Source organism: Amphiura filiformis, chromosome 5 (genome assembly GCF_039555335.1).
Source record: "Amphiura filiformis chromosome 5, Afil_fr2py, whole genome shotgun sequence".
In the NCBI taxonomy this organism is placed as follows: domain Eukaryota; kingdom Metazoa; phylum Echinodermata; class Ophiuroidea; order Amphilepidida; family Amphiuridae; genus Amphiura; species Amphiura filiformis.
The window spans coordinates 51,709,427-51,853,605 of NC_092632.1; the positions used below are offsets into that span (position 1 = coordinate 51,709,427).

The following is a 144,179-nucleotide window of genomic DNA, read 5'->3' on the forward strand; positions in this document are numbered from 1 at the left end:
ATAGCCTAAATAAAAATTTCAAACATCACTGGATAGTTCTTGTACATTGTACACGTATGAAATAGGTTACTAAATGTATGTCACTTGCTGCTCGACTATTGTACAAAAAATGCACAAAAAGAAGTTTGTACTGAGCTGTTGATATTCAAATAATGCACTCCCAGGGGCTCGTGCATTAGAATCTGCATCGCCGGGGATGAACAACACCTCAAAAATATATGCAGTACTTCAATTTCACTCCCAACAAGACTGATGTTCCGCATTAATTAACACATTTAATGGTATGCAGAGAAGGAGCGAAGAGCCCTAAAACAAATTCATTTTGTGGAAAATAAAACTTTTGTTTATAAATACTAAAATAGCCACTACATTTGCCCATCGACCATTTTGTTTTAAATGGTCTATGATTTGCCATAACTCACATAATTTGAAAATACAATGAGCCCCAGGCCTGCCGGCCGGTGTACATGATGAGTAGTTGAGCATGTTGGGTATTTTGTATCTGATCCATGACATGATAGTGACCCTCTCCAAGCGGGTGTCAACTACAGACGACAAGTTATTAAAAAATTTCTTTAAAAATTAAACAATTTCAGCATTGTACCCTTTTATGACCATATTTAGAATCAGCATGACAAATGCATTAAAATGAGTACAAACAAGCCTAGTATTGGTTCAGTGGTTCTTGAGATAGCTCTTGATATTTTGAGAAAATATCTCAAAACATGGTATTAAAGCCTATGGCTTGCAGGCAAAGTATTAACATACATGCTGGCTGCAGATATGTCCGAGATGACATGCTATGTTATCGGAGGAATGAGGTAAAATGTCAACCATGTCAAGATGTTTAACCTCTATAATAGAATAAAGTGAATGTAAAGAAATAGGCCTCACAGGATGCTTCCTCTTCCACTGGACTGTCATGCTGACAGTGCATGGGGCAGTGCATCAATCCAGGCACTTGAGTCTGTATTTCCTCCTAGGCAGATGGTCAGCTTCTCAATGTGCAAGTATCTGGTAAATTACTTTTTAAATATAATTTTTACATCATTTTATTTTTGATATAATATGTACATTTTGAATCCCAATTCCCAACAAAAGTCTCATTTAAATAAGACCTGAATAATTATTCAGCAGCTGTAATCTATCCACAATATACTAATAAAAAATATTGACTCCTTTGTTCCCGATTACCTTTTGATGGTGACTATTATTTCATTATTCATTATTTTCCTTAATTTCATTAATTGCAAATTTCAGAACCTAGTTTTGTGAATTAAATAAACACAAGGGAAGCGTTTCTGTGTTTGACAATAACGTACAGTGGTGTCCGCACTCCGCAGATTTTCAAAAGTGGGGGAGGGGGGAATCTCGATTAACTTCCTACTGTTCGAACCCCTAACCTCAGACATGACTATACTTTATAGTATGGGCAATTTTTCTATGCCCATACCATTTGGGTGCATTTCTCCCTGACTGACAGACAACCCCTAACACTAACACGCCACTGGTGACATACTTCATCATTGGCAACTTTTACAAAATTTGTTGGAAACATGAATCTGCTTCAGGAGCAAGTTCAAGAAATGTGGTGAGTCAGGTGGGCGCCTCCTTGATTTCATATGGAGTGACCCATTGGTGACAAGTAAAATATGCATATTATAGGGGCAAGGACTACAACTACTGCACTGAAAATTCAACAACTCAAGGCAAGTAGTTATTGATTTATTGATCAAATATTGGTTTTCCCTCATTTTTGACTGTAACTCCACAACTGTTGTCTGTGCCGAAATAAAATTTCCTGTGCAGTAGTTGTAGTCCTTGCCCCTATAATAATCCATATAACTTACTTGTCACCAATGAGCTATAATTTTTGAGAAAAATGTTAAAATAGGCACAAAATTGGTCAGGGGTGTAGTACCCCCTTAAAGTACAATGTAACACAAAAAGGTGCAAATTACAGCAAACTTTCAGCATATGCTCAAAATTTTGAATGATTAGACTTGTTCCAAGTCTGTGATTTTTATGACTCGATTGTCAGAAAATGTGCCGAAAATGCATGTTTTTGGCTCTTTTTTCAAGAAATTAGTAAAATAGTGTTTTCTTTTTATCTCCAGTTAGGACTGAATGAATGATTAGGTTTGAGCTATGTTTCATTTGGTAGAACTTGATATTATTTTTTAATCCCAAAATATTTAGTGCTATATTTTTCTGGAATGGGGAGTAGTATCGGTAGCTGCATTGAAAATGAATGTGCTAAAAATTTATATTATGCGTGAAAATTTCTACTTGTAGCTAATACTCCAAGCAGATCATAACCACTGAGGATATAACTGGTTAATCATCATGATCATGTGTCTTCTCTGTTTCTAGTTTGCCCCAGCATCAATATATAGGTCAAATACTATGTTACTTCAGTAGGTCAAATACTATGTTGATTGAAGAGTTTTTTCTTTGAAGTAATGCTATACCAAAGACTCTACATAGCAAACTGCTAAAAATATCTAATGTAATTTTTGTTGATGATGATGATATTGATTTAAAGCATTGGGAAGTTAACTTCTTTTGGGACACAAAAAAGCCTTTAGTAACAGTATCGAATTACAGAGCATGCATGCGCACATACATCGTACCGGGACTCGTACAAGGGCAGTTTCTGTTTCCATATGTGTACATATCCATATCAAAACGATGCACTTGTCGGCTGCTACATGTGTCTCATTTCACATAATAGCTAGAAATAAATACCAGACTCAAATCAAGTGTAGGTCACTTCAAATCATCAAAGGAATGTTCTCTGTAAACCATGTAGCTTGGGATGATTTGAAGTGACCTCCACTTCAGAGATTATTCCTAGCTATCATGTGAAATGAGACATATGTAGCAGCCGACAAGTGCATCGTTTTGATATGGATGTACACATATATGCTTTTGCATATAATGTCACAATCGGTTAGTGAAGGCCCTGATGATGGGAAAAAATGAAGTATAACTCCAACCAAGGTTTTTGAGGGAGGGGAAGAAAGGAAGAAGATGAAGAGAAATTTTTTTCTCAGGTGTGGTTTGATTGAACCCCTGATACCTCGGGTGCTAGACACATGATCGGCCATAGCAGGCATGATATTTCCCCTCGATTTTTATAGCCAATGTTTTCATTTATTTTCAGCCTAATTTGGGGCGTTAGCCTGGTTTTACGCTGTTTTTCCCTATTTTTTGACATGAATCATGTGTTTGAATATTTAAAAATTTATACTTTGAGCTTGAAAAAGTTACCGGCCAGCAGGCCCGGCCCATGTCCAGCGGACCGGCGGTATTTCAAACGCTGGTTCACAATGGCCATTACAACTTCATTGGTAAACAAGGTACAGGCTGTATCAAAATGATTGGTACCATGCAGTTCATGGTGTTTATAGCCACAGTTTGTGGCTCTCACTGACTAATAGGATGTTGTTAACTTGTTGGGGTTTAGGTCTAAATTTTCAAAAACAGCTTTTTGGTGGACCGCATAGCGGGACCACCCTAAATTAGTGTGTTACTAGTTTTTGCATGAAGGTGTTTTAATTTTCCATTTAAAAGCTGCAAAAAGTTTGAGCTGGTAACTTTCTACCTGGGCTCGGCTGCCCGTTTAAAACCCTTCAATTGGCAATTTCTATCCTGACAAGAAAGGACCAATTGACAAATTTGTTCAACACCTTAAAATCATATCTGATATTGCTATTGTATTTGGAGAGAACTTGACCTGTATTAAACTGTAATGTTTATCATTAAAAGTAAATAAATGCCAAGCTTGGCTCAACGTAAAATGTCTGCAATTGAAGTGCAGTTTGTTGCACTATTGGTATAAACCTTGAATTTGCAGACAGAATTTAAGTTGAAATTTTCCATTAATTTTTTTTCTAAAAATACTATTTTATGTCTCTGGTATACTTCAAATTAATATTTATTTGCAATTATTATGACTGATATTCCTGTAGAAATAGCTTGTAGAATGTGTTTTTTTTATGAATAATCTAATTTATTACCATATTTTCTCTTTTTCTTATTAGAGCCGAGAGGTCGCGCAATGCAGCCAAAATGCGTCGAGACAAGGAGGGGGTGGAAATCACCACCCTGGCCAAACTCCTGCCATACCCAGATGAGGTGACCAGTAAACTGGACAAGGGGTCCATCATCCGCCTGACCTCAAGCTATTTGAGGATGAAAAAGTTCACTCAAAAAGGTATGTACATGTAGAGTAGAGTGACCTTCGCTTGTGTTGTCGGGTTGATGTATAATTTTCAGAATGATACTATTTAATCTGCCAAATTTGGGTCCGGAATTCAAGTATGAATCGGAAAATATTGACCCACATATTCTTTTGTCTTGGATCATTTGAAGTTCTGGAATGGTGATTGCTCATTGCGAGTTATGCATGTTTGGCATTCCATGTATTTGCAAGTTTTCATACATGTTGCAATCAGATATCAAAGAAGAGCATCAGTACATTTGTAGCTACATGTGGCCTGCAAATGAACTAGCATTCCGATTATGTCAGGTTTTCCTTCTGCCAACCCATTAGAGTTGACTAGCATTGACCACATTTCAGACTACAATGAAGACAAAGGCAGGTTATAGACATGACACCCATTACTTTCTATAATTATTAATATGTCTGTGAAAGTCTAGTCTGTGCTGCAGACCATGTACCTATATTACCTATAGGGAGAGAAACTACTGGGAACCACACACTCTTGGAAATCATAGTGGCTACTCGCTACGCTCGCTATTCGAGGGGGTAGTTCAAACTACTCGCTGCTTCGCGGCTTGATTCCCCCCAATCGCGAGTAGTCTTTGACTAGTGACTAGTGAAAGTCAAGAGAATAATGGTATACAAATATTGAATGTTTATGAGTTCAATGGTAAGAATATTTTCATGAGGTGAAATATTGTTTTCTCAGTCAGATATTTCCTTTTGGCAACTTTACTGAGTATCCTGGTAGATATGGACTGTTGAATGTTCTATTCAATGAGGCTTCCATTACTGCCATTGAACGAATAAAAACATTCAATATATTTGTTTTATATAACTCATATAAGTTCCCTTTCTTCCACTTCTTCCAACAAAATAAATTAAAAAATATCTTAAAGTATATAAAAGAAGCAACACCCGTACCTATAATTGGCTAGTCGAGGTGGCAACCTCGCTATACGCCACGCTCTGTCAGCGTTGCTATATGGTAGCTCCGTCAGTGCAATGGAAAAATGACTATTCCAGCTGGCTGCTAAAAATAGCAGAAATCAATAGTAATTGGCCAATCAAATGACATATTGTCACATGATCAAGGGGAATGAGTCGGATGTCGGTAATACTGTTTTGAGATATTGGCAAAAATAGTGTTCAAATTCTTTTGTTATATATTGTTTTCAGCCATTGATAAATTGCTCATACATGTAACTCAGTAACCCGATTTTGATGGGGTTTGCATCAAAATGTAGCATTCGTAAACTGCCAGAAAGTCATAATTAAAAAAACTCCTCTAATTAAAAAGCCGACATGTGACTCATTCCCCCTGATCATGTCACATATGTATGAGTTATAAATAAATGAATGCTATGGAAGCAATAGTGGTGACATCCCGCTATCTCTAAGGTCCGCTATCTCTAAGGTTCGCTATCTCTAAGGTTCGCTATCACTAACGTGTAAAGTCTATAGATATCAGAATCCCGCTATCTCTAATAGAGAAAAGGGTTCGCTATACCTAAAAAAAGGTCCGCTACTTAAAGGTTCGATATCACTAATTTAGAATAAGGTTCGCTAGTTCTAAGGTTCAATATCACTAATTATAAAAAAGGTTCGCTATCACTAATTTAAAATAAGTTTCGCTATCACTAATTTTGAATAAGGTCCGCTATCACTAATTTATTGAAGGTTCAGCTATACCTAAGGTTAGCTATCACTAATTTTGTTTCAGGTTCGCTATCCCTAATTAATTAAGGTTCGCTATCTCTAAGGTTCAAGTTATCACTAATTTCGATTAAGGTTCAAGCTATACCTAAGGTTCGTATCACTAATCTTAAATAAGGTCCACTATCTCTAATTTTAGATGAGGTTCGCTATCTCTAATTTCAAATAAGGTCGGCTATCTATAATTTTAAATAAGGACGGCTATAGCTAACCTTATTTGAAATTAGAGCTAACCTTATTTAAAATTAGAGATGGAACCTTATTTGAAATTAGAGATAGCGAACCTTATTTGAAATTAAATAACCTAGAGATAGCGAACCTTATAGATAGCGGACCTTATTTAAAATTAGAGATAGCAAACCTTAGGGATACCGGGATTGTTAAAATTAGAGATAGCGGAACTTATTTTAAATTACTGATAGCAAACCTTAGAGATAGCGAACCTTCAATAAATTAGTGATAGCGGACCTTATTTAAAATTAGAGATAGCGAACCTTATTTAAAATTAGTGATATCGAACCTTAGAAATACCGAACCTTTTTCAAAATTAGTGATATCGAACCTTAGGTATAGCGAACCTTTTTCGTAATTAGTGATAACGAACCTTAGAGATAGCGAACCTTAGAGATAGCGAACCGGAACCGCAATAGTATAGAGATTAGAAAATTTATTTTATAGAACTCAAAAGAAATGGTGTTTGTAGGATCATACTACTTTTAAATAATTGCAATGTTTAGTGAATGTAAATTTGGGAAATTATCGATCGTGTATTTTATTGATCAATATTGCACAAGTAGGTTATCTAGTAGGGTCAAAAATCAAAATGATGAAATTGAAATGTGTAGGCCAATGTTAGGCAAAAAAAAAAATTGTTGTGTTGCCCTCACCCGACCGGGTCCGATTTTTGAAAATTCTGGAAAGTTTTTAGTGTACAAAAGAATACCGACCCTAATTTTTTTTTTTTTTTTTCAGATTTCAAATTCAGATTTTTTTTTTAAGTCAGATTTTTAACATTTTCAGTCACATACGGGTTTATCTTCTACAATTCTTTGGCATTTTTAATGCTCATGCTTTATCTTTTTGTGGAAAATTTAGTGTACAATACTGTTAGCCACTCATTGTAACCTTAAAATAGTAGAAATAGCATGTTATAAAATAAAAAATATAATAAAAAAATAAAAATTCCAACCGTCCGGTCCTCTTGATTTTTGCCTTGTGAGGGCAACACAACCAATTTTTTTTTGGCCTTATTTTGGTAAAAATTTTTAAAGATCAATATAACAAGTATCTGTTCTACAGGTGGACAGACTTAATTTCAAAGTAAACGTTGGTCAGTCAGATATTTTTGATACAGTTAAATTTTTTCCCGGAATAGGCTATTTTTAGATATGAAATGGCTAAAAAATCACAGAAAGCTTGTCAAATCTGAAAATTAACACATTTCAAACAAAATCCACTTTAACCAAACAATGGCTGTGATTAATTGCATATAGGTTCAAAGAACAGAACATGGTGGTTTTTTTCACCTCATCTATAATTAATCTTGTAATCAAATAGATGTCTGATAATTTAAAAGATAATTCCATAACAATTGGTTATTTCAAGGTAGACAGGCACTTTATCATAGTTTGGACTATATATGTAGGAGAAAGCAAGAGAATTTGAAAATTCTTGCCTTGTAAAACCATAGATGGTAAAACTTACATCAAATATTATCAAACTACAATTGCAGGTGCACACAAATTATTCAAAGAATATCTTGAGCAGAAGAGCAAACAGCCCTATCAAATTGACGTTTGAGGTCAGCTTTGAAAGATTTCCTGTCTGCTCAAAACAAAATAAATACATATATATACTGAGAATAATTTTGCAGCATCTCCTGAGTGGACTCGACTAATCTGCAGTCAAGGAGACATAAATTTCTCTACTCCAATGCTTTTGTATATAAATATACAGCACATCTTGAATGTTGTACATTTCAAATTGATGCTCTATGAGAATTGTATGTTCTCAGGGCTATCTGGTTCCATACATGTACCAGTCCCCCTCTCTATAAAATCACAGTTCTATTCAACTGGAAATTGTTCAGCTGTAATCGCTTAATTTTAGCGACTGGTTGCTTCAGAGGTACATTTTCTTTAGGGTTGCTATAATTATGAGGCCTGGGGGAGGGTAAAATGGGGTGCAAGAATTTTTATGCGAACCTAAAGATGTAACTAACACGTGCAAAGGGGGAGGCAAAGATTTATTGGCAGGCCGAGAGAGGAGGGTAAGCGATTTTTGGCAGGTTGGGGGGCTTACATTTTATGGCATGCCATTTGGAAAGTGTACCCCACAGCTTATAATAATTATTACACATCCCCTTATAAAGACCAAGATGTAGGTCAGCAGCCCGCGCTTCCTAAACTGCGGGTCGCAGGCCATTTAAAAAAGAGTCGCATGCAAAATCCAAAATCATGAAGCTGACATTAAAAATGTAAACAAACGAAAATGCAACCCTAATTCGCAATTTCTAAAGCTGCATCGTGTACCTGAATTCAAACTTCAGAAGTGATGGGTATGTGCCTACCAACATATCAGGAATTGGGGGTCTATTGGTATAATGTTGTGTGAAAATATGGGGGCCATTGGGTATTTTACACAAATGAAAAAAAAAGTAGTCATTGGGTATAAAATTGTGAAGAAAGGGGTCATTTGGTATTATATTTTGAAAAAGAGGTCATCTTCTGGAGAAAGTCATAAAAATGGAGCAAAATGTTTGTTTTAATTTACAATACAAATTTGAGTGAAATGAGAAAATTATTAAGTTTCTGCATTATTTTACGGCAGGGGGTTATTTGGAATGACTTTGGTAAAGGGGGTCATCAGGTCTGGTATATTGGACTTTAAAAGGGACCTAATGACACTCCAACAGGCACATGCCATCACTTTTAAAAGTTGAGTGCCCAACCCCCACATCACTTCTAAAAGTTAGGCTCCAGGACTTTTTGCATTCCAAGCAAACAAAATAACAAGACTTGAACACTTATTCCTTTTGTTTATACATGTAAGTCATGTTTAAAGGAAACTTAAAATAGAACTGCAAAGGTGAAACAACGTTCAAAATTGCCAACAGGCACAGAAATTTCCATTTCAATTAATATTGTACATTGTGACAGCAAATTGTGACAATTCCTTTATTATTATTTTTTCTTTGCAGAAGCACTATTATTAGCATCTCAACAAAAAGCCATAACAAGTGGGGAAGAAGATGATGAAAGTGCTGCAGCTGCTGCAAGTATTTCACAGGAGCCACCTAAGAAAGAATCAAGTAGTGAAGGCATCTTGATGTTACAGGTTAGTACCACAGACACTGTGGGCAGACAGTTATTCCTGTAAGGCTGGAACCATGCTTTAATATCGGTAAAACATCCATAAGCAAATCTTTAAAAGCAATTTACCTGTAGAGATTGCAAGATGGCAGTCTGAATGCAAAAAAGTTGTATGGCTGCCTTGTGTTAGATTTTGAAACTTGCAGCTAGGGATACAAAAATGTGACAAAATTTTTAATCTCATTTAGGGCATTGTGTTTTTAAAACTGCTTATGGAAGCATCTCAAATCCTACTACCTTTAGACTTGACACTTTAACAAGTGCTATATATCAAAGGCAGCTGCTATATATTGTACCGTATAGGACTTTGATGCACTCACATGATGAACCCGCTGTTTTGAAATGGTAGAGCAGGGTACCAGATACCAGAGTAAGAAACAGTAGGTCCCGCTAAAGGGAAGCATATCACACACTAAAATATGATAATTGTATAATTAATTTGTTATAGCCAAATCCAGTTTTCTGCCCTCTCTGTGATTATCTCCCCATTGCCATAAATAACCAAATCATTACATTGACTAACTATATTTTAGGGTCCTTACAGTCAATTTTGAGTTTCCCGTCACATAATTTTCGAAAATAAGTGAGGTAACTTTTTCATTATTCATTATTTTTCTGCCTTTCATTATATGACCAACACGCATGTAAAATGTGTTGTTATTTACCGCTCACTCACTTGAAGATGAATGTTTAGCCCAAATGAGATTCAAAAGTATATTAAAAAGAGTCTGCAAGATTGACAGCAAAATGTATGTTTTGATTTTGAATTTTTCACAAAAAGTAAAAGGATATTCATCATTTTTTTTGCAAATATAACCTTTTTTCCCGGTATTTTTTGGAAAATCACAATAATGAATTCAAGTGAGGGTCAGAAAATGAAGTGAGGGCAGGTGACGGGAAACTCAACATCGACTTTCATTGGCCTTATCCAGCAATTTTGATAGATTTTATAAGTACCAGTACTATAAAGTAGAATTTTTGTTAAGTTTGGTACAAATTATTTTGACTCACCCTGTATTTACTGTCAATAGAATAATTTCAAGCTGTGACATCTATAAGATTAAATAATAATATGGTATTTTTGTTATTATTTGAAGAGAAGGTCAGCATGACAAGACAAAAACAGAGCATGATTTGTCTGGAAGACAGCAAAGGTCATTGAAATAAAAGATTTTCTATTTAATTCAATAAGTTTTCGGGGGTTTTCATGCAGAAGTAATACACAGTTTTAAATTCTTACAAATGTGGAAATTTGTATATGATTGTGAAAAGCAAAATGTGCTATACACTTTCTTGAATATATGCATCTTGTTAAACATTTGCTTGAATATATGATTGTCAGTGCTTGCATCTAGATTTTGTATAAGGCCAAAAAAAAAATTGTTGTGTTGCCCTCAATCGTCCGACCCTATAAATCCTGAAAAATCAGGGTCGCAATTTTTTTTTTTTTTTTTTGAATGATGATTTTTACAGATTTGTTCAAAAACTCAATGTTTTTCACTTAAAATTAATATTTTATTGAAAGACTAGTCTTTAATTGATGTCTAACAGGTATCCAGAAGTCAAAATTGATAAATGTCCCTAATTGAAAAAGCATTATTTAATATTTGAGGGGATTTTTAAAAACTGAAGGTTTAAAAAAAAAAAAAAGAAAAAAAAAAAAAAAAGAAATCAGACCGTCCTACCCAAATTTCCCATTTTCCCACTTGAGGGCAACACAACAATATTTTTTTTTTGGCCTAATGAACTACCGTAGTTTCTGTACTGAAGAAGGAAAAATGAGAACAAAAGCAAAAAGCGCAAATAATAACTAGATGGCACAGTTGTGTTTGACCAAACACGAATATCTATGCCTGTGTTTCCCACCCTAACCCCCTTAACCCATCATGACACTCTTACTCCATCATGACACCCCATATTCTAAAAGGGCTATCAGTATACCAACGAAAAAAATTAAAATTAATTAATTAATTAAAAATCAAATAATACCCCTTTAATTGCATTTGCTGTGTAAATGCTTGAGGGCGCTCCTCCTTAAATAATGCAACAAACATGAACCCCCCCACCCCACCATGACTTTCTTAACTCATCCTGACACCCCGTAATATGTTTAATGCTAAAACGGCTATCAGTATACCAACCTAGGGCATTGTAGCTGCTTTATTTACTGAGTAATGGCCGGCCCTATGTTTTAGCATTTGGGGCCCTGGGGCCCATATTTTGTAACATATGGGGCTCTTATATTTATATAACAATTTTAATGCTAAAGATCTATAAGTGTACCAAATCTGAGCCCTGTAGCTACTTTATTTGCTGAGAAACGACCGGCCCTTTATTTTATCATTTGGGCCTCTGGGGCCCCTAGCCTTACAAATCTGGGGCCAAAATGGGCAAAATGCGTATCTACAAGTTCGGGCCCATATCTGTGCCACATATGAGCCCTAGTGCCTTTGTAGTTTTACAGATAACCTTGTCAACCTGTTGCCCCTTATTTTAACATTTGGGGCCCAGGGGCCCATAATATATGACATATGGGGCTCATGTATACCTGTAAATATAGAGTACCCCTGGGGCTATCAGTGCACTAACTCATGGCCCTGAGGCTGCTTTATTTGATGAGAAATGGCATGCTTCGTATTTTTGCATTTGGGCCCCTGGGGCCCGTGACCTTTGACCTATTAGCCACTTGCAGTTCCGCCATTATGCACTATATGCGGGAGAGCCTCGAACTGGCAGCATACATGAAAGGAAGAATTACGTAACCTTACACAGAATGTTATATGACTGGTTCAATTCCCATTCATGTATGCTGCCAGTTCGAGGCTCTCCCACACATAGTGCATAATGGCGGAACTGCAAGTGGCTAATGGGGCCAAAATGGGCAAAAAGCATTAAGGGCAGAGTAATGGGAGAGAAAGCACACACACCGAAATCCGGTTTATTTTCCCCACCTGGGGTGTTTAACCGTACTGAACTTGAACTTGAACTTGAACTTGAGAGAACATGGACCTTTTCGAGCTTCATTATTTCTGAATTGTATGTCCAAAGTAAATAAAACTATACATTTTTGGAAAGGAAATGAGTCAAGGAATTCCATGGTGACGTCAGATTTGTTCAAAAATCTCAAGTTTTTGAAAAAATCACAAAAATTCACTTTTTTACCCCAATTTTTTTGTGACAACTTAGAAAAAAATCCGTTCGGAGTAAAAAAAATTCAGTTAGCTTTTCATGAAGAAGAGACATGAACTTAGGGAAGGTTTTTTTTTTTTTGAAATTGTCTCTTTTTTCAAATATTGAAAAAAACATGTGAAAAAAGCCGTTTTGTCACTCTATTAAGCTAAAAATTGCACATAATGGTGTATATTTTTGTTTAAAACAAATATTTTGAAAAAATGAAAAAACCTTCCCTAGACTTTGATGTACTCTAAAGGATAGTGCAAAAAGTTTACCCTTTGCTTGCATATTTTTCGAGTTATCTTGTCACAAAAATTGCGTAATATTGTCAAAAGTGAACTCTGAGAAATCGACGTTTTAGCAAAAAATGTCAAAATTATGCACAAAACGTCCTTAAATTTTAAAACGGTAAGACTTTCACACCTGTAAAAGCTGTATCTGGTGCATGGTCTAAATATGCATCTTTTTTCACCAATGAATCTATAATCTCTGCTTTCAGTGCGTCAAAATTCAAAATAATTAAAAAATCTAAGTAGCATTTTGACTGCAAATTTTTGTTTTGTTTACACCACATTTGCTGGCGTTAACAACATACCGAATGCGCCTTGATCTGCGTTGGACATACGCGCAGAGTTAGCCACGTCACGCTGACGCGAATCGCAATGCAGTAATCACAATATTTCACATTCACGCATTTTCTGACTCATTATTTCCGCCAATTTACTAAGCTGTCTTGAGCCATGTGACTTGTTAGAGTTGAAAAGAGTGAAATAAATCAAGCAAAAATACGAATAAATATTAGCAAGTTGTATTTTATCAGTTTCAAGTGAAAGAATACATCTTAGTGTTGATAAATATCAAAAAATCTCAAATTAGGTCGTGGACGAATGTGTCTTCCATTACTCTGGCCTTAAGTGTGCCAAATATGCTTCCTGGGGCCCTTGTAGTTTTGGAGATAGCCCTGTCAATATGAAGCGTGAGAAGGAGGAAAAGGAGAAGGAAACGGAGAAGACTAAAGAGCATAAGCAGAATATCTATGCCCTGTTCCACAGGCATAGATAATATCTGTTTGTGTAGTTAATATCATTTTTTAAGTATTGATAAGAATAAAATCTCTTTTTGCAGACTTGTGTGGCCAGCATATAGACCTACACATTATACAGTCCAATCTCAAATATCTGGCCATGAATGGGACTTAGCATTCACTGGGTGAAAAAGACTGGATATATGAATAAAAATTAATAAAATCATACAATTCTGTGTTGAATATGCTGCTTTGAGATAACAAAAAAATATTTCATATGGTAAAAGGTGGAGCTATTAAAATGGACATTTTTGTGCAGTTAATGTTGTACACTTTGCCAATGTGTAACTCTTTCACTTGTTTTGAATTAAAAAATATATGATTCAAAGCTTTCTTACATTGATTTAAATACAAGAAAGGAATATATATATTAATTTGTTGTTATTTTGGGGAGTGCAGAAATATCCACTTTTACATGTGGTGTAACACAGTACTTAACACAAGAGGTTTTCCTTTAGTTACTTCAGAACATAAAAATAGGTGTCAGGACATTGATAGTGTGGATTCCTTTAAAGATCATTGGATATCAGGTCTAGGAAGGTGAGGTTGGACTTTCATCTTAAACACCTTTTTTTCTAGTCTTTATTAAAAACTTACCTGCTCATTTGGAACTTCATATTTTTTAATTTTTATGTTGCCGATTCTCTCTTACTATCACAGGCACTGAGCGGATTTGTGATTTTCATCTCTCGCAAAGGGAAGATTTTCTTCATATCTGACAACGTGGGCAAACATCTCGGTGTTCATCAGGTAATCAGATTTACTTTAGCATTTGTCAATGTCATCAAGGTGCACACCCTTAAATAGCCTCTCCATTACATACTATATAAAAAAGGCTGCTCTTGAAGCATTTGTTGATTTGCAATGTATAGCTCGATATGAATGTGTTTGTCTGTCTGTCTGCTTCTCAGTTGTCATTTGGTGGGAAGTAATATCATTAAATCAATCTACCAATCATCCCCTTCAGAGCTAGTTGTAAGATTAATTGAGCATGAACTCTCATGCTGTATAGGTGTCCACTATCCAGCCACATTAACATTTACAATGAATTCATCTTAAAGCAATAATGTGTGATTTGCATTATAAAGAATAGATTCCTATTTGAATGTTTGTTTTCACTGATCACATTATCCCCTTTTAATTTCGAGCCAAACGAAGTATAACAAAGAAAATTGCGATTTCATTCCAGCGCCTACGATGCGTGTACTACGCTCGCCGATCGTAACATGTAATACTACACAGAGCATCGCACTCGACGTGTGTACACATAAGCTGACATCCGTGGGAGATGTTAGCAAGCAGTCAATCAATAACTCTGAATAAAACCGGGTCGACACGGTTTTATATAAAAAGTTAAATTTTACTGTTATTAAGCACTTCAGGCTTAGTCTTACGTGGTATTTTAGTATGTCCACCACTGGGCATTATAATTATGCAAAAAGTAGAAATCCGAGTAAAAATTGAGGGCGTCGCTGTGAAGCAAATCACACATTATGGCTTTAAGCAATAATTTCTATATATAGATAGACCTATGCTTTAATACCCGCACTAATCTTCTTATGATGGTCATATTACTTACTATAGCCCATTTTCCATTACACTCGCACACAACTACTATGGCAATACTGACAACGCCAGGCTCACGTTGACCACTTTGAGTTGAAAAAAAGAATTTGTATACGAGTTATATAAAACAATTATTGAACATTTTTATTCGTTTAATGGAAAGTATATTTTCATTAAATTGTGAAATATGAACTGCTCAGCTCTGCTGAATAATCCATATTTTACCTTATGAAAATGTTCTTACCATTGCACTCATTATGTCAGTACTCATGTTTGCACAATCACCATGTTTTTGAATTGGCCTATGAAGTATAATCAGAGAAGGAGAGAAAAGTGTAGGAGTTCTCATGTATATATGCAATAATAAAAGATGATGTTCAGTTTACTTTCTCTCTCTCGCTATATCGATTTACATGTAATGTTTTTTAGCTTCAACTTGACTTGTGTTGCATCGATGAAAATCACTCAAAGTACAAAAGCCAAGATAAATATTAATCGCATTGATCAAACAGAATTTATACGACCTGCTGCTCTCGAGAAGTGAGCGTTAAGTCGTGGTTTTGAGACCGTCCAATTTGTTGAGTTGCTTTTCTTTGTTTGAAGACACCTGTATGGTCAGTGGTACAAAAAATATATATCCTTTGTGAATGGGGACACAATATGCTGTACTCTGTATTCAATTCTGTCCACATTAACAAAGGACATACCACTGCCAATACAGGAGTTTACATCTCAAAACTCCTAACTTGTAACTTATGCTCATTTTGTGGGAGCAGGTCACATATGGTCAGTGAGTCACTTATTTATGTTTTCATCATTTCATATTAATATCAGCATTGAAGCTTTTCATTTATACATTTGTAAACCAGTAAAGCATAAAATGAAAAATTTAATTTTCTTTCATGTCTTCAGGGATGCTATTGAAATTAATTATTTTTTCAACATTGTACACATGTGCCACAACTCAATGGTAGAATTATGCATGGTGGGTATTTTTTCAACAAAATGATTGTTTTCATTATCAGTATTTGTACTTTTGAAAATTACCGGTCCAGAGCCGAACTGACAAAAATGAAAGAAAATCACTCACAAATGAGGTCAATCAGCTTGTTTTGTTACAAACATCCCATATAGATTTATGTGCATAACGAGATATTTTATCCGTACACAAGTTTGACCAATAATATAAGCTTTCAGAAAATCTTACATATGGCTACTCACTAACTATTTAAGTTCAGTTTGTGACAGCTGAAGAGTGAAAGTTCTTTCAAATTTTCCTCATTAGCTAGCAGGTTCAGTCCAGAGAATGCCTTTTCAATTTATAGAAATAGGTTTTACTTTTCAATTTATTGTAAATGCCTGAACATCATATTTCAATAACTATAATGTCAACTATTTTTCAAAATTCCTTTTTTCTTGTTTCTCTATCATATTTGTACCATCCACCTGCAACCTATCTGTGTGTATGCAGTATGAGATGGTAGGCAACTCTGTGATGGAATTCATCCATCCAGATGATCACAAGGAATTGGCAAAGCAGTTTGTAGTCCAGGTACCAGGCCGTGTGTCCATCAAAGGATTGGGTGTGGAGAAGACCAAAGACATACCAACCCCTATGACAGTCAACTTCTTTGATGACTCAGGTATGGTGTTTTGTTTTTGTTTTTTATTTATCTAAATTTTATAACATGATTGAAGTGAGGCAATACCAAATAGTGGCTTGAGATGCCACTAAAATTCAAGGGATGCCAATCACACACAGACACACGCAACCCAGAAAAGGAGAAAAGGTGCTCTTGTTATACGATTGGCTGTAACTTTGGTTGTAGATGATCAAATTACAATCCAGCATTCTGACGATGGTTCCACCATGTTTTTCTTTACATGTAGACTGTCAATTTTTAAGAAATCCCCTGTTCTGTGGCAACATGTTATAAAGCAAGGGTCCTCAAATATATTTATTCGTAGACCATGGAGGACCAAAATCATTTGTGTGTGAGGGCCAAATACACCTGGGTTTGTACTTTACATTTCAGAGCTGTTCAAGGGGCTACCACAATTATATTTTTGACCCTGATGTGGCATTGACGTCAAAGCGTTATGGCAGCTGTTTCGGGTGAACATCTACGTGGCGTCTTTAAGCATGTGTACGCCAGCGCTTCAAGCGAACGCTAGCGATTTGAGGCTGCGCCTAAGAAAATGTGCACTAGTCATCACTGCTACATAGTGGGTCAGATCTGGTCCATAGGCCGCCTATTGAGAACTCCTGTTATAAAGCATCTAAATTGTTGATGGCTATCTATGTACACAGCATCCATTGCTTGTGTTCCTATGTTATTCCATGGTTTCAAAAAGCCACACTTTTGGGAGATTAAAATTACATACATACTTCCTTGCTATCTTCATGTTAGATGTCAGATTTTTTTGGGTTTTTTATTGTATCCTTGTTTGCTTGTTGCACAGTATACCAGCACATTTTTTACCCAGATGTGACAGTGATGTTAACATGTTGATTGAGCGCATACATGTATATGCATATGTACGCGAATGTTAGGGATTACCAATGAAAGGTGCACTTACATGTACATCACTGCTACATCAGGGTGAAAAATGGCATAGCACATTGTATGCTTGTTCAGAAACTACCAACTTATGAATTATACTTTGGCATGGTCTAACAAATCACTTTAGCATAAGGCTAATGAAAGTTGATGTTATAAGTTTCCTGTCACATATTTTTTGTAGAGTTATGAGGTGACTCTTTTATTATTCAATATTCAGCTGTCCATTATGTGACTGTATTCATTAGTGTTGAATATGTCAAAACTGGGAGTATAGACTATTATCTGATCCAGCTTCGATGACACCTCTGTCAATTTCAAAGAGGTATAAATATAGAGTTAATGAGACAATTCTTAGCAAATCAAGACCGTAATTGATTGCACATTTATTTGCTCCATTGCATTCACACACACAAAGCTCTCCTCTGACAGTGAATGGAATTTGTCCAGCATGACTTCACAAGGTGTCACTGTATCTTGTGCTTAGATCAGCTTTTCAGATATTTTGCAACAGATTGAGAAAATATTTGGGTTTGCTTTTATTAAAAATGAAAGAAATTTGAAATTTTTGTAATCACTAGGAATCATTAATATTGACTACATCCTCTACCCGTACACTACAAAGACAATCGCTGAAATCATCAGCCCGACATGTCTTGACATTTTGAGAGTTAAAATTGTTGATATTTCCATCTCAATGTTCACATAATTGACTTTTTCATGAAAATAATGAAAGTGTTAGCCAAAATGAAAAAGTGATGCGGATGAGTGACAGGAAATTTGCAATCAACTTGTATTAGCATAATGGTCACATTGCTGAGTTTGCTCAAACATTTCGCAACAGTACAGCTCTGTTTAAATTCTAGTATAGACTTATCATTTTGAACCAAAATTGATTGTGTTATATTTGTAAGTTTATAAAAGATCAGCTTATTTGTTTGTTTGTTTGTCCATCTGACATTCCTTGATTCACACATGTGATAGAAATTGATTTTCTTAAGTGAAATTTTCGAGAGGGTGTTGACTGTGCTGTGGCGTGCAAGTAAATATTGCATATCCTGTGCTACAGAAAGCTTCCTGCAGGAGTATGCAAACATTTGCACATATCTGTTTGAGTTATGGAAGCAGGCTTCAAGCTTTCAACTGTTCTCTTAACAGCCAATATTGGTCATACTTGCATGTCACTCCTAAACTGGTTTTGGTAGTTAAAATGGGAAATATAATGGAAATCAATATGTCATGACTTGAGAACCAGAATGCGTTAACTTACATTGGTTTTCATTGCTTGCTTTTTCGCAACCATCGATGTTATATCATACAAAATAATCAATGAAATATTTATAATGCATTAAATGTTGTATTTTTTTCAAAATAACTAGTAATAACTAATTTAGGACAAACTTGTTTGTTAACCCTTACACTGAACACTTTTTTGCTATCGGAAGTTAAAGAAGAAAGGAAAAAGGACAGAAGATGAACAAATAAGTCACTTGGTACCCCCGGGATTTGAAACTTAGACCCCTCGTGTACACAATCACCTACCGGTAGCCAGAAATTCTTAAGAAATGATTTATGCACTGGAAAACCTGAATTAGGATGAGATATGGTTTTATGTACAATGTAAATGCAAGAGGCCTACTACATTATGTATGCTTGATTGTGAAGATGAGCACATGAATTTGACAGACTCGTTGTTAGCAAAAGGAAATCTGAGAGTGTTTTTTTTTCAAATGACTTGCAAAGATGGCTGATAATACCTGCGTTTATACACATGCTTGTTTGATGAAAGGTTGTATGAATTTGGCACACTGTACATGTATTTGTTTAGGAAGGAGATATTCTCTTTAGAAATATCTTATTTGCTTGTGCTTGCAACTGCATTTAGGTAAATTGTTGATAGAAAATTGCAAGAAAACAACAGATTTTAGGTGGATCATTAAGCATTTTCTGGAAATTAGAAAATACTTGACGCTTGTTTTATATGCCATATACAAACCGAGGGTTGACAAACAGAAGGCCTTAACTCACTTTTTGCCATTTTGAGATTTTGGTACCAAAATAATCTGTAATACCCACAGATTCTGAAAATCATAAAGCCTTAACTTAATCAACTTCCTATTGCATCTATAGCACAATATATACTTGGTCACATTTCAATGCAAAATATTATTTTACTCATTTTTCTCAAAGTGGCAATTTTTGAGTTAAGGCCTTCTGTTTGTCAACCCTCGATAACGCTTAGAGTAGGCAATAAATATCCTTTTATTTTGAAGCTAAATGAGACATCCGGTTTTCATAAAACATCAATTTATATCTTCTTTGTATTTTGTTGTTTTTATTCATAATCAATATATAGTTCATGAGTGAAAATGACCGAAGAAGCTCATGAATATGTAATTTTCCCAATATTTTGCTACAAATCAAAGCATACATGTTTTGGGGGTAGGCCACTTTCATTTTGCAGAATTTGCCTTAAAATTTCATGACTTGGGCAAAGTGTTTCTTATGTGTTATAATGTATTATATTGTTTAGCCATCTTCAATTTGCATAATTAATGAGCTAATTTTCATAAATGTTTAAGTAATGTTAAAGAAAAACCTTATAGATCAACATAATAGCTTTCATACATACATGTATAGTATGTTTTAGATAGACAATTTTCCAAAAACATACTGTGGAAAATCATTTTACGAAGTTACCTGAAATAAAGAAATCACAGAATTCATTTCAAAATTTCATCTTACTGAGCAGTGCCATCCATGTTGGGTTTTCAGTGATGACATTGAGCTGAAATTCAAGCTACTTTTCAGTTCAAAGCGGTATACATGTAGATAGTAAAATTGAGTTAGCTTGAAAAATTGAGTTAGCTTGAAATTTTCCTGGACAAGGAACTTACTGCTAATTTGTCTCGTTGTAACCCGTACGAAACTGGGGGAGCTGATCCTGGTTGCGAAGGTTATTTGTGGAATGTCTAGGGTGTGCGCTCTTGTAAGCAGCAAAGTCCCTAGGTGTGTTTAGACGGTAGCCTACTTTCAAATGTAACTTAAAAGTGAGCTAGCAATTAAATTATGCTACAAGCGAGTGTGTGTCCACACAGGACTTACTTTGTAATCCAACTCAAAAGTAAGAGTGACCTTCACTGGTAAATTATGCCATGATTATGCACAATCAAAATAGGATTGGGTCATCAAAGTCATGCTTACATGCGAGTTTACATGCAAGTCTTGTTCACACTGGCCTTACAGTCGAATGTAGCTCGCTACATGTAAGATATCTTACATGTAAAATCGTCACTTGTAACTTGCATGTAGCTACATGCGAGTGCGTTTAGACGGTTAGACGGGCACTACATGCAAGTTTACATTTGAATGAAGTTACTAGCGACTTTACAAGCGATCGTCTGAACAAGCCTTTGTTGTTTAATGGTTTATGGAATGATGTGGGGCCGTAGTGGTCAGCGACAACCTGTAAAGTGTGCTGAGGCTTGTGGATCAAGGTCTAGGCGTTGTGCCTGTGCGTAGCGCACTATAAATCACTGTGCTTCTTTTTTAAAGAAAGGATTATTACGAACAGTGGTACCTCTGTATGATTGTCTCACCTGAACACAAAGACCAGATAAGTTTCAAATCTGTCATAAAACAAGTCACAAACCAATGGAATCAATTTTCCCTCTGATCCTCTGTGCATCAATGACATTGAAACCATGGCCTAGAAAATGTAGGGCAAATTCATTCAGTGTCTGTCTAACAGATATATTAGATAAATTGCTATAGTCGTGTTCACATTTTGAGTTACACCCGGTGTAAACATAAGCTAACATTGATCAAAATTCCACAAATATTTTCCCTACTCCTACCGCGTGTCCACACCTAGCCTACTCCTAGCACTACGCCTACTAATTCCACCAAGTACTCACTTCTGGTCGGCGTAAACATTGGCTACCACTTCCGGTGTTTCTGTGACCTTTATCGACCACGCGATATGTAATTTCTTAGTTCCGACCAACAAAAGGTCAAACTTACTCCGGGTGCCAGGCATAATCTGCGTTTACATTGCAACTTACGCCTGGCGGAAGTTACACCCAGCTCGCTACTCCTGACTTTTGTCAGGAGTAAATCGTCGGACGTACGCCTGGCGGAACTTACGCTGACCATCGTTCACATTGCACCTACTCCTGGCAGCACCTACGCTACTCCTAGCAACTTGCGCCGACCAAGTTCCGCTGGGCGTACATCCGACAATGTGAACACGACTTATGTTGAATATGTGCATTTACTTTATCAGAAATCGGGTACACATGTACATACATATATGCATATCTGATGAACTCCTCTGATGTGAAGGATGAAATATCATAGTAAAAATTCACTCGGATTTGTTAAACCAAAAATTGATAAATAAACATGATGGATCTATGCAATGAATCAAAATATTGAGCATATTTTACCGTGGCATTTATTGCAATAATGGTTCTGAACGTGAGTCGCGAGGGATCAAGTTTGCCTGTGCAGCGAATGGTTGCGTCTGTAAGATGACTTCTAAAGATTATCTCATCTATGACCCGGTGAGGTCATAGTCAAGTTATTATGCTTTGCATATATGTAGTAACCGAGCTTCCTAATGTCTAAATCACAGCAGTTTATTGCCTAGTTCATCCAATGGGAGTGGACAGGAGTGAAGGAGACTTTTCTTTGTTTTGCTTTTTGTATCACATCATATTCAGCTTTAATCATTATATTATATTATAATGCTTTATAAATGCTGCTTTGAAAGCAATTGACATTGCACTATCGGTCATTGCGTGGAATTTGGGCCAACGTGAAATACCGAGGCCCAATATAAACTCTGACCATTTCACGCAATGACCATAAAATAGTTGGTGCAAAGTTGTTGTTTTCGATCATACCACCATCTTACAAATTCGTTTCATGAAAATAACATAGTTTTTTTGTTTGGCAAACCTCCCTCATTGCTTTTTGACTTTAGTAGAAGGAAGGAAGGACCCACTGACCCCTTAGGTGCCAACCATCAGAATGGGTATAGCAAGCCATGCGTGTGACTGTGGCCCGGTCAACGGTTTCGTGCCCATATGTATAGTTTAGCGTCATGAGGCATGACCATATGCAAATTGTAAAAGTACTTGATTTATAATAAGGTTTATTATTTATATATTCATTCCAATAAGTTCCCAGGGCGCTTAACAAAGTCATGTTGGGTGGGCGCTTATTTTTTACATTTTTTACTTTTTTTTTCGTAAGGGGCGTTTATTAGAGACAAATTCATGTATGTTATAAACGGGTCCTGAGACGTTCTAGTAGCTTTTCTGATGCAGGAAATGTATTACAAGTTTACACAGGACTTGTAGTCCTCCAACTATATTTCACTGTATCGACGTCTATCTGTCACTTCAACATTAATGGTACCCTTAAGCAAATTGAAAATACCCTGGGTGGGTGCTTATTGGGGCATGGGCGCTTATTGGAATGAATACGGTTTGTAAGTACTGCCATAAGCAAAGTCAAGAATGAGGCCTCCTTAGCTGTCTATGGCAAATCAAAGACTAGGAAGATTAAAACTGATCATCTTACACAAGTCAACAGAGATAGGTACACAACATTTATACACAGATTATATTTGCATACATGTACAATCACCCTGAGGCTGAATGCTGGTGTGAGGCCAGTTGAACCATTATAGACCACTTGGTATCAGAAAACATCCAAATCTATAACAGAGGTTATCTGCATGTGAAGATGAGTAATGCTAGGATGCCTGAATTTCTAAAATGAACTATAGTACAAAATGAACTGATGATCGAGATATTCAAAAATATAATTGTAGCCATTCAGGGCTGTAGCCAGCAGGGCGGCAGGGGATGCTATGGCCGCCCCACTTTTTGAGCAATTTGTTATGTTTTTCTCTATTTCAATTCGGGCATATATTTGTAACTTGGCTGCCCCACATTTGTGATGGCTGCCCCATATTTTTCAACCTTGCTATGGCCCTGTAGCCATTGATTTCAAAGTAATTATCTGGTGTCATAAAACTAGTCATATAGTTATAAATTTGTAATTCAAACTAATGGACAGTCATATTTTAACTTTGATGTTTACTTAGGCCTACACTTTTACATATAGGGCCTACCCACAGCAGCTAAAGGGAGTATCCCATCATGCATTGCAGTCTATCTGCTTGCTCCATAGCAAATGTATACACAATATAAACTAGAGCGGTTCTCGGCTTTCGCAGTTCTCGGCATTCGCGGTTCTCGGTAGTGTGGGTTGGTCCGTATGTGACGTTTCTGTTCAGAACCTTGTGTGACCCTTCCCCCCCCCCAGAAAAAAAAAAAATCATCCGCCACCACTGGTTATAACAAGGGCCTTGTAAATGCAACTGGTGAGACAGAGCCTCCCATGACGCTTTGTGTTTTCAGTCTGATTTCAGTTCCCTAACAGGTACAAAGTTTACGCATTATCATTAGGCCTACCAAGTATTGTATGTCCTATAATCTCTTATGTATGAAATGGATCTTTACCATGATTGTGCAAGCCAAAAAAATATCATTTCAATACCCCAAACATGCGTTAAAAAAAGACCATGTTTTACACATGCAACCTCAAGTTTAGACATATAATTTAATTTGGCCTAAACCCTCATGCACGGAAAAATCATGCCGCCACCATTGGTTATGACAAGGGCCTTTTAGGGTGCACACCAGTAAATAACCCCACTGACTTTCTGTACAGACAGGGGCCGGAAAACAACTCAGTTCTTCAAAACTTCCCTTTCTGCAAGCAGAAGGTCAGATGACGACATCCATTGTAAAAATTAATATATGGATTTCAGGATTTTTTTTCCAGAAATATTGTAAAAAGTTCAACCTATAACCCATACAGCTAACGCCACCTCACAAACAGCTTGGTGTTTCTGAAATGTAACACATTTTGAAAGTCGTCATAAAAAGTCGGATCCTGCTAAATTTACACAGACAATCTAATTTACAGGCCTAAATGATGATTAAATATGAATCAGGGCCTAATAGTTGCCTTTTAAGCCTTTTCTAATGTATTACATTAAGTCATATTGCACATTTCCTCGTGTCAAATTCTGTTTTTTTCCCTTCCAGGGTGTAGCTAGACTTCTCCGTACTCCACTTGCCAATTGTGCTTCTGGCTATTGCATTTAAGCTTAAAACTCTGATTATTATTTGTGCACAATTGATAGATTTTCACATCTAATCTTTTCAGTCACCGTACTCCCTCTGTTTGTTAGCTTCCCAAGTGGACTACTGACTTTGGATTGCGGATAACTTTTTAACACGGGATTCTATGGAGAGTTAGGCCAATTTCTGGCCTAACTAAAATTGGTCATGATGTAATGCATCTTTAAATGAATCTGGCTTGTGATTGGCCCCCAAATATCGTTATTGATTGAACAAATTCATCAGGATCGGTAGAGTAAAATAGTAAACCAGAGTTCGTAGTATCTGATCCAAGAAAATGCACTTACTGTGTATGCGTTTCAACAACCACTGTTGTCTTTGTCAACACTTGATGAGGAGTGACTGCAATCTACTGACAACCAACGCTAGAGGGATATGTAAAATCAGGCGGTTTTTGGCGATTTTAGCCATTAAGCCCCCCACCGCATAAATCTGAAAGCCCTCTGAGCCCCCCCCTCCTGGAGACGCTATTGCAAAATCAATGGAGAGAACCGATGCTACCTTGTTTCTTAATCAAATGTAACGGGGCACTTCAGGCAACTATGAGAGCCAAAAAGGCCTCAAATTGAGCAAAGAAAGACATTAATTTTCACGTGCATTTCAACCAAGACGCTTCATTAGTGGTGTTAGCCCTTAATGTCATATTATCATGACCGCTTTTATTTTGTTTTATGTTAAGGGCTGGGGTATGAACGTTTGGACAGTATTTATTGTGGGACATTAGAGCACATCAGACATATCGAATTGCATTCTGAATACTAAGAATGTCCTGATATCAAATAATTTTGATTTTTTGAAATTCGCAATGTAATACACATTTTATGACAAATCATTAAAATTGATATTTTTGATATATAACAGTCCTCGAAGTAAATTTTATAAATTTAATGATACATTCTTTAAGTATATGTAGCTGGGAGGAAAGGCCGACGATCAATTGAAAATTTTGACCTTTCGTATTGAAGATATGGATTTTTCCCAAAAAAAAAAAAACAAAAAATAGGTCTTTTTTTTTATAAAATCCATATCTTCAATATGAAAGGTCAAAATTTTCAATTGATCGTCGGCTTTTCCTCCCAGCTACATACACTTTAAGAATATGTCATTAGCTTTATAAAATTTACTTCGAGGACTGTTATATATCAAAAATTTGAAAAATATCAAATTTTAATAATTTGTCATAAAATTTGCATTATATCGTGAATTTCAAAAAATTATTTGATATGAGAAAGACATTCTTCGTATTCAGAATGCAATTCGATATGTCTGATGTGCTCTCATTTCCCACAAAAAATACTGTCGAAACGCTCAAAACGCTCATTCCAGATCCCTTAAGTATATGTCATATTACATGTTTCACATTTATACGAGTTTAAATAATTCTTTATCATGTTTATAGGACATGCTCTGTTATATTTTTATATCCTCTTTTCATTCTTGAAAAGATAGATCATGCTTTTATTTCACCCATTGGGTATTTCTTTATTAATTTGTGTTTATATGGCGATTTCAAGTGGGATAATAACTCCTGGATGACGTAAGCATAATGTTGATAGATTTAAATATCATTATAAATAGGCACTTAATAATAATGATATTGAAATAAATTGATAAATAGATAAATTAATAGATAAATAAATAAAAGATATATAAGCCTAGATAAATAATAAATAAATGATAAACTAGGAGTAAATTGCAAACATTAAATATCTTAGAGCAAATGAGCATTTAATAAGTTTTTACGACAAATATTTTGCCCTTCTTGTAATGTTTTATCATTATTTTATCTTTACTAATTCTTTTTTTGGACATGCTCGCTTATTTATTTTTTATGTGTTCCTCTTATCATTTGTGAAGTATTTCTTTATTTTTGTTTTAGTACAAGTGATCACTGAGTATGTTTAACTGTGGAAATATCGGTAGATAAGGTGTTTTTTATTTCACCCTTGAGTATTATTTATAAGTGTATCAACATACATTTCACATGTCATGATTTTTCATTGTTTTATTTTAAAGCAATTCATTCTTTATTGGGGTGCATGCTCTCATATATTAGGTGGTTTTTTTTCATGTTCCTCTTGTCATTCTTGATAGATGGCTGTTTATTTATGTCGCGTGTTAAGTATTTTTTTAATTTTTGGTCGAAGTGTATAATTATCATCAGACACATGTCACATTTTTATGTATGATTTTGCATTATTTAATTTCAAATTATATAATTTTTTAAACGTACTAACGTAGTTCTTTATTTTCGTTTCTGTGAATATCATCCGAAAAGTAGGCCTCCTGCACATTATGATTTTGCCTTGCTTTATTTAACTCTTTACTGGGGTGCATGCTCTCTGCTGGTTTTTTTCATGTTCCTCTTATCATTATTGACAAGATAGCACCTGCTGTACGCTGTTTATTTATTTCGCCCTAAATTATTTAGTTACTTGTGTTTTTAGATTTTGAAGTTTATATCATGATAGCACACGCTATGTTTTTATACCAAAACTCGTTTTCTTTTTGAAAACAGTTCTTGTTTCAAATCCTGGTCCGCAATGTCAACATTCAGTTCGTTCATAAAATATGGCTATTTATTTATGTCGCGTGTTAAGTAGTTCTTTATTTTTTTTTCGAAGTGTATAAATATCATCAGACACTTGTCACATTTTTATGTATGATTGTTCATTATCTAATCTTAAAATATATAATTCTTTAAACTTATTTCTTTTTTTCTGTTTCAGTGAATATCATCCGAAAAGTAGGCCTCTGCGCATTATGATTTTCCTTGTTTTATTTAAACTCTTTATTGAGGTACATGCTCCTCTTATCGTTATTGACAAGTCATCACATGCTGTACGCTGTTTATTTATTTCGCCCTCATTTTCTTTACTTTTGTTTTTAGATCTTTAGTTCTTTATTTTTGTTTCTGTGAATATCATCCGAAAAGTAGGCCTTCTGCACATTATGATTTTTCCTTGCTTTATTTAACTCTTTACTGGGGTGCATGCTCTCTGCTGGTTTTTTTCATGTTCCTCTTATCATTATTGACAAGATAGCACCTGCTGTACGCTGTTTATTCATTTGGCCCTAAATTATTTCTTTACTTTTGTTTTTAGATTTTGAAGTTGATATCATGATATCACACGCTATGTTTTATACCAACCGCATTGTCTGTTTAAAGACAGTTCTTGTTTTAAATCCTGAATACAATGTCAACATTCAGTTCGTTCACCTCACAATGCGGTGCGATGTTATATAACTGTATATATTGCAGGGTTGCCAAACCCGCGATGTAATAGGCCTAGGTCAATAGGATGAGTTTTGAAGATTTTCCTCGCGACAATTTCCTGTCCTATAGACACCAATTGATGGTTAAGAAAAATATTGCATGACTTCTCAACATTGGCTTACGCGACTTCTGGTAGTTTTTTATCTCATAGAAACCAACGGTTGATAAAAAAATATTGGGCGACTTTTCAATGATTTGACCCAGCGGTTTGCCCTCATTTGTTTGGCAACCGTGGTCTGTGTTAAGTGAATATATTTCGGTAAGAAAATAATTATCATAGACCATGTAGACAGAACGGACAATAGTCATAGGCGCTTCCTCCATTTTGAGAAATATACTTTTACACACACACTACATTTATAATTAAAATGATCAGCCTTAAAGTTTTACCTTTTAGTGGGTTAAGCCAAACCTAAGTGGATGAAATATAAATCAACACTTCTGGCACTGATTGGTTTCCGTAGTTGTTATATGGAATACGAGCTGTCTGTAGCTACAAAATTGTCTGCAAATCGGCTTTTGCCGGGCCTCTCTTTTTCGGCGTTTTTCTCATTAAATTAGGGTCCCGTTCAAATAAAAAATAAACTGGTGTCTAGATGTTATCACAGTTAACACACCAGGAAAATTATAGAATATACAACAACCTAGTTACACCTGTAGACTGCGAACAAACATGCACCTGGCCAGACCTGGCCGTATCACTTAGTGTTCTCCCTACGGATACCCTTAAGGGTCACACAACAAGAACCGCTTAGATATTGAGAGCTATAGATAGTTTCACAATACTTTAGAGATCATATTTTTTCAAACAAAAGTCGAAGCTCCCCTGATATAAGCGAGTAATTGAAAGTTGAAGTGAGGGATTTTGTGTACACTTTCTACATAGGCATGTGCAGTTCCACTATGGTACTGCAGAGCATCATGGGGTACACCTATTAGCTGCTGTGGGGCCTACCATATTTGACTTAATTAGTGAGGGTGCTTTCAAGTAAGTCAACTGAAGAGGGTGCTTAATACATCTATAGGCATACCATGTAGTTAACAAGTCAAACTTGACATTTGTAAATACATTTTTCAAATAGGCTATGATTGTCATTCAATAAGTTCTGCCTCGATCAGCTCTTATGACTTGGGTTTCATACACTGTTAAGTAGCTTCTTCAGACATGGCATTGGTGACCTATGAATCAAAAGTAAATGGAAACAGTAACAAAATATCAAAACATTTGCAAGAAAATATGTGTTAATCCTCCTACAAGATAAACTTGATGTGCAAAATGTTTGAATTTTGAAAGAGATACAGAATCCTGACTGATGGACTGTACTTGAAAAGTCCATCCACCCATAAAACAGGATTTTTTGTGGCATAAAGCAAACAAATTATATCTGCAAACATTAATATCGCGTCGTGTTCAATTTGGGAAAAAAATCTGGTCATGCGCTGGATGACCATGTCATAAATGATAAAATCTGGTCATCCGCCAAAAATTTTGGTCATCCTGATTATTTAGGTGGAATGTATGAAAAAAATTGAGGGGTGAGACTATAATACTCAAAATTAATTTGTCTTTATTTTGTGGGACCTAAGAGCACATCGGACACACCAAATTGCATTCTACAAGGAATGTCTTTCTGATCAAATAATTTTGATTTTTTGATATTCGCAAATTGAATATTCTAATCTTTGGCCTGATGAGAAATTGAACATTACCAAGGTCATACGTGAAAAGTACATCTATGACCTTGGCGTTCATTAATTAATAACATTTTTGTTGTACCTATTAATGTAATGGATTTTTTGCAGCGCCATTTAAATTATAGAATTCTTAAATATTTGATGAAGCCTTTCAATGTGAAGGACAAATATTGCAGTAGGTACAAATTCACTTGGTTTTGACAAGCAGAAAATTTTAATTTAATAAAGAAGCAAAAATATTTATTTGATTAACAAACCTGAAGAATCTATTTAATGATATTGAGTTTGTGCTTGACATGCAGGAGTAGTTATATAATTTTAATAATCAAATGAAAAATTATGACTGGTTTTTTTGTGTGTATTTATAGTATGCAGTATATCAATCAAGCTGAAATGACTGCATTTCAAAATCAGATACCCCACAACAAACATACAACATACATGGAACACTGTGGTTATACCCCCATATGTACCTCTTGAAGTAGGATTTGTCCATTTTTTATCTATGATTCCTGAATGAAGATCGATATTGCGGGCAGGGTTTACTTAAATGCACAAATAGCACATGTAGACGTATTCACGCACTACATATGATTTGACATAGAAATGCCCTATTTTCATCTGGAGTGATAGACGACGTTACTTTTTTTCTTTTTGGAACATAAGTGAATCGTGGGATTAGGACCCTAACTATTGTGTGTACAAGTCAGAAGTAATTAAAAAATGGGGTCAACATTTCAAATTTAGACATATTTTTTTAAAATAAAAAACTACCCCTGGACAATGTGTTTACCCCTTCAAAAGAAAATTTACAGTTGAAAGGGTACAAAAAAAATGAATATCCCTTCAGCAAAATGCTTAAAGAAAACCCTGATGCACTGGTTTGGTGCAAGAAAGCCCTATCTGCAATAGCTGCCCTAGATAATTTGACAATTTCTGCATTCTATTATAGTAGACATATCAGTGATATGACACCTGGCAGCTATTGCAGATAGGCTGTTCTTGTACCTAGCCCCTGATGTAGTATGTCCTACTTACTAGTATAGTTATTATACTATTCAGCAAATTCCTTCAGTGGTGCCCATCTGCTCTGTTTGGTTATTGCATAAAAAGAACTAGCTCACACGATGCTACGCAGCTTAACCAGTGAATGAGGTGCCGATGCAATGATGACGTGATTTAATTAGCCAATCAGAACCCCACTTTCGTATATGCCATAAGATGCACCAAATTGGCAGACCGCTGAAGAACCTTGCTGAAAACTGTATAGGCTTGATTGCATTGTGATAATTGATTGTCCCCACAGTACAGTTTAGAGACTTCAAAATTACATAAACAGATGAGCAGTGATAGGCCTATATGTATTGCATACTGCGCGATTCTCTATCCTCCATTCTTGCTCAGTCATGAAGGAAAGCAAGCTGCAGCCTGTAAAGTCTGATTCAGACAACACATGAAATCTTAGCTAGGTTGTTTTAGCTTGTCGCTGAAAATTCTTATCATGCAGTGGAATTTTGATCTGCGATGAGAGTTGAATAACTTTTTTCACTCTCTCTTGCAATATCGCGGACGTGCATGCTTATGATTGGCTGCTGGAAAATCCAAGGTCAGCATTCACTATGGAAGAATGAGAACAGAACAGCAACACCTATATATATCGTTGCAGTACATTTAAATTTCATCGCGCGATGCTTCGGGGTATAAAAAAGCATCACAACATTGCGCAATGTTGCGATGTGGAGTCTGAATCGGACTTAATGCAGGCCAGATAATGGGTCAAACCCCTCTTGCTCAATATTGGGACATAATTGCAATGATGGACTTATTCCTTTAGACACATTTATGACACAGGTTCACTTTATAGTTTGTTCGGCTTATAATTGCATTATAAATACAAAAAACACAAAATATCAAAAAAGACAACACACATTGTATGGCATGGATGACAGCAGAAAGATGCAAAAGGACTGACATGCTGCCACCAGTAAAATGTTATGACTTTGATATTTACATCAAGGTGTGAGTTTTCATGAATTTTAATCATCATATCAAAAAAGACAACATATGGCATGGATGACAGCAGAAAGGTGCATAAAGGACATAAAAGGACAGCCACCAATAAAATGTTATGATCTTGATATTTACATAATTCCCCGCATAATTCTTAGTTGAGATTGCACTCACTGATACAAATGGACAGATTACATCGAGGTGTGAGTCTTTTCATGAATTTTCATGTTAAATGCTTTTGTCTTGGATTAAATTATGGATTCAGATTAGACAAATCGCATCAATACAGTTTTCTTTGGTAATGAAAGTTTGACATACAAGTGGACAGTTATATAACATCCCTGTAAAACGTTGCTACTCACTATTTTACAAGAATGCGGATCCTATATCTTCCTGTATGTCAGTCAACTAGTCTGGACATGTCCAGACAATATGATAACTCCATGTAGAGATCAAATATTTATAGGGTCAGAGGAATAGTGAATGAAATTTGTGAATTACATTAAAGTGAGTACGTGGGTAGAGTTTCATGGGATGCTGCAGTTCCTATACATGAACATATAGTGAAGGATGAAACTCAGGGTGATGAAGACCTGATGAGGATCAAGTAAAAGAAATAAACATAATGTCTTGCTCTTAAAGTGGGGAAACTTGAACCGTCACTAAACTAGAAATGTTTAATGTGAAAGATGTGAATCAAAATCATATTCAGCCCTTGAATTAAGGATCTTGAGGTGCACGGCAACTTTTTTAGGGCAAGTTGGTAATTGCTTTGGATTTTCACTGAAAAGGCAAGGCAGCATGGCAGTTTGTAATATTTCAAGAGGGCATAATGGCAACTGTTGAAAATTTGAGAAGGGCACCAAGGCAATTTCTCAAAAGCGAAGAAAACACACAAACAGTCTGATAGATGATTTTATAATGAAGGGGCAGGGTTGGGGCACCGACGGCAACTTCATTAGAGGGCATGGCAAGTGACTGCCGTCGGTAAAGGACATATTTTGAGGGTATTACGGCAGTGGGGATGGGCACCCACGGCATTATGGCGTGGGTTAATTTGAGGGCTGATCATATTGCTGGAGGGAGGGGCATGTAATCCAGAATTTGTTTATAGGCATTAGCAGATTTATTGTGCCACAAACACTGTTTTTTTCCCTCTTTTTGACTTCTTGACTTTGAAGACTATTCTTTAAAGCCATATTGTAACATTTTCATAAAAATAGATTAGTATTTCTTTTCCATAAAATATTAGCTTTTATTGTCAGATATGTCCACTTTTAATTCTGAGCTGAACAACTGAGGTTTGCAAGATAATTGGAATTTACTACCAGTGCCGATGTCACCAATTGCGTGTCATTCCATCAGTCATGATATGGCACAGTCTCGCATGCCATACGCATACTGTGTTATGAACATCGCATATGTGTTTGACTACTATTTCTATCGTACTAATTAAATGGCAATTCCTGCACTTAATTCAAAATCTTGCATTTTGACAAAACTACAGCACCTAAAAAGTCTTGATTTTTTTGCAGGGTATGTTAGTTTAATAAAGTGCATTATAATCATGTAAAAGCCAGAATTTTGAAAAATATTGAGGCGTCATCCTCAGCAAGATGGCTTGAAGGCGGAGTAAAAACAAAACATGTTTCTCATCCCCCGCTTCGCTTTTTGAGGCCGCTTCAATTTATTTTATGTGGAGAGCATGAAGTACAACAAAAGTCATAAATTTGATCAAATCATGCAATTGATGAGCGAACTATTTATTAGATAACAAGCATATTTATATAATAGAGAATGAACAAGGTAATATTATTTGATTATAAAATCTGTAGTTTGTCACAACTAGAGTGTTATTGTATTTTTATCCAAAAATAACTTGACATTTTTCAACCAAGCTGCATTCATTGTTAATCGTTAATATAACTGTTGGGCTAAGTTCTTTAAAACTTGATTTGAAACTTGATTTGTTGTTGAACCACAGGGGAAGGTAAAATTAAGGGGGGGGGGAGGTAAAAGAATATTTTTGCCAAGTCAAGAGGGGGGAGGCAAGCTATTTTTGCAAGGTCGAAAGGATGGGGCTGTCGGTAGCAATTTTTGCACACATTTATGGGGCCCCTTTTAAATTAAATGCTCCAAAAGGCTTAGGAAAATGGTACAGAATGCACAATTCCATGCTAGATAGGCTCACATTATAGGCCTATATCTTGACCATTCAAGGTTTGCATATGTTCCCAAAAATTGGCATCATGCATGGGGGGGGGCAAGGCCAAGATAGGGCAAGCAATTTAACCATCCCCAGGTTTCATAATTATTGCACAGCCCTTATTATTAGTTTGTTTTTGACATGTAATTGAAAGATCACTGTAAAGAATCAGGCGGCGGATGACATGATCGAGCCGGCAACTTGTGAAACCACCCAGCCGTATGGCATTTTCCAATATACTTGTTAGTTTTGTGGGGTTCATTATCGAACCCCAACGGTTTTAGCTTGTATTTATATTATTTATCAACATAGGCCTATTTGTTTGTGATATTTCAAGTGTTTTAAAATTTCAAAATAATCCCATTCAATTACACGGTTGACGATGAAAATTTACTGAATTTAGAGAATGCAACGCGGCCACCACCTGTAAAGAATAATAAAAAACTTAAAAGCTGATGATAATCATATTTTCCTTCCTTTTGTTTCTTCACAGTTGGAGATGAAGCTCAGATACCAATTACAGACTACATTCAAGATAGACAGTTTTTCTTACGAATGAGGTCAGTCATGTCTCGACGCGGCACAGGAGGAAAGGGAAAAGTGGCTGGATTCAGAGTAAGTCGACCGTCTCTTGATCATAATTATTTTTGTCAAATTGTTGTATTTCCTGGGTATATTTTTAACTTCTTTTTACCATTGTAATTCATATTGTCATATTGTAAACAGGTGGTGAACCTAACCGAACCCAAGTTTTTTTATTGCTATCGGAAGAGAAAGAAGAAACAAAAAAGGAGAGAAGATGAAAAAAGAAGTCCTTGGACCCCTCACTTGCCAAGCACAAGATCACCGACCAGTAGCCACGGGTTTTGCTGGCCAGTGATTCTATGGGTTAGGCTGATTGTGCCATGGCATCACATGGGTCAGGGACAGACTTAGGTTTCAGTTTTCTACTTGCACCCCGGGCTAGTGAGATGGCAAATCTACTGGCCCTGCAATAAATTTACTGGCCCAACTTTTTCAATATGTTCTATGATTGTAAAAAGTACAAAATAAATAAGCATGTTGCAATTTGAATAGAAGCTATAGGTCCCTCTAATGATCACAGAACCTTCCTGAGGCTACAGTATCACACCTTGTCCTAGGTGCATCTTCAGGTCGTGCCAATTTAATATTTTATTAAACCTGGATGAATGACAACCTTCACAAATGTAACTGAATTTATAAAAGTAAAACTGAAGTGACCTCTAAAAAGGAAGCTGCAGGGGACGAAAAAGATGTTTTATTTTGTACTCGGCCTTACGCTAAATGGCCAAATTGCATTATAAATACAAAAAACACAAAATATCAAAAAAGACAACACACATTGTATGGCATGGATGACAGCAGAAAGATGCAAAAGGACATAAAGGAAAAGCTGCCACCAGTAAAATGTTTTGACTTTGATATTTACATCAAGGTGTGAGTTTTGATGAATTTTCATCATCTCATCATATCAAAAAAGACAACATATGGCATGGATGACAGCAGAAAGGTGCATAAAGGACATAAAAGGACATGCTGCCACCAGTAAAATGTTATGATATTGATATTTACATAATTCCCTGCATAATTCTTAGTTGAGATAGCACTCACTGGTACAAAAGGACGGATTACATCGAGGTGCAAGTCTTTTCATGAACTTTCATATTGATATTTGTATTGTTTTGTATTTTCCCAAATTACTAAAACAGTTTACACCATAAATTGCTGTTTACTTGGCTGTAAATAATATTGTTATCGCAGCTTGAAAAACAATAAAACACAAAAGAAATGATTTTATATAGTAATAACATAAGAACGAGCTGCTATTTCTACATGTAGTACTCTGCCGTGACTGAAGCATAAAGGACATAAAGGACATAAAGGGCAGCCAGAAATTCCCCGCATAATTCTTAGTTGAGATAGCCCTCACTGGTACAAAAGGACAGATTACATTGAGGTGCGAGTCTTTTCATGAATTTTCATAGTAAATACTTTTGTCTCAGATTAAATTATGGATTCAGATTGGGCCAATCACATCAATACAGTTGTCTTTGGTAATGTAAATGTAGATTTCTTGACCAGGTTAAAGAACACATTTGTTGTTGCTTTTAAAAATGACATGATGCTCCATGATGTTGTATGTGGAATTTTGGAGACATATTGTTTTAATGGTAGACCTCGATGTAAGATAGAAAACAAAATGTGTAAAGATTGGACCATGCCCCTTGAATGTTTTTTTTTTTTTTTACAAATACAAGAAACACAAAATATCAAAAAAGACAACATAAGGCATGGATGACAGTAGAAAGATACATAAAGGACATAAAAGGACAGCCACTAATAAAAAGTTATGACCTTGATATTTACATAATTCCCCGCATAATTCTTAGTTGAGATAGCACTCACTGGTACAAATGGACAGATTACATCGAGGTGCGAGTCTTTTCATGAATTTTCATATTAAATGCTTTTGTCTCAGATTAAATTATGGATTCAGATTGGCCAAACCACATCAATGCAGTTGTCTTTGATAATGTAAATATGTAGGCATAGATTTCTTGACAAGGTTTGTTGTTGCTTCCATGCTTGTTATTAATGAACTCATAACTAATTAATCAGCATTAATGTTAAATTTATATTATTCAATATCAATACATGCATATGATGCATATTTTATCACTATATATGCATATTTTATCACAATTAACAATAGTCAATTGATTGATTTCATAAATAAGAAGGATCAACCAAGCATGGATGGTCAATCGAAAGATCAAACTAATTTGGTTCCATTGCCTTCAAAATTCATCAGGGGTATGATACATGTATAATTTATCCATAACATCAAAAATTACTTCATTAAGACCATGCAGTATTCAAAACTTGCTAGTCATTTCATCAACCTTCCCCCCCCCCAAAAAAAAATCCAGCCCCTGGAAGTCAAGTGGTGCATTACCTATCTGTTATTAGGATATTACTTAAAGGATATACAGTAAGCAAACTTCAGTACAGAAAACAAAAAATATATGATGCGATATGATTTTATAAACCTGCATAACATTGCGGCTTAATGGTCAAATTACATAATTTATACAAGAAACACAAAATATCAAAAAAGACAACGTATGGCATGCGGATGACAGCATAAAGGACATAAAGGGCAGCCACCAATAAAAAGTTATGACCTTGATATTTACATAATTCTTAGTTGAGATAGCACTCACTGGTACAAAAGGACAGTTATACATGGAGTCTTTTCATGAATTTTCATATTGATATTTGTATTGATTTATATTTTTCCCAAATTACTAAAACAGTAACATGTAGTACTCTTCCGTGACTTATCATCCCGGGGGTCACTCCCATTGTGGCCTGTACACCATCCGCGATAATCAACTTTTGAAAAGCACCCTAAACAAGGATTTAACCCTTGGCTAGAACGACACCCTAAACAGGGATTTCATTCCTAACATCAAATTTCATACCCTAAATTTCATTTCCGCGTATTTAGCAATTGCAATTTTGCTATCCTTTTTTTCAATTTTTCCTGTTTTTGACACCCTAAACGCGACACGCCAGCGTATCGTGCCTACCCACCTAAAAACGACCCTTTTACGCGTTTTCATTATCGCGATGGTGTACAGGCCACAATGGGAGTGAACCCCCCCGGGCTTATCATCTGGTATTGGGAATAACTTTAGATAGGAATGTTGGATTGTAACCAAACAAAGACTAAATTATAGCTCAGAAATAGTACAATTTACCTCTGACAAAATCTCCATTTTTACAAGGGTTTGGGAAGCTGACCTGGGGTCCCCCCTTTAATGCTTTTGTCTCAGATTAAATTATGCATCAATACAGTTGTCTTTGGTAAGGCCCATGAAAGTCAATTCCGAGTTTATCGTCCCTTTTTTTTCCCAGGTTGGTGAGGTGACTTTTCATTTTTCATTATTTCATCAGATTTCATTATTGACCTAAAGTGCGTGTTGATTTAAAGCCACACTCATACATGTTATTTATAAACATGTTTTTATATGGGTAGGGACTAGAAAAGTTAGAAAAGAGCCTGGTTTTGGTTCCAAGTTATAAATTTATATGTTTTACAAACAAAATATATGTTTCCAATTGCTAAAACTGGTGAAAACACTGATACTTTGAAAATAATGAATTATTTTGGCATTTTTGACAATTTGACGCGGGTGTTTTTGGTGTCCAAAAAGTGACGCGGGCGGGGGACGATAAACTCGGATTCGACTTTCACGCGCCTAATGTAAATGTAGAGTTCTTGACCAGAACACATTTGTTGCTGCTTTTAAAAATGACATGTCGCTCCTTGATGTTGTATGTGGAATTTTGGAGACATATTGTTTTAATGGTAGACCTCGATGTAAGATAGAAAACAAAAAGTGTAAAGATTGGACCATGCCCCTTGAAGGTTTTTTTCCAATTACAAAGACAAGAAACACAAAATATCAAAAAAGACAACATATGGCATGCGGATGACAGCAGAAAGATGCATAAAGGACATAAAGGACATGCAGCCACCAATAAAAAGTTTTGACTTTGATATTTATATACATAATTTCCCGCATAATTCTTAGTTGAGGTAGCACCCGCTGGTACAAAAGGACAGATTATATTGAGGTGCGAGTCTTTTCATGAATTTTCATTATTAAATGCTTTTGTCTCAGATTAAATTATGGATTCAGATTAGGCCAATCACATCAATACAGTTGTCTTTGGTAATGTAAATGTAGATTTCTTGACCAGGTTAAAGAACACATCTGTTGTTGCTTTTAAAAATGACATGATGCTCCATGATGTTGTATGTAGAATTTTGGAGACATATTGTTGTAATGGTAGACCTCGATGCTGGTCATTTCATCAACCTTCCCCCAAAAAAAAAAATTCCAGCCCCTGGAAGTCAAGTGGTGCATCCCTTACCTATCTGTTATTAGGATATTACTTAAAGGATATACAGTAAGCAAACTTCAGTACAGAAAACAAAAAATATATGATACGATATGATTTTATAAACCTGCATAACATTGCGGCTTAATGGTCAAATTACATAATTTATACAAGAAACACAAAATATCAAAAAAGACAATGTATGGCATGCAGATGACGACATAAAGGGCAGCCACCAATAAAAAGTTATGACCTTGATATTTACATAATTCTTAGTTGAGATAGCACTCACTGGTACAAAAGGACAGATTACATCGAGTCTTTTCATGAATTTTCATATTGATATTTGCATTGATTTATAATTTTTCCCAAATTACTAAAACCGTAACATGTAGTACTCTTCCGTGACTTATCATCTTGTATTGGGAATAACTTAAGATAGGAATGTTGGATTGTAACCAAACAAAGACCAAATTATAGCTCAGAAATAGTACAATTTACCTCTGACAAAATCTCCATTTTACAAGGGTTTGGGAAGCTGACCTGGGGTCCCCCCTTAAAGAAACACAAAATATCAAACAAGACAAAATGGCATGGATGACAGCAGAAAGATACATAAAGGGCAGCCACTAATAAAAAGTTATGACCTTGATATTTACATAATTCCCCGCATAATTCTTAGTTGAGATAGCACTCACTGGTACAAAAGGACAGATTACATTGAGTCTTTTCATGAATTTTCATAGTAAATGCTTTTGTCTCAAATTAAATCATGGATTCAGATTAGGCAAATCACATCAATACAGTTGTCTTTGGTAATGTAAATGTAGATTTGTTGACCAGATTAAGGGGGTGCTACACCCATGCCCAATGTTGTGCCTATTTTTGCATTTTTCTCAAATATTATAGCGCATTGGTGACAAGTAAGATATGGCCGTGTGTTTTGAACTCGCCACCCTTAGCGTTACATCACAAATATTATGAATTTTGACACCAATCAAGTTTCGATTAGAATATCTCCACAACTCTCAACCCTAAACTAGCAAAAGTATACATTTTTGGAAAGCTGAAGGCAAAAGCAATTTAAATATACACATTTCAACTCATTGTACAGGGTGACCTTGAAGTTATACAGGGTGGAATAAAAAAATTCCAAATAAAAAATGGGTCACATAATGCATTGCTTATTACTAACTTGCAGTTATAGACTGAAAGTAAACAACATTGATTTGGTTAGAGGTTAGGGGGAGCCTACTGACTTTGGAAGAAAAAAAGTCACAGCTGTTTAGTAATCTTGGAATACAGGGTGTCCCAAAATATGTTCAATTTTTTTTACAATTCAACATATTTTGAACTGAAGCATTTTACCTCTAACCCATACAGAAAAAGTAAGTCCGATATTCAGATTCCTCATCAAATTTCCTCTCAGAAAATGTATATTTTGACTATGATAGGGTAAGTAATTAAAGATTTACAGCAACTTTTAGATTTTGAAGACATCCGCATCACTTATACAGTATTTAATATGAAAACGGGTAGTTTTGTATGTAAAAGGTTGTATTTTATAGACTAAACCAATCATAAAGTGTTCAAAATGATTAAAAACAATTAGCAGAATTAATAATCTTTCAAAAGAGCTCTTAACCATGCCTGTAGCCCATATGGATGCAAAGATATGATCAGTTGATTCAACGCGCACACACAAAATCTTTATTTCCCATAGACTTTGCACATACCGCCACCGCCTCAATCGCCACCGCCTCAACAACCACCTCGGCCATTCTGAACTCAAACAACTGTACCTCCACTATCTTAGCTGATAAACAATTCTCCTTTGGAGGTCTGTTAGGGCACTCATTTAGCTATAAAATGACACCAAACACACTACAATACCTTTTGTTTAAGCAGAGATATAACAATTTGAACGAGTCTCGATTTGGAAAAGCGTAACAAAACCACCATTTTTGGGTGGCGAGTTCAAAACGCGTGGCCATATGTATATTATAGGGGCAAGGACTACAACTACTGCACTGGCAATTTTATTTCAGCACAGACAACAGCTGTGGAGTTACAGTCAAAAATTAGGGAAAACCAATATTTGATCAATAAATCAGTAACTACTTGCCTTGAGTTTCTGAATTTTCAGTGCAGTAGTTGTAGTCCTTGCCCCTATAATATACATACCTTACTTGTCACCAGTGCGCTACAATTGTTGAGAAAAATGCAAAAATAGGCACAAAATTGGCCAGGGGTGTAGTACCCCCTTAAAGAACACATTTGATGCTGCTTTTAAAAATGACATGTCGCTCCTTGATGTTGTAGGTCTATAAAAAGGATATACAGTAAGCAAACTTCAGTACAGACAACAATACAAAATGTATGATATGATATGATATGATATGATTTTATAAACCTGTATGACATTGCAGCCAAATGGCCGAATTGTATTATAATTACAAGAAACACAAAATATCAAAAAAGACAACATATGGCATGGATGACAGCAGAAAGATGCATAAAGGACATAAAGGGCAGCCACCAATAAAATGTTTACATAATTCTAAGTTGAGATTTGCTGGTAGAAATGGACAGATACATAATAATAATTAATAATACTTTATTTATAGCGCAATACATCAAGTGATCACAAAGCGCTTTACAGCAATAAAACAAAGCTATAAATGTACAAGATTTTTAGGATTAAAAGACATAAAAACAATATTTTAGAAGGTAAATATATAAAAATACCAGAATTAGCAAAAAGATACACAAATAAATCAAATAAAAGACCTGAAACAAAACATATTGCAAGAGGGAAATGCATGAAGCATGTAATCTGTCCTTTTGTACCAGTGAGTGCTATCTCAACTAAGAATTATGCGGGGAATTTGTAGCTGCCCTTTATGTCCTTTATGCTTCAGTCACGGAAGAGTACTACATGTAGAAATAGCAGCTCGTTCTTATGTTAATGAGAACAAGACCGACAAATGCAATATATTGAGTGAAAAGTCAAAATTTTCATGAATTTTTCGAGTCTTTTCATGAATTTTCATATTAAATGCTTTTGTCTCAGATTAATTATGGATAGTAGACAAATCACATATATACAGTTGTCTTTGGTAATGTAAATGTGTAGATTTCTTGACCAGATTAAAGAACACATATGTTGTTGCTTTTTAAAATGACATGTCGCTCCTTGATGTTGTACTATGATGTAGAATTTTGGAAACATATTGTTTTAATGGTAGACCTCGATGTAAGATAGAAAACAAAACATGTAAAGATTGGACCATGCCCTTTGTAGTTTTTTTTTTTTCAAATGCAACTCAGGACCTGACTGGTTTTCTAGATAATGAATTCTACATGTAAATATCTACATCAAAATCTATTCAGTTTTGTCAAATTGCACTAATTAGTAACACAATACTGGGCACCAGTTATTGTGGTTTTTAATAGATAATTGAACTCTGAATTTAATGGTGAGAATTCAGATTTTTTCATATTGTACATATTGAATACCAAAATAATCTGATTCCAAAAAAAATTCGAGTTAAATTGCATTGACAGTTTTGATATTAGAAGCAAAACTAGAGCGATAACCGCACCATAGCTGAACCATGTGGCTTCGGCAGTATATTGTGGTAGGCCTATACCTACAATTGAAGCATTTTGAAACCTTGACCTTTGACCCCTTTATTGCCCCTTAATGACCTTAAATGAATTTTAAAATATTTGCAACAAGTTTAGAATGTCATAAGAATCATTTCGTTTAAATTTCAGCTCAATCGGAGCACTTTGAAAAACTTGACCTTTGACCCCTTTATGACCCCTTAATGACCTTAAATGAATCTTAAAATGTTTTTGAAATGTTTAGCATGTCATAAGGATCATTGCATATAAATTTCAGCTCAATTGGAGCATTTTGAAAAACTTGACCTTTGACCCCTTTATGACCTTAAATGAATTTTAAAATATTTGCAACATGTTTAGAATGTCATAAGGATAGTTGCGCTCAAATTCCAGCTCAATTGGAGCATTTTGGACCTCTTGACCTTTGACCCCTTTATGTCCCCTTAATGCCCTTAAATAAATTCAAAATGTTTTAAACATGTTTAGAATGTCATAAGGATCATTGCATTTAAATTTAAGCTCAATCGAGCATTTTTGGTTGAAATGACCTTTTTGACCCCTGTGACCCCTGGATGACCTCTGACGCTTGGAAATATTTTTATTATATTCTTTATGTTTTTCTCTTTCATATGACACCACTCATGGGGTCATACCTTCGTGGCATTTAGAGATATGTCCATTTCAGACCAAATGGTTAGTTAGGGACCTAGTAACCTAGTAACATATGCAGTTATAGGCTGATCCATTTCATGGTTCAGCAAAAATTGTTTCACAATGGCCCATAGTACCGTTTATGGGTGGTAAACACCACAGGGGATGAGGCTATCATTGTTTTCATGCATGCATAAAATCTAAATGAAACATATACATTTTAGTTCTGAAATATATATTTCAGAACTAAAATGTCAATGAGAAAAACATAATGAGCTTTTAATATCATCCTTTTGATGCCAAAATCCCCATTTTGATTTGAGAATGAGGCTGTTGATCTGATCACACCCATTTATCCATTTGCCGGCTAAAATTGGCAACAAATGCCTTTTGTATACTCCTTCAAATTCAGCTATAACCTTTACCATCAAGATCAGGTTAACATTTCTGATTATGATCGATACAAAAGGAGAGGAAAATATTGTATTATTGTGCGGAATCATTTGCATGCACAATGAACATAATTGAAGTTCAAACTACAAAAATAACATTGAATCTCATCACAAGTCTTAATAAAATTGGAATTACATATTCCACCCACAGCTATAACGCATGAAAACATGCAGGAACAGTTAAATTACGCATTCAAGTTGCAAGAATTAAATGAGATTATTGTGTTATGTAAGTGAGTTCAGTATTGATTAGTATGCAGGCTTCTTGTCCTCCATGTTTCTACCTTATATAAGGTAGTCACAGAGCTCTCACGATTATGTAAGGTAGTCACAGCACAGCTCTACGGTTACGTAAGGTAGTCACAGCACAGCTCTTAGTATGGTTATGCAAGAAGGATATTCACAAAAAGCAGTTTCGTTTAACGTGCCGGTCAAAGTAGCAATCCGAGTTGCCATGAATAGCAATCCTTGTTGCCATGAATTATATTCACCACTTTGAGTTGTAGTTAATGTATTCACTGCCCTATAGTGCGCACAAACACACAAATCTAGACGTGTTGTTGAGAGCTGCTGTCGGCATATTGTTTACCCTCAATGCACCTGATATTTGTTATTACAAAGTGTACTGATATATCACACTTACATAATTTGGCATGTAGCCATGTGTATTGTAATATTTGTATACTACCAAACTACAATTATTAAATACAGGTCAGATTTTTGTTTAATAAGGTAACAAATATGAGTGCAAATGCTCTCTGTGATATAACACACTGTATGTTTGTACTTAACTACAAAAAAGAAAAATTAAGAGTACTGTTTAGAATTCCCTTGTTAAAAATTTAAGCTTGGATTTCACAGGGTAAATGGCTCAAATTAAGCCCAATTAAAAATAAAAACATGTTTCTTGTCCTGGTTTTCAAAAAAAGGAAGATGAGGGGCTTTTTATTTTTTATTCGAAAAATAGTGTAATGCTATAAATAGGCCCTGTATTTAGCGTATGAAATAATGCCTGAAAAAGGGAGGATCCGAGGCCTTGCTTATTTTATTATCCTGGTAGGTATGCCCCCTTCGATCACAAAAAGCTTCCCGAACTGTTTCAGTTTCAGTAAGGCTATATGAAGTATATCAACTTCATAGACACCTTTTTCAAAAGTTATAATAATCAACTTATAACTGAATTTAAAAAAAAATTGAAGCAGCCTCAAAAAAAGGAAGTGGGAGGGGATGAGAAACATGTTTTATTTTTTACTTGGGCTAATAATAGTAAGTAATGCAGGCTTCTATAATTTTTAATCAGTCAGATCCATTTTGCTTTAGAAATGCTGGAAAATCATAATGATAAATCGCACATGCCATGATGTCTGTTTAAGCTTTGACTAGCCTTTGATTGAATATATTTGAATATTATTTATACAAACATAATTTTGATGCAGCATGTGCAGTCATGTAGACTAGCTGCAAGCGGAACTACCTGATACAGGATCGAGTTATCTTTTCAAGTAAAAACATGTTGATTTTTTATTCAATACATGTGACAGTATAGTGCATCCAATGTTTCATCAGCAGTTCCAAGCTTAAATGGATATGCCTTGAATATGCCCCCAAACTATATACTGCATGGACTTCCTGTATGCTTCAAGTATCCTCATACTAACCAGTAGCTGTATATCCTAAAAAAATCGGTACAGCTTGAATCTTGATCCACTAGCTTACGAATAAACACAGAGTAAAATAAAAAACATGTTTCATGTCCGGATTTTTGAAAAAAAGGAGGAGGAGGGGCTTTTTATTTTTTATCACAAAATCTGTGTAAATACCCATACTTAAACCTCTTTTAGCATACACAATAATGCCTGGAAAAAGGAGAAGGCCTCTTTTTATTCATGTTGTTCTGAGAGGTTATATAGACCCCCTCTAATGATCACCAAAACCTTCCAAAAGTGTTTCTTGTATATTAGAAAGCATCTCTAGTCTACTTCCTAGATCATATATTTTGAAAAGTTATAACTGAATTTCAAAAAATAAAATATAATTGAAGAAACCTCAAAAAAGGAAGCGGGAGGGGACGTGAAACATGTTTATTTTATTTTTTTTTGGCCTAACTGAACTTGCATGGGGTGGACATCTTGTTAATACTGACAATTCAGTAGATCTGCACTATGTTCTTGTTTGGATAAACTGAGATGCTCAACATCCAGGGTCTTGAGGACAAATGTTTCCTGCTATCAATAAAACATGACATGGTCAGCATTTATAATTCACTGGCAATGTACTACAAGTTGATGATAGAAGTAGGAGTAGTACGATAGCAGTTAACAGTTTTGTTAATTTTGACCCTGATGAGCACAAGTCCTAGCTGAATTTACCTAAAAACAAAGACTTAAAAATGATTTTATATGAAAAAATAAGAAAAAGAAGACAAATTCTTTGGCTAGATGCCTGACGTTAGGTCTGGAGTTACATACGATTAGGCCTCCTAAAGCATGCATGGATTGATGGCAAAATGTGATAGGCCGGCTGCATATCAGCAGGCCCGCAGTAATTTGGCCTTTGGGCCGAGAATCCACCTTCAATCAATGCCCAAAATAATCACAGGCCTCATAGGCCTATTAATTACTATACTCACGATCGACCCAACCGTACATTATGCATGCACCTACTCAATTACCACTGATGCGTGCATTTAACCGGGGGCATTTATTTGACTTTTCTCTTCTCTTTTTCTCCCTTTCGTGCCCCTTCCGCCCCATCCTGCGTACGTGCCTGCTGTAAAGTGATGGGATGGGTCATCCGGTCATGGTATCCCATGTATATTTTAAAATCTTTGATGGTCATACTTGCTAAGTCATCAATGCTTGTGCTACATGTAGCTTTGATGCTGAAATAGAGGTAACTAACTACACTAGCTTCCAGAGAAGTAGGACAGTCTTACATTTGTAACTCTGATTGACATGAGAACCTTGTTAATGAGCGACATATTCAGAGCTTTGTGTTCCCTTCAAGAATGCGGCTCTGCTTCGACCAACGCTTTTGATGCAGAGCTTTTAATCACCAGTTTGTTGTTATGATTGTCAGACGCTTTAATCGTCCAATCAACACTGCTTCCTTGCTTACGCTGTGCAAGCTCTCAAAATGCGAACAAGTGCTGTTCTTTATCTGATAGAGACTGTTGTATAATTAATTTTCACTTCAAATGTCAAATACAGGAAATGAATAGAATTTTTAATGTCAAGTTGAATTTCATTGTATAATTGATTGATGTTAGAGATTGCAAAGAAAATATAGAAGTTTATAATACAATAGAAGACATGAAGAAAGAGTAGCATATAGACCTGTTATCGACACATGATTTCCAATTCAACACTGTGTCGGGGAAAAAATTACGACAATCAACATGTGTCGAAACTCGTAATGAGAAAAAAATGCTAAAAAAGTTGATAGATAAGCTTAAAATCACACCAATATGAATTACGATCACCGACTTCTGGTGTAAGCACACTTTCTGATCCGGGTTCGGGTCAACTTCGGGGTGTAATTTTTGTATACCGTCGTCGGTAAGCTTATTTGGACAAAATAGCATGGAAATTTCATTTTTGTCTTTTTTGATGAGTGTCGTAAAGTGTCGAAAAAGGAAAATTTCTTTTGAAATGTCGGATTTAGGGCCAAATCGACGAAAATACGACAATCGATAACAAGTCTAGTACCATATTCAACCTCATTAGCGCCCGAGGGGCTTAACTCTGTCATTTTTCAGGGTGCTTTTAAATTTATGACTTGAATACAAGTTGATGGGAATTCACATGCATTTACATTCCAAATTCAGATTATGAAGTCAAACTCATAGTCCTAAACTAGTAGCTATTTTTATTCAGACATTGGATGTAGGGATGGGTTAATCCGTTTATTTTCCTAAACGTTTAACGCATCAGTGATGCGTGCATTTAACATATTTACACACATGGATCCAGCCCCGTCTAGCGGCAAGATTTCATGAATATACGATAGGTGCGGTGCACCTCACAAAACCGTAATTTCTAACAGAATATGTTATTATCAATGGCGCCGTACATAGGTAAAATTTGCGAAGTCAACAGCCCAAACATGTCAGAAACTATGCATTATTTCAACATATTAGTGTTAAATAATGAATGTTTTGAGTAAGTTTCATGTACAGTGTATTCAGGTCGTCTTCAGATTTTGTTACTTTCAACTGTTAATAAGCATTGAAAAATGGAAAATTGAAGGTTGAAAATGACTTGCGTGTTACACGTTTACCACAATTGCTAAACGTTTAACAGATCATGCGTGCATTTAACGGTACATGTGTTTAACGTTCCCATGCCTAATTTGATGCAATCGAGTTGTACACCTGTACATACATAGAACAAAAAGGGTGCCCAGACAGTTTCTCCTCAAAAAATTTGTAGGGGCCTTTATTAGGGTAGGTGCGTTAATCAGGTCGAATACAGCAGTGGAGGACAGAGTAAGATGTCTATGTGGTCAACAACAACAAAAACATTACAGATGGCAAATCATTGTATGTATTCAACATCATCACTAGTAGACCTACATTTTCTAACGTCACTTTTCATCAACTTGGTTTCTTTTTTGTATTCATTATTTTTTGCCAGGTGGTGAATTTCTCAGGGCGTCTCAAACTGAAGAAATCTGCCAATCAGAAGGGCTACATGGTGGAAGGTTTAGTGTGCCTATGCCGACCCATCCAACCACAACCAATTCTAGAGATCCGAATGGATGGTAACATGTTCATGAGTAGACATGGTCTTGATATGAGCTTTACTTTCTGTGACCCAAGGTGAGATATGCACATGTATCATGTATACACTCTAAATACTAGTGTTAATATATGGATAAAACTTTTTCAACACTTAAACACATTTATATCTCTACATGCTAAAGTATAGGAGGTGCTGCTTTCGATTAACACCACAACACATTTACAGGAGCATTTTTACCACTTATTATTATTAATGCTCCAACATGTTAATATTGCTGATATAATTAACATGTTAATATTGTTTGTTGAAAATACACCTATAAACATGTTATAGTGTTAATCATTAGAAATGCCTCCTTTTCTTTTTATAGAGCACAGATGTAAACATGTTAAAGTGTTAAAACAAGTGTTATCTGTATATTATTAACATGTGTGTTTAGAGTGCACATCCACATAACCTTTGAATTCATTGGGTACAAAAGGTCACACTCACCAACTTGAGGTCAACATTTAAGCTATGATATTGAATGGAGGTTAATGAACTAAGGCTGGAGATGAGATCGATTTTTTTCTTTTTGAGAGTGACATGGATTTACAAAATGTTCATGCTCGCAATGATTTCTTATTCCTATAGGCTGTTACGAAAATGTGTCAATTCCGTGAAAGTTGCATGCCAGAAAGATGATGGTTCTAGTCAAATTCCAAAATTTTCATGCTGCAAAGAGGAATTTCAAGCACTATTGATGAAAATCACTTCCTTTCCAGGATCTGTGTGAAAATGAAGGATAGGAAAAATTTGGAGGAAAAAGGAAGGAAAAGGAAAGATTTAGGAATTGCAAACAACATTTCTCTTATTCGAGGTCATGTTTGGTCAAATTCAACCGCATTTTGTAGATTTCAATCATTTTGAACCAGCTGAATCTAAACAAAAAAACTGGCAACATTCTCCACGTACCTGGATTGAACATACGCTACAATCTGGTAGTCTTAGACATTTACACAGGGTTTGTTTGATTTAAATCAGTGATTTAAATCGCGATTTAAATAACTTGATTTTTTTTTTAAATCACTGATTTTAACCAACTTTTTTCATTTTTTACCATTTTTGATAAATATAACTTAATTTCTTTCTTAATTTGACTGTTTTACATCATTCCTGATGTTTCTACAACCTTTGGATACAATCAAAATACCTTTATGATGTCACTTTATCTTTTGTTAAAAATTCATCTCCAAGGTGCCGAATTCAACAGGTTTTTCCTCATGATTTTTGCCAAATTTTTCTTTGAAATTTTCACATGTAAAAACACGTTTTGAATTTTTGTAAATACCTGATAGTATTGTGCATATGTTTAGCATTCCACTGGTCTCTTTTGAACTTAGCAGTTCTTGAAATTAAAAAAATCAAAAAAATCGATTTAAATAAAAAAAATCCGATTTAAATCAAAAAAAAATCTGATTTAAAAAAAAAAAATTTTAAATCAAAAAAATCAACAACCCTGTTGGACAATGGGTGTGTGGATTTTAACTGGAATAACCCATCAATGACATTAGCCAATGGTGAACTCCCAGGGTAAACTGTACAAACTAATGCAAACTAGATTTAGAAATAAACAGATTCAGCTATTTTTGGATGTGTTGTTCAAATTTCTTGCTTTGACTTAATGGGCAGAGAGAGCTCTTCAGCTAGACATGCAGTGCTGCAGGCTTTACACAATTTTCTAGGTTACAGTTTATAACTTGTTCAGGTTCAAGTGAGATTCTAAAAACATTGTAATAATATAATTGGACGGATTTGTTGTCCATTCCAAAAAGTATTTTTAAGACTTATATCCTGTCCAATATATTTTGTAGTGTCTACGATTTTGGACGATTTTGGAGTGACAAATCCTGTTAATTCTCGCAAAAATTAGACTTTTGCAATCTTGAATTACGGCTTACTCAGAATAACCGCTGGCATTCAATGGATGTAATTTGCAGTTCAGATTGTGCAGGAAAGATGAATGAATATCCATGGTTAATTAGCCCTTCTTTTGACTAAATGCTTTAAGGCTAAAGAAACAAAACAGTTTGTTTAATTTACTTTTAAAACCTAAGTGCAAAATGTTTTTTGTAATGCAGTGCAGCAAAAAATGAGAAGGGACAAAATAAAAGAAACCCACATATTTTTCAAATTTTTTCTCTTTTCAGCTACATTGCAATATGCAATGTGCAACATCCAATATCTCCAGCAATGAAAATGGGTATTTCAATGCTAAAATCTGTCAAAATTAGAACAAATGTGCCATTGCAACTATTTGTCAATCTTGTCCTGATGTCATTTTTCCCAGCATTTAAAAAACTATTTTTGTATCCACTATTTAAAGAGGTGGTGGTAATAAAAGCTCTGTGAAATGGCCCCTGGATGGGTTAGCCACTTCCCTTGGAAAGTATATATAAATGTATTGTGATGCAGAAGCACCATACTTATGATTTACCTGAGGGATGTTGAAGAGACACCATTTGAGCAAAAAATAAATAACTACCTGTATCCTAAAAATAGCTCTTATCTCACCAGTGTATGAAGATATATGCAAAAATGAGATGTGAATTCTAGTTGTTGTTGAATATCAGCACCATTTGGGAGAAAAGGCGGTTTCAAAATTAAACAAAAAATAAATGAGTGGGCACAAACATCTACTGTATGTCTAAAAAATACTTTCCTTGTTATTGTACTAGTATTGCATGGAATATTTAGTTTTTGGAACAAAATCTCTTTGGAAATGTAATTGTAAACAAAAGTATAATGTAACATTCTTAAGGAAGCGGATAGCAACGTTTGCACAGTATTTTTGATGGGACCTGAGAGTACATCAGACACACCAATTGCATTCTGAATATGAGGAATGTCCTTCTGAAATCAATTTAAGTTTCCTTCGTAGAATGTTAAATGTCAGAAATATGAATTTTTAATAATTTGCCATCACATTTGTATTATACATGTGTCATGAATTTCAGAAAATCAAAATTACTTGATATCAGAAGGACATTCGTCGTATTCAGAATACAATTTGATATGTCTGATGTGCGCCACCCATGTCCTACAAAAAATACTATGCCAACGTTGCTATCCTATCCCTTACGGACTGCGAACTCAACTAAGTGCCAAATTTTCCACGAAGTTGAGTGACTTGAAAGATAAAAATGAACAATTTTGTTGCTAATTGTTCTAACATTTGTATGTTTGATTTGATGATCTAAAATAAAAGATTTAAGGTCATCAGGTGTATTACTAGCACAGTTGGTAGAGAAACCATCAGACTCCATACCATGTTTTACACGTAGGTATGCAAAGGAGGGAAGATATATGGGACCAACAACTTCCTGGAAGGAGGTCCACCACATAGTTTGATAATTATTTATTTGATTAAAAGACAGAAGAAATAGAAATAATTTATAATAACTACATGGTACTTACAAATTTGGTCAGTGTTTGGGGAAAAAAGTTACAAAACAGTGAAAACACCAATATTTTATGGTGTTTTTTTTTTTTACAAAAGCAGGCACACAGACTTGGTACAATTTGAGCATGCAAATTATGTTATTTATCTTGCTTAAAAAATAGTACATGTATTACACGTAGGTATGCAAAGGAGGGAAGAAATATGGGACCAACGATTTCCTGGAAGGAGGTCTATCACATAGTTTGATAATTTCATGGGTTTGCAAAATTATTTATTTGTAGGATTAAAAGACAGAAGAAATAGATATAATTTATAATGAATATGGTACTTTCAAATTTGGCCAGTTTTTTGGAGGAAAAGGTTAGAAAACAGTGAAAACACCAGTGTTTTGCATGTTTTTTACTAAAGCAGTCACACAGACTTGATACAATTTTAGCATGCAAATTATGTTATTATATCTTGGTTATAGGCATAAATAGTTGATGCTTGTAAGTTACTACATAGCTCATAAAAGCCAAAATATATAATTTCAGTTAAATGTTAATTTTGGTATTCTTTGCCAAACTCTATAATAGTAACCACTATCAGGAAAATTTTCTACTAACATTATGAGGTTAAATGAAAGAAACATCACTTAAAGGAGTATTTAAGATCCTAGCATCCTCTATTTATGTCATTTTTCATTAGATATCCACGAAAAAACCTATTCCCAAAATTTCAGTTGATTCCGATTTTATGTTCATGAGTTATGCATGATTATGTGTATTACACTGCTCCATAGACAATGCGTTGTAATTTCGTTCTGGTGCACCAGAACGAAATTCAAATTTCACAATATCTTTGCTAAATGAATTAATCTGCAAGAAATATTTTGTACATAAACATTATTTAGCCAGAGGTTTCCAGTGATATAAAAATCACAACTTTTTTTAAGAAAAGTGGGGGGATGAGGCTGTGGATCACGAAATGCCCTTTTAATATCTTGGCTGCGTAACTCCTGGCTTGGGACATTTTTAATTCAGTATTACAAATCAGGTTTGAAAAAAACAAAAAAAGCAAATTCATTTAAAATGATCATACAATGAGGCCTTAATTGGTTCATTATTTTGGTTGATTGATATTTGCTGTTAATGTAAACTTATTGATATTATTTTCTTCAAATGATATTATTTTCTTTCAATCTATTTGTATTTAGAATCATCACCTTGATTGGATATGAACCACATGAACTGCTTGGGAAAACAGCATATCAGTTTCACAACCCGATAGATGCCCCCAAAGTCAGCGACTGTCACTCAAATTGTAAGTTGTTATGAGGAATGAATATTAATAGTGCACACAAAAAGTATCTGAACACTTAAAGGATTAAAGATTAAAACTTTAAGATACTGAAACTAAATTGCAAAATAAAGTCGATTGATGGAGAATTTTGTTCTGTGTACTTTGATACCTTATTTGGCATGTTTTATTCCAAAAAGCTATGCATTTGAATAACAAAAGTTTGAGTTTCAAAAGTGACAAATGTAGATGTTTCCAGGCTCCGCTGTGTTCAATATCTGTGTACTGCAAGGGAAAAGTCACTGTAAATTTTTGTCACTTCTGAAATGCTCTCTTTTTTTCATTCAGATTGCCATAACTTAGAAAAATAAAGTTGTATCGTACCAAATGAGGTATCAAAATACACAGAACAAAATTCTCCATATCGACTACTTTATTTTGTAATTTAGTTTTAATGTCCTAAGAAATGGCTTTTGTTTTAATGTTTGGTTACTTTTTGTGCACTACTAGCAGGCCATGTTAGCTCATCTGTGCTACTAATAAAGGTGCACAAAAATTTAATGATTTTCCATATGAGCAAATTGCTGATTAGGCCTTTAATTTTAAGTAGGATATTGTTTTAAATGGCATCCCTGGATTAACATAATTATATGAATGCAGGATATTATTGAGTGTGGCTCAATGATACTGCTCGACTTGGACGGTTCTCTTCAGTTTTTTACGTCAATGAAATTCATAAACTTTGAGCATGACCACACTTGAGGTAGAGCTAAACTTTGAAAAGTTTACCCTTTTTTAATTGTGTAATTCATTAAATTTTTAAATTTTAAGCATTAAGGCTTGTCGGAGCAGTACCTGAGCTAGCGCTGTTAGTGTGCAAATATTGAGAAAAACAAAGCTCACAGGGAAAGGTATGGGTACAATCACGTGAGATCACAAGGCAACTGGGTTTTATTTTCCCCCATGTGCATGATTTTTCCTGGGAGAGAAAAAGAACGGCAACTTTTGTTTTGTTATATTTGTCATAACTGCAATACATACAGAAATATAAATGTGACCAGTGGCTTCCTTGGCACATTTCCTATCAGAGCAGTGTATTACCCTGCACAAATAAATTGTGTTTAATGCTCTGCATGCTAGCCATGCGCTTCAACGGAAAAAGTTGAAGTTTTGAAATATTTTCTCAAAATATCAAGAGCTATCTTAAGATCTACTGAATCAATACTAGGCTTGTTTGTACTCATTTTAATGCATTTTTCATGCTGATTCCAAATATGGTCATGAAAATTTACATTTCTGAAATTTTTGAATTTCTAAATTTTTTTTTTTTTTTGTCGTCTGCAGTCGACATCCGTGTGAAGAGAGTTAATATTGAAGCAAAATTACCAAAACTAGAAAAGTAATGGCCTGAAGGCTCTGACTTGCCTTAATCACTACAGCGCTCAAAGACCTAATTTAGTAATTTGTATAATGGGTTTCATAAGCCTGGCATATTAGAATTTTTGAATTCAATGATTTTCACACATAGATAGTGATAAGTTTGCAGCAATGGTGAAGTACTGACCCAAATCAAATCCCTGTGTTGTGTTTTATGCATCAGTGTACTGTAGAGTAGGTCACTTTTTCAATTGAAACTTACCTGTAGAATTTTCTGGTATTGTTAAAGGATTGTTGTTTCTTGCTGGTATATCTATTATTGTCTCTGTGTTATGTATCATTGATGGCATTATTATTAATTATTTGGTTTATAAGTTGTTTTTCTTATCACCCAATAAGGTCATTCAAAGTTCAGTTTCAGTATTTTTATTCATTGACCCTCTTGGGGTATGTGAATTCATGTAAAAAAATACAAAATGCAAGGGTGTTGCTTAGCAACAAATACCTGTACGGTAGTAAAGTAGACATAATATAAGTAAAGAAATTCAATGTAACAATGACGTGTAACGATTAAGCATATATTTTATTTCAAATCTATGAATTAAAGACCCATTCAGTGATCCCAGGGCAAGTGTAAAAAAATTATATTTGTTTATAAATTGCTTAAAAGTGGAGGATAAGTCATTCAAATTGTCATTTGGTATTTTTGAAATGACAAATTTGGCAAAAAACAAAGAAAACAGCAGTACTGACGAAGTTTAAGCCCCATTCAAATACATGTAGCTAATTTAGATACTGTCAGTAACTTGGCGGGGGCTTACAATTCTGTCATCAAGAACATTCCTAAGAAGTTCGACTCAAGATCCACGACCTCTGGCAACACCACCTTGTCACAGGTCAACAACCTTTTGCCACCAGATCATCAGATGGCCTGAAATGCTTAACTAAAATTAAAATAAATCAAATTATTTTTAATGATAGCATTATGACAACAAAAATGAAGAAATATTAGTGCAATATTCTGCAAAGGTCAGAGTTCAACAGTACCAAAGCTGTCCCACAATGCATTGCAAATTGAAATGCTTGTTGAATTGGATTACTTAAGCTTTTCATTCTAATGTAAAATTGTTAAAAACCGTTTAATTTTTTAATAACTATAAGAACATTCAAAACTTTAACAAAAAGACAAAATTTAACTTAAATTTTGAATGTTGTAGTAATTGAACAGTTTTTGAGATTTATTTTCCTTGGTTGTGTACACTTCTTTTTAGATCTATCTGAAGTTCCCCTGCATGTCAGTTGCTACTGTTTCAGGTTGTATTTTAGCATTGTAAAATTGTTTCTAAACTTTGCCTTGAATTTTTCCTTTGCAGTGATTCAGAAAGGAAGCAGTATGAGCAAATATTACCGTTTTATGGGTAAAAATGGTGACTGGGTTTGGATGCAAACAAAAGCTACAATTATCTATAACACCAACAATGTGGCTCAGTATGTAGTCTGCATGAATTATGTAGTAGGGTAAGTTGATGTAAGACAGTATCTTGACTAGTTTGATCAGCTCATAATAGGCAGGAAGTGTTAGGCATTTACCACTATGCCGAAAAGTAGACCCACGTTAAGAGCTCTATTAGCTGAGCTGACTGGTCTTTATTTTGTGTGTTAAAGAAATTAGGCAAAGTATAGATGAGTTGACCTCAATGTTTATCAACAAAGGCAAGGGACATGTATATCAATATGCATGAGTGAAACCCATACAACCACTACACTGCTCAATAGCCTTATAGAGGCCCTGCATGAAATTATCGATTGGCTCCAAACAAAGGATTTGAGCCGGTGTCCTTCACCGAAGTTATGGCGGAGTGCAGTCAAATGTTGTCATCAACCTATTTGATCGTAGTCATGGTAGTGCAGGGTTATGTGTGTGAGACGACTGTCACGGTAGATTGCAATCATGCTTTTGTTGAATGCATTTGAGTAGTCCGCCATATTTACGGGATGATACGTCACATGCAAGGCCTCTATTGTGATGTGGCAGTAGTTTTAAAAACACAAGCCTTGAACAAAATATGATGCGCACACATACTGCCAGGCAAAAAACAATGGAAATTTGGATTCAAAATGGATAGAAAAAGAAAATCAAACCTGTAACACCGGGAGTTGAACCCGGGATTCCTGCATGATAGTCTAATGCTGTATCGACTAAGCTATCAACTCTACAGTATTCAGTGAGGAAATCGAAAAGTATATATCATAACATACCCAGCCGAACTTCCGTTCAAATTGTGGTAATCACAAATAGCTTGTTTTTTCACAATTTTTCCAGAAATGCATGAACTTGGAGTGTGAAATTTCAGGATAGGAATGAGAAAATTATGATCTATTAAATGATACCAAAATCTCATCAAAAATGAGAAAAATCGGGGTGTGTGTGAGGGGGGGGGGGTGATGCTCTCGATCGGGTTACGGACCTTTAATACAGTTTCTGTTGTACAAATGAATTGTGTTTACACCAGATTGTCAAAATAATTAATGAGTGAAGGTCTTTATAACAGATGCGCATTTCCAACACTCTCTCATTACCTTTTTTAAGAGGGACAGGACAGAAATAATTGACTCCTTGCTATGTGTATCATATAATATAAGATGACATTGGCACCATACTTAGTGTCTTATCTTCTCTTTTTATTACATAGGAATGATGAAGGAGAAAGGCATCTCCTACTGGAACAGATGCAAAAAGCAGGCGTTACCATCTGCTCTCTAGGAAAAGATGGCAACCACAGTGCAGGGAGCAGTGTGTCCAGTCCTGCAAGTGCTACAAGTTGTCAAGATACTATGTCAAATTCCCCAGCATCATCTGCTGGCAGTGAAGAACCAGAGGTCAAAATGGAGGTCACAGAAGAACCTATAGACGTGTGTCAATTCATTCCAGAACCTGTTCGGAAAAATGAACCGATCTTAAAACCGCAACCTAAGGAGGAGACCATCAGTTTTGCCAAATTGCTTCAGACAGACAATTTGAAGCCGTATTTGTACGGTGGTGTTGAAGCTATGGATACCACAGACACATCATCATCAGGGCCAAATAGTAGCTCTAATGATACAAGTGGGAAAGCAGAGGAGGATGGTGCTAAGGATAGTAGTTCCATCATGCTATCGTCAAGCTTATCAGTTGCTTCTGGAGCAAATCTTCCTTATTCTCCGATAAGTGAAGATGAAAATGGATCGCCATCCACTGATTCATATACTTCAGATTCACCTCCTGCTTTGGTCAATGATGATGATAGTAAGCAACAATTACCTAGTGCTCAGGAAGAGGATGAAAACCTCTTTAAAGATTTGCTGGAGCTCACAAAAAACGATACGGAAGACCAACTGGTGGATGACGCGTGTGTTTTGGACTCGCAGAAGTATCTGTTTTCTGTGAATAGCCCAGATAATCTTAGCCAGCTCCTAGGTAGTCCTAGTAATGCCAGCATATGTCTTGATAGTCCAGCTGCCCATACGAGTGTAGACGATGAGACAGACCCGAAAACTCCAGGTGGGAAATCAGAAAACCTGTTACCAAGTGGAATTCTGGCAGGTTTACTTAATTCTAAAGTGTGTAATGAGGTTGCGGCTTCAGAAAGTAATGTTACCCCAGCTAACCGCACCATGTTTAGTATGTCTGTCACCAGGATAGAGCCACCATCTTCAACTGGTGATTCGGTTTTGCCTGATGACATAGCGGATTTTTCGCTAGATTTTTGTCGCAGTGTGATGGATCAAACGTCATCAGATATTGTGAATTCTTTGGCAGGTAACCTGGATTTAGTTCAGAGTTTTGAAAACACTGTGATACGCCAACCTAGTGTAGCGCCGGGAGTAAGTTTATGTGAACTAGAAGATATTGCTACCTCGTCAGCTTATAAAGAAGGTGATAGCCATTACCATGTGATATCATCCCAATCACCTGTGCCACATACCCAAACTGAACCTGTCACACCAGTGACACCAATATCAAGGACTAATACACCCAAACCGAGTAGCTTGTCTATGGGACAAAATGGCAACAAATTTCCCATACCAGTTATTTCTCTCGCCAATAGAATTGACGGGGAATCACACCAACCACTTTTTCCTCCTGTACAAGATCCTGCAAATGTCACAGAGAGAATATCGAGATTAGATATCCAAGACGATCAGAAGCAACAACAAGAAAGGACTCCATTATTACATGCCTTGTTGACAGGGGCTGAAGCCAATCCAGTGGCTGCACAAGCCTCTGTTAGCAGCCCACCATGTTCGGCAACAACAACAGTGCCGCACACTAGTGTGAATGGTATTCAACAGGAGAATTTTGTTGATAGTTTTGATGCCTTCTTACAAGACATGAATGCTAGCAGCATGCAAGAGCCGGACAATTCAAGTATCAACAACAACATGTTGAATCAAGATGATTTGACATTACTGCAGCAGCAGGAACAGCAACGATTGATGCTGATTGAAGAACAGAAACATCAGCAAGAGAAACTGTTACAGCAGCAAATGACACAGCAAAAACTTCAGGAGCAAAAGTTTCAAGAGCAGCTGTTAGAGAGGAAGCGCCTCCAGACAGAAATGGAAATGAAGAGAAAATTACAGCAAGTGCAAATGCAACAGAATTCAATGCCACAACAAACAATACTTGGAAGCCAGCAACAGCAGCTTGCGTTTGCACATAGTTTGTCAGAGGGACAATCGTTAGCAGTGAACGGAAACAACGGCAAGCAACAAGAGCAGTTGAATTTCCCTATACCCAATATCTCAGCAGCTGATATTCAAAAGTTGCACCAGCAGAAATTGCACCAGCAACAAATTAAACAGCAGCTTTTATTACAGCAGAGTCAGCAGCAGGAACTACAGCAAATGCAGCAGCAACAGCAGGTTGCAGCAGCTCAACTAGGGCATCAACAACAGCAAGTTCGGGCTGGAACTGTCGGTCAGCCACTACTTTTACAGCAAGCTTTGATGCAGCAACCACCTCAACAGCGAGCGAATACGCCACTCAGTCCATCGCCACAATTGTCTCTGGCAACAAGTCCCACCATGATGACAACAACAAGCTGGGCTGCTTCATCCCCACAGTGGACTCCTCATGCTCAATAGTAAAGTTGTGTATATATATTAACGATTATCAGCAGACAATGGTCTATTTCGTTTTTCTCTGTAAATTTCTGTTTAGTTGTGAATTTGCAAATGTATGTTTACAGCAGCTGAAAGGACAATCCCATTATACTTGGTATAGTGTGACAATAGAACTACACTTGCCATAGAAAATGTACACAAAATCCCCCACTTCAACTTTCAATTAATAATGCTCAAACCATGATGTCCCTTCAGCTGATGTGGGTTCTATCAATGGTGTGTAACATTTTTAATTGAAGGAAAGCTAGTGAAAATCTGTACCTTCTATTACAGATTCATTCCAATAAGCGCCAGGGTCATTTTGGGTGGGCGCTTATTTTTTTACCTAATTTTTTCATGAGCTGGGCGTTTTTAGAGATGAATTTACATTATGTTATAAAAGGGTCTTGAGATGTTCTAGTAGCTTTTCTGATACAGAAAATGTATTGCAAGTTTACGCAGGACTTGTGTAGTCCTGCAGCTATTTCACAGTATCGACATCTATCTGTCACTTCAACATTAATGGTACCCTTTAGCAAATTGAAAATACCCTGGGTGAGCGCTTATTGGGGCATGGGCGCTTATTGGAATGAATACGTAATTGAAATTCATGCATGAATTGCCATGTGCATATTATTGTTGCATTTAACATGAATTGGCATAGTTAAATATCTCAAGCAAAATTCCTTCTACCAAGAGTACCCGCTTGTTGTCATCATTTGCTGACTGGGTTCTCTAATAGTGATGATTGGTACATTGCATGAGCATCCAATCAGCGGTTCTGTGTAATCAAGGACTGGACTTGTTAAGTACGTGAATTTTGTAAAAGGAAATTTTGCTTGAGATTTGTCCAAAGAATGGTTGATTACTGATTATTATTACTTTAAAACAGGAGTATAGATACTCCAAAACTAAATGGAATTTTTCAGTTTCAGAGAAAGCAAGATGATACAATTACATGGAAGTACAGTTTTAAATTTGTGTGAAATTTAATCCATTTCCTGAGCACAATGTTGTGAGTATCTGGGAGTACTTTATAGTTTGATGTAATAACTTGTGGCAAAAGTTACTCACAATGTATTAAATCAAACTACATTTAGTATGAGAAATATATTGCACAAAATTGTTCTGGTTGGTTTTGTAATGTCTTGAGATACCCAAATGTAGGCTATACATATTTTGCAAGTTCCAACAGGGCTCTGACAGTCAATTTCTCAAAAATCACCACAATGAGAACAATGTGGTCTTGTGTGAATGTGATGAGACATGATGCTAGATGCATGAAGGGTGACTTACCTGCTAGGATATAGGCTATACGAGGGGTATCAAAAAGTTTTTGAAATCACCCAAAAGTGAAGGAGTTATATCAATGAAAATTTGTCAGTGTAATCACTGGTCCTTATGTACATTATGGTCCAAAAATGGTCTCATAAGTATGTCTACTTTCTAGGTGGTGCTAGATGGGCGGTAAGCGCATAACCTTTTCAACATAAGATCCTCCACTTTCTTCACTGTGGCCACATCATCCCCAAGTGATGGAAGTCCACTTCTTGGATGACATATGGCCAGTTTAGAAATTCCTTTTTCAAAAGGAACATTGCCATGCGATGGACAATCATCACTGTAGACGACCTTTCATAGATTTTCTGGGCATTATAGGCCTAACCCTTCAAATACAGGAATGCTGTGTGCCTCAATTGTCTCCACCTGTAAAGAAAGTAAACATACTTATGAGGCCATTTTTGGACCATAATGTACATATACCTTTCCATTATACTTAATTTGTACTCTTCATTCGCGGTTGAAGGTCATCTAGGGGTCAAATCTGGAAAATTGTTCCGATTGGACTCAAAGTTGGTGGACATGAACCAAATGAGCATGGGAACATCTTAAAATAAAAGCAGCCTACCAATTTTCTGTGAATATCATGATTGCAACCACCGAGAACTGCAAAATTCTAGTATACTTTTTTTTTTTTTTTTCAATTGATCGTAGCATTTAGCTCTAGGTCCAGGGACACTCCAAAGCCGAAAAAATAAATAACTTTAAAAACAATTATTTATTTATTTTTTTTTTTTTTTAAATTCGAGTATAGTCCCACCCCCCAATTTTGAAAAATGTTCACCCAAAACGGGGTGGGACTATACTCGAGTCAGTACGGTAATTTTAATAGAAGTACAAAAAAAGTAAAATTTAGTTCTGATTATACTCTTACTGTACTTTTTTTCTTTTTTTATACTTTTTTATTAATACTTTATAAATATACTTATTTTGTGTTCCAAAAAAGTAAAGTGTTTGAAAAGTACATAAAAAGTACTTAATATGTTCTTCTTTTTGACCAGGCCACTACTGTAAATGCTACCTTCTGATCTGCTGAAACTGCCATCAGACTTGAATCAATTGTTTCTGAGATATGAAACCAAAGAGACTTGACATTGACACAAACTTCCAGAGAAAAGCAGCACTCTCTTGCCCATGGTGAGCGTACCCAGCATAAACACTAAACTGGGGTTCTGATTGGCTTATTCAATCACAACAAAAGACTGGTAATCTGATTGGCCGATTGTTCGTATGAAGGGAACACAAAGCCCGGCCTACGTATGTCGCTCATTAACAGTGATCGGAGCAAGAGAATGCAGTCCTTATCTGGAAACTAGTGTAGGTCTGAGACTAGTATACCTGGTATACTAGTTTCAGGTGTTGGTTGTATCTATAATATTTTTCATGACACCCAATCCCTTTTCCTTGAGGTGGATTGGTACAGGTATTTTAGTGAAATGAAAAAATGAGCAGGCTTTAAACATAATGGAATAGGGCAAAGTACCCTGATCAGCATATCTTTTGTTTTATATCAAACATGGTTTACATAATGTTTCAATTTATATGTGTAAGCCAATGTCCTGTGAAATAAAAATGCTATGAACAATATATGTGACGCGATCAAGCAAAATCAGTCGGAACTCGCAAATATTGATTTTGAGATCTAGCCAAACAAAGGAAATATTCCCTTTTGTTATGCCTCTATGCCTCCACCGGAGGTATTATGTTTCCTGGTTGTCCGTCCATCTGTCCGTCCGTCCGAGCTTGCGGGTGCAATATCTCGGAACTGATAGGATGTACAGTGATGCAATTTGGTGGAGGGATGGTCATTGGCGGTCTTCAAATTCCAGTAGGTTTGGTTAGTGGGTCAAGGTCACCCAAGGTCATCTAGGGGTCATCTGAGGTCAAATTAGCAAAAAACGTTGTATGGGCATGAACCTTGGTGGGTACTGTAAACATTTAGAACCAAATTTTTTGAGGGTCATTTCGGGGTCATCCGGGGTCACCCAGGGGTCATCTGAGGTCAAATAACTTAAAACTGTCGTATGGGCATGAAACTTGGTGGGTACAGTCAACATTTAGAGTCAAATTTTTGGACAGTCTTTTGGGGGTCATCCGGGGTCACTCAGGGGTCATCTGAGGTCAAATAACTTAAAACTGTCATATGGGCATGAAACTTGGTGGGTACAGTCAACATTTAGAGACAAATTTTTGGACAGGCTTTTTTGGGTCATCAGGGGTCATCTGAGGTTAAATAACTTAAAACTGTTGTATGGGCATGGAACTGGGTGGATACAATCAACATTTTGCGTCAAACGTTTTGTAGGCCCTTTTGGGGTCACCCAGGGGTCATCTGAGGTCAAATAACTTAAAACTGTTGTATGGGCATGAAACTTGGTGGGTACAGTCAACATATAAAGTTACATTTTTTGGAAGGTCATTTTTGGCCTTACATTCCACTCGGATAATAGTCAAAATACTTCCTTGCTTCAGGTAAAAATCAAAATCAAACCATTTTGATGAAGACAAAATGGGTCAAGCGCCCAAGGATCTTTCATTCGTTACACTTTTTCTAAAACCTATACTGTCATCTAGAGATGGCCAGTTCCTAGTGAAATTGCACCAGTTAAAATGATACGCGTCAAGGTGGAGGCATTGTGGCCGACGCTTTGCGTCGAGAACCGCGCAAGTCGAGAACCGCTCTAGTTTCCTCTTGTTTTGGAAACTCTTTAATCGCTCATATCTTTGGAACTGGTCATTCAATTTTAATTGGGGTTTCTGCAAAATCGCTTTGTAAATGTTTTTTACCATACTATAAGAAAGTGAAAATGTAATATTTCTGAGTTCCGACTGATTTTGCTTGATCGCATCACATATGCATTGTATTTTAGCAAAATATTGGAAAAAATTACATATTTCATGAGTGCTTTCAAGCCAACTACATTTATTATTGGTAAAAACAATAATATACAACAAGAGTGTAAATTGATGTATTAGGAAAACCGTATGTCCGATTTGTTTCAAACAAAAGACATGCTGATCAGTGTACTTAATTAATATGTTTAAAATCAGAGTATTTCCTAATTTTAAGAAATTGGCCTTTGATACACCTCATATCTGTGACCAGATCTGGTCCAATCGGGCTAAAGTCGGCAATAATGAAACGTGAGATATAGTCAAAATTGAGGAGAAAAAAAACAATAAAAAGCATAAGAAAATGGACAGTAAAGGTTCCTAACTTTGGAACCAAGTATTCAAGAGATCCTGAGGATTAAACATCAGCAGGTGTAGGTACTGAGCAAGTTAGTAATGATAGTAACTCAATTTTCAACATTTCCGACTTTGGCCTGAGTGGATCAGATCGGGTCGTATATTATGAAATTTTAATATTAAGTTATGTCCATTGTTCTGTTTTCCGACTCAATTGTTACCACTCATGCCGTCTGAAGTCTGTATACCTTTCTCAAGTCAGTAATTTAGATATTGGTTTTTATTGTAAGGTAATGATGAGAAGTATATAAAAGTATACATTTTCCAAAAGGAAATGATGCAAGGAATCCAACTAGCATTTATAACAGATCCCTGCAAAAATTAAGTTTTTGAGAAAATCTCAAAATTTTATTTTACTTTACTGACTCGAGGAAGGTATATGGACTATAGTTACATACTGCCTAATTGCTAAGTATTGTGTTAGTACTTGGTGAAGACAATACACATTGTCGCTGCTAAAATGTCCATGTATGTATTCATATAGCTTGATGCACTGACAGCACAACAGCCAATTGTGGTCAATACATTACATATGTATAAAGATAGAATAGTGTGACAATGAACAACAATCTATTAATTGACATTTCATAAAGGACCGACAATAAGGCTCCATCTCCTAATGGGGCTTGAAGTAAAAAATGAAATGGAGGAGATGTTGTTTTAAGTAATGAGCAAATAGTTGACAAAATATCAGGAAATGAATGACTGTGAGCTAGGTTCTTTGATTTGTATATACATGAATTATTTTTGTAAAGATTAATTATTATAAGGGAAAGAGGACAGATATTGTCACCCATTAATGTTTAATTACGCACAATTTTTTAAAAAGATATGTACTATAGGTAGGTAATTATTCATTACAATGTTTTGTATTGTATATAATGTAGTCAATTATTACTTGGGTATTCCCATGAACTTATCTGTCAAGGAAAAAACAATTATGATGTACCTATTTTAAAAACATTTTGTGCCCTAATATCTCAGGAATGTAAGTTAATGATGTAGGATGATGTAGGATTTTGTATCCTTCTATACAATTGGCTTCGGTCTCTGGGATTAATTGTGATCTTTTCTGTGACTTCTCAATTTATTTTTATTCAGATCTCTGTTCATGGGCAGGTAGAAGTAATTCTTTTGTGATAGAGCTGGATGATAACTTGTAACAGGGGTGTGATTTGTCTGGATTTTTTGTGGCAAAAATTTACGCAATTTTATTGATTTTCAGCCTCTTTTAGGGTATTTTTGCCCAATTTCACACAGTTTTTCTGGATTTTTTTACTATTTTCTGGATATTTCACAAGTTTTGAATCACATCCCTGTTGTAATTGTTGATAGTATGAATAAAAATTGAGATGAGCAATTTTTTCTATTTTAATCACTAATCATGACAACCCATTGGCAGCTTGTAATCTGATATATTACAGCACAGAATAGAAGTAGGTGGATGGGGCAAACAGATCTGAAGACAAACAAATCAAGAAGCAAATAAATGGTCTCATTCTCAGAGCATTTCTGCCTCGGACCAAGGCCACTATACAATACAGAGATGTAAGACTTCCAGAAATTTCAGAAATTGCGGAAATGGGGCCAAAAAAAAATAAAAAATTCTGGATTTAAAATTGTTTTTTTTTAAATTCCTTTTTTACATTTCCGGGATTGGATGATGATAATTTGTCATAAAAAGAGCAAATAAAAGTTTTTGTGAGGGGCTCTCTCCCATGGACCCCTGTTGCACGCCTCACCTTCGGCTCGGCTGCTCGCTTTCGGCTCGCATGATTTTCAGGAAGTGGATCATTACCTCACTTACATCTCTGACAATAGTATAGGAAGGTATGTTCATTTGTTTCCTGGATTGGGGGGGGGGGGTAGGACATTGCTAAAGGCTACTTGCATCCCAGAATATTTGAAATCACCATGAGCGGATGCAAACTTTGAACTTCCATCAATAAAAACAAAATACACAGGGGACTTTTTGGACTAAATTGCCAAATGTTAAAAAAATTCCCCAACATTTTGACCATCTTAAGTATTTTTTGGCCCACAGATAAAAGAGTCAATTCCAGTGCCACAACTAACATTTATTACATGGTGTTTTTCTGAAGAACGAAAGGTTATTTATGTTATTATATCATGTTTAGGCCATATCATATGAAATTAATTAACTGTGGTCTCCAGCAACAGGGTTTTTAAACCCATATCAGCACATGGCAAAGAATGTACGGATTTTTTTATATTTTGGGTACTGGTATTTAAAAAAAAAACTAAATAAGAATGAGAAAAAGAAATAGTTTTCTGGTTTAAAGGGGCACTTTGTGATGCACACACCCAAATTATTTCAAAAAGTTGAGATTTGTAAACCATCAGAAACCCAGGACTACATAATGTTTGTATGCATCATATTTACGTGCAAATTCGGGTCTTTGACAACAACAAAAATGTGTGTAATTTGTATAGAGGCCCTGCATGAAATTATCGATTGGCTCCAAACAAAGGATTTGAGCCGTGCCCTTCAGTTATGGCGGAGTGCAGTCCCATTCAATCAAATGTTGTCATCAACCTATTTGATCGTAGTGCAGGGTTATGTGTGTGAGACGAACTGTCACGGTAGATTGCAATCATGCTTTTGTTGAATGCATTTGAGTAGTCCGCCATATTTACGGGATGATACATCACATGCAAGGCCTCTATTACATCCCAGTGTCTTATGTGGTGCTGTACTGCATGTAATTATGCATAACTCACAAAGTCATAGATATCTACTGAACCATACCCTAAAAAGAGGGTGCTGAAATCAAGAAATACCCATGCAAGAAATGTAAAAAAGAAACCAGAAAAAATATCATGAGGCCTGTTATTGAATTTATATTGCATTACATTGAATAATGTTCATATTTTCAGTCTTGATTAGTAGGAATTTTAATCTAAGAAAATGTAAAATAGGGCATGGAGTTAGTGATGCCCTGTTTCCTTGTCTGGATAGTGTCTTTAATCTTGCCATTTATCTTTTTAAATGAAATATCATATTGTTCAATAATTTGAATAATATTTTTTAGTGTTTTTATGTGGTATAGCACAGCTTTAAATTAATGCTATCAGGAAAAAATAGACATGAGTTTAGATGCAATAGGTGATATACGCCATTGTAAAACTGTTTGCATTAAGGCCACCCTATAATGTTAGCTTTTAATTAGACACCCTATATTTTTGAAACTATGATCAAAAACAGCACATATTTTCTTATGTTGTTATTAAGTTACTGGTAGGCAAATGTTCTCAACACAGATCCAAATAGTAAATTAGGTACTTACTAGAAATATTTGATTCCTATCAGCATGGTGGTGCTTGTTGCAATCCAGATGGCCTCTTTGAGCCAACGAGATGTGTTGTTAGCATCTTGGTCGATGCCTGGATTAGGAGCAGAGGCAACACCACCATGAACAAGGACTAGGGGCGATTGATGATCGGATCTACGATCAGATCATCAATCGGCAGCAACCCATGTGACGTTCATCAAAACCGCCTCAAAGTCTGCCGATAAAATCTAGAAACACTACCACCACCACACCAGAGTGAACAAGATTCTGATAGGAATCAAATATTTCTAGTAAGTACCTAATTTACTATTTGGATCTGTGTTGAGAACATTTGCCTACCAGTGATTTATGAACGATCCTGATGAATCTATTCAGAGTTGTTATTAAGTTATTTTTGCCTATATCTCAAATCAAGAAAAATGGATATATTGCTTTTTGCATATTATCTGTACTCTTCATATTGACTATTATCTGTTCCAGCTTCGATTACACATCTGTCACTTTCAAAGAGGTACTAGAGTACTTTGATGAGACAAGTGCCTTGTTCAATTCCTAGCAAATCAATGCTGTATTGATTGCACATTTATTTGCTCCATTGCATTCACACCCACAAACTTCCTCTGACCGTGAATGGAATATATCCAGCATGATGTCATGAGGTGTCATGGTAGCTGGAACGTATTATAGTTGTGTGAATTTGTAATGCCACTAATGTATCCTGCAAATTAAATTAATGTGTCAATGTCTCAGTGATTGGGAAACTTTTGTGATTGCTTTACTAGCCAGGCTGAAAAAAATGTTATGGGTTTGGATGGAAAAATGACTAATTATATTTACAAATGAAGTTGTATGATATACATCATTCTATTGTACGATTGTACAGGGAAGAATACCAACTTGTGTCATGGGTAAACCAGATTTCTGATGTATATGATAGCGTAAAACATGTACATACCCAGGCCTTGAAATAAGCGGGCGCAGGGAGCAAATTTGCTCTCGTAAAGCCACCAATTGCTCATAGTCCTTATAAAATTCACATGAACCAGGAGTAAAACAAATTGCTCCTGGTTCCAGTTTTGCACTTGATGCAGTAGTGCTGCTATTGTGTATGCAGAAAAGAATTACTTTTTGAAAATTGCTCCTGTTTCTTCAGAAGTTGCTCCTGGTTCTGGTAAAATCCCAGTGAACCAGGAGCAATGTTCTCCTGGTTCCAGTCTGCTTATTTCAAGGCTTGTACATACCGTGATATGCTTGTGTATAAAGGTAATACTGATGACCTAACACACATTGCGGCTGTTGATGGGAGTAGACAAAAATGTACACATTTTGTAATGTTCAAAATTAACCAAGAATCAAAGGGCATTATTGATTATGGTACTTAATCATTTTTCAGTAATTTTTATAATATGGACATTTTTAAAGTTCTCATTTTGTTCAAGGTATATCTTCCATGAGTCTGATTTTATCTATAAAAGTTCATCTAGTATCAGTAATAATGTCACTACATTTTAACTTGTAGTAGTGTACATGTACTCTGAGGCATTTTCGTAATATTTTTATGTATTCAGTACCACCTTCAATCAAACAAAAAAGTATGGGGCATCTCTGTTTCTCACTTCCATGCACAAACAAGGCATTTCACTGCATCTCAGGCTCATCAGGAGGCTTGTCAGTGAAAAGAAACCAAAAACAGATAGCATGAAAACTTGAAAAGACTCATTGCCAAACTTAAACGGTCTCCTCAGGTTAAGTGCAGTAAAAAAAACCCAAAAAAGTATAAGTCAATGACATTGATCAAGAATTAGCATTAAGTATAGTCCAGTTTACCTACGAAAAAGGTATAAAATTAAAACCATTAATCACATCAATTATCCCAGTCTGATCCCCTATTGATAGAGCTGTCAATGTGGTGTGAAAAAAGTGCCGACAAGTTCACTAATAATAATGATATGTTTTACTTGGTTTATCCACTTTGGTTTATCATTAGGTTGGGTTTGGCCAGCTGGGAGTTGTAATTGGGCTTGGTTTTATATCCTTTGTTGTGGCAAAATCCAACTACCACATGTAGTTTGGTCCTATCGCTCTACAGGTCCCGATAGGTACCGATGGCGCTCTCTCTCTCTCTCTCTCTCATATGGTACCCATCTGGGCACCGATAGTGCTATCTAGAATCATATTCAGCAATCTTGATTTCATAGCCTTTTCCATAAATTTTTTCCTAACTTTCATATTTGTGCCTCATATAATTGCAACATGCACAAAATGTAGCCTAGTGACGAGAAAAAAAGATATGCTTGTTAAATATTGTGGCCAAAAGTGTCTTAAATTTGTTGAGAGTACTTTGATAAGTAAATTAATTAAATGTATAGAATGGTTAACTAAATTAATGTTCTCTTTCGTCAGGTAAAGTAATGACCAAAGTGGGTTTGTACTACATCTAAGTGTGTACTTTATGTTGTATCATCACAAACAAATCTCTTATGTGTGTTAATTGAAGGGAGTATATTTTGTACCTTATCATTGATGTATTACGAGAAAAGTATTAGGCTGTTCCAGTTGAATTCCATACACCCCTGTATAAAAGATATGATCTGAATCTCCAACACATGGAGTGTGAATTTTAAATGAGGTTTAGGTGAATCCATCTGAAATCTACACCCTCTGTGTGGAAGATTTAAAGTCATGTGTTTGTTTGGTGTGTATGGATTTTAAATGGAAGAGCCCTATGTATGGTGTACTTCCAACAGTAGACTAACACCTTCAGTCATCTGCATTGCGTATGTATTTGGGTTATGCAACTGAAAATCTTACAGCTCGTATTGTGTCCGACTCATGAAAATATTTTCGTGCAACTTTGGTATTGCGAATGACTATCGGCGTGTGTGTACCGTAGTAACCCGATCAGGATCTGAAGTTCTAAAAATGGTCAAAAGGTCAATTAAGACACAACTGCACAGTCTCAGATCACCAGAAACTGGTGGAAAAGTCAGACACTTTTTTAACACATAAGTTTTTCAGTCGTCCCAGAAAGTATCATTATAGCTGAATGAGGGCAGCAGTCTATTCCATCAAGAGGATGTTCTGGTGGATGTGCCAATTTGACATTTTAATTTTTTTTTGATTTACCGTTTTTCTACAAATGTATTCAAAAGTTCTTAAAAACAAATGCATTTAATTACGTTATCCTTCCAATGACAGTCTTAAGCCAACATAAACAAGACTTCCAAATATGTAAGTGAAATACTGTGCCTTAATCGTAACAAATCAAATATAGGGGAAGCATCAAGTCTATTTAATATGTGACACGATCTGGTCCATGGGGGCCAAAGGAGGCATTTTTGAAAATTTGAGTTACTGTAATTATTACATTATACATACAATAGGCTATAATTTACTGAAAACACCAAAGGTCTAGCATACTTGGTTCTAAAGTTATGGAGTTTTTTGATGTCTATTTTCTTATGTATTTTATTGTTTTTTACTCCATATTTTTACCTTTATCTCCGTTTCAAATTTGCCGCCTTTGGCCCCCATGGACCAGATCGTGTCACATATAAGGCTAACAAAAATGGGCCAAAATGAAGTAAAGAGATCAGACCAAAGAGAACCACCATTTATAGCCAAAAGCCTCATATCAAATGAGCCTTACAAGGTTTGCACACATAGAACTTTTTATCAGCCAAATGCAACAAGCATACACTTTAAATCGGAAGTTTACCGTGTACATGGCAAAACAGTGCACAGTGCAAACATGGTGGAGTCATTATCATTTATCCAGATGAATTGTCATTATCGCAATCCTGATAATAATCGGACTGACCAGCTTATGAGGCTGGCAATATGAGCAGGCCTTTAAAAAGATACAAAAATCGCTGCTATTCTAGTATTTCACACTCGGTAATTTAGTTATCATAGTCAATTTTATGAATGGATAGATTAAAACTACACTTGTGATAGCTAAAGCATCTTACGAGCTGTAGTGTTGTCTTTGATGAAATACACAGAAAGCGAGTGAAAAAATGGAGGTTTTTTATGCCTTTTTGGTCAAAAAAGGTCCAAATTTTGAAAAAAGTACACTTTTTCAAAATCTGCCCCCTCCACCTTTTCAAAATCACCCCCACAAATAAATCCTGGTTACGAGACTAGTGTATACTGCATGGGAATGAGACTAGCATGTATGGTCAACGTCGTCCTCTCGGCTGTCTATGATATTAAACCACATGTATGTTACTTCATGGCCAATTCAAGTGTTGTTTTTTTGCTTTTGTCAACTCCTTTTACATTGTACATCTGCCCCACCATTAATCATGTGCCATAATCATTTATTCAATTGGGCTATTCTATTTGAAATGCGCGCACCCCTATGGAAGACATGACCTTAAGTGTGAATTTCAAATGGGGTTACCTTAATGGATGACTCCAATTGAAATCTCTATCCACTGTGTGGGAGATTAAGATCATGTCTTCCATATAGGTGCTACTGCTATATATGGATTTCAACTCGAATAGTCCATTCCAAAGATGGGGCAAATGTACTATAATTTATGTAGACATGTTATAACTGTTTTTGTAGTCTTCTCAAACGCTTTAGAGACTTAAACAACATCCAAATTCCTTTGCCAAATTTCCTCTAAAGATAGGCATATAAAATTTTGAGTGGAAATCATAGTGATTCAGCAGAGAAAACTGCTGGTTTCTTGTGTATTTATAAGTTCAAATTGGCATTTTACCAGACAACCATTGCATGCATGTAGATTTGTAAAAACCTGTATCATAAGAATATGTAAATAGTATACAAAGTTAAATTCTTATATTGTTTCCTATATGTCCACATTGGTAAATGGCAGCTGTGATGTCCACATATGGCAGCTGTGGGTATTATAAAGGTGATCTCATAATCAATGTCTTCTTGTTAAGCTCTGATTTGGTTGTTTTGTGATTTGTCCGGTTTCTAAATTTGTATTGAAAGCTTTGTGAAAATGTATTACAAATTTGTAGGTGTAGACTTTTAAAGCAAATCATTTTGAAAACTAATCTCTTTTATCCTATCATTTGGGGTATTCCAGTTGAAATTCACACACACCCTATGAAAAATATGATCTATAATCAATCTCCCACACATGGACGATTCAGGTCATGTCTTTCAACTGGAATAGCCCATTTAGCAAAGTCAAAACCAGATACTTTGTTTCACTTAGAGATTGTTAGTGACATCAGTGCCCTTACACAGTTGTACGTGCTACAACCTTGCCGACGAACCATAGACAGTTCTTGTACCATAGGCATCAGCTGTGTGGGATTAGGTTAGCATAGAGGATTTGATACCAGTGAGATACGCACCTGTAGTTTGATCAGCTCATAATCGGCAGGAATTAGGCATTTAACACCATGCCAGAAAGTAGACTCGTGTTAAGAGTTATAAATATAGTATTCAGGGATGTGAGAGTTCCTCTTTTCAGCTGATTTCCTCTTTTTTTGTCGCCAAAATTTACATGTTTTTCTTTTATTTTCAGCCCATATTTGGCGTATTTACCCTGATTTTACACTGTTTTTAGTGATTTTCCTCGTTTTTGGTCTGTGGCCTCTCACACCCCTGAGTATTAGTTCACCTGTCTGGTCTATATTGTGTGTATTAAATAAAGTAGACAAAGTATAGATCTTGAATAAATCATTTGTGATACTAATGGCGAGATGTTGCAAGACGATAAAATACATGGATATTAATCCGAGGTAATATATGGCCCGCTGATTACGAGCTGATCAAGCTATATGTCACTAACAAACTTGGGGTGAAACAGAAGCATACATTGATAGGGGGTTCTCCATTTGGTGCTATTTTCTGCTGATTTAGAAATCTTAATACTATAGGTTGACAATGAACGTATCAAAAAGAAGCGTAATGTTTAAGCACACATTGTTCATATGAATTCCTAAGAGTACTGTGCAATTAAATACTGTACTGCATATTTTATTATTGCACAAATTCAAACCATTACTTGAATTTGGTCTACTTCTGTCTTTGTAGATAGATATCCTTACAGATTCTACCATTTTAAATGCACGGAATCATGTTTGCATTTTCACTTCCCCTATAACACAAGAAATAAGATATTACAAGAAAATGGTTTCACAAGGCAGATAAGGCAAAAAAAAAGGTTTGTCTCAAAGCTTGCGTGCGCATTTGTAAAATCACGCAATTTGAAGAAAAAGAAATGCGGAAATTTTTGTTTTTAGTTTTTCCTGAAAAAATTCGGGGAAAATTGGATTTTTTTCTCAAAATACCATAAAAATACCAAGTCGGGAATTAAAAAAAAAAAAAAAATTGCATTTCGCATTTGTTTTTAAACCGCTCATGAGCTTTAAGATAAACCTTTTTTTTTTTGGCCTAAGATGGTAGTTGTAATAGTGGAAAAATACTAAAGAGCAGAATTCATAGAAAATCCATTTCGGTCATTTATGGTAGTTTTGCCTATGTGTTGGTGATTGACATTGTGCATAGGCATTTGTACTTAACTGCCTGCAACCCCACCTACTGCTCAGCATCAAGTTTCTATCATGAATCAGGGTTCCTGCGGTCCTTGAATTTGAAAACATCTGTTCAAGGCCTTGAAAGTCCTGAAATTTGCACAAGGTCCTTGAAAGTCCTTGAAAATTGGGAGTTTTACCTAAAGTATAATGTTGACAAAATTTGGGAGTGGAGAGGAGCTGTCACTTTCGTTAATACGTGCCGCATGGAGAGCTGCTTCATGATTTTTGTGTTGTGGTAAGTCCTTGAAAATCATGCTTTGGGACCTTGAAGTCCTCGAAAAGTCCTTGAATTTTAAAGGCTTCAAGGTGCAGGAACCCTGAATTGAATTTAGTTTGCTCATAAATGTGATTATATCTCAACAGTGTTACCTACCTCACATAATTGCTTTGAAGTGCTACACAAGTAATGCAGTGTTAAAGGCTATCTGGGGTTGTATTTGAAAGTGCCTAATATGTACTTATTATATTTAGTGCGTACTGCCAAATCACTGCACCGCTTGAGTAATTGTACATTGCTGTTACCTCTCTGACTGTATATTGTATTTCATGGCATTTGTCATTGTGCTTCCATGCATCCTGTATCTCTGTACAAATATACTCCACAGTGTGCATCATTTTACTACTGTCAAGACAGAAATCTAGCTCTCTTTTTTTCAAGACTTGTATAAATTGAACCATACAATAGTCTATTTTGTCAACTCAAACAATTGGTTATTATGTAGCTCTTATAGGCTGCTGTTGTAAATGGAATAGTCATTGTACATAGTTGTCATCATTTTGTACTCAAAAATGTTGTAATTGTTTGATTGATACAATGTGTCCATATTAATCCCTATAACATGACTTTAAAGCACAAACAAAACAGATATCTGTTTTATTATTTGTCTTTCAGTGTCTTAATACCTACCAATGAATAGCTCTGATAGTTGAGTGATTCATTTTATAAAGCTGTTGTCTCACATTCTTTTTTTTTCTCCATTTACCATCAAACATAGGGAATGAAAATGATGAATGGAGTGCATGTGGTTCATGGCAAGTTTGAAGACAAAATTGACTGTATGATTGGAAACGTTTGGTCAAACTTTTTAAGAGAATGTGAAAAATAGTTTCATATGAAATAGAATAATATTCTATAATCATAAATTTCCTAATATAGATGAACTTCCGTGATATTTTCATCCAATATTTGGTCAAACCTGTGCAATGGCCCTACAATACCAATGAAAGTGTTACTGTGTGACTGGTTAGCATCATCAAATAAGAGGTTTGCTGCTAGGTTTGATGATAAATTGTTCTGGACTAATTGTTTTGTGAGACATGAGCTTATCTGAAATTATCACCATGACTTTGCAACACCTTTTCTTCTCAGTATCTTCTCAGCGCAACAACAGCAAAACGTTCGTGAGTTTAAACCCTTTGTAATGTAACCAAGGTATTTCTTTAACACATCTGACTGAAGAGGGAAGGGGATTGCAACTATCCTTAATTATCAATGCTCATGCTGTATGATGTACACATAATATAAGTTAAAATGAGTGGGGTTTTTTTTGCTTTAAAAAATGTATGAAAATGCAACATTTGTTATAGGTTTTTTTTAAAGTAAGTGTAAAGGACATAATTGGGGTATTTAAAAAAAGAATGTGAACCCTCTCAGTTACAGGAATAAAACTAAACAAATCAAGTACATTTATTATTTTAAGCCTTGACCATTCAGACAACCAGATCTTAGTTTTGTTACAAGTATTCACCGTTAGTGTTGCTGCATGGATGTTATATTGGTATAAAAATAGATGTACATTTTACAAATTAAATACAAGCAGCTTTTTGATCACATATGGAATTATGTAGTGACTTAGAGGTAATATTGTAAATAATATATATGTAACAATGTAATATTATAGTCAATCAAAAACAGCTGAAATAGTGCTTGATACTTTTCAGTAGTAGAGCATGTAATAAAATACACAAAACCATGAAATAATGTTGTTACATTATAATTTTACTACTGGGAGTTACACGTCCCAAACAAAACAAGATACAAATTACTGCTGAATTCCGATTTGCAACAAGTGCTCCAAAACAAGAAATTAGCATGGAAGGTGCATTTGCTACTTAATCGTGACAATATTCCGTAGGGAGGTTTATTTTGTGCAGGACGCACCATGTGCATGAAAGGTAGTGCAGAACTAAAAATACCTACTTCTATGCAGAGAAGTAGTAATTTTTAGTTATCACACACATAACATGTGCCTGCTGCATCCTTAACAAACTAAACCTCCCATGGTTAAGTAGAGAAGGTGCCTTCCACACTTTGTACTTGTTTTGAAGTTCTTGTTGCAGTTCAGAATTCAGCAACAATTTTACTTGATGATTGCCATCGGGACGTGAAACCCCCAAGTGAACATTATTATGTGGTTTGTGTATAAGAATGTATATATAAAATTGTTGACGATGATACAACATGTGATGAATTCTGTTGTTTACAATATTGCCTAGATGTGTTTTGTTGTTTTATTGCGTCATGTGTTAGTTAATTTGGACTGAGAGAATTCAGACCACTCCCTATGATCAGACTCTGCCATGGGATTGTGTTACCCATGGTTACAGCCGGTATGTTGTAGGTTCGCGATGTGGAATACATATTAGATCCACTATGTCCAATACTGAAATAAAGTTTGCAATGTTGAAGGTCTCTATGTCCAATATGAAATAAGGTTCGTTATGTCAAAAAATTGCTATGTCGAATACAAATAAGGTTCTTCCATGACGAATATAATAAGAATAATAATAATAAAACAGCATTTATATAGCGCATTGTGAATCTCAGATTCCTCAATGCGCTTTACAGATTTAAAAACTACCAAACTTAATTTACAATATATGATTTTAACTTAAGAATTATACAAACAATACTATGCATAAAAATAGCAGACCAGCTGCAAGCAAACAACATTAGAATGGCAAGAGTAACACTAACACCAGTGAGAGGCCCACCGACAAAATCCCCAAGGGGGACTGTCGGTGCACCTCACACCGGCATCATCAATACATCAATATACAGCAAGATAATAAAAATTTCACTAATAATCTCATATAACAAAAAGCACACTGAAACCAAATGCAAAGGTACACAACCATCTCCATCCAAAGATGGAGATGCCAGTGTAGAGTGTGTGATAAAATAAGGTTTGCCAAGTCGAATCTGAACTTCACTCTAACCCTGACTAAATAACCTTATTGCATATTTGGCAAAGTTAACCTTATTTCATATTCGATATAGCAAACTTTCAACACAGCTAACCCTATTTTATATTAGGGCTCATATTGAAATTCCCTTACACAGGAAGGTGTGCGCCATACTGCAGCTTTCCTGTGCTAGCTTTCTTTTGTTAAAATCCTGGGCAGGGTGTATCACTGATGCATATAATCCATCCGTTTTATGACCAAGCTTTCCTGAGGCGCACGCTTAGCGAGGGGAATCCTGCCTTCTTTCTGTGTGAAAATGTGGTAGGGTATTTCAATATGAGCCCTGTTATTTTATGCACATGGGGAACCTTATTTCATTTTTGACACAGTAAACCCTCAGGTATAGGAAAATGCCAGCTCAACATACATGTAGCGAACATGAGACAAAGCAATCCTTCAACATAGTGGGTGTACACATTGTTCATAAAGGGCAAATAATGTATCTCCAGAATGCTTGGCCATCCATTTGACGAAAAGTAGTCCACCACCAGAATGCTTGGCCATCAATTTGATGAAAAGTAGTCCAAAGCAATAGATACTCACAAAATTACATTGCATGGGCAGTTCACCCAAGTTCAATAAAACAAGGGGCCGAAGCTTGTTATTAGCTAGCTCAAGAACTTAGTTTCCTCCCTTCTCAGCCCTTACGAATTGGCTGGTCAAAGCAAGTGCTTATAAGTTCTAATAGGATAGTTACAGGCCCTTTCAGTGATTTGCTAATCCAGGCGATCGTAAAAATCATCAAAATTCAGATTTGAAGCAAATTAAAAACGTAAATGCTAATTTCAGGCAAAGCTACAGCACCATCGGGTGGCAACAGGGAGTGTAAGAGTATACTGGCTTTGGGTGGTCTTCTGATGTCATGGTTGGTCCAGATGCAACTCCCATTAACAAATGTCGAAGCTGCCAGACTTGAAAGCATCTTCATATCCTCCTCGACTGATGGCACATTACTACTCGGGAAACTCAATATGTGCCTTGGTTTAATAAGCACCTTTGTTTCCAATGGACATTTTATTGTGAAATGTCATTGTACAAGGAATACATAAAAAAAAATTCCACATAGCCCCCGAATGAAAAGTATTTAATTATCTTTGTAATCACTCAAAAAGCATTTGGTGTGAATTTTACATCCGAACTAGAGGCTATTAATTTTTTACGAGCCTTTTTATTTTACATGTAAAGCCTATGGGGTGACGATTAGAAATGGACGGCAATATTGAAAAATCCTCATTTTGGGCCATTTTAGACACTAAAATGCCCATAAAAAAAAGAATAGCCTCTAGTTCGGATGTAAAATTCACACACAATGCTACCTGAGTGAGTACAAACATAATTAAATACATTTCATTCGGGGGCTATATCAAAAACAAAAAATGTCCTATACCCTAATGGTTATGGAACAAAGGTGTAAGGGTGATATCTCTTGGGTCTTCTGACATGATTTTTCAGCTTCATTCCCCATTTGATACATGCTTTATCCAGTTCATCTGTGGATAGCTGTAAGCTTTCAAAGACCACTTCTATCAGAATTGTGTCGCGAGAATGTTGATTTTCATTTCCCCATGTGGATCCTATAGTCTAGGTTTTGTGCTCCTCTCATAACAAATTCAAGGAAGAGATTGAAGAGGCATGGTAAGGTAGCGCTGTCTCACAAACAGAGAAAGAGGCTTACGCATCATGCGTAATTGTTCTTTCTCCTGTACACTGTCTCTCACTTAACTTTGATTCGGAGTTTATTAAATGGGTGAAGACAATTTATGATAGTAGAAGAAGTTGCATTTTTCCCTTTGGAGAAGGGTGTACGTCAAGGTTGTCCTCTATCTGCACTGTTGTTTATAATGTGTATTGACCTTTAGGCTTGTAAAAATAAGACGGGATAAGAATATAAATGGCATAGAAAGTTACATCTGAAGATAAATTCAACAAAAACAGAAAGAGGAAGACTGAGGATGGGAGATTAAATATGATACCTTCCTCATTTTCTGGAAAGCATCCCAAGGTTTTACTTAAAAATAATTGCATTCACAAACGAAAGTTGGTGTAAAAAGGAGTTTAAATGGTAATAGGCATACTGAATACTGCATGAATTTTACAAGGAGATATGATATGAAAAACAAAGGGTAAAAAACTACCATCTGTCAAATTTTGTCGACTTTCGCTGTAGTTTCCACCAATGTACTTGTTTCGTTATTCTTCTTGGTAGATTCCTTCTGTGTATATATTCGTGTCCTACCACCGTTGTTGCCAATGAACAGCCACCGAGATTCGGAGCCCTAACTTCGACTTTCATGACAGGTATGTACTCGTTAGAGAGTTGACCTGCTTTACACTACTTAGGCCTATTGGACACACGGCCAATGACTTTCCAGTCACGTGACTGGTTACATTCTTTATGCCACTTCTTCCACGTTTCCTTCCCTACCCAGAGCTCCTGTCGGTTTTTCTGGCTGCGGGGCCTTAATAGGCATCCAGTCGGCACCAGATATAGAGGTTGTGCATATTATTATCATGATTATGACGTATCATACCGTAAATATGGCGGTCTACTCAAATGCATTCAACATAAGATCTCACACACATAACAAATGCACTACGATCAAATAGGTTGATGACAAAATTTGATTAAATGGAATGCACTGCACCATGATTACGGTGAAGGACACCGGTTCAAATCCTTTGTTTGGAGCCAATCGATAAAATCATGCAGGGCCTCTATACGCCGTAGAAGTGACGTAGTTAATCGGATTAACTACCATAGCAATAGGTGAATACAATTTTGACTATACCGCCCTGCACTACAACGTTCACGCAGTACCGATGCATTGAACTATAGATGTCAAAGAAAGACTGATCAATCGCACCTGTAAGATAAGTATCTTTGAAAAGAGCGGTATTGTATTCAATCTATGTTTGCTGACATAAACAGGTGATTAGTGCAATCTGCTTGTAGTGCAGGGCGGTCTATTCAAAAATTGTATTCATCTATTGCTATGGTAGTTAATCCGATTATGACGTCACTTCTACGGCGTATTGGGTTGAGCTGCAAACAAGCGATTATGGACATGTAGATTGATGGAATTGCCACCGTTTATAGGCCTACATACATGTGACAGATAGATTGTAGTTTAGGCCAAAAGAAATATTGTGTTGCCCGCAAGTGGGAAAGTTGGGTCGGGCGGTCGGATATCTTGGTTTTTCCAGGCGGCAAATGGCATGAACGAGCCGGCATGCAACTTGTGAAACCGCCCGGTCGTATGGCATTTTCCCCGCATTTTCCATATACTCGGTTAGTTTCGTGGGGTTCATTATCGAACCCCAACGGTTTTAGCTTGTATTTATATTATTTATTAACATAGGCCTATTTGTTTGTGATATTTCAAGCGTTTTAAAATTTCAAAATAATCCCATTCAATTACACGGTTGACGATGAAAATTTACTGAATTTAGAGAATGCACGGCGACTACCACCTGGTTTTTTTTCCGTTTTTAAACATTCAGTTTTTTAAAAATCCCCTCAAATATTAAATAATGCTTCTTCAAATAGGGGATATTTGTCAATTTTGACTTCTGGATACTTGTTAGACTTGTTAGATAATCAATTTAAGACTAGTCTTTCAATAAAATAATAATATTAAGTGAAAAACATTGATTTTGTGAACAAATCTGTAAAAATCATCATTCAAAAACAAAATGCGACCCTGATTTTTCAGGATTTAGAGTCGCTCGATTGAGGGCAACACAACAATTTTCGTTTGGCCTTAAGAAAGGGGTATAGGCATAAAAGGGGACATGCATGACCGAAATGTACTGAGGTGAAAAACGAAGTTAGCAAGCAAGCTGCAGTTGCGCATCTATACAACAAGCCTTTTACTGGCCGGTGTCGAGTAGGAATTATTTTAACCAATTAGATAGCTTACCGCAACTTATGCGCCAAACCAGCGGAATTTGTCACAACCGTGAATTTAGTGTCACTCCCCCCGCCTGGCCTCTTCATCAGTCCGCCAGTCCTGATGAAAGTCAGGCACTATATGAATTCTAACAAAATCATAAGAACTTGTTTCCCAATCTGACTTTGCGCCCGTGGTAATTTTGGGACAGCCAATAATGTGGTCCAAATAATTAACTGTAGTAGAAGTGACATTTGATAATGTCTGGTGCAGTGTTGTAGTCAAGACCTCTATGTCCGAGACCGAGACCGAGACCGAGACCTTCCCATCCGAGACCGAGACCGAGACCGAGACCAAACCTTCCGAGACCAAGACCATCCCTTCCGAGACCGAGACCTCTAAGTTCCTAGACCGAGACCGAGACCTTTGTTTAATCATGAACTGATATCGGAAGCTCTCATCTGATCCTGAACATGACCACTTTATTGGTCCATTTATTGTTAACTCATCATACATGTTATTATCATATGATTTCTGTATCTTTATTCTTAACAATTATGTTTACTCTTTATGAAACTCAACTTCCATGTAAGAATTCCGCTGTTGCATCAGCTCCAGACATTATTTTTATTTTAAATCACTAAAAGCAACAACAAAAGTGTCAGTGTCCCGGTGTCATTTGGACGCGCTGTTTTCAATTTGGACACCCTAAAATTTTGATTTTCATAATGGAGTGAATAGGAAGTGGCCACCCTGATTTTGTAGAACAAGGTATTTTTGACCTTTTTGGACACCCTAAAGACACCCCTCTCTGGCTATTGCTTTGATTGCATAAAATTGCATACTCTGGTGTGAGGAAAAGTATTATATTCATTCATATGGCAGGTATACGAGTCTTAACAAGCTATTGTCAAAGTTACTCACTCCGGCCCTCTTGTGATATATCATAGTTGTATGGCGATATTTTTGTCAAACTGTCAACATAATCAAAATACCAAGTATACCATATGAAATGAGAACGATTGAATTAAGCATTAAAGGCAAAATATTCATAACATGCCTTACATCAACTTTAAATCAATCATCAAAATAAAATACGCACAGTTATATAAAGCATCATAATGACAAGAAACAATTCCAAAAACAATTTCAGCAACATAATATTTGTAGACGAGCATATTTTGTTCCGATTTTACTAGAACATTTCCATGAATATTTGGTGGAAATGATCACCTTAAATATAGTCAGAAAATTGCATTAACTAAATTTAAATCAAAATCGCCGATTTGTCACTTTGCCGAATTCATAACGATATAATTAAAGAAACAGTAGTAGAAGCAGACGGTACAATGGAAACTACAATCAGTAAATGGTGAACAATGGGTTTTCAACGCGGATTTGAACCAATCAGTGGAATTTGAATCCCGAATGTATTATACAATGTAGCAGACTATTCCAGAGTCTTGGGGCTTCAACCGAAAACGCCCGTTCACGGTAACTTAATAGTATTGCATTTAGGAACGACAAGACGATTTTGCGAGCTTGAGCGAAGATTGACCTTTGGTTGATATGGCACAAGAAGTTCGCGTAAAATGTCCGGGGATTCATAATTAGTAAGAAGTAAAGTAAAGTATTCAAGGTAAAAAGTGAAGTCTTGAAAATGACAAACTTTTTGACCAGCAGCCATCATGGAAGTCCTTACGAGTAACTTCGACATGTTAGAGATAAGTTTGTCAGTTAAAGGAGTATTTCGTGATCCTAGCATTCTCTTTTTATGACATTTTTCAGTACATATCCACAAAAAAAGCCTATTCCCAAAATTTCAGTTGATTCGGATTTTGCGTTTGCGAGTTATGCATGATTATGTGTGTTACACTGCTCCATAGACAATGCGTTGTAATTTCGTTCTGGTGCACCAGAACGAAATTCAAATTTCACGATATTTTTGCAAAACGAATTAATCTGCAAGAAATATTTTGTACATAAACATTATGTAGCCAGAGGTTTCCAGTGATATAAAAATCTCAACCTTTTTGAGAAAAATGGGGATGAGGCTGTGGATCACGAAATGCCCCTTTAATTCCAGCAGCAGATTCATTACAATAGTCCAGTCTGGAAGTCGCAAATGCTTGAATGAGTTGTTCGGCGAAGGCACGATAAATAGTCCAAGGATGCATTAGTAAGAATTAAAGTAAGATAAGATTTTAAGTCTTGAAAATTACAGGCGGCAGCCAATATGGAGGTTCTTCAGGATATGAATGTCTGTATTCGCACTTCCTTGCCCCAGTTACCAGCCTTGCAGCGGTGTTCTTGTTAGAGAACTTAGAGATGAGCTTGCCAGGTAAGTCCAGCAGCTAGTACAGGGCGCTATAGGTTTCAGATTTTATAATCCTACATTAGAACCAATGTTTCTTGACATCCTTAAACCTGAAATGATAAAAATTTGATTGGTTCCATTTTTTCTATGCCCCCGTGGTTCCCAAGAGGGGTCGAAGGTCACAGTGGGGCAAACAAAAGTCCAATCATGTTGCAATGTATCTTAATTTCATCCCATTCTGAGGTTGTAAATTTCTCAAATAATAATTTTTGCCGAGAGGAGTAATTTAAGACAAATTTCGATTGAATCGGTGCATTTTGAAAAGTTGGCTTCTGTACATGAGATATTTGACATTTGCCCTTATTTCCTGTATAACTCTTTAACTAAGCACCCTAGTGCAATAATTATGACAATTGACTTTTTTATTCCTAGCAATGAAAGGAACACTTTGATGTATATTACAGCATGCATGATAGAACAAATATTTACTTTTGGCACCATCATTACTTTCGACCCCTCGTGGGAAGTATAGGGGACATAGAAAAAAATGGAACCAAAAAACCTATTTACTCACACATTTTTCATTTTAGCTTTCAACATGAAAATTCTTGAGAATTTCCTAGTATGTCATTGGTGGTATATATAACGATATTTCCCACCCGGTTAGTTGTGCAGGTGTCACACACAAAAATATTATGAAACATGAACGTCATCCATGGAGTTGTCTTTTTTAAAGATATTTCTTGTTTGGTCTAAAATGTTGCTTTCAATGGATATTGCTACTGATATGATCTTCTGTTAGCAGTGGACAATGCTCCAATCTGAGTGCCAAAGACCAATCTTGTCCAATGGTCATGAAATGAAAGGAATATAACTCATATTATTGGGCTAAATTAAACTTAAAAGATATGTAAATAGCGCCCTCAATTTTCACACAAATATACAAAATTACCACAAAAAGGCAGAAAACGATGAAAATTCTTTGAGAGTTGCGACTCTCGTGGAGTCCAAAATGTGACCTTCGACCTTTCTACTTCTAAATCTAGAATAGAGCGTCAAATCATATTATTTGTTTTGTTTTCTCTGTGAGAACAACCTGGCCCATTCTCCGATAAAGCGTCCAAATTTGGTCTCGCAAATTGCAAAATTCCAACCACGAAGAATTCATGAAAATCATTCAGAATCGTAAACTTTAATAGTTTCAGAGCACAAAACAATGCATGGGTGATTTTTCAACAGTACTCAATTTTTGAGCAATATTACTTGTACGCATTGGTGGTAACGTATCAGTGGTAACGTATCTGTGAAGCCTTTTCACACTTTTGTCTTAATCGTGCAAGTGTAAAAACTTACCGACTTAATACTCATACTTGATCAATCATCACCCAAAGTACTAAAGTGTGGTATGGTATTTGGCTTCATTTATCACAGCGTTTTTTCCGAGGGGAGTAGAATTTAGGTAACGTATCTGTGACGACATGAACGTAACGTCAGGATTTTTTGCCATTAATAGACCTGATTTTTTTTTACTTTGAAACCATTGTGTTATGTACCACATATATAATATAACTATGGAGCCTGCTTGATCCATCACATATGAGAACATTCATATAGCTAGTTATTTTGACAGATTGCTATCCATTAGAAATATGGTAACGTATCTGTGAACAATATTGGCGACATAGTCTCAACGACCTGTTGGAAAAATTTAATAACCTGCGTTGTGATGTTTTATACTTTATAATTAGGGCATGATACCAGCTAATGAAAAGTACCTATAATCCATTATTATGCGCGCATGTATAGCGAACAGGGACACATTATACGGAATGCACCTTGGCTGGCGACATGGAGGAAAACAATCAGCTTTATTGTTTTATACTTTCTAGGCATGTTAGAACCTCTAGCCCCACACATTTTAGAAAGCAACTCCTAAGTATTAGTTATATTAAAAAAAGTCATTTCTTTCTGACGAAACAAGTCTGAATACGACTTGAAACTATGGGCGACACAAATTTGGCTTTTTGGACACTTTATTGGAGAATGTGCCACCTAAAACCATATGTTGTTATTATCATGTATATTTTGCCTTGCATGCTTTATGTTGTGTTTTTATGATGTTTGTGAAGTACTTTGTAGTATTGTTGTTATTATTATTAATGCAGAACAGGCTAGTAGCCTAATCAACAAGTGTTACTATTAATCTTTGCGAAGAATATACCTAATTAGCTATAATGAGATACCATTGTGTTTTTCTGTTCTTTTAATATAATATAATGGGCGTTTGCCATAAGAAATCAACAGGCCGTTGGGTTTTATTCATTAAACACAATTATTGGTAGTATGTGAGTAGGCCTACTGAATTTGCTTGACCTCATGTCTCATGAAATAATTGATATGAAAGTCTGTTTGTACGGTGTTTCGTTTCGTTATCCCTCCAAGCCACTGTCAAGCCATCCAGATCTGCTTCAAACAGACCTCGGCCCCGTGCTCATTTTGATTTAACTATCTCTGGTATCCCCTCAGCTTTGTCGATGAAGCTAAAATCTTAGGTAAATTGATCCAAAATGATCTACGCTGGAATTAGACCAGACAAAATGTCAACAATTCAGGTTTCGTAAGGCATCTGTTAATAAAAGTTGATCACCGAGATATCTTGACTAATTTGGACCTGCTGAATCCAAATAAGGTGGTGAGCAAGCATTATTTTGAGTCTATGACCCTCAAAATGACCCTAAAAATTTCCCATTGTTATACAGGGGTCAAAAATTAAACTGCTCCGATTTCATTCATTAAGTATATCATATTATCCGTCTTGTCATTGTGTGTGTGTACGTGGAGTAAATTGCCCGGGTGGGGGGCACTCCAACTTTGGAGGTGACGCGTATGTATATAGGGCTGTTAAGACCCCCTTTTTCAGAGTCGCTGTCACCCAAACCCCGGGACCCAAACGAACACATGTTCTGTCACCCGAAGACCCCCTATTTTTTCATTTGATCTGTCACCCAAAGACCCTTACTTGTTCAATTATAACAGAACCTTTCATTTATCACTGATTTTGTCACAAAGAAATTTGAAGCGATTTAGAACTAGAAATATTCGATTTTCGAGGTTTCTGTTGCGCTGTTTCGGCTCTCACCCAAAGATTCCATTTAAAAAAGGTTCTGTTCTCACCCAATGACCCCATATTTTTTACATTTTGCTCTCACCGAATGCCAAAAATCATGCTCTCACCCACCCCATATTTTTTACATTTTGCTCCGAATGCCCCTTAGTGCGAAAGTGCCAGCCCTACATCTATATCCATTTCAAATTGAAGTGCCCCCCCCGGGGTCAATTGACTCTTCATTCAGAGTCATCGACGAGGTACACGTGTATTGCTCAGTTTTAAGTCATAAGTTTTAAGTTGACTGAAAGGTCGCTTCAAATTGGACTCCCCGAATACGAAATCGGTTTCTTTTTAAGGGACACGACACCTTTCGGCTGTTTGTGTCAATTTCTTTTTGTCAAAGATGTAAATCACAATCACTTTCGTTAATCTTACACAATTCAATGATCAATCTGCAAATATGTATCGCACGTATTTATTCAAATTGCCACACTTCAATGATGATTTTATATTATATATTTTTCTTACAAACAAATTTGTTTCTTATACGCAGGTGGTGGTCGCCGTGCATTCTCTAAATTTATTAAATTTTTTTTTTTAGTAATTGAATGGGATTATTTTGAAATTTTAAAACGCTTGAAATATCACAAACAAATAGGTCTATGTTAATAAATAATATAAATACAAGCTAAAACCGTTGGGGTTCGATAATGAACCCCACAAAACTAACCAAGTATATGGAAAATGCCATACGGCCGGGCGGTTTCACAAGTTGCCGGCTCGATCATACTTGACCACCAAGACAAAGCAAATCACACAATTATTATTACAATTATTATGGGAGACTTATAATGCTAAAGTAGGAAAGAAAACAAACAAATGAAACCATGCTTGGAAAATACGGTGTGGGAGAGCGAAATGAAAGGGGGGACAGGCTTCTAGATTTCACCGAAAGCAAAAACTTAAAAATCATGAATACCTTCTTCAAGAAAAAAGAATCTCGTAAGTGGACATGGCAAAGCCCAAATGGATTGTATCGAAATGAAATTGATTTCATCTTGACAAGTGAACCAAAAAATGTGAAAGATGTCTCAGTTCTAAAACCGCTTCAACACTGGAAGTGACCACAGGCTAGTAAGAGCAAGGATCTCATCAACTTGAAATTGGAAAGATACAAACTCGTGCAAAAAAAGAAGGATGCAGGTCAATCTGGATAAGCTACAACAGAACAAAGAAGAATTCCAGATGAAGCTGCCCCGGTAAGCTGCATAACAAGTTTGATCTCCTGAAGGATGAAGCAGAAGACCTAGATGTAAATGATGTCTGTGAGAGACTTACAAAAACAATCCTAGATTGTGCTTTGGAGACAGCAGGGAAAAACGACCCACAGATTTCGAAGGAAACTTTGAAATGATGAAAAAGAGACGGGAAACGAAGAACACGATTGGAATCCAACATATCGAGTACACAGAATTATGCAAAACCATAAGGAAGCGAATGACGAATGAAATCCGAGCACACAACACAAAGATGATTCAGAAAACTCTTGAAGATAACAACAGCTACAAGAAAACGAAGCAAGGACTTGCCACTGGAAAATCTCAAAAAATAGCACTGAAGGGGGAAGACGGAAACATAATCTCAGACAGAGAACTATAGTCATCAAGCGGGTAGAAGAGTTCTGCTCCAGATCTCTACTCCAGCAAAGTCCAAATAACTCCACCAATTATAGACGTTGAAAGTGCAGAAGAGAATATACCACCAATTGGAGAGGATGAAGTTGAAAAATGTCTCAATGCCATGAAAAGAGGTAAAGCACCAAGAGAAGATGGAGTGCTAGTCGACGTTCTCAAGGATGGAGGCAGCGCAGTAAAGGCAGAGCTTGCAAAGCTATTCACACTGTGTATCCAGACTTACCAGACATCGGAAAGTTGGAATAATGCCCTTATAATTCTCATCCACAAGAAAGGGGACATCAAAGACTTGAAGAACTATAGACCAATTAGCTTAATCTCAAAGACATACAAACGTTTCACCAAAGTTCTCACAAATCGGATCACCAACACCCTTGTCTTCAACCAACCCAGGAAACAGGCGGGGTTTCGGAGCAGCTATTCAACCATAGATCACCTTCATGTCATCAATCAAATTGTTGAGAAGATGGGTGAATATAGACAGCCACTGTGCTTTGGATTCATTGACTACGAAAAAGCCTTTGATAGCATTGAGATCCAGGCAGTCAGCACATCCTTCAAACAGCAAGGCGTCCTTCCTGGATACGTCCAGATAATAAATACTATCTACAGCAAGGGCACTTCAACAATCCGCCTCCACAAAGACAGTGATAAGATATCAATCCAACGAGGGGTACAACAAGGTGATACCATTTCACCTTAACTGTTAAATCGGCACTTCAAGAAATTATACGTCACCTGGACTGGGAAAGTAAGGGCATCAGCATAAACGGAGACAACCTAAGTCACCTTCGCTTCGCAGATGACGTAGTCATAATAACAGACAATGCTAACGATCAGAGAGAAAGAGAAATGATCAATGATCTGAACCAAAGAAGCAACCAAGTGGGACTAAAGATAAACATGAATAAGACGAAAGTCATGTTCAACCAGTTCGCCACAGAACAGCTGGTCATGGTAGGGAACAAAGAAATAGAAAAGGTGGACCAATATGTATACTTCGGACAACTAATCAACATGACCATGATGACTCACAATCACATGGATGAAGTAAAAAGGAGGACTAGGGCTGGTTGGTGTGCATTTGGTAAGCTCAATCATGACATCGTGAGAAGTAAGATGCCAACCTGTCTGCAACGAAAGGTTTTCAACCAACGTGTTCTACCTGCCATGACCTATGGAGCTGAAACATGGTCACTTACTAAGAGGATGGAGCAAAAACTGAAACTGCACAACATAGCATGGAAAGATGTATGCTGGGCTTCACCAAAACAGACAGGAAAACAGTGTCATGGATCAGGAGCCAAACAGAAGTTACAGACATAATCCACACAATAAATATGAAAAAGTGGCATTGAGCTGACCATCTTGCAAGATCAACAGATAATAGATGGACAAGGAATGTCACAGAATGGAGGCCTTGGCTGGGCTCAAGACACCAAGGCAGACAGAAAGTCAGATGGAGGGATGAGATAGCAAGTTTCATAGGGATCAGGTGGATGGCAAAAGCAAATGACAGGAATCTTTGGTGCCAACTTGGGGAAGCTTTCGCCCAGCAGTGGGATGAATACGGTTGTTGTTGATGATGATGATACTATGTTCAATATACTTGATTGTCTTTTCTAATTTGTAAATCGGGCTTATGTTCTAAATACAATGTTTCTGCTTCATACGTGCAAGAAAGCACTGATCGCTAATTCAAGAGATTTCGTGCTTAACATGAATTTAACAATAAGACGAATCTCATTCGGCAGTCTGTCAAACTCATAACGATTATGTTGTTGGTGTATTTATGGTTGAATCTCTTTGTCGAAACAAAAGATGACACTTTTTGAATAGCTTCTAGACAAAATAAGTCGGTACAAAGGATCAATGTATTATGTAATGCATTTAATGTCCATGTTTATTAAAGATCCTTGGAATTATGAGCAACATTATTAGATTAAATAAATAAGTTCTGGTACAGATCCAACAGAAATGAAAGTACTCACTATAATCAAATTAAGTATTTCTTGGCCAAACTGGAACATGCGCGTTGCGTCCATGTAGTGTACTAAGTGTGTACGCAGTGTAAGACGCGTGTTCCAGTTTGGCTAAGCAATACTTAATTTGAGCTAGACTTCCAATCTGCTTTACCATGTTTACTCAACATGATTTTCACTGCTTTGCGCGCGTGAGAGGTTATACGGAAATTCGTGTTTTGCACTGTGTTGACTAAATCTATATCAACACGCTTTACTCCCAACACTGAGTAAAATCATTTTTAGAGTTTACTTTTTCTAAGAAGAAGATTATTTATTTAGCAGTAGATGCTAGAAGCATAGTTTTAGTTTTATTAGATGCTTACCAGCGAGAGGTGGTGTTTTATATCACTGTCGCCCCGGCACCTAGGTTTCATTTACAATATCATTGAGGTATAGGACTTTTTATTTTTTCGGAGAAGAGCAGGTAGGGCAACAACTTGATTATATTTTTACATGTTCATACCACATACTCTGAAAATTTTAGAAAATTCGCAAGAGTCCGTTTTATAACTAATATAAAACTGACTCGTTCATTTTTTCGCAAATTTTGCATCAGGAATGTAATGCAAGTGGTGTCGTTGCTGCTCTTCTAAATTCATTTTTAAAATGTCCGCCCCAGACCAGGCCGCCCCCCCAGTCTTGATTATGAGAAGGCCGAAACCGGGGCCGAAACTCCGGCAAGACAGGTGACAATCAACTGATGATCCCGCTTTTGAAAGCACAAGACAATTTCTATCTGTGGTCTTTGCGTATATTTAACTAACAACTATCGACGATGAAGACGATATGATGATGATGGTGACGATGAAGATGATGATCAGGAGGAGGAGAATGATGACGATGATGATGATGATGATGATGATTTAACCAATCATAACGAAATGAACTTTTAATTTTCAATTTTCACTTTTTTTGCCTTGTTTTTTGAATGTTTGAATAATTTTTGATATTGGTAGAAGGCATGTGAAATAACACTTGATCTTTTGGTTTGCTTGTTTATTACCTTGAAGGAACCCCATAGCAAGAGAAACAATTTTAACCTTGTATCACCAGAGGCCTCTTGAGTTTCCGGAAGATGATTGATATTTTTACCCAAACGGCAAATGGGTAAAAGGCCATTGGTGTTAAGTAAAGTACTTCCCCGTGCACTTTCCGATTCAATTGCAAACACAATTAACGTTCGATGAGTGTACATCACCAACTATACCGCAGTTCTTAGAAAAGCTTAAAGGAACCGTTGGAAGACACCATACAAATGAATGGAAAGATATATTTACAGGCTATATTGGATCGCAGCTGAGATAACAGAGAGCCTTGGGCTGTGCCGTCTATGCTAACTTTATTTGTCATTCAACTGTATGAGCAAGACAAGCAGAAAATTTTCAAAACGCTGCTGTGTTCTAAGAAAAATAAAGGTCTGTATCTTTACACACACATCAAATATGGATACAAGATTCGGAGAAAAATCTTGCCATTTCAAAATATTGTCCAGGTGAACAGATTCCTATGTAAATACATTATTATTTGGACAAGCTAAATTATCCAAGACTGTTTGGTGATACGTGCGAAAAACACCGGTCAAGTTGCTGAAGTAGTAGATCTCAAGACTAGTCACGTTCTGGGTTGCGAATATAGCCGTGTGTCAATAATAGATAACGCTATATGTGAAAAGTCAAAGAACCAGAACATCTTACTTATTAATATATATAAATAGTCAGTAATAAAGTTCCTTATTTGAGAGTGACCTTTCTGATGCAAGCATAAATGTTTATAAGGTTTTTGTAGTCTTAAAAGGAATAAATATTATTGTTCATAGACTCTAAAGTAAATATAGCATTCAAAACGTGTTTACAAGATTGCAATCGGTAATACTTCACAATGAAGCATATAAAAAGATATCATCAATATTTACACCGGGGTCACATCAATTATATATCCGAATCCTGGGCTACTGTACTGTCCATGATACATGATTTATTTATTCATTATTCACAATGAAGCATATAAAAAGATATCATCAATATTTACACCGGGGTCACATCAATTATATATCCGAATCCTGGGCTACTGTACTGTCCATGATACATGATTTATTTTAATATTCATTTCCATGAGCTTCCATGGTCAACCAAACGATAATCACATGATGCTATTCAGCTCTTATGATAGTTCACATAATAGATATTCAACAAAATACCCGATGAAAATCACATGCTGTAGGACTTTTTCACTAAGAAACCATTTCAACCTTTAAAATAATGTTTATACTTTCATGATAGTTCATCTGTGTTGGTATAAATCTTGATTTTGATTTAAACTTTTGATCCAAACACAAGGAATTAATTCCTACCTCGGAATTTTCAGATGGTACTCCATCTTTCATCAGCGAGTGAGTGACTGTATCAGGTCGTGATCTTTTTGACATTTGACCTGATAACAGCTAGACTCGTAGACTCCTGAGAGTTTGAACCGGCCCCCGTCTAAATAAAGTTCACATACTCGACAGGGACAGCATGTGGTTCCAACGTGGAGTCAAGGAAGCAGTTCACATCAAAGCCAACCAACCATCTCTCAACAAAGACGGGGCCGGTTCAAACTCTTAGGAATCTGCAAGTCTGTTATCAGGAGTTATCAGGTCAAAGGTAAAAAAGATCACGACCTGATACAGTCACTCACTCGCTGATGAAAGATGGAGTACCATCTGAAAATTCTGAGGTAGGAATTAATTCCTTGTGTTTGGATCAAAAGTTTAAATCAAAATCAATGTTCATATTTATTTTTGGTTATTTTGGTATCAATGAATGACGACACTCATAGCTAGCTATAATTCATTGCAACACCTCTTTCGTAGAACGTTGTGTTACAAACATAAACGCCTCAGTAGGACCTGGGTATACCCCGGGGGTATACAGTCTCATCCAGGTCACCGATAACGAAAACGTGATGAAAGCAAAATAAATACACCACAAATTTATTAACCCCAATGTTCTAATTCAATCACAGGAAACTGGCTTTTCACATTAAATGACATCAAAAGAGTTCACCTCTATCCTAATCTAAGCTACGTACTTGAATGATCCTCGGCAGCTTATGGTATACGCGTAATAGCTAATGCACTTGTTATCTGAAATCTATAGTTTTGTTAGCAGTAGTGAGTATAGCCTGTAGTTATTTTGTACTTTCGAACAAAACATGCGCAACATACATATGTAATAGCCAATGCACCAGGGGGGCTGTTGGGAAAAATAAAAAATTCAGGGGCAAAGACTAAACAAATGGTCAGGTTGCATCATTTTGACCCGGTGTTTTTAGAGAGACTGTACTGTACATGTTAAAGTCTTCGAGCTTTCAGAAAAGGGCTGTATTGGGACAATGTGTGGGCGTAGCGCACAAAAAATCGGTATTTTGCACTATTTTTGCCCATGATCGGGGTGAATTTTGGTGGGAAACGGTCTCCTTGCCCCTTTTCTTTCCCTTTGCTTTCCAGATTTTCTCTTTTAGTTCTTGTCAGAGGGACACCCATCTCTTTCATTTTGGGGGTACTCTGCCACACCTTGTGGGGATCAACCTTCTACTTAAATTGATCATGTTTATTCGCTGTGAGAGAAAATCGTGCTTCTAATTACCTTTTTTTTTATTATCGAAAACGATGTAATAGAGAATTGGTGGTATTTATTTAACATACATATAGCTCCGTAAGCTATATGCACGACATAATCTAACGAGGATTTCACAAACACCAACAGATTTCACAATGAGTAAACAAAAGTATTACAGCATCTCCGAATAAAACCGATACGGCAAACTGTAAGTTGTTAATTCATCCAATCGATTTCACATTACATTCTATATGGCAATGTTAAAAGAGCTGTGGAAGGCTCCAGTGCTAACAATGACGGAATAATGGAAATGCGTTTGAACACAGAGACGAAGAACCTTTAATCCACAAAATGTCCAGATGCCTAGAATGGCCGCCAAATGGTTTAATGATATTGGTTTCTGCAAGATACTAGGCAAATAGTAACGAAAGAAGGTTGCACGGATTAACTAGTGCTTGGACGAAAATAACATTCAAAGATAGCTGACGTCTCCAGGGTTGGGGGCTCAGGAATTTCATTTGTAATAGTAAGGTTACGTGGTTACTCCATAAAGGATATAATGACCAGAATAGATATATGAACAAGACATTGTTTTAGTGTGACTCAAGGTCATCCGGTATCCACGTGACAGTTCACTCTTTTGAGTCTCCCAGACCTTGAAGGACATTTCCCTTTTTATATATGACTGGTAATTTCTTCCATCCGACACCTCCATTAATCATTTTCCTAGCACTATTTTTCAAATCACCTCGCAGAAACCAATTAAACCATTTGGCGACCATTGTAAAGGGATCTGCACATTTCGTGGGCTAAAGTTTGTTCGTCCCTGCATTCAATCAGTTTTCCATCTTTCCGCATGCACTGTGAGCACTATGCGCATGATGTCAATACACTGCACACCTTCCATTCTGTCGATTAGCTATAATCTTACTTATTTCTTACTAATATGTAATCTAAAATTGACAGAATATTGGATGTATGTTCAACTTACAGTTTGTCGGATTTTTCGATGTTGCAATACTTTTCTTTAGTGTATGTATTTTGTATCTTGTAAGTTCCTGCAGCTTTATTAAACTAAGTGGGTAATATTCTGATAATGTATAAAATGATCATAGTAAGTAGTTTATATTTGAGCATTGCTAACATGTTAAATAAGCGATGTCAATCCCGTGATTAAAGTAGTTCTACCGGATCCTGGGTGTACGCGGCAGTGAATCTGTCAGCATTTAATGATTTAATTTGACACTTGGCTCGTTGGATTCGTCTATTGGATGTGTGTTCAAATTACAGTTTGCCGGATTCTTCGTTGTTGCAATACTTTCAAGCAAACACAAAATGTTTTTGACATCATTCGCAAAAGGTTAGGAATGGTTACCAGAAAACGTTAAAATGTCGGGTTATATAAAGGTATAAAACGTTTTCATACATTCAAAAACATTTTTTGATACATTACTGCAAACAATCTGACATATCATTATTTAAGTTTTGACAAAAAATGTTTGCAGAAAATATTTTTCAATAACATTTTGCAAACATTTAAAAAATATTTTTGTAGTGTGTTTTAGAACATTTTCATGACCTTTATATTAACCCGACATTTAATGTTATTAAAACGTTTTTATCAAAACCAAAAGCCCAAAATATAACCTGATTAAAACTTTTTAAAACGTTTTGTGTTTGCTGGGGTTTGTTTATTGTAAGATCTGTGCTGATAAGCTACCGATGTAAATGTGATTACTGACTTGATTTAACAGCCAAGTTCCTGCAGCTTTATTAAACTAAGTGGGTAATATTCTGATAATGTATAAAATGATCATGGTAAGTAGTTAAATTTGAGCATTGCTAACATGGGTAATGAGCGATGTCAATCCCGTGACTAAAGTAGTTCTACCGGATCCTGGGTGTACGCGGCAGTGAATTTGTCAGCATTTAATGATTTAATTTGACAAGATTGCTAATGTATTAAATTGGAAATAGTTAGTTCTCAAACCATCCAGTCTAATCGTAGTAAGTAGATTACGTGAGTAAGTAAATTACGTGGTGGGTAAAATGTGTCCACTAAAGAAGAGCGGTTCTCGGTCTTTTTTGGTTCTTAAAACAATTAAAATTAAAAATTGAAAATAACATATTTGCACATTGACTTCAAGTGATTCCTAGATGACATTGGATCTAACACCTGTTGACATCAGTGTACCCAAGGGTCATTCTGTCAAAGTCCAATTGAATTTCGAAGCATGTGGGAGAAATCAACAAAAGTCGCCAAGTGGGTAAACGGTTTGGTCTACATTTTGGTAAACATTTTCTACACAAACACTCACACATCAACTTCGTTTGGCGTGGACAAAATCAATACAGCAAGATTAGACAGTGTATGTGAAAACTGACGTCACCTTTCACTGCTGTTGTCGTACTAGTATGTCGTTGTTGTTCATTTTGTCACATATCACGATCATGCCATGAAAAATTTAATATTATCTTGTCCTTTGGAGGGATACGTCTATGAGTAGCATTTCAAGTTGTAAGTCAAGTAGTGACTGTGCCAGAATAAATAACATGCATCGTGATTATGTTATTCTTACAGATGTCATAATTCAAACCAACACGGAATCGGAGAGAACACAGTCCGCGGACACATGGATATAGAAAACTGCTTCTGAACAAAATGTTCTGTATTCGGTTGCCTGTTGCATAGGACTCCAACAACATGAACAATGCCACTATCACATAAACTTTTCATTATTTTAATATCAATATTCAGGCCATAATGAGGGGGAATATTGACCATATTGAGCTGCTTTGCGTGATCATATTCACGGTACCGCTACTATTGCAGTTTTAATGTACTAAGGGACCGTTCATTATTTCTACCGGAGGGGGGGCCGGGAGCAGATAGAAAGTCACTGCCGAAAACTATATGACCCCCCTTCTCCGATAATAAAAACCATATGACCCCCCCCTCCGAGCTACATGAAAATCATATGACCCCCCCCCCCCCACCAACCAAATGGGTCTTTGTAATTTTGGTTACAGGGATGTGCCACACAGACCTTTGAATGCTGACTTTCTCGCATCTGTACCATTTTTCATCACCATGTAGCAGTGATGTCAGTGTGCATTTCATTTATAGGCACAGCTTCAAGTAGCTAGTGGACACTTAAAGCGCTGACGTATGCACACGCGCAATGACGCGCAATAGATGCGAGCATGGATCAGCTGCCTCAACGCATCATGTCACTGCCACATGTCAGGCTGAAAAATTATGCCTTTACTGTTTTTGCCACCCGGCTATCAGTATACCAATTTTTCACAAAAAGCACCTAAAATTTACCCTAATTGCAGTAATTGGGCACTTTTCTCCAAATATTGGTCTTTACTGAATAGCCACCCATCAATATACCAAAATCGCTGGAAAACACCGAAAATCGTGGCACATCCTCATATACCTTCAACTAGGTAGAACCCCACAGGGTATTTTAACTTGTTTTATTTATTTTTCTAAAATATTATTCATTTCACATAGTTTTTGGTTCAAACTGCCACCCTGTGCTCCAGCTAGTACATGTACTTCAATACCACTGTGATATTATCCATACCACTACAGTTTTTTTGCACCAAGAACAATCTTTCAAGTGGCAGGTTTGGAAACTTGGGGTCAAAATTATTATAATTCATTAGTTTTATGTAATTAGGCTAAAATGGCTGTAAAACGAATTTATTTCATTTTTTAAGTTGTAATTTAATTCAATCATACAGAATATAAAAAATCAAATAAGTTTAATAAACTATCAAGCTGATTTATTAATTTTCAATCTCTTAAATTGTAAGTATGCATCAACTTCTCATACATGTTGATGCTGGGTGCAGTACATAGCCCCCTTTGGTGTAAAATGAATGAGTTGCAAAATCTTCTTCATCAGTATATTAAAAGGAATAAAAAGTAGTTTGTGACATCTTACCATTAATCAGTGATGTACAGTGGTGTAGATTTCTTTTTGACATTGGGGGGGTTGAACAAAAATTCTTGAAGTATAGTGAATCCAGCACCTTCTGGCGACAAAATAAGGTTATGGTACAAATACGCGCGAAGCGCGCTATAAATTGTGATATTTTGAAGCTAAACTGATAAAATATGGTGCAAAAGTGGAATAAATGCGCGCGAAGCGCGCGGAAATTTGCACTTTTGGGGCTAAAATGGGCAAATATGTGGTCAGAAACCTATATTCAGGCATCAACATTGGGGGGGTGATTATATGGAGCATCCCCCCTGCAAAATATTGGGGGGGTCTACGCCTATGGTGATGTATCGATCGGACTCAAGTCCACTTTTTGCCGGACTCGAACACAAACAGACTTGGTACGGCTCAAACTTGGACACAGAAAGTCCAATTAGATCCATGTAAAATGTGAAATGATTATCTAAAACTGTCAAAATAGATCTCAAATTTGATTCAAAATTTGTTGTCATAATATCCAACATATCCACAAAATTATTTAGATTTATCTGTCACTTCCCAGAATCATTACTGTTATCATTAATGAAATAATTGATAATTATACATATTTTAATTAATATTTTGGCTATATAAAAATATCTAAAATTTCTTTCATGGAACTTTCTAATTCATTAAACTCTTGAAAGAGAGAAAACATACACACAGATATGTACACCCTATCCAAAGGGCTAGGGTGGCTGTAGTTTGTGTGTGTTCACTACTCAGTGGCAGTCACTGCACATTTGTCATTTGTCCATCACACAACCATAATATAATTTCTGAAAGGGTGAATTTCTATTGGTATTATTATTATGATGATGATGATGTTATTTTTCTATAATGTATTTGAATACATTGCCCAAGTTTACTGCCATGGTTGTTTGGGCGAGTCTTTGTAGTTTAACTAGGGTATGGAAATGACACCTGTGTGGGGTGGGGTTTGATAGTGGATATGTATTGGGGGAGCGGTTTGGGGTGTCTGAAGAAGAGTCTGACCACAGCATTACTGTGCAGCAGCTTCATTATTCTTAATTATCTATTACGAAAATGGCAGTGTACATGTATATTTATGAAATATGGTTCAAAATTCTCTTATTTCAGCAAATTTGTATTGTACATTTGGTAAATTAGAAGCAAAATCTAGAATTTTTGTTTTACCCAATGACCCATTTTTCAAAATGTTATAATAAATTACTTACTTTTGGTGCAAATTTCTGTCACTTCACACCGTGGCAGGTGAAAAACAGGTGAGGCCCGACTTAAGTCCGGACTAGGACCAAAGTGTCGGCCGACATGCAAAGCGCAAATCTAATGGTCAGGGGTCCAGGGGCAATGTTCCAGATGGGGGTCCAGGGGCGAAGCTCCAGGATTTTTGAGATGCAAAACCATCTGACCCCCCTTTCAATAACTAAAAACCATCTGACCCCCTTTTTGCCTGACAAAAACCATCTGACACCCCATGTATTCTCCCGGCCCCCCTCCGGTGGAAATAATGAACGGTCCCTAATATTAAAGAATTGGGTTTTCAGCTGTGTAAACTTTCTGACGCATACACATGTAACGAAACACATTATTACAATGATACAGACGTGGGTACTGTGTCTTGCATGTACTTTTATGTTAAAGCCTTCTGGCAACGAAAACCAATTCGCAAACACGGATAGATGGATTTAGCTTGGTTCCTGTACTTACGTTATACAATGTACTATTAATATTCATTCTTGTTGTTAGCTTCCGGTAGCAATCACCATGATCATTTGTAGCGATTCATTAAACCCAGAAATTAAACAAAATACTATGATGTGTTTGTAATAGTTTCAGTATCTTAATCATGTTACGGTAAATGAAATAAACTTAAAAATAAACTTTATAAATAAACCGTCATTGTCCGTTGATCATATGAGCACAGGATGCCATATGGCCACGTTCTGTAAAGCTAATGATACTTGATACAGATATTTGATATTGATGTAGGCTAGTATTATTAGCAAATCGCAGCCTCCAGGCCAAATGACAAGCAATTATTACATTAAACATTAAAATACATTTGTTGTTTTAAAGGGGCATTTCGTGATCCACAGCCTCATCCCCCACTTTTCTCAAAAAAAGTTGAGATTTTTATATCACTGGAAACCTCTGGCTACATAATGTTTATGTACAAAATATTTCTTGCAGATTAATTCGTTTTGCAAAGATATCGTGAAATTTGAATTTCGTTCTGGTGCACCAGAACGAAATTACAAACATTGTCTATGGAGCAGTGTAATACACATAATCATGCATAACTCGCAAACGCAAAATCGGAATCAACTGAAATTTTGGGAATAGGCTTTTTTGTGGATATGTACTGAAAAATGTCATAAAAAGAGGATGCTAGGATCACGAAACACTCCTTTAAAAAACAATGCATTTATATTTACGGATGAACATATAATATTACAATCAGAAATATGCATGCACTCACCAAGACCCCTACACACAGGGTAATATGTTTGTTTATGCTTGTTAAAATAAGTTTGTTAATTAATATGGACAATAGACATGCGTAACAATACAATGTATTGAATGTCTTTGGCGACCCTTGACACAACAGTCCATGAGCAGTCGAAGACAAATGACTTTCTAGTTAAACAGTCAACAAGTCGTTGGGAAAATAAACAGTTGAAGACTTGTTACTTTGGCAGTCAAACATATTCATAAGCAGTCAATTAAAAGTCCAAGATTTAATAGGTTTGATGTGAGATGTATTTACAGTATAGGGAGTCAATATAAAACTCTAATATACTAATGATTTCTTTATCACATTAAGTTTGTTCAAAATGTGGTCCAACTAATATTTAGCGCAATTGCTTTAAGAGACATATTGCCATGAAATAGCAGTATGCTTCGACTATATTTATAAATACGTTTTTATAAATACGCACGTGACCACCATCGCGCTGCCATAACAGCTTGTAGACAGTAAGTCTCGAAGTGACCTTCTACATAGCGTATCTTCCTATACATTTGAATGTAAAGGCGGTACAACATGAGACTACTGTGCACCACAATTGTCTATTTTGTCCAACTTTACGAAATATTGTAAACGTTTCCGTCGTTGAATATTTTCAAAATGTTGTTTTTGATAACATATTACAAGTTCGATCCCCCCCCCTAAAATTTGCTCTCCAGTTAATACTTAAATTTGATATTCAGTTCCTATCCTTTTCTGTATACACCTATCCGACTTTGCCATTACTGCGGTGTCCCCGATGTAAAACAGCGGTGTCCCGAGGTCGGGGGTTCCATCCATTATTTATTGTGTGCTATGCAGAATTACACAACAGTGATATTCAACACACAATCATGAGTATTAAATTACGAATTAAATCTCCCGCTCTGGTACATATGTGTTGCCGTCAATAGAGGGCCAAATACAGATTGGTGTATAGTGGTCAATGGATTTGGTCAATACAGTCGGAGCATACTGAATAGTGCAAACTTTTTTTTAGCGTGGGGCGGGGTGGTGGGGGAGTTTAAGGAACAGCTTTTTAAAACATTAAGGACTGGTATAATATTAGTCCGATGTTTTAATTGAATGTGTTTTTTGTTGCATTATTAAACGCTAGGTTTTTCGTTCAATCTCCAAAGTTATTTTTAGTCCCGGTTGGAGTTCTCTGCCTAAATTAAAGCTTCAAACAGGTAGTCAACTGTGCACCTTTGTTCCATTACCATTAAGGTATATGACATCTTTTGTTCTTGCTATAGCCCCCGAATGAAATGTATTTAATTATGTTTGTACTCACTCAGGTAGCATTGTGTGTGAATTTTACATCCGAATTAAGTGCTATTCTTTTTTATGGGCATTTTAGTGTCTAAAATAGCCCAAAATGAGGGTTTTTCAATATTGCCGTCCATTTCTAATCGTCACCCCCATAGACTTTACATGTAAAATAAAAAGGCTCATAAAAATTTAATAGCACTTAGTTTGGATGTAAAATTCACACAAATGCTTTTTGAGTGATTACAAATATAATTAAATACTTTCCTTGTACAATGACATTTCACAATAAAATGTCCATTGGAAACAAAGGTGTGTGTATATTAAGCTTCAAACAGACAGGTGACTGATGAACTGCCTAGCGACTGCCCAGAGATTCGCGGGCTTCAAATAGAGCTCATCTTCTGCGTACATCAGTTCATTTCGGTGAACACAATACGTCAACATGATCACAGTTGGTCCAAATACTGACGTAAGGTAGCTTCCCTTTAAGTGAAATTGACACTGCGTAGTTCTAAGTATTGTTTTCAACCTTTTACAGAAAAACATGATATCGAGGGTTCAGAACCAGAAAGCATTAACTCACTATCACCAGCTCTCATAAAATGAGCACAAAGTTGGCTCCTTCCTTTGGTCTTCAACAATAAATATTTCCTCCACAATGTCTATTGTTTTCTATTACATTTTGTCCAGTGCCCTGGTGATTTTATGCTCATTTTGTGGGAGCATTTGATTTTGAGTCGAGGCTTTCTGGCTATTTACCCTCGATATATCACATTCATAATGGGCATCCATATCTTTTCTAAACTGGCTACTATACTTTGCATGTTATACTACGTATATTGAATACATTTTATAAGTATAGATATTTGTATTAAGGGGTGGGGTATGAACGTGTGGACAGTATTTTTTGTGGGACATGAGAGTACATCAAACATATCGAATTGCATTCTGAATATGAAGAATTCCGTCTGATATCAAATAATTTTGATTTTTTTTTTTAAATTCGCGATATGATACACATTTTATGGCAAATGATTGAAAATTGACATTTTTGATATTTAATAGTCCTCGAAGTAAACTTTATATAGCTAATGATACGTACTTAAAGTGCATGCAGCTGGGATGAAAAGCCATTCGTATTGAAGATATGGATTTTTTCCCGTAAACGCCAACAAATTTTAGGTCTTTTTGTTAATAAAATGTATATCTTCAATATGAAAGGTCAAAATTTTCAATTGATCGTCGGCTTTTCATCCCAGCTGCATACACTTTAAGTACATATCATTAGATTTATAAATTTTACTTCGATGACTGTTAAATATCAAAAATTTGTCATAAAATTTGTATTATATCAAAAATTCAAAATTATTTGATATCAGAAGGACATTCCTCGTATTCAGAATGCCATTCGATATGTCTGGTGTACTCTCAGCTCCCATAAAAATACCTGAAAATATCGCTAAACGTTAATATCAGATCCTTAGGCCTATAAGTAGTATATTTCAAATGTTGTTGAGTCACTTCACGTCTTACAATCCCAACATTGATTATACCCAAGATTACCTGAATAATAATATTCACGGGCTTTACACCAACTAAATCTACTCGATCTTATACCAGTTCCAACAATTCTTACGAATCGCACAGGGTGGTTTAAAGTATTTTTTGTCGATAGAAATCATCTGTTGGGATGTTTTTGGCTAGACACATGATCCTAATTTAGATATGGGCGTTGAGCAGACTAAACGGCATTTGAGAGCTAAGACTATGCCCTTGACGTTGATGTAAGCATTATGTCACAACGGTGTTTTCTAATTGTCACAGAGGGCGCTTTTCACTTGCACAATTTTTTTTAGACAGGCTGTATAGACTTGTGTTCTCACATAACTGATATTAAAGAATGGGGTCATGTTCCTTTCAAGATATTGGTGCAATTTCCATGAGCAGGGACTCGAACTAAAGTCGTCTGGTTCATATTGCCGGTTACAAATATATGATAATACAGCTTCGTCTCACAAATGGGGTGACTTAGTTAATTACAAGTTGCATTCTCTTGCAACCCTCATGACCTCTAATTTAATGTCTGATCATTTTCTTTCCATATTTCTATTATTTTACGAATAAGCTACATTGGTGAATGGGCATGCATAATAAGGCTTAGAGCCAGAATCACCTATGTCCATTTGTTTTCTCAATTACATGTTACTCATTTCGGCAACAAATGGACGGTTAATTATGCCCTCCATAATAAATTCAAGTGACTTTGGGGTATATGCATGGTCACTTGAACAGTAAATTAGACGCAAGTGACCATGCATACCCCAAAGTCACTGACATTTTCTTATGGAGGGCATAATTAAACCGTCCATTTGGTACCGAAATGAGTAACATGTAATTGAGAACACAAATGGACATAGGTGGTTCTGGCTTTAAGCCCTCGATATAAGATATCACCGCGGTAGTATGTCGTAATTGCGGTCATGGAAACGAAGCAAAGATTGTTTGTGCTTCTGTAAGTAAATCACATCGATACAGATTGCCACATTTGCTGTTTATATTTCAATATTCTTGATAGTTATCTTTTCATTATTGTCACTTCATGTTCTGTTACATAGAAAGAATTATGTGCCCGGACTATGGTATCACAGCATGTAGCAAATATTCGCACTTAAAAACACAAACCCTTGCTCATGTTGTGTTTTTGTGACAAATCAAGTACAGTATGCAATACAAGTTAAAAACAAGTCATTAACAATAAAATTGTGTTGTTATGTAAATAACTGCTTTTCGCATCAAGAACGTGACCTTATTGCAGTTGAACTCTTTGTCTTTTTCCGTAGAACTCGGGGGGAAATCAGTGGAAGATTTTTGTCTGTTTTCACTGTTGTTTTCATCCAACCACTTTATTCATGTCAGCATTTTCTAGACAAAATTACAAACCACATAAATCATTATAAATCGCAATTACTGATGACTTCCGCGACTTTAAGCTCTCAAAACTTTAGCATGTTACCATCAAATTGAACACCATTTTGCTCCGCGACTAGGTTTTAATCATGTCATGGAAAGTGCCTTGACGTCTATCAGGTAATCTGGAATCAATATATGTAATTTATTAAGTTGTAGTTTCAAAGAAAGACATAAGCGTTAAAAGTACACCAACTATAAAATTAGCATTAAACAGCACAAGACACAACACAAGGAAAGAGGACAAATATTAAAACCGAAGGAGATAGGAGATGCGAAAGGTTGAGGGGGAAAGAAAGAGACATGTTAGACTTAAATATTTTAAGGAACAGATAGGTGGCATTGAATAAACTATAACGGGCTCAAGTAAATTTGAGTGTGTGGTGTGCCCTGAGTAATTTAATTTAATTTGATTATTTATATTTGTTGTTGTCATGAGAAATAATAGAAAGGGGAAAACAAAGAGTTTGTGTGTTATGACATGTTTTAGGGGAAACCCCTTTGGTTACAGTAAACAAATCAGAGTTATTAATAATCTTGGAAAATCCCCACTATTCCAGAACATTCTCTGTATTGCATTATTGGGAAAATCCCTTAGATTGTAAAATGGATATGATGACATCATTTTGGAAATCCCCCAGGAAGTGAATGACAGAATGGTCTATAGATTGTGAGTATAAAGGTGGAAAGGTATTATATATATTTGCTTTTGGCAGAATATCATGAGACTTTGCAAACTTTCTACGTGTTAGTCATCGTTGTGCTTCAAATTCTTCTATTCTATTTTAATACAGCAACGAAGGCGATTTTGAGTGTATGAAAGATTTGCTGGAGTCTGCTTTATAAAACAACACATCTGTCAATAAAGTGGAGCAGTGCAGAAAGAAGCCTGTTTCCTGGAGAAAGAGAGTGATCGATTGGTGAAAGAAACACCATTTTTTGAAGATTGTCATCTGCGCAAGGAGTTAAGTGTTTGGAGAACTGCGCAAGGAGTTCAATGTTTGGAGAACAGCGCAAGGAGATAAGTGTTTGGAGAACTGCGCCAGGAATTAAGTGTTTGGAGAAAGCAGCACCATTTTTGTGCGAGGATTTTATACGCAAAGGATTATAAATGCAAGTATACAGTGGACTTTGCTGAACAGGGATTTTCGCAGGACAAGTGATTACCAAGAAGAAGACTGCTAGTTAAGTACTGATTAGTTAAAACTGTGATTGTGTGATTATATTGTATGTGCAATTGTCGCCATGTACCAATCATATTTTACTTTCAATTAAAGACTTAGATTTTGTTCAAACAGTGTATTTGTTGTTGTGCATTGGAGTGAATTTGGGTAAAAGGTGATTTTGGCCTTGATTCAGTAGGACTCGTAACAAGTGTGTCTGAGATATATCAATAAATGCAGTGTTTCTTCGGGTTTCAACAATTTAAATTAAAGGCCAGTAAACAGGGCAAGTAATATTATGTTATTGAAACCATAAGATCCCTACATACAACAACTAATAAACGTGTTGTTAGATGATGACTAAGTGAAACACGACATTGCTTCAATATCCTATTTACCAGAAATGTTTCTCATAACCTCGATCAGAATGGCCATTAGCAAGGAAAGTCGATACGAAAAAACAAATATCTCACTGGCTTTACAGAGCCAGGATGCGAATGATTGAATGGTTTACCTACATAAAACACGCCATGATTCCTCATGTGTGAAGGAATAACTACACGCTTTGTTATAGTTGCGATAGCTAACAATGGTAAGCACATCCTGTACTTCAATTTCCCCATTTCCAGAAATATTAACCGTAATGTGCACCACGTCGACACAGATTGGCCATTAGCAATGAAAGTCGATACATGTTTTTTTTTTCTCTTCTTTTTAACTAGGGACATGTTGAAAGGAAATAAACAACAAGTCTTTAGCTAATGTAGTTTTACGAACCCAGGATGCCCGCCTTTCAATGAATTTTACCGCATGAATAAATGTTCGTCCTGGTCTTATCATGCTTATAATACTCCCCACGTTAAATGTAAACACACCTTGCGTTTTCAGCACAGCCATTTTTGGTCTCTTCTAAAAAACCCACAATTTCATGTTCTCTTCAAAACGTTCAACGGTAAGGGACAGCGGTTTTCATGTATTATTTATATTTTATAGAACATGAATTGTTTGACAGTTTACATCCATTTCTAAAGGTACAGACTCCCATATTTTTATGAACCATAGAGAAAATGCCAAAAGGTGAGTTAAACTTGAAAATTGTATTCATTTTTGCAAGCTTTGAGACAACTGCATGTATATACATTAATTTATCACATACCGGATAAAAAAATCGAAATCTTTTAGAAGTTAAAACTACAATATATTTTACTTTCTCCTTTCATACATTGATCACTTTGTTAAACGTGGGAATATCTACGCTTAATGTGAGTGCTCACATTGACAAAATACGTGTAACACCTTCGACCAGTCTGCCAGTTATGAACATAAAATATCTCAGTTTCAGGCAAAAAGTTCTGCCCAAGTTTTTGAAACGTGTAAATTGAGTTACATTGTTTAGGAGGATTTACGATTCATTTATTTGCGTTGTTATTGTGGTTGTACTTATCCCACATTAAAGTAAATACACATTTAATTGCCCGCCAAACAATATAGTCATAAATTAATAATAACACATCTCCATGAGTAGAAAGAGGCTCACATATATACAAACAACGTCTTGACTTACTCATACTCAACCAAATTCAAAATTTGTTTACAAATTCGGTAATTGTACCGAACTGATTATTGTGTTTAGCTTAAATTTCAATGGCAGTAATTACGGTCATGGTAATGAGGTTGTTTGTGCTCCTGTAAGCAAATCCCATTGTTACATTATTACGAGTCGCTTAAGGGGTGGGGTATGAACGTTTGGACAGTATTCTTTGTGGCACATGAGTGCACGTCAGACATATCGAATTGCATTCTGAACACGAAGAGTGTCCTTCTGATATCAAATAATTTTTATTGTTTGAAATTCGCGATATTATACACATTTTATGGCAAATGATTAAAAATTGATATTTTGAAAACAGTCCTTGAAGTAAACTTTATAAATCTAATGATGTATACTAAAAGTGTATGTAGCTGGGATGAAAAGCCGACGATCAATTGAAAATTTTGACCTTTCGTATTGAAGATATGGATTTATTTGACAAAAACAACCAAATAATTCAGGTCTTTTTGGGGGGAAAATGTATATCTTCAATATGGGCAACTATTAGAAGTGGTGCTAGGTGCAACATGGGCTCCATTATAGACTACCTATTACACAGTGATAAATATCCAAGAAACCACTGTGAGTTATCAGCACATTTGTTGATGGTTTGATCAATGCAATGATGGATTGTATAATATTGGGATACTAAAGTATATTAGCAATGATAGGCCTATAATATACAGGGTGTAACAATAAAATTTGTACAATTTTGAAAATAGAATGACACAAGTATGCCGCTTATGTTGTGGTTTGATATATACCGTATATGTCTATCTCGATAATTGCTTTAGCCACCAGCTGAGCTTTGTTTCAATAAAATCGACGGTATAAAAGTGAAGATATGGCCAATTATGTAACCTAGTGTTAAAACCGCTTGGGCCACTTTTGTCTAAACTGTTACAAAAGTGACTGAATAGAGTTGGAACCAACCATGGACGATGCTCTTATGATAGGTAGTTTTAAACAATGGGGTATTCGAAGTGGTAGAAATGATTACATAATAGAATATCTCCTTGAGTTTTTGAAAGTCACAACTAATCACTGACATAACAACCTCGTTTACTAGAAATCGTGGCTGCAGCTCAACAACTTCAACCCCAATTCACGTTGGAAGAGCATATTTTTATGGTTGTGACATTCGGTAGCACATGGAGTCAAGCAGAAACCATAAGATTGTTTATAGCTCATTTTCAAAACTCATGTCTTCCATCAAGGCATACAATTACATATAACTATGAGAAGTATGTGGAATTTGTTAACAGAAATGCTGGTAGTAGTGGTCGCCCCAGAACAGCTAGAAGCCAAGCTGAACTTAATTTCAAAATCCTATTGTTTTGTATTTATCATGCAAAAACTGTTCTCAGTTTTACCAACGATATCTCAGGGATATGAGAAATTACTTTATTTATAAGATAATTTGAAAGAAATTTCATGACTTCATTTATATATTTTAAAGAAAGATCATATTATCATTAAGTTCATGTTAATTATAATTATGAAGAAACACGACTTATAATTCTTTTGTGTCAGTTCTTTGATGTTTAATGCACGATAAGCATATCTACGCGGTACAAACTTGACACGTTTTCTCGACGTTTTAATTAATCGGACATAACTTTTGAACCCAAGCTAGTAAAGAAACCAACTAAACGTCTTCTTTTAGCCAAGATATTACTGATTGTATTGCATATAACATTTGTGCCATAACTCTTTTAGTTTTTTCCTGAGAAGTCAAAATGTATAAATTTTATTGTTACACCCTGTATGTGACTTAAAGCCCCTAAGCCTTGGACCGAGGCTAAAGAAAAGTATGGTTTAACAATAATTGTGTGAGTCAATATAAATACATACAATCAATCACACACTCTTTAGCTAAGTTACTTATCCAGCAGCCTTCTTCTTTTTATTGATTGTAATGTTCTATTTCTCAATGTTCTTGATGTATATCCTGGTTCACTTGTCCTGCGAAGATCACTGTTCAGCGAAGTTCACTGAAGACTTTTATATCATTTGCATAAAATCCTCGCACGGTTGACTATCTCCAAAACGGTACTATTATCACCTTTCACACAATTTCTTCAGAAAACAGGCCTGTGTCGGATACAGTCCCCCTGTTTCCACTTACATTGACAGATATGTTGTTTCATAAACCAGACTTCAGCTAGTAGCGACAGAAGAGTATATTCCTTTCTTGGCTAGTAGTACATTGACTACATGAAATATTTCTGGTTCATAATTTCCTTTCATTATCCCACAACAACATTCAACTGTGTTGAATTGTGTAAACATTTTCTTATATTCCAAGCACTGGAAAATCCCATTATTAATAGCCAATTGCATGATGTAATCTGGGAAATTCCCAAGAATAATTATATCATTAACCTCTCACATTACATCACTTCCTGTGGGTTTTCCCAACATGATGTCATATTCACTTTACAATGTCGGGGATTCCCCTAATGGTGCAATACACTGAACATTTTAGAAAGGGGAATTCACAACTATCCAAAATTACAAATGCTTCAATTTGTTTTTGCTCATCTTGATGCATGGGAGGAGAATCCCTAAAGTGTCTCATGAAATAGATTTTAATTGTAAACAAAGATAAATAATCAAAATTAAATTACCCATGGCATATCACGACATATTCAAACATTGATTTTTGCTGTTTATATTTCAATATTCTTGATAGTCATATATTTTCATTATCGTCACTTCATGTTCTGTTACATAGAAAGAATTACGTGCCCAAATTATGGTATCACAGTATGTAGCAAATATTCTTACTTGAAATTCTGTTACAATAAAATCGGTAAAAACACAAACCCTAAAAAAGACATGCATATACCCCTTACTCATATGTTTTAAGTAAAGGAACTTGTGACTTGAGTGATGTATACGTTTACGGGACCTTTGGTCGTCCAACAGATCGATTTGAACGTACCATTGGTCTTGAGAGGAGGCATCTCTGGAGACCATAAATCAATATGACCTTCATTCAGCGACCATCAGCCAAGCACGAAAAGGTTTTTGTTTAGAGCAACTGTAACAAGTTTATGAATGGTGTGCTAAACAGTGTGAGTTTGATTTCAGTGCCCGTGTGTGAAGTTGAATATGCGAGAGCATGGTAGGTGAATGATGAATGATGATGTTATTATTTCTTAATTAATGTATTTTAATCATTTATGTGTAATAATTTGGTTGCAATGTTTTGATGTTTTTAATATTTTAATATTGTAAAAAATGGCAGCAATTTGGCCGGTCGGCCACGATGTTATTTTTAATAAAATTGAATTGAATTGAATAATTGTGACAGAAAATAATTGTTGCCACACGTCTTCGTTAATTTATTACACAACATTATGAGAGTCATAATTATCTTGAACAAACATATTTGTCCTTGTAACAAGTGTGTTTTTGTGACAAATCAAGTATGCAAAATAAGTTTAAAACACGTCATTTCGTGTCAAGAACGTGACCTTATTGCAGTTGAATTATTTCGCCTTTCTCAGTAGAAATGTTGTCTGTTTTCACTGTTGTTTTCTTCCGACCACCGATCATGCCAGCATTTTCTGGACAAAATTACAAACCATATAAGCTCTTATAAAGCGCAATTAATACTAATAACTTCCGCCACTTTAAGCTCTCATTTTACCATCAAATTGAACACCATTTTGCCCCAGAGGATGTTTAAGACATTCCCACACCCCAATGGGGTTTCTGACCTTGTATGTCTGGCTTTTGTACACATGTTGCCCAGTTGACTATACCTTGCATTAGGATTGTGTGCAAATATCTGGTGTTTTCATCCTATTATTTAACATTCAAAACATCGAGACTTATGAATAAAATTAATGCAGTGGGACAATATGAAATGTTTCCTGTAAGAAAATCAAATATCATTCCTAAGTCTCAACTATTAGCTCGTTGGCTGCAGTTTTAAAATTACCATTTTGTGTGTGAGGCAATGGGGACTTTGCCTTTAAAATTAGGTTATATTGATCAAATTTCCCAATCATAGTGCATTGTAGGAATGCCTTTAAGCCTCCTCTGATTTAATCGTGTCATGGAAAGTACCTTGACGTCTATCAGGTAATCTTGAATCAATATACGTAATTAATTAAGTTGTAATTTCAAAGAAAGACATAAGCGTTAAAATTACATCAACTGCAAAATTAAGATTAAACAGCACCAGACACACCACAAGGAAAGAGGGCAGACATTATATCTGAAGGATATAGGAGAATGAAAAAGTTTGAGAGGGGGGGAAAGAAAGAGACATAACTATATAGACTTTCGTGATCCACAGCATCACCCCCCCAACTTTTCTTAACAAAAGTAAACATAATGTTAATGTATTCTCTAAATAAATGCAGTGTGTCTTCGGGTTTATATACAATTTAAATTAACGGCTTGTAAGCATGGCAAGTAATATATATATATGTTATCGAAACAACATACATGTAATACAACTCATGAAAGTGTTGTTAGATGACGACTAACACGACATGTACAGTAGCAAGGAAAGTCGATACGAAAAAAATAAATATATTAACCGTAATAAAGCGTAATCTCCTCCACGTCGACACAGATTGGCCATTAAAAAAAGTAAGGAAAGTCGATACATGTTTTTTTTTAATTTGGGACATGTTGAAAGGAACTAAAGAACAACAAGTCTTTTGCTAATGTAGTTTTGCGCGCGGCCGAATGAATATTACCGCATTAACAAATGTTCGTCTTGGTTTTATAATGCTTCCCACGCTCATTTAACATATAACGTGCATTTCTGCACAGCAAATCTTAAAACCCCAAAATGTCATGTTCTCTTCAATCGTAAGGGACAGCTGTTTTCATGTATTATTTGCATTTTATGAATATACATTAATTTATCACAAAATCGAAATCTTTTAGAAGTTAAAACTACAATATATTTTCCTTTCTCCTTTCACTATTGTTCACTTACAAGCATTTTGTTAAACGAGGGAATATCTACGCTTATTAATGTGAGTGTTGACACTGACAAAATACGTGTAACATCTTTCGACCAGTCTGCCGGGCCAGTCTGCCAGTTATGGACATAAAATATCTCAGTTTCAGACAAGAAGTTCTGCTCAACTTTTTGAATTGTGTAACTTGAATAGCATTGTATATGTGGATTTATAATTCATTTACTTGCATTATTATTGTGGCTATACTTATCCCATAAGTAAATACACATTCAATACTGTCCGCCAAACACTGTAGTTATAAATTACATATTCAATTGCATCCATGTGTTTTCTAAAATAATAACACGTCTCCAAGAGCAGAAAGAGGCTCACGGATATAATAACCAACGTGTTGACTTCTCAACCATTGTCAACCAAATTCAAAATATTAATGTACGCATGTTTTGCTTATAACGTTAACAAACTATTGGAAATGATTATTGTGTTTAGCTTAATCTTCATTGGCCGTGTACAAACAGGTGTTCAGCCCATAATTATATCTGCCAATCGGGGAATTTGAGAGTTTCTCTGAAGTCATTATTTTTCTGTTCTTTAGTTCGGCTTCACTGTGGGTAATCGGAACCCCGACAATCTTGCGTACTTACTGTTTAGTTCAATGGTGTATAGAAAAGTTTGTCATAACTTTAAAGGAGTATTTTCTGATTCTAATATGCTCTTTTGTTTTTTAGTAGATATCCATGAAAAATAATTGCTAAATTGTTGGTCTAAAGTATATAAAAGTATACATATTTAGAATGGCAAATTGATAATAAAAAAATTGGCCCAAGTGGGCCAAAACCCGTTATTTTTGGGGTTTGGGGCCAAAAATGGCATTTAGGCCCGCATTTGACCTCACAGATGAATTGATCAAGTCTTTGCCATTCTAAATATGTATACTTTTATATACATTACACCAACAATTTAGCAGTTATGAAGCCCGAAAGTTTCCATAATTCCAGGGTTCAGACCAACCTTGATTCCGATTTTGCGTTTGCGAGTAATTACGCATAATTACGATTAGACTGCTCCATAGGTCACTGTAATTTCGTTCTGTAAACCAGAACGTAAATAAAAGTTAATGATATTTTTGCTAAGCGAATTAATCTGCAAGAAATGCTTTGGACATAAAGCATTATGTAGCCCGAGATCTCCTGTGGTATACAAATCTCATTGTTTTTCCTGAGAAAAAAGGGGAGGTGAGGCCGGTTGTGGATCAAATAATACAAAAAGACGGTCTTAATGTAAAATGAAGAAGGTAGGTAGAATTGGCGGCAAATAGGTTGACTGAACTATTAGCCATCAACGGAAATTCAATTATTTATTACTTGCGTTCACTCTATTCGTGATAAAGTGGCGTTTATAATAGAACTTTAAAATATTCACCACCGCTAAATTAATTTATACATAACATTTAATATTGTCTATGTAATCAAAAGGTTAATTAAAGAGATATTGGTTTAAATTGAAGTGTTATGAAACAACAATCAGGAAACAAAGTGGTTGGAACGGAATTGACTGCTTATAAACTTGGATCATACTGATAAACCAGTCTGCTGATAAACAGCAATTATTGAAAGGCTTTACCAGAGATATTCTGTCCATAATATTTAGTGTAACTGCACTACCGACGTGATGTTGATCACAATAATGCAATACCTGACATCCAATATCTTTGAAAGCTGCGCCCACTTGAAGATGTCATCTTTGTCACTGTTATTTTCGTTGTTGTTCATTTTTATCGCATTTCACGATTAGATTATCTTGTCCTCCTGAGGGATTCACTTATGAGTAGCGTCAGTGGCGTAGCGTGGGTCATCCGATTGGGGGGCATCGACCAGGGCTATTTTAACGTGTCTCACTGTCACGTTCGTGTCAAGATATTCGTGTAGTGACAATTAACAATCCATGTAGATATGCTTTAATAGTAGACAATGGTAGAGCCTTTCTTAAGGTCACATTCAGGTAAAAATGTCAATTTTTTAATTTTTGAAACGCACTCTACTTCATATACACTTTTATCGCATTGCACGAACGTGACTGTGAGGCACCGACCATGATTGGGGGGGGGGGGGGGGCACTGGGTCTGATTGGGGGGAGGCACAAGCTGTTTTTGGCAATTTTCCTATGGGATTTTGTAAATTTTACAATCGATTTTACAATGAGTAGCGTTGCAATTTGTAGTTAATAAAAAGAAGTCAAGTAGTGACCGTGCCAGAATAAATAATCATTGTGATTATGTTATTCTTACAGAGGTCATAATTCAAACCAAGATAGTACACAGTCCGGGGATACATGGCTATCATGGATATAGACAACTGCTTTTGAAGAAAATGTTTTGTGTACGACTACGGTTGACTGTTGTATAGACGAATCCAACGAGCCAAATCATGGTCAGGATTTGGTCGGCCATATTTGTTCCCCGCATGCACCAAACAGGTGTTGTGAGTGCCCAATTGGGTGGATTAAACCCGCTTAAAATTCGATGTTAGATTCTTTTGTGTTGTAAACTGTCATCATTCTTTTGTCTACGTGTAACACGGGTGATTGAATGCAGTTTAAAATACCCTTCAAGGCCGCATCATTTCACATTTTAGGTGAGATAGGCTATGGCTATGGCTGCCATTGAAATTGGATTCGTCTATACTTGTGAACTCCAACAATGCCACTGCCACATGACTAACTTTTTATTATTTTATATCAAGGCCAAAGTGAGGGGAAATATTGACCACATTCAGCTACTTTGCATGATTAACATGATAAATCGTGTCCATGGTACCGCTATCGCTACTGTTGCAGTTTTTAATAAAATACATTAAGTATTGGTTTTTGAGTTATGTAAACTTTCTGATGCATACACGTGTAAGGAAACACGTTATTAAAATAATACAGACGTGGATACTGTGTCCTGCATGTACTTTATGTGAAAGCCTGCTGGCAACGAAAACCAATCCGCAAACACGGATAGATGGATTTTAGCTTGGTACCTGTAGTGCCTTAAGGGATTCAATAAACTTACGTTATACAATGTACTATTAATAATCATTCTCGTTGTTTCGGTCTATTTGTATATCAACATGCCGGCAGCAATCCCCATGATCATCTTGTAGTGTTTCATTAAATTCGGAGATTAATAGTAAGTCATAAACTTGAAAATAAACTATGATAATTAAACCTTCAGTGTCCAGACATCTTTAACGCGTTATCCCTGGGGCGTTGATATGAGCTCAGGATGCCATGACCACGTTCTGTAAAACGTGATACTTAATACAGATAATCAATCAATCAATCAATCAATCAATCAATCAATCAATCAATCAATCAATCAATCAATCAATTTATTGACATTCACCAAAACATACAGGTATAGTCAAATCTAAAAATCTACAATTAAACAACTAAGAAATACAAAACTACAAATGATAAAAATAAATAATGATATTGATGTAGTATTATTAGGAAAGCGTAGCCGTCGGGCCAAATGACAAGCAATTATTACATTAAACATTAAAAATAATGCTGCACTTACAAGATAACCAAATGAGGCCGGTTGTTCAAATCAGGTAGTCAACCGTCTAAATTAGAACTTCAAACAGGCAGCCAACCATCTAAATTAGAGCTTCAAACAGGCAGTGAAGCACTTGAATTAGAGTTTCAAAAAGACAGTCAACTGCTTAAATTAGGGCTTCAAACAGGCAATCAACCGTATAAATTAGAGCTTCAAACAGGCAGTCAACTGCCAAAATGAGAAACTTCAAACCAGCAGTCAACCGTCTCAATTAGATCTTCAATTCGGCAATCAACTGCCTAAATTAGAGCTTCAAACAGGCAGTCAACTGCCTAATTAGAGCTTCAAACACCCTATCAACTCCATAGATTAGGCTTCAAACAGGCAGTCAACTGCCTAAATTAGAGCTTCAAACAGGCAGTCAACTGCCAAAATGAGAGCTTCAAACCAACAGTCAACCGTCTCAATTAGAGCTTCAATTGGGCAATCAACTGCCTAAATTAGAGCTTCAAACAGGCAGTCAACTGCCTAATTAGATGTACTGTATATTGAGTACATTTTATAAGTATAATAATTTATATCAATTAGCATTTTCAAACATTTGCTGAGTCACTTCTCGTCTTACAATCCATATATTTATTATACCCGAGATCACCCTTGTATTCATGTGCTGAATTCACGGGCTTTACCCATCGAACTAAATCTACCCGATCTTGTTACCAGTTCCCATAATTCTTACCAATCCTACGGGATGTTTTGAAGTGTTTTTGTCGATTAAAAATCTTCTGTTGGGATGTTTTTGGCTAGACACCTGACCTAGAGGAGAGTCCGGTGAGACGATATCGAGGATAATATAAAGCGTTCTCAATGCTAGAGTGACATACCAAACTTCGAGGACTTTGTCTGGATTTTGGTGGCATTAGATACATTAGCGTAGACCATGTAATTGTCCCTCGGTGTAGACTTAATTTAGTTATAGCAAGAGCTAGCACTACTTTCGGGCTCTGTTGCTATTAGTATACTATCCAGAGAGGTTGCGCTGACGCGCTCGATTGAACGTCTCGCGCTACGCGCTCGATAAGTCCGTGAGGGCCACAGACTGCGGCTAAGCAAGAGCATAAGTACTGCAATTTGATTTTGTTATTCCTGTACGCTCTTAAAGGAGTGTTTCGTGATCCTAGCATCCTCTTTTTATGACATTTTTCAGTACATATCCACGAAAAAAGCCTATGCCCAAAATTTCAGTTGATTCCGATTTTGCGTTTGCGAGTTATGCATAATTATGTGTATTACACTGCTCCATAGACAATGCGTTGTAATTTCGTTCTGGTGCACCAGAACGAAATTCAAATTTCACGATATCTTTGCAAAACGAATTAATCTGCAAGAAATATTTTGTACATAAACATTATGTATCCAGAGGTGTCCAGTGATATAAAAATCTCAACTTTTTTGAGAAAAGTGGGGGATGAGGCTGTGGATCACGAAATGCCCTTTAAATGGGATATTATGAAACACATCGAATGATATGACGGGCCGCTGACAGGCAATTTAAAGGTACAACTTTGTTGATAAAAAAGAGGCTAAAATATAAATTCAAACCGAAATAAACTAAACCATACATTTGAATCTCAGCGATTCTCACTTAATTCCTCGTCAATTTATATAGCATATAAACGACATCCTAATAAAGAAAATTAAAAATATTAAGACTTAACGACATTGGCTTCAATGCCCCTCGTAATGTATCCAGGACTTTGTACTCAGCCTTGGTTCGTAGTGATTTGGAATATTGCAGTCCCCTCTGGAGTGGTACCTCAAAGCGCAACGTCCAGAAAGTTGAGGGGTCCAGAGAAGGGCAACTAAATTCATTTTAGATTATCCCGAGGCTGAGTACAAAGAAAGGTTAACAGAGCTAACTCTTCTCCCATTAAGTTTTAGAAGAGAATATGTTGATCTCAATATATTTTTCAAGTGCAATCTGGGATTATATGACATCAATCTAGATGATTATGTAGTTTTTAATGGTATTAACAAAGACCGTCCCACCACCAGATTTTCCTCTGATCCTTTGTTGCTGGTAAATCAGCTTTCTAAAACTGAGTGCCACAAGATGGGCTTTTTTCAGCGTATGGTGCCCATTTGGAACCAGCTCCCTAGTATTATCAGATCTACAAATTCTGTTGCTTCATTTAAGCACCAAGTTTTGGAGTTTTACCAGTCAAATTTGCTCGCACCTTTGATGCAACTTCTGTTTGCACTTGGACCTCTTTTGTAATTGTCCAAATTGCAGGCAAATGTAACTTACCTGCATTTTCCCCTCTAATTTATTTTTCCCTTCCCTTCTTTTTTTGGTTTTGGTGGGGCGGTCTTAGAGGTGCCTGGCACCTGTTCGCTCCAGCCATTCACTGGACTTTTAAAACAAATGTTCCTTTCATAATATTGTGTAATTTTTGATGTAACTTATGTGCAATATTATATATTTCTTGTAATTCTGTGCCAGTGATAAAGTGTAATAAATAAAATAAATAAATAAATAAATATATCGATACAAAAAGTAGATAGCAATATAGACAGGAGAAACAAAATATGCTGATTTATGTTCAGCTATGTCAAACCAACACTGCACACTTTATTAACAGGTTGTTACTACACGCAATTGCTCTACAAGTAGCGCAGGCCCTAAACTTCCTATGATACAAACCAATATCTGTGTTTCAATACAGTTCGAGGGAAATTAATGAGGTGTCACTGACGCTAGAATAGATGAACAAACATGTATCCCAGCTACAAATCGATGATACTATAGCTTCGTCTCAAAAAAGGGGAAAAGTAGTCTGTAGTGGGTATTTTCAACTTCTGAAGTCACATTTATTTCCTTTAATTATGTAGCCTTTCTTTCATTGGCAGTTATCGCTGATTTTTTCCTCGTGTTGTTCTTTTGCGTCGTTTGTCGTCTTTGTGCGCTTCATTCTAAATGCAGCAGCGCTGTATAAATGTTTGTGTGGAGGGGTGTATGTATGTATGTGTGTCTGTTGTCTAAAGTGCTCTACATTATTCACTTGGCATAGCTGGGACTAAGTGGATCATTCTAATTTCACATCTATTTACGAACCAAACAACATAATCCGTATGACATCACCGAGAGAGTATGTTTAATTACCAAATTAGGGACGAAGCAAAAATTTTGCTTGCTCCAGAAAATAAGCATTAATAAAATTTCAACGTTTGGTGCTTATATATAAATAGTCATGACAATCATTTTCTTTTATTCTGGTTATCTTATGTTCGGTTAGAATGAATTACGTGCACGAATTATGTCATACTGATACCATCATACTTTACGTTTATTCAAAATTATGTTTCAATGAAGCTATAAAATGCAAATCATGAAAGGATGGCTTATGATCAGATATTGTATGAAAGAAACAAATCTGTTGACATACGTCTACAATCATTATTTTTTACAAAACATTCTGAGATTCTGTGAAAAATCAATCAAGAATTAAGTCATGGATAATAAGACCATGCATGTTTATGATGTTAGTAAACTTTTTCAGTCACGTGATTTCATTGCATGTGATCTCTACAGCCCTTTCACTCTCATAATCAGTGGAGGTCTGTCAGTGGAAAATATATTTATATATTATTTAAAAGTGAGTTTGACGAAAGAATCGGGAAGAAGAATCAGGAGTTTTGAGGGCTTTCCAATATATAGGTGGTGCATGCACCACCATGAGAAAGGTTTTTATGTTTAGCACTAAAAAAACCTTCTCATAATTAATTCCCCATAGTTTAACTTAATTTATCAATCGTATACATCATGAACACAACCTGTACTTTTTTCTGTAATTTCCTTTTTCTCCAGAGCTACCCATAATCTCGATCAGAATGGCCATTAGCAAGGAAAGTCGATACGAAAAAAACACAAATGTTCTGGTTAAATGCGTTTAACCGACAAACACGACAATTCTTCATGTGCAATTCGCAAAGGAATAACTACACCTAGATAAACACAACACAACACAACATTTCCAGAAATGTTGCCCATAATCATGATACTCCGATCAGAATGGCCATTAGCAAGGAACATTGATGCATGTGTTTGAAGGACAAAACACTATAGCATCCAAATCGTCGTCAAAATAATGTAGTTTTACGGAGTCAGGGTGTGTGCGGTTCAATTGGTTAACCAATATAACACGAAATAATTACACTTTGCTTTTTTAAATAGAAGTACCATGGTAAAAAAACAACTTGTACTTCGTAATTTCTAGAAATCTAATATAATCGCCATCAGAATGGCTATTAGCACGGAAAGGCGGCGTGTTTTTTCTTTTTCTCTAGCTAATGTAGTTTGACGGAGCCAAGATTTGCGCAGTTGAATGGATTATGCCCACATAACACGGCATGAATCCTTATGTGCGAAGGAATAATTAGACGCTTTAGTTTACACGACAGCTCACAGTGACAAACACGACCTGTCCTTCAATTTCCAATGTTTCACAAAAGAAAGTTTGTATATTTTTAGAGACATAAATAACAACACATATTTGGCTAATGTAGCTTTACGAATTTAGGATGTGTGCCGCTCAATGTATTTTACCTCGTGATAACGAATTGCACAGCACTATTAGACGGAGGACAAGTAATTCAAAATGAATGTTCATCTTATAAAGCTCCGCAGCGCTTGTGTAAACATGCCTTGCGTTTCATATCAGCTATTTTTTGTACCTCCTTGAAACACCCACAATTTCATCTTGTCTTCAATGGTAAATGACAGCTGCTTTCTAGCATTATTTGCATTTTATAGAGCTGTAGAAATGATTGACAGGTAAAGATCTCTTTGTCCATCTTTAAAGGTACAGACTCCCTATACAATTATGTAAAGCATAAAGAATAAATTGCCAAAGGAAATGTAAAAGTCAAACTTTTTTGTTCACCTCTAAAGAAATCGAAATGTTTCTGAAGTTAAAACTACAATATACTTTTACACATTACACATGTGGTTATTGCTGAAAGGGACATAACATTCTCGCATACATTAAATAAATGTGAAAGCATAAATTGAATTTCCCTTCCATTTGAAAGTAGAGGAAAATATAACGTAAGCATCAACATCGTAGAGATAAATCTTTCAGAAGCATCTTTTAGAGATTCTTATTTTGAATACTCAAAGAGCCTACCAAGCAGTAAATTGTGCGACAAATATAATTATGCAATATTGAAAATGTGAGATTATTTCTGTCGTACCACTTTGGCAGAGCTATATTTTTAAGCTCCTATAAAAAATGGTACATAACAAGTGCATTCAGCTGTGACAAATGCCAATTACTGACAAAGTTTGGGAAATATCACCTCAAACCCAAATAAATTTGATAATAACAGAACAATGTTTAAATTGTAAATTCGCCATTTTAAGCAAATGCACTACATTATGAGCACCATAATGTAAATTCATGGAAAGCATATTTTTATCAAAAATTATTTGACACCATCTCCCGACACACCCCAATAAATATTTAACCCGTGCGGTTTGTGTAGACCCTTTTCAGATTAGTTTTGGCACTTCGTGAAGAAATATTCTATATTAAATGTCAAGTCTGTAGAACAAAGTTCCGGATCGAAAGACGCTGATTCAAGCTTAACTATTTTAGCTGCTGATTAATGTATAGACTAACATTGCCTACAATGCCCTACATGTTAAAACCTAGACCGAAATTTAGGTCGCAAATTGTGTGAAATTTAACAATGCCCATTTAACCTGTTGACCAGTTAAAATATCCCAGTTTCAGACATAAAGTTCTGCTTAACATTTGAATTCAATTTTATTTGTTTTCATCTCAATTCACAACAAAGTTATAAAAAAAATGCAAATACAAGATAAGAAATACATAATGGTATCACTTATAGAAAGACAATATGTAACACGATCTGGTCCATGGGGGCCAAATGAGGCATTTTTGAAAACTGAGTTACTGTAATTATTACATTATACATACAATAGGCTATCATTTACTGACAACACCAAAGGTCTAGCATACTTGGATCTAAAGTTATGAAGTTTTTTGATGTCTATTTTCTTTCTATTTTATTGTTTTTTACTCCACATTTTTACCTTTATCTCAGTTTCAAATTTGCCGCCTTTGGCCCCCATGGACCAGATCGTGTCACATATAAACAGTGAAGAGATGTGGATGCCGCAAAAACGCAGGGCGTGAAGCTTGTGGCACCCAATCTGAACAAGATGGAAATTTAACTTACGCTACAATATTAATGAGGATTACAATGATGATATCATGTGGCCGAAATAAAAATGAAAGAAACGTAGCGGATATTTGTAATGAGTGGATTTTGTTTACAACTTAGGGAACAAGTTATGTAATGAAAGATCAAGCACAATCATCAATAATATTATCATCATATCCAATGTTTTCTATATTGCTGATTATATTCAACTGATCCTTTAATTCTTTGTGTACTAATTAACCTGTCAGCAACAATGGTTGTTTGACATTAAAATTAATGAGCTTCAATTGTCTCATAAGGAATTATTATGATTACTTTGTTTTGATGCAAAGCACATACATTGCGTTATTTGTGTCCAAATGGGTGTATATACGAGGGTCATTCAAAAAGTTCTACCTCCATCATTCTACACATGGTTATACTCTTAAATCTTGGCTACAAGATAAAAAAATATTTGATTAAAATGTGATTTATAGTTGTAAAGATGTGTTGGTTTAAGTGAATACAGATTTGGTACGTCCGTAACGGTCTGCAAAAAGTGATCATATTTTTTTTAAAAGTATGAATCGATAAACTCCGCCGTCGTAGGTGTCATCTGCAACTTTATAAAAGGGCATAAAGAGCAGAATTTTAAAGGGAAAAAAGTCAGCGACAATGAGATTCGAACTCTAGACCTCACTATCACAATGCAGTAAAAAAAACCGCTACACTGCAGTATATAGCCGTTGCCGTTTAACAGGAATGAACACCCAATATGTACTGGATAGAAGCTACATGTATATGACGAGCTTTGTTGTTAAAGCCCTTACATCCACTTTGAGACTTTTGGAGAAAAACAGCCTTTTTTAATTGTGCAAGTATTACTCGTACAATTTGATTCAATTTGGGTTTGGATAAAGTGTTGATGAATTGAAACTAAAATAATAGGTTTGGTACAATTTTCAAGCTTTCCTATTTATTTTATTATTTATTTTATATCGCGCCTTTTGTGGATGCAAGGGCTTTTGCAACACATTACCCCTTTTCTAGATACCACCATTGCAATCAAATTTGAGCCCATATTTTTCATTAAATCCGGCATTTCCGAAGCAAGGGTCACATCCAACATTTTCCCCTTAGTTTCAAAAAGCCCAAAACCAATGAAACGGGTCTTTGATAAATGTTCAAAATCACTCAGTCAACGTGCAATCCTATGTTCTTACTCAATTTTTTATTCAAAATATTACCATGACTGGTCGATTTAAATCATAATGCCGTCTTTTAGACCATATTTTATCGTTTTGGGCAATTGTTTCGGGGCGGGTCCCTCTCAACATTTTTTATGCAATATTACTTGTAATTTATAATATAATATTATTGATGTATTCCTTTATAAACTGCATTTATATGTTGTATTGTCCCGTTGTTTAATATGCCTGCGGATGTTTGAGCCTGGTCATGTACCTTCTCAACCCTCCTGACTGGCCTTAAATGTATTCTTTTCAATATATCTGTTTTATGTGTATTATGAATAAAATTGAAATGATGAAACTAACACACTAGTATAATGTCATGCCCATAACTCAATTTCAGCCAGAGGTGGGCTTTTGCAACAGAAATAGAGTTAATTCATATTCATGAAATAGATGAAACTTCATACAGCTTGCACAATGGATTCGCCGCAGGCAGAAGTAGTGATGTAACATGATTAATTACCATAGCGATAGATGAATACAATTTTTGAATGTATCACCCCGCACTAGACGTACGTTATAACTGTGCATCGCATCATTGTATTCATCTATTGTTATGATCATTAATCCTGTTATCATGGTTATACCACCACGTACTTTTGTGTAGGATCATCATTACCGCATAGTGCCGCTGCTCTCGTTCGGTGAACCGCATAAATCATTTCACATTTTAGGGATGTATAGGTTTATAGTAAATCTCTTATTCGGCCGTTTGCAAAAAGAGGAGGAAACGAGATTATTATATCGCTACTTCTATTTATGTTTTTTGGTAATCAGTTTTGGAAAGAAACCACGAAAAGACAATGTATATTCTGCCGTCCGACATATCGGTTTTGTTTTTCTTAATACTTTAAAGTATCAAAGAGTGAACCAAAGTTGTGGACTCGCCAACAATTCATAAAGTGCATTGACACCCATCACTGATCGGGTCGTCAGGGAATTAATATTGATGGTTTGGTCAATTTGATGGAAATTTAGAGAAGAATGTTGGAACAGGCGTGCGATATTCAGAACCAATCAAACCACTAATCAAATCTCCGCACAGTCTCAACCGGGAATAGGTCACAACGTTACTCAACAATCATTGGTGAGCTCAGAAATTTGATTCGCTATTAAATAGTATCCTGTGTTGCTGACCCATATTGATATCGTCAGTTTTACGTCTTCTCAAAATATCCTTTATAGTTATACAGCCTGTCCCCAAAATGACTGATTTGCTCTTAGAATTTTGGGTTAACGCAGTTGTTTTTGATAACATTATTGTCAGCAAAATAAAAAGTGAAAAATTATTGAAATGTTCTGAGAAAGGTTAAATACATAAATGACAGCCAGTGAAAAATTGTTCATTGACCATCCAGGATTTGAACCTGGGACCTTCGGATCACCGGACCGATGCTCTGAAATGTTGTTTTCCTTTGTATTTTGTGTTCACTTTTTTCTTTATTTTTATGAGCCTCAGAATTATCAAAATAAATTCCATATTTGGAGCTTTGAGAAAAGGTTAAAGAGCAGTGGAACTCAACCATTGTCAAATGCAAAATAGTAACGGAATTTATTGATCTCTTCCCAATATCATTATATCATAGTGTGGAGTCAAAGGTAAGCTCCTCAATTAAACATTGTCATAAAATACAGTAACACAAAATGGATTTTGGACGATTCCATATCAAATGACACATCTCAGACACGACAACACCAAATCGGGTTGAAACAAACAGAACGCGACAGGTGAATTCTAGTATTTAGCTATAAGCGTGGTATTACGTCAAATTGCAACATATGATATAGGAGCACACCGGTCGTTTTTAATAACAAGTAATCTTGAACTACTTTTCTCTTAACGGTCATTGGGTTGTCGTCATAAATGAATTGCCATTGGCATAGATGATTACGTATTTTCACAATTACCTCGGTCATAGGTTATTTCTTAATAAGATAAGATTCTAGATCTCATTATCGCCGCATTGTGGTTAAAGAACATATTACCGTATACGTAAAAGACCTTATTATTTTCTTGTCAATCTATGGTGAGTATGAACTAAGATGAAGACGGGCTTGTAACTAAATCTTACAAAATAGGAAAAATAGGACAGGGATAACACTTGTCCAGTTCACGTTATCCACAAGAGCATCCTTCAATGCGCTAGATTAGGTTATTCTGTATAGAAGAAGTCCATTTCCTATATCTGTTACTACTCAGTGAGCGCCCATTATATGATGTACTCCCCTGATAGACTGGTGCCTATATATATGATAAGTAGGAGCACAAATTGATCGAATCCTTTGCCCACGGCCAGGAAGTTCATTTTGAAATTTTTATGTTCAAACCATTATTCAATTACGTACAGGTATGCGATTAAAGATCATTCGGATATGGAATTCGCGCTACTATTAGTACATTCCAGTGCAGGATTTTAATTACTTCCACACTTCTCGGAAAGGAAGCCCTAGATTTTTAGTTTTATAATATTTGATTAATGAACATGATGAATAACTCGATCAATTCACATTTCACGGTATTCACTTTGTCCCTGCTTCTTAGAAAACCCCTTGAGATGCATATACAGGGTCGGATCCAGGAATTTTTGATAGAGGGGGCGCCTTTTGGTCGACGACGAAAAAATGCTGTTAAGGGGGTTACCCCCTCGAAAACTCAACGGTTTTGGCCCATTGTTTGCTGTTCATTGCCAAATTTGTTCATTTTTTTAAATTTCTTTCATTTTTTGTATTTTTAAGTTAGGCCGGCGCCCTTTGCTAGTCAAAAAATAGAGGGGCGCGCGCCGGCTGCGCCCTCCCTAAATCCGCCCCTGATATATGAATATCCTTATCTTGCATTTCACCGAGGTAGCCACGACATGCATTAAGGGCAATTCAAATCAGATCAAGTGTTCGTTATCACACGCATGCGCAACCGAGGTGAATCCCCTCTAGTTATTTCCGCTTGACGTCACTTCCGTCTGGGATATCGTCTTCCATTGTATGTGTGTGAATGGTGTGTTGCTTCATGCTATTTTGTGTATACCTCTTCTCCGATTGCTATGTGATTGTTAACTCGATTTGACAAGCAGGAAAGTGCTATTTTTAAGTAACCGCTTTCATTCCGATGTTCTTTTTGGTCGGTCAATAACACACGCAGAAAAATATTGCAGTTCGTTTTCTACGTCAAGGTGTTCCGGCTATAATAATCGCCTGACTAACATACGGTCGTGTCTTTCTTCTTTTTATTGGGCATTATCGTACCTAAATTTATAACAGAATAGATGCCCAGCAAACACGATAACGTTTTAAAAACGTTTTAAATAAGTTATATTTTGGCTTTTGGTTTAGGTAAAAACGTTTTAATAACATTAAAATGTCGGGTTATATAAGGGGTGGTGCAATAATTATGTGTACCCCCGAAGTGAATATAGGGGGGGCAAAGATTTTTGGCAGGCCAAAGGGGGGCAAGCATTTTTGGCAGGTCGAAAGGGGGGTCAAGCGATTTTTGGCAGGTCTAAAGGGGGGCAAGCAATTTTTGGCACAGATATTTTGGGCACCGTTTCTATATTACGCCCTAAAAGGTGTAGGAAAACGTTACGAACACGTTCAAATATGCAAAATTTCCTGCTCGCTGCGCTCGCATTATATGTTAAGACAATTTAAGGTTTTAAATTTGGGTTCCCCAAATTCTTGCATGTGTAAGGGGGGGGGGCAAAGATTTTTGGCATGTCAAAAGGGGGGGGGGGGGGGCAAAGGGTTTTTGGCAAGTCGAAAGGGGGGCAAAGGTTTTTGGCACGGCCAAAGGGGGGCAAGCGATTTTTGGCAGACCATTTTGAGAATTCACCCCGGGGTACACATAATTATTGCACCACCCTAAAGGTCATGATAACGTTTTAAAACGTTTTGTATGAAAACACACGACAACAATATTTTTAAATGTTTTCCAAAAATGTTATTGTAATCTATTTTTGCAAACATTTTTGTCAAATATTGTGTCAATACTTGAATAACATTATGTTAAAATATTTGAACCCAGCAAACACAGAAATGTTCTTAAAATGTTTTGTTCAAAACCTTTTAATAACATTTAAATGTCGGGTTATATAAAAGTCATGAAAACGTTTTTAAAACGTAATTGAAAATATTTTGGGCAAACATTTTTCGCAAAATATTTTTTCAACCCCAAAATAACATTCTGTTTAGAATGTTTTGTATGAAGTTTTCAAGAATGTTTTTGGAATGTTATTAAAATGTTTTTATACCCTTTATATAACCCGACATTTAAACGTTTTCTGTAAAACATTTTTGTTTGCTGAGCAGTAGATTATCAAAAATGTTTTTAAGGTTATGAAAACGTTTTATACTCTTAATATACCGTTTATATAACCCGACATTTAAACGTTTTCTGACAACCTTTTATAACCTTTTGCGAATGATGCCGAAAACGTTTTGTGTTTGCTGGGTGGGCAGCATAAAAGAATGAAAAATAAAATAAATGTACTTTATAGCTATAGATATTGTTATGGATGAAATCAAAACTCGACCGGCGGTTGACGCCGGTTCCGTCCGGTTTCGTCCGGTTGATATTGTTCTAAGCAATCCCTTAATCGGTTCCTTGTGTTTCTGGGAAATATTTAACAAAACGCTTTAGCCCGAGATTTAAAAGGATCTGTTGTTTGCTGTCATACTTTAAACAGACATGCATGTCTTTCAGCAGAATCATGCAAGTAATCAAATGGCATTGGCCATAACAAACCTCTAGGATTGTTCCTCTTGTATTTGAAACCTAGAACGAAGGAGATAGAACCTCTAGATTGAACATCATATCATGCAGTTATTGTTAACTACATGTATGCACACAACACAGGGGCACTCACAATAGGCAATTGAACCCTACTGGTAGCGCTGTGTTGTAGATATACGAGATGAACTAGTTAGTGCCATATATGAAGTATAAAAGCTATGATTTTAGTACTTTCTCTATGTTTCAATTACTTATTCTTTTCAAAATATCTTAATTTTCAACCCGGTACAAGCTATAACGGGGGAGCATACATTTGTATGAGAAAGAAATATACCATCTATGTCCAAATTCCCGTGTTATTTCAATGCACATTTTGCTTCACGTGGCCGCCCTGTCTTGGTCACATTTGCAAAATGCGTGTCACGAAACCGTAATAGGTACAAATTTAGTACTTTCTGTCAATCAAGTATGGTTTATTCCCAACATGTCAATCTTTAAATCATTATAATAACGGTGGAGCGCCTTGATGAGTAAATGACAGCAAACCAGTGAAAAATACCTCAAAACTCAGTCAGTGGAGCTCCGACCGTACATGTCAATAGCGTCATTATCAATTGGATTAGTCGACCGTAGCGGACAATGCAATCGCTCATTGGATTAATATTATCACGTGGTAATAAATTTGCGTTGGACAATCGATTACTATAATGTTTTATTACTGCATATTTCGGTTTAATCTTCACTAAGCGGGTTTATGGCTGGAAAGGTCACGGTGAATTTGCCGTGGACATAAGTGCACTATGAGTCTTTTTTGTATGCTATAATAAGTCGTCAAAACAAATGAATGTATCAGGGTAAGATACACAATGGTTTCTGCTTATCAGCAAACCCAGCCCCCAACTCAACACAACAGTTGGTAGCCATGAGAGTTACCAAATCTTTCAAAATCTTTGCAATGATTTGTCATGAAATTTATCCCCCTTTTTCATGCAAAACCGACGACAAAATTTGGCCAAAAACAACCCTTTTTTGTGGTTTTCACTGACTTGAATTTCAAACATCCCTTTTCAATTGCACTAAATATAGACATAAAATTACCGGATTTTCCCAAGTACCCCTTTTATCCTAATTTCGTGGACAGTGCCAATTAAATACCCCCTATTTTGATGATTTCACGGTCAAGCGGACAGTGTAAATTAAATACCCTGTATTTTGCCAGTTTCGTTGTCCTCGCTACTGGTAAAAAAAAAACCCTTTTCTGCGCTATTTGGTAACTCTCATGGTTACCAACTTTTGTGTTGAGTTGTGGGGCCGGGTCAGCAAAGTGGATTTAATATATTTATTTTCTTTTATTATTAAATTTTGATTACCAATATTATGTAATATTTATTTGTTGTTAATTGCAAATACATGCTTTAAGCAGAATTATTAACAATAATACTTATCAGAAGCAGATAACGAAGATTATTTCCAATTTTAAAATTCTCGGAATAGTTGCTGTGCATTCAACCATGTACCACACAGCGGAAATTATATTACTACTGGATTCGATGAATGTTCCACCTTCCCATGAAAAGCTCCTCACCTCAAACTACACTTAGAAAAGGGGCTGTTAAGGTATGGCAAGAAGTTATCCTGTCAATGTGCATTGCCTTTCAGAATCCAAGGTCAAAATGTTACTCTCAAGGTAGTCGGTGCTGCCTCAGATGAAGCAGTCGAATAATCCACCGGTGGCATTGACTATTTCATTGAATAAGGCAGAGGAAAGGATGGGATTGTCACGGGAAGGCCACGGGCGAAATAGAACGTAATTATATACCTATCTTTCAATCCAAACATTATTGGATTTCAAATTCTGGGAAGGAGGCAATAAAAGTAAAAAGAAATCTTTCTTAAAGGTCATCATAACAATTACATGTAGTAGGTTTTTAATGATGCGTGCTTTGATAATTATGTTTGCAACTGTTGAGTAATGATGACATAAAATAAATTGGGATGAGCAATTTTAAACGTATACATATATTTATCAATAAATTTCATTACTTGAAATGGAAGCAGGTATACAATGTCTTATGTGTCTTATGTGAACAATTAAACTAAGGAGCGAGTCACTTTTGATTTGTATTTAAACCCTCGTCTACCTGTATACAGGGTGTATCAAAATGATTAGTACCCATCAGCTTTGTTATCTAATGAAACGCCTGCTTATTCCAAATTCAACATTAGATCCTTTTGAAATAACTACAGTTTATTGAAAAAACTGCTGATTTATGTTGAGCTATGTCACAGTGCACACTTTAACAGGTTGTTACGTAGTAGATAAAGGGTGAGAAACAGACCATTACCATAGATAATCGGTGTCTTGTTGAGGTATGGTAAGCATGTTAGTCGCTTGGAAGGCGAGACCCCGAAGGGGTCGAGCCTTCCGAGCGACTAATATGCGAACTATGGTAATGGTCTGTTTTGAACCGTTTATCTTACATATACAGGTGAGCCAAAATAAACGAATTTGTTGTTATGATTAATACATTTTCCAAAAGACAAACTGGAAAAGCTGATATGATTATCTTGTGTAAGTTTAGGGTTTTCCAAAAATAAAAACACACCGAGACAGTGTAATATTCTTCCGTGATTTAATCAAATCAATACAGCATTGATTTTAACAGGAGATTCTATTCAATTCACTTGTGGTCCTGTCCCACTCGATAGCCTTATTAATTCTTTATATATTCGTATTAATTAATAATGAATATGTAAATAGTTCAAAGGTCAAATTACCAAAGTGGGTGTGTTGTACCTAGACATGACGGTAACTCATTTAACACCATAGAATTTATATTTGTCTTTAATATACTTATAGAACAAATGTCCTGAACCAAATCAACGCATATCCCTGGGTACCCTCCTCGACCTATTTTGGTTGGGGTTAGGCCGCAGATTGTTGTAGTTTTTCTACATCTAGTCTTGTGGCATGTAATGTACTGCATTTTAGGTGCAAAATATCCTTGGTTGAACTTAATTTGTAAGACCTCATGGCTCTTGTTTTGTTACCTACTTTGTCGGAATATGCGTTAGTCGGGAGAGGGGGGACAAAGGTAGATTGACATCCTCGTCCTAATTATACAGGCTTTAAGAGACATAATACAAACTAATTTGCATTATTCAATAAAGGTGTTCTTGGTGTCATTCAATACACACAAGTATTGTTTACCATCTTCATTTAAACCTAATATGCATAAACTTGCATAATAATTTATGCTGATCGTGTAAAATATATTAAACTTGTTGCATTTTAAGTTTGTTCAAATGTCCAAAAAGTCAAATAATGTGGCCAGTGTTTCTAAATATGAACATGTACTTCTCCTGTTCAAAATTTATTGACCTGACCAAGATTATCTTGACCTGTCCAGATTATCTTGACCTGTCCACATTATCTTGACCTGTCCACATTACTTGATATAATCGACAGTTGACCAGACTGTGAACAAAAGAAATATAATAGATAATGGAACAAAAGAATAGGGCTAGACGTATATTGAACGCAATTGCTCTTGACACTCCATTAACATATTAAAAGTAGCGCAGGCCCTAAACTTCCTATGATATAAACCATAGCAGCCATGATCAATTGAAGGAGTTTCGTATGGCTATAGTATGTCCAGTACAAATGGGAATATGATCTTCAACATATTTCATGGATCTTACACAAATGGGGAAAATGTGACTACGTCATGTTGTCAAACTGTAGTAGAACATACAACAGAGGCAAATGGCACATAACTTTGGACAGTGTATTATAAGATAACAAAGTTGAATTGATAGGGTAATGTTACCCCTTAATATGCAAGACCAAAATATTAAATTGGCTCAACTTCATTGTGAGCAAACCAACACCAGTGCAGGGACTCGAACTCGTGTCTGTCGCTTTAATTTAGCTATTATCTGTTAGACTTCTGTTCCAACTCCAGTAACAACTCATGCATATTTTCCCGGATGCTGTTTCAATACAGTTCGAGGGAAATTAATGAGGTGTCACTGACGCTAGAATAGATGAAAAAACATATATCCCAGCTACAAATCGATAAGCTTCGTCTCAAAAAAGGGGGAAAGTAGTTAGGAGATGAATGCTCTTGCAACCCTGATGGTCTTCAATTTTTTGGCAATTGGTATCAGGGAATCACAGCCTGTAGTGGGTATTTCAACTTCTGAAGTCACATTTATTTCCTTTTAATGATGTAGCCTTTCTTTCATTGGCAGTTCTCGCTGATTTATTCTTCGTAATGTTCTTTTGCGTCGTTTGTCGTCTTTGTGCGCTTCATTCTAAATGCAGCAGCGCTATATAAATGTTTGTATGTGGGTGTGTATGTATGTGTGTCTGTTTTTCTAAAGTGCCCTACATTATTCACTTGGCATAGCTGGGTCTAAGTGGATCATTCTAATTTCACATCTATTTACGAACCAACATAATCCGTATGACATCACCGAGAGAGTATGTTTAATTACCAGTCATCAAATTAGGGACGAAGCAAAGATTTTGCTTGCTCCAGAAAATAAGCTTTAATAAAAATTTCAACGTTTAGTGCTATATATAAATAGTCATGACAATCATTTTCTTTTATTCTGGTCATCTTATGTACGGTTAGAATGAATTACGTGAACGAAATATGTCATATTGATATCATCATACTTTACGTTTATTCAAAATTCTGTTTCAATGAAGCAAAAATGCAAATCATAAAAGGATTGCTTGACTGATCAGATATAGGTATGAAAGTAACACTGTTGACATACGTCTTCAATCATTATTTTTTACAAAACATTCTGAGATTCATACCTGGAACACCAAAGGCATAAATTTGCTCTTCTAGGATCTCTTCATGGATAATAAGACCATGCATGTTTATGATGTTAGTAAACTTTTTCAGTCTCATAATCAGTGGAGGCCTGTCAGTGGAAAATATATTTATATATTATTTAAAAGTGAGTTTGAAGAAAGAATCGGGAAGAAGAATCAGAAGTAAGAATTAGGAGCTTTGAGGGCTTTCCAGTGGTGCATGCACCACCATGAGAAAGGTTTTAAACATATGTTTTGCACTAAAAAAATCTTCTCATAACTAATTCCCCATAGTGTAACTTAATTTCTCCGGATCCAAGTTTTATTAGATCACGACCACTAAACAATCGTATACACCATGAACACAACCTGTACTTTTTTCTGTAATTTCCTTTTTCTCCAGAGCTACCCATAATCTCGATCAGGATGGCCATTAGCAAGGAAAGTCGATACGAAAAAAACACAAATGTTCCAGTTAAATTAAATGCATTTTACCGACAAACACGACAATTCTTCTTGTGCAATTCGCAAAGGAATAACTCTACCTTGATAAACACACCATGAGCGTCAATTTCACATTTTGCAGAAATGTTGCCCATAATAATGACATTCCGATCAGAATGGCCATTAGCAAGGAACATTGATGCATGTTTTTGAAGGACAAAACACAATAGCATCCAAATCGTCGTCAAATGTAGTTTTACGGAGTCAGGGTGTGTGCGGTTCAATGGATTAACCAATAGCACGACATGATTTACACGTTTTGCTTTAATAGAGGTACCATGGTAAAAAAACAACTTGTACTTCAACTTGTACTTCAATTTCTCGGCGTGTTTTGTTGTTGTTGGTTTTTTTGAAAAGAAAAACAACAAATCTCTAACTAATGTAGTTTTAAGGAGCCAAGATGTGCGCAGTTGAATGGATTATGCCCACATAACACGGCATGAATCCTTATGTGCGAAGGAATAATTAGACGGTTTAGTTTACACGACAGTGACAAACACGACCTGTACTTCAATTTCCAATTTGTCATAAATTGTACTAATAATCCCGACTGCCACTACAAAAGAAATGTTGGTGCATTTTTTAGAGAAATAAATAACAACAAATTTTTGGCTAATGTAGCTTTACGAAGCTAGGATGTGTGCAGCTCAATGTATTTTACCTCGTGAAAACGAATTGCACAGCACTAGTAGACGAAGGGCAAGTAATTCAAAATGAATGTTCATCTTATAAAGCTCCGCAGCGCTTGTGTAAACATGCCTTGCGTTTCATATCAGCTATTTTTTGTACCTCCTTGAAACACCCACAATTTCATCTTGTCTTCAATGGTAAATGACAGCCGCTTTCTAGCATTATTTGCATTTTATAGAGCTGTTGAAATGATTGACAGTTAAATATCTCTTTATCCATCTTTAAAGGTACAGACTCCCTATAATATTATGTAAAGCATAAAGAATAAATTGCCAAAGGAAATGTAAAAGTCAAACTTGCAAATCGTATTCAGTTTTTTATGTTCACCTAAAGAAATCGAAATCTTTCTGAAGTTAAAACTACAATATACTTTTACACATTTACACATGTGGTTATTGCTGAAAGGGACATAACATTCTCGCATACATTAAATAAATATGAAAGCATAAATTGAATTTCCCTTCCATTTGAAAGTAGAGGAAAATATCCACAATTAACGGAAGCATCAGCATCTTAGAGATAAATCTTTCAGAAGAATCTTTTAGAGATTCTTATTTTGAATACTCAAAGAGCCTACCGAGCAGTAAATTGTGCGACAAATATAATGATGCAATATTGAAAATGTGAGATTATTTCTGTCAAACTAGTAACTTTTGATAGAAAATGTGCTTTCCGTGAGTTTACATTATGGTGCTTATAATGTAGTGCATTTGCCTAAAGTGACGGATTTAAGGGGGGTTAGGGCGGCGTTGTGGGGGACACAATTTCGTACTTTATGCAACATTGTTCTGTTATTATCAAATTTATTGGGGTTTGAGGTGATATTTCCTGAACTTTGTCAGCAATTGGCATTTGTCACAGCTGAATGCACTTGTTCTTGTACGGTAGGTTTATAACATTTGACAGTGGGGGGCATTCAAACTTTCTGAGTTCGTACCACTTTGGGAGAGCTATATTTTTAAGCTCCTATAAAAAATGGTACATAACAAGTGCATTCAGCTGTGACAAATGTCAATTACTGACAAAGTTTGGGAAATATCACCTCAAACCAAAATAAATTTGATAATAACAGAACAATGTTGCAAAATTGTTTCCCGCACGAAGCACAAATTCAGCCTCCTTAAATCCGCCATTTTAAGCAAATGCACTACATTATGAGCACCATAATGTAAAATCATGGAAAGCATATTTTTTTATCAAAAATCATTTGACACCATCTCCCGACACACCCCGATAAATATTTAACCCGTGCGGTTTGTGCAGACTCTTTTCAGAATAGTTTTGGCACTTCGTGAAGAAATATTCCATATTAAATGTCAAGTTTGTAGAACAAAGTTCCGGATCGAAAGACGCTGATTCAAGCTTAACTATTTTAGCTGCTGATTAATGTATAGGCTAACATTGCCTACAACGCCCTACATGTTAAAAACTAGACTTAGACCGCAATTTAGGTCGCAATTTGTGTGAAATTTAACAATGCCCATTTAACCTGTTGACCAGTTAAAATATCCCAGTTTCAGACATAAAGTTCTGCTTAACATTTGAATATTGTAAATTGAGTAATCAAGTTCAAGTTCAATTTAATTTGTATTCATCTCAATTCACAACAAAGTTATACAAAAAAAAATGCAAATACAAGATAAGAAATACATAATGGTATCACTTATAGAAACACAAATATGAACAGTGAAGAGATGTGGATGCCGCAAATACACAGGGCGTGAAGCTTATGGCACCCAATCTGAACAAGATGGAAATTTAACTTACGCTACAATATTAATGAGGATTACAATGATGATATCATGTTGCCGAAATAAAAATGAAAGAAACGTAGCGGATATTTGTAATGAGTGAATTTTGTTTACAACTTAGGGAACAAGTTATGTAATGAAAGATTAAGCACAATCATCAATAATATTATCATCATATCCAATGTTTTCAATATTGCTGATTATATTCAACTGATCCTTTAATTCTTTGTGTACTAATTAACCTGTCAACAACAATGGTTGTTTGACATTAAAGTTAATGAGCTTCAATTGTCTCATAAGGAATTATTATGATTACTTTGTTTTGATGCAAAGCACATACATTGCGTTATTTGTGTCCAAATGGGTGTATATACGAGGGTCATTCAAAAAGTTCTACCTCCATCATTGCATCTCTGTTATCTTACATGCCAGCATATTGAAATTACCCATGGTTATACTCTTAAATCTTGGCTACAAGATAAAAAAATATTTGATTAAAATGTGATTTTTAGTTGTAAAAGATGTGTTGGTTTAAGTGAATACAGATTTGATACGTCCGAAACGGTCTGCAAAAAGTGATCATATTTTTTAAAAAAGTATGAATCGATAAACTCCGCCGTCGTAGGTGTCATCTGCAACTTTATAAAACTCTAGACCTCACTATCACAATGCAGTAAAAAAAACGGCTACACTGCAGTATATAGCCGTTGCCGTTTAACAGGAATGAACACCCAATATGTAGTTGATATGACGAGCTTTGTTGCAAAAGCCCTTAGGCCTACATCCACTTTGAGACTTTTTGAGAAAAACAGCCTTTTTTAATTGTGCAAGTATTACTCGTACAATTTGATTCAATTTGGTTTGGACAAAGTGTTGATGAAAAAGGAATAGGTTTGGTACAATTTTCAAGTCTTCCTATTTATTTTATTATTTATTTTATATCGCGCCTTTTGTGGGTACAAGGGCTTTTGCAACAAAATAAAATTACCCCTTTTCTAGATACCACCTTTGCAATCAAATTTGAGCCCATATTTTTCATTAAATCCGGCAAAATGCTATTTTGGGGCATTTCCGAAGCTATCACATTAAAAAAAAAATTCCTAAAATTTTATATCCATTTTAAGGTCAGATTTCCGGAAATTCCCTAAGATTTCCCAAACGAGAACTATACGATATCTACGGAAGGGAAGGTGGTATGAAGGTCAAACAACCACCAGAATGTGTATTTTTACCCACACTAGTATAATGTCATGCCAATAACTCAATTTCAGCCAGATGTGGGCTTTTGCAACAGAAATAGAGTTAATCCATATTCATGAAATAGGCTAGATGAAACTTCATACAGCTTGCACAATAGATTCGCCGCAGGCAGAAGTAGTGATGTAACAGGATTAATTACCAGCGATAGATGAATACAATTTTTGAATGTATCACTACGCACTAGACATACGCTATAACCAGGAGGGTGAAAGTGCATAGGAACGCTATTGTTCGACCTAGGCTACATAATTTTTAACGCGTGCGTGTTCGTCAATACAGCTTTAGCCTCCTCCACCTTCGCAACACGGTACGTGGAGTGACTGGAATCACACTGACGGCGGAGGAGAATACTAGCTGGTCAGACAGTTTAATTTTATAAAGCATATAATACCTGAACAATCACCGTCATTTGATCGATTTACTACAGAATATATTGTATATTCAAAATATAATTTTAATATTGTAAACCTGTTAACTTATTATTTGTGTACTAAAGTATATTAAAGGACATGTGAATAAAATCATGTCGGAGACAATATGGCCGCTAATCCGCCTATTGTCCGACCTAGGATACATATTTCAGTGATTTCAGATGCCTATCCCTTCGTAGTAGATCCCTGCTATAACTGTGCATCGCATCATTGTATTCATCTATTGTTGTGGTCATTAATCCTGTTACACCACTACGTACGTTTGTGTAGGATCATCATTACCGCATAGTGCCGCTGCACTCGTTCGGTGAACCGCATAAATCACTAAAATTTGGCCGTTTTGCAAAAAGAGGAGGAAACGTGATTATATATCGCTACTTCTATTTATGTTTTTTGGTAACCAGTTTTGGAAAGACACCACAAAAAGACAATGTATATTCTGCCGTCCGACATATCTGTTTTGTTTTTCTTAATACTTTACAGCATCAAAGAGTGAACCAAAGTTGTGGACTCGCCAACAATTCTCTAAAGTGCATTGACACCCATCACCCATCGGGTCGTCAGGGAATTGATATTGATGGTTTGGTCAATTTGATGGGAATTTAGAGAAGATTGTTGGAACAGGCGCGCGATATTCAGAACCAATCAAACCACTAATCAAATCTCCGCACGGTCTCAACCGGGGAATAGGTCACAACGTTACTCAACAATCATTGGTGAGCTCAGAAATTTGATTCGCTATTAAATAGTATCCTGTGTTGCTGACCCATATCGATATCGTCAGTTTTACGTCTTCTCAAAATATCCTTTATAGTTATACAGCCTGTCCCCAAAATGACTGATTTGCTCTTAGAATTTTGGGTTAACGCAGTTGTTTTTGATAACATTATTGTCAGCAAAATAAAAAGTGAAAAATTATTGAAATGTTCTGAGAAAGGTTAAATACATAAATGGCAGCCAGTGAAAAAAATTTCATTGACCATCCATGATTTGAGACTGGGACCTTCGGATCACCGGACCGATGCTCTGAAATGTTGTTTTCCTTTGTATTTTGTGTTCACTTTTGTCTTTATTTTTATGAGCCTCAGAATTATCGAAATAAGATTCCATATTTGGAGCTTTGAGAAAAGGTTAAAGAGCAGTGGAACTCGACCATTGTCAAATGCAAAATAGTAACGGAATTTATTGATCTCTTCCCAATATCATTATATCATAATGTGGAGTCAAAGGTAAGCTCCTCAATTAAACATTGTCATAAAATACAGTGACCAAAATGGATTTTGGACGATTCCATATAAAATGACACATCTCAGACACGACAACACCAAATCGGGTTGAAACAAACAGAACGCGACAGGTGAATTCTAGTATTTAGCTATAAGCGTGGTATTACGTCAAATTGCAACATATGATATAGGAGCACACCGGTCGTTTTTAATAACAAGTAATCTTGAACTACTTTTCTCTTAACGGTCATTTGGTTGTCGTCATAAATGAAGTGCCATTGGCATAGAAGATTACGTATTTTCACAATTACCTCAGTCATAGGTTATAATAAGATAAAATTCTAGATCGCATTACCAATGCATTATGGTTAAAAAACATAATGCCGTATACGTAAAAGACCTTATTATTTTTTGTCAATCTATGGTGAGTATGAACTAAGATGAAGATGGGCTTGTAACTAAATCTTACAAAATAGGAAAAATAGGACAGGGATAACACTTGTCCAGTTCACGTTATCCACCAGAGCATCCTTCAATGCGCTAGATTAGGTTATTCTGTATAGAAGAAGTCCATTTCCTATATCTGTTACTACTCAGTGAGCGCCCATTATATGATGTAATCCCCTGATAGACTGGTGCCTATATATATGATAAGTAGGAGCACAAATTGATCGAATCCTTTGCCCACGGCCAGGAAGTTCATTTTGAAATTTTTATGTTCAAACCATTATTCAATTACGTACAGGTATGCGATTAAAGATCATTCGGATATGGAATTCGCGGTACTATTAGTACATTCCAGTGCAGGATTTTAATTATTTCCACCTTCTCGGAAAGGAAGCCCTAGATTTTTAGTTTTATATTATTTGATTAATGAACATGATGAGTAACTCGATCAATTCACATTTCACGGTATTCACTTTGTCCCTGCTTCTTAGAAAACCCCTTGAGATGCATATATGAATATCCTTATATTGCATTTCACCGAGGTAGCCACGACATGCATTAAGGGCAATTCAAATCAGATCAAGTGTTCGTTATCACACGCATGCGCAACCGAGGTGAATCCTCTAGTTATTTCCGCTTGACGTCACTTCCGTCTGGGATATCGTCTTCCATTGTATGTGTGTGAATGGTGTGTTGCTTCATGCTATTTTGTGTATACCTCTTCTCCGATTGCTATGTGATTGTTAACTCGATTTGACAAGCAGGGAAGTGCTATTTTTAAGTAACCGTTTTCATTCCGATGTTCTTTTTGGTCGGTCAATAACACGCAGAAAAATATTGCAGGTTCGTTTTCTACGTCAAGGTGTTCCGGCTATAATAATCATCTGACTAAACATACAGTCGTGTTTTTCTTCTTTTTATTGGGTATTATCGTACCTAAATTTATAACAGAATAGATGGGCAGCATAAAAGAATGAAAAATAAATGTACTTTATAGCTATAGATATTGTTAGGGAAAAATCAAAACCCGACCGGCGGTTGAACGCCGGTTCCGTCCGGTTTCGTCCGGTTGATATTGTTCTGAACAATCCCTTAATCGGTTCCTTGTGTTTCTGGGAAATATTTAACAAAACGCTTTAGCCCGAGATTTAAAAGGATCTGTTGTTTGCTGTCATACTTTCAACAGACATGCATGTCTTTCAGCAGAATCATGCAAGTAATCAAATGTCATTGACGACAACGAACCTCCAGGATTGTTCCTCTTGTGTTTGAAACCTAGAACGCAGGAGATAGAACCTCTAGATTGAACACCAGTCTTTTATATTATATATTTTATAATAAGTCGTCAAAACAGATTAATGTATCAGAGTAAGATACACACTGGTTTCTGCTTATCTGCAAACCCGGTCCCCCAACTCAACACAAAAGTTGGTAACCATGAGAGTTACCAAATCTTTCAAAGACCCCCTTTGCAATGATTTTTCATCAAATCCCCCCGCCATTTTCATGCAAAATCGAGGACAAAATTTGGCCAAATTTTTGCGGTTTTCAAACACCCCTTTTCAATGACACTATATAGACATAAAATTACCGGATTTTCCCAAGTACCCCTTTTAGTACATGGTGTTATATAACCCAGTGCAAAATTTGCTACATTAGTGGAACCAATGCTTTTTAGCTTCTAAATACCCCTACGAACAAAACCTGAGTTGGTTCCATTTTTTTCGAATGTGTCTTCAGCGAAATTCAAAATGGCCACTATATTTAACCTTTTTTAAGCCATATTTGTTCAGAAAGTGCTCAAAGTCATATTTTTTCTTACTGATTATTTATACTTTTGATTGTCAAATTCACTAAGAACATAATTAGGATAATTGTCTAGAATCCAAGATGGCTACCAAATCCAAAATGGCCGCCAATTTGTTTAAAATGGTCTGCCAGCTAGAAGGACATTGATTTCTTTCCTTTTTTGCTGATTTATTCACTACTTATGTTTCTGAGAATCCACTGAGAAATAAAAAACTTAATTTAGTCCATTTTCTCCAATCCAAGATGGCCTCTAAATCGAAAATGGCCGCCTTTTATTAAAATATGGCATACCGCTTTAGGCAATTACTATCATTGAGAGTAAATTTCATGTATCTCATTTCTGTCAGATATGGATAAGAAAATGATTTTAAACATCTTAAATAGTGCAACAACATTGTTTAAGGTGAATATACAGTAGGTGTATTTCACCTTTCAAAATGGCCACCAAAGTATCTTTCAGCTAATTTGTCAGCATTTATGCAATGAAATGCAGAAAATCGCGTTTTAAAAAGTTGAAATTTCAATATTGTAATTCAACTTTAGACTTTTATGATAGAGCTGACCTTGAGGCATTTTAATGCCTAGTTGTCATCATCTATGTTATCAGTATTTTCCACTAAGTTCCACAGTATAGCTGTATTGGTACACTCTTCATCTGCTCCACAAGCACATGCTTCTGTACAAGTCAGATTGTGTCGTCTGCAGGAACATCTTCTGGAGCATTTGCTTATTCCACATCCGCACCTAACAAGATGTTCCTGCAGACGACACAATCTGACTTGTACAGTAGCATGTGCTTGTGGAGCAAATGAAGAGTGTATTTTATCCAGATTTCGTGGACAGTGCAAATTTAAATCCGCCTATTTTGCTGATTTCACGGTCAAATTTAGCGGACAGTGCAAATGAAATACCCGGTATTTTGCCAATTTCGTGGTCCTCGCTACTGGTAAAAAAATACCCCTTTTCTGCGCTATTTGATAACTCTCATGGTTACCAACTTTTGTGTTGCGTTGTGGGGCTGGGTAAGCAAAGTGGATTTAATATATTTATTTTCTTTTATTATTAAATTTTGATTACCAATATTATGTATTATTTATTTGTTGTTAATTGCAATTAGATGCTAAGCATAACTATTAACAACAAAAAGGATGAGTTTCAAGCAGAAGCAGAGAACAAATATTTTTTCCAATTTTAAACTTCTCAGAATAGTTGTTGTGCATTCAAACTTAATGTACCACACCGTCTCCAATTATATTACTACTGGATTCGAAAAATGTTCCACCTTCCCACGAAAAGCTCCTCACCTCAAACTGCACTTAGAAAAGGGGCTGTTAAGGTATGGCAAGAAGTTATCCTGTCAATGTGCATTGCCTTTCAGAATCCAAGGTCAAAATGTTACTCTCAAGGTAGTCGGTGCTGCCTCACATCAAGCAGTCGAATAATCTTTGCCACCGGTGGCATTGACTATTTCATTGAATGAGGCAAAGAAAAGGGTGGGGTTGTCACGGGAAGGCCACGGGCGAAATAGAACGTAATTATATACCTATCTTTCAATCCAAACATTATTGGATTTCAAATTCTGGGAAGGAGGCAATAAAAGTGAAAAGAAATATTTCTTAAAGGTCATCATAGCAGTTAGTAGGTTTTAATGATGCGTGCTTAAATATGCGTGCAGCTGTAGAATATTAAATGATGAAATAAAATAAATTTACACTGGGATGGACAAATGTACACGTATGTATCATACATTTATCAATAAATGTCATTACTTGAAATAGAAGCAGGGATATAATGTCATGTGAACAATTAAACTAAGCAGCGAGTCACTTTTGTATTTTTAACCCACGTACACAGGATGTATCAAAATAATTGGTAACTATCAGCTTTGTTGTCTAATTAAATGCCTGCTTATTCCAAATTCAACATTAGATCCTTTTGAAATAACTACAGTTTATTGTTTAATGTCCTTTTATGACACAAATTGAGAAAAAGGTCGATGCTATACTGCATTTTCATGTGACATTCCTTTCCATACTCAGTGGATATTGATGGGTACCAATTATTATGATTCACCCTGTAAGGGGTGTGTACCCAAAACTACCCCCCCCCCCATAGTCTAATAATCTCTCCACATACATAAATGACAGCCAGTGAAAAAATTTCACTGACCATCCAGGATTTGAACCTGGGACCTTCGGATCACCGGACCGATGCTCTGCCAACTGAGCTAATGAGTCAGATGGTATTTGTTCAGTAGTTCTTGTGATAGCTCATGAAATTCTGAGGAAATAAGACTTTTTAAGGACGAAATTGTGTTTAACATGTAGGTATATACGAAATATGAATACTAGAATGTAAATTCCCGCCTATTTTCTTGAAATGCTTATGATTATTATACAATGTTTGTGTCGGCGCTCCACTAAAATCAAAGGAGAACCCTAGTGAGACCTAACGGATTGCATTTCCTCCAACGTCCAAGTTAGCATTTTAAATAAAAGCATAGCGGTTAGTTTCTGCTTCAATGAAAAAGTGCATTAATTCGTCTGCTGCGGTTGATACAGCGGCAAACCACACCACAGTGTTAGAACACATTGGGAAATGCAGACTGAAAAAAAAAAAAGATTAAGCTGTGGCAAATAGCGCCACCCTCGAGCTACCTCTTACCATGCAATCAGCAGTGATCAGTGACGTACGTGATCAAGCCAGATATATTCTTCACAATTTGCCCAAGTTACAGCATTATCATTCGTGTATGAATGTGGATAGAGCACCAGAAAACCATCCTCTTGATTTGGGTATCTTACATGTGCATCAAAGATTTGTGTGTCAGGCTGACTTCGTGAATTGACTGATAACGTCAGTTACGGCACTATTTGAGATTGTTTAGATCGATAGTGCATACTGTAGTTTGTGAAACGTGACCAGACATTCTAATCAGAATTTTACATTTGGAATTCATCTTAATGTACTGATGAAAGCA

At 35.9% G+C, this 144,179-nt stretch overlaps 2 protein-coding genes across 2 annotated transcripts in view; both read left to right on the forward strand.

The window, feature by feature from the left end:
* Window positions 1–4,065: 4,065 nt before the first annotated feature.
* On the forward strand, window positions 4,066–60,038 carry LOC140153335 (uncharacterized). The gene is made up of 9 exons (XM_072176062.1): window positions 4,066–4,219; window positions 9,144–9,280; window positions 14,234–14,323; window positions 16,611–16,782; window positions 34,605–34,726; window positions 48,411–48,595; window positions 53,156–53,262; window positions 55,989–56,133; window positions 57,309–60,038. Exons 1-9 carry the CDS (start codon window positions 4,075–4,077, stop codon window positions 59,740–59,742), a joined length of 3,537 nt encoding a protein of 1,178 aa, XP_072032163.1. The 5' UTR covers window positions 4,066–4,074; the 3' UTR covers window positions 59,743–60,038.
* Window positions 60,039–143,901: 83,863 nt separating this feature from the next.
* Window positions 143,902–144,179, forward strand: part of LOC140153336 (uncharacterized) — a 2,189-nt gene continuing 1,911 nt past the window's right edge. Inside the window, exon 1 of the mRNA XM_072176063.1 lies at window positions 143,902–144,179. This exon is cut by the window's right edge and continues 1,911 nt beyond it. The gene's annotated coding sequence lies outside the window, so the exon portion shown is untranslated.

Bases quoted from the DNA above. Each gene is read 5' to 3' on its own strand.
- LOC140153335 (XM_072176062.1), top strand. From the start codon at position 4,075: ATGCGTCGAGACAAGGAGGGGGTGGAAATCACCACCCTGGCCAAACTC. The intron at 14,324-16,610 runs GTAATCAGATTT...GTGTGTATGCAG, and splicing joins AACATCTCGGTGTTCATCAG to TATGAGATGGTAGGCAACTC. The intron at 48,596-53,155 runs GTGAGATATGCA...ATTTGTATTTAG, and splicing joins TTTACTTTCTGTGACCCAAG to AATCATCACCTTGATTGGAT.